The sequence below is a fragment of the Struthio camelus genome, chromosome 4 (assembly GCF_040807025.1).
Source record: "Struthio camelus isolate bStrCam1 chromosome 4, bStrCam1.hap1, whole genome shotgun sequence".
Taxonomy (NCBI): Eukaryota; Metazoa; Chordata; class Aves; order Struthioniformes; family Struthionidae; genus Struthio; species Struthio camelus.
In genome coordinates this window covers 56457168-56601346 of record NC_090945.1, presented here as the reverse complement: position 1 = coordinate 56601346, position 144179 = coordinate 56457168, and the positions used below count along the sequence as shown (strand labels likewise).

General features: G+C 38.7%; 5 protein-coding genes and 1 long non-coding RNA gene across 18 annotated transcripts in view; 3 read left to right on the top strand and 3 right to left on the bottom strand.

Annotated features, from left to right (window-relative positions):
• SRD5A3 (steroid 5 alpha-reductase 3) overlaps nt 1-6610 on the top strand; it is a 9102-nt gene extending 2492 nt beyond the window's left edge. The window contains exons 1-6 of one of the 5 annotated variants that reach the window (XM_009666179.2): nt 1974-2341; nt 2513-2664; nt 3092-3286; nt 4545-4667; nt 5199-5346; nt 5892-6610. In XM_009666179.2, the coding sequence (XP_009664474.2) occupies nt 2106-2341; nt 2513-2664; nt 3092-3286; nt 4545-4667; nt 5199-5346; nt 5892-5937 (900 nt within the window). In that variant the 5' untranslated portion in view covers nt 1974-2105 and the 3' untranslated portion in view covers nt 5938-6610. Of the gene's footprint in view, nt 1-1973; nt 2342-2512; nt 2665-3091; nt 3287-4544; nt 4668-5198 lie in introns of those variants that run through there. The other 4 variants (XM_068942868.1, XM_068942866.1, XM_068942865.1 and 1 more) reach the window with 4 other exon arrangements.
• A 1486-nt stretch (nt 6611-8096) lies between these two features.
• Nucleotides 8097-20503, top strand: TMEM165 (transmembrane protein 165). The gene is made up of 6 exons (XM_068941055.1): nt 8097-8318; nt 11408-11633; nt 14187-14362; nt 15234-15416; nt 18426-18531; nt 19558-20503. The coding sequence occupies exons 1-6, from the start codon at nt 8097-8099 to the stop codon at nt 19632-19634; spliced, it is 990 nt and encodes a 329-aa protein (XP_068797156.1). The 3' UTR covers nt 19635-20503.
• Nucleotides 20504-29034: 8531 nt separating this feature from the next.
• On the bottom strand, nt 29035-94708 carry CLOCK (clock circadian regulator). 7 transcript variants are annotated; one of them, XM_068942863.1, is made up of 25 exons: nt 94541-94708; nt 83700-83801; nt 72778-72837; nt 68566-68649; nt 63185-63294; nt 60773-60863; nt 59213-59272; nt 58661-58809; nt 54911-55002; nt 53394-53483; nt 51856-51976; nt 51145-51258; nt 48340-48458; nt 44274-44356; nt 43947-44053; nt 42851-42998; nt 42515-42590; nt 41469-41610; nt 40976-41076; nt 40006-40095; nt 39102-39248; nt 37312-37518; nt 34289-34497; nt 33715-33970; nt 29035-31439 (listed from the first exon to the last, which is right to left on the bottom strand). In XM_068942863.1, the coding sequence occupies exons 6-25, from the start codon at nt 60817-60819 to the stop codon at nt 31254-31256; spliced, it is 2544 nt and encodes an 847-aa protein (XP_068798964.1). In that variant the 5' UTR covers nt 60820-60863; nt 63185-63294; nt 68566-68649; nt 72778-72837; nt 83700-83801; nt 94541-94708; the 3' UTR covers nt 29035-31253. The 7 variants fall into 7 exon arrangements, with proteins under 7 accessions (XP_068798964.1, XP_068798965.1, XP_068798962.1 ...); XM_068942861.1 differs by having other exon boundaries at nt 29595-31439; nt 39102-39260; nt 94541-94694; XM_068942862.1 differs by having other exon boundaries at nt 30302-31439; nt 39102-39260; nt 83709-83801; nt 94541-94680.
• Nucleotides 94709-94836: 128 nt separating this feature from the next.
• LOC104138542 (uncharacterized) lies at nt 94837-98526 on the top strand. The gene is made up of 3 exons (XR_692939.2): nt 94837-95626; nt 96296-96428; nt 96652-98526. It is a non-coding gene; the product is annotated as an uncharacterized lncRNA (long non-coding RNA).
• Nucleotides 96649-109525, bottom strand: PDCL2 (phosducin like 2). Of its 2 annotated transcripts, none has more exons than XM_068942856.1 (6): nt 109407-109525; nt 107027-107147; nt 105412-105502; nt 102601-102744; nt 100681-100889; nt 96649-99354 (listed from the first exon to the last, which is right to left on the bottom strand). In XM_068942856.1, the coding sequence occupies exons 1-6, from the start codon at nt 109410-109412 to the stop codon at nt 99191-99193; spliced, it is 735 nt and encodes a 244-aa protein (XP_068798957.1). In that variant the 5' UTR covers nt 109413-109525; the 3' UTR covers nt 96649-99190. The 2 variants fall into 2 exon arrangements, with proteins under 2 accessions (XP_068798957.1, XP_068798958.1); XM_068942857.1 differs by having other exon boundaries at nt 96843-99354; nt 106972-107147; nt 109407-109515.
• Nucleotides 109526-110262: 737 nt separating this feature from the next.
• On the bottom strand, nt 110263-132446 carry NMU (neuromedin U). Of its 2 annotated transcripts, XM_068942853.1 has the most exons (11): nt 132263-132434; nt 131787-131897; nt 128596-128654; nt 124611-124658; nt 124450-124509; nt 123739-123768; nt 123582-123632; nt 121383-121457; nt 112955-113008; nt 111102-111141; nt 110263-110619 (listed from the first exon to the last, which is right to left on the bottom strand). In XM_068942853.1, exons 1-10 carry the CDS (start codon nt 132411-132413, stop codon nt 111106-111108), a joined length of 675 nt encoding a protein of 224 aa, XP_068798954.1. In that variant the 5' UTR covers nt 132414-132434; the 3' UTR covers nt 110263-110619; nt 111102-111105. The 2 variants fall into 2 exon arrangements, with proteins under 2 accessions (XP_068798954.1, XP_068798955.1); XM_068942854.1 differs by lacking the exon at nt 131787-131897 and having other exon boundaries at nt 132263-132446.
• Nucleotides 132447-144179: the final 11733 nt, after the last annotated feature.

The following is a 144179-nucleotide window of genomic DNA, read 5'->3' as shown; positions in this document are numbered from 1 at the left end:
CTGGACCCTGCATGAACAGTCTCTGATAAGGCAAAACAAATGTTGGGTTATCCGAATACATCTCTTGTAAAATAGTCACTGAAACAACCAAATTGCTATGAAGATCTGGGATACTACTTAACCCTAAAAATGTGATCATCCCCAGTTTAATGATCTGGCCCCTAAAGATAACAGTAAGCCATATTCCTGCCTTGGCACTAACGTTTGACATGTGTAGCTTTCAAACCACATGTTAAATTATGTAACACAGCATATTATTCAAGAAAAGGTTATAATGTGGCATCTTGGTTATCAAGCTTGTGGTAACAGGAAATTTCCAGGGATCCCTTTAAGCTCTCTGATATCCTCAGTGAAAAGAAGGGTTTGTAAAAGCTTTGTCGTTAATTGCAATACATTGCAAATACCACGTTCTTGAGACAGGTTCTCATTTGAATCGACCTTTCTCCAACAGAAGTTTCCTACCACCCCTTCTTAGGGAAGATAGTTTCTGGAGAACATATCTTTTATAGTGAATTGGTCTTGAGAACTCGGCGTCTGCAAAATGATTCTGCTGCTACAGTAGTCAGTGCTGCCTGCTGAGAGAATACAGAACATCCTGAAGGTAGTTGTTGAGGCATTTTCTATTTCCATTTCTCTGTATCTTTTTTTCCAAACAAGCATTGTATTTTCACTAGCCTAGACTTGTTTTCAGCTTGCCATTCCATCTTGTCTAATGTTGTGATTCATTTCAAGTTGGTTTGGCAAATACTGAACGTTCTTCTCCTTGAGGGATAACACAGGCGCTTACTGTAGTGCTGGATTGCTCTCTGTGTCAGATACATCCCCCGTGTACTGGTGATTGTTAAAAGCTTGCAGGGTGCTTTTCGGCTTAGCTGGCAGAGTTTGTTCGATGGTAACAAAAAGCAAGGCACTTGGGAAAACTTTCCTGGCAAGTGATGAGATGGAAGCCTACCAAGTACAGGACAGCAGGAAACTTCAAACTTGGAAGTGGAGATGTGGTTTTATCAATATACAAATTCTATTTGTCTTTTACGTAGGGAAATGATGGAGGGTTAACTTTTGCAAATCAGCAGAGCAAACCTTGCAGTCCCTGCTTGCTCATTAGGAGAGGGAACTAAGAAGACGTTACCCACCTGACGGGGCTAGCAACTGTTACAGGTCACGTAGTTTTAGTGTGTTCAAGGAAGCTTGCTAGCTTCTGTGTTTCTGGCTTGGCCTCTGTGTTGCTGCTGAGAGGGACCTGAGCTACTCTGGGAGGCGACTGGGTTTTTTTTGGTTGCTTTGTTTTGTTCCACTAATTAAGGGTGTTATCCTCTTCCTCCTTACACTCCCCCAAAATAAAAGTTTTCTATGACAAATACAAACTGTACAGGCTTTTGCAAGCAGGCATGTTCTACAGAAACAGTCGTCTTTGACTATACAGTTGTATCCTAGTTTTGCGCTGCTGAAGTTTTATTGTCAAGAGAAGGCTCTGAGCATTTTCCCACGGTACATATTCATCTCTTTGCAGGTGTTGCTAGAGGTCCTGATTCTTGTTCCTAGTCACAGAGATTTTCTTTTTGAGAGCAAAGGGAAGTATTATATCACCTGGTCTGAGCTGGTTATTATAGGCAATTTAATTCCATCCAGTTACCTATCTTGATCATAGTATTTTTTATTTTCATGATGCATAATGTACTTTTATAGGTGCATAATGGGGCTGGGAGTTCTTTTTCTTCAAAACAAAAAAGCACCTGGTCTTGCCCTCGTAATCATCAAGAAATATTGATGAACTGTCCTGTTTTCTGTCTGATTCTTGCCAATCTTGAATCTCGAAAGGGGTGAGATATTTCAGCATACGACTTGAGTATGTCTGGGTTACTTTTACCGTCAGCATTTGTCATTCGTGAACTTTAAATACGTCATGGAATACATCCACTAGAACTGAAGAAAGTGGGAATGCTGCTAAATGCAATAGCGTGGAAATGCCCATAAAAATTATTTCAATGTGTGAATTGCAAAGAAAAAGCTTATTTGTAAGCATTAGGTATTACCTTTGTTATGTGTGGTTACTACTTTTTCCTCTTTAGTGCAGCTCCTTTTAGTAAAGTAAGCTAAGTCAGAGTATGCTGTTTGTTGTTCCAGGTAGCATTTCACTGGGGAATCACAGAATCACAGAATCGTTTAGGTTGGAAGGCACCTCTGGAGATCATCTAGTCCAACTGCCCTGCTCAAGCAGGGGTCATCTAGAGCACATTGCCCAGGATCACATCCAGACGGGTTTTGAATATCTCCAGGGAAGGAGACTCCACTACCTCTCTGGGCAACCTGTTCCAATGCTCTGTCACCCTCACAGAAGAAGGTGTTACAGTTGTTTTTACTTGGTACAACTGGAGTGCCTATTTCTCTACTCATTGATGCATGGGTCAAAAGGGATTCTGCTCCCCGTCGGACAAGAATGTCCTGTAGCTACGTTCCCAACTAAGGAATGATGAGAGCGGTAAATTAATGAGGCCACTTTTTGCTCCCACAGGTGGTTTACTCACTTTTATGCTGTTTCTGTGCTCTGGAATGGCTTTCTGCTGATTTGGCTTATCCAACCTCAGTTCCTAAGAGGATCTCTCTCATCGTGGCTTCAGCACCTGCACCATGCTCTTGGCAGAGCTTCACAGAACGAGGACATGGGCAAGTATTCCAGATACCATGAAGCAGCCATACGAACATTAGAAAGCAGTACCACCATCCTTTGCTGAATTTGTATTCTTCATGTGCTACTTCATCAGCTACTCCTAAACTAGGCTCCAAATGTCCTTCCTGGAATACCAACTCCCTTTGTCATTATTCAAGGTAGAAATCATTCTAATTTACGAATATAATAGCTTCCAGCAGTGCTTTAAGTAGACAGGGCCATTAGCACCTTCTAGAAGTAGTCTTGCTCAGTCACTGTGGTCAGCAGTGTCTCAGATGTACACGTTTTTCCCAGCGGGTAAATATGAGGTAAAAATTGGGTAAGGTTTTGCTGTGAGAAGGGGGAAATTAGCCCTTTCGGAGCAGTGTTGATGTTAGATTTGTACCTACCTGTCCCTAAGTCACTACTTTTATCTGCAAGTAGATAGTGAATACTCCTCTGCGCTCTTGGTTCTCCTGCTCCTTTGGCTGCACAGCTTGCGAAGACTTGCAGAATGCCTCTGTATCAGTGTGTTTTCCAATGGCGTCATTCATATCGGGCAGTATTGCTTTGGACTTGGTTACTACATTGCTGTTGGCTTAACTGTGCTATGTCAAGTGCCTGCCAATTTCAGGAATGGTAAGTGCCTGCTTAGTTACTACCCAAGATGCATTTTTTGCTCCCATTTGTTGCCATCATAGCACATGGTTTGTGCAGTTTCGTAGAGGGCTTATGTGACAAGTGTGTTAATTGATGAGATATAAAAATACTTACTGACATAGTTCAAATTAATTAAATTTTGGTATATCATATAATCACGCAGGCGTGTTTCCCTGCACTCCTGATATAGACAAAAATGCACACACAATATATAATTCTGTGTTAATCACCACTATTATTCTCCCCCACCACCAAAATACCACTCTAGATACTTTCAGGATCCTTACAGATCTATTTTGCCATTGAAATAGTTCTGCTTTATGCTTTATGAAGGGAAGTAATAGGTACCATTTCTCAAATACTCCAGTTTTCACTGAAGTGTACTATGGAGTATGCAACTCCAGTTGTCAAACTGGAGGTTCATTTTTGTCATGACTTCTTTCTGCCAACATATTTCACTGCATCTCACAATTGAGCTGGTATTTCTCTTCTGCGCAGATAGACCATGAGCTGAAACATTTCAACTGGTTGTAGCACTTCTCCCATGATTGATTTTTTTTTTTTTGAGGTAGTCCTTACAAAGTATGTAATTTTCATGAAGTTTTTAACCACCTCTAAGCATCTTGTATCAGCTCTAATATTCTATAGTGATTTTTAAAACAAGCTTCAGATGTCGTGTGTGTAAATGAAGCCTTTTTTTAAATCTGGACCTCCTTTCTACTTTCCTGATTTTTCTCAGAGATGTTATACATTGACTTGTACATTGGAACCCATCCTTAATACAGAGTTTTCTTGAAGACCAAAGTGGTTCACTCTCTCTGTGTGTGTGTGTGTGCGTGCACATGCACGCATATCACTTTCTGTGACCAAGATAAACAGTTGTGTAGTTATATATTGACCTGCGACATGACAGCATTTTTTATTATGATAAATATTATAAACAGTGTTGAATACTGAGGTCTTAGACTATCAATTATGTATGTTAAATTTCATAGTGTACCTCAAACTACTGGATTGGGAACTAAATATTTGACATTTTTAATATAGAGTGCTTAAAGAAAAGAACTGTCAGTTAAGCATTTAAGTCGCACAGGATTTGAAAGCATCTTTCCAGGGATTAAATATTCACTAGTAGAAGTTTAAGGCAATAACATTTATCGTATATGTACAGTGTTTTGGGATGATGCTTGGGAGGGTATTTCCTGGCCCTTTTATTAATGAAACATATTTAATTCAGGAGAAGAACTTTCTGTGCAGATCTGCTGGTATCACATCATAGGATTTGTGATGTACATTTGGGCCTCTCTTCACCAACACAGATGTCTTGTGATTCTAGCTAATCTTAGAAAAAACAAATCGGGTAAGGTGTTTCATTTCTGTGAGCCATTTACTTAGGTAAATTTTGCAACTTAAAAAATGGATGTTGCAGTAGGCTTCTGTATCTAATACCTTGAAACACTTGTATTTTTCAGTTACTGAAGTTTAGCTCTCTGTAAGACTTTCAGTAGGTTAAATGACTCTATTTGCACTCAGTCCTCTAATCTCTTTTCCAGAGTGTGTATGTGTTCATGTATATATAGTTTTATAGGACTTGTATAAATAAAGGTCTAGTTTCCAGTATCCCAAAGACAAGTAGTAATTCTTAGGGCTTATGTCACTCCTCTGTTGAGAACTCACTTCTCTATGTGAACTAAAAATAGATTTCCTTCATCTGTGTTTACACGCGCAGCCAAAGCTAGTGTCTTACTTTATTAAGAAGTGCAAAGTTGCCAGATCAGATGGAGGTGGATGATGATGATAATTTTAATGAGGATGCTGTTGTGTAATTATAGATAGAAAAGTTCGCCATGCGGGCTGTTCTCAACTAACTTATCTTTCAATTTGCTTGCAGGAAAGGTCATAAATCTGAGCCACAGTATACCTTTTGGAGACTGGTTTGAGAGAGTTTCTTGCCCTCATTATTTTGCAGAACTCCTCGTATATATATCTATGGCCATCACACTTGGATTTCACAATGTGACATGGTGGTTTGTAGTGATGTATGTTCTTTTTAACCAAGCACTGGCTGCTGTATTGTGTCACGAGTTCTATCAGAACAAATTTAGCTCCTACCCAAAGCATCGAAAAGCGTATATACCATTTGTTTTCTAGAATATTTATTTTAGATATCTTTAGTACAAACTGGGAAATATTTCTATAAGGGAACAAGAGATTGATGATTTAGTAAGGCCAGGATAAATTATCATTAAAGCCATGAGTTTCTAGGCTAGAATTAGAGAAAATGTGTTAATCTCATCTGTGTTACTCATGTAGGGAAAGATAAGGTCTCTCCATTACCATACAAGCTAAGCAAAGGTCTAATGATACTGAAGACCTTAAAATTCAAGAGATGCTAACTAGCTTTTATTTTATAATTGTGTTTTAAGTATAAAACACTTCTGTTACACAGCAAGCCCAAACATGTATACATGAAATCTGGATAGGGAAAGGAGGATCAAGGAGAATCATTTGAACTAGTGTATTTCATGTCTTGTCTAATATTTAAGCATATTTTTTCTATTCTCTTTCCTTTGGATCACTTCAGATGCGTACTGTCTTTCTGGGTCTCCCTGTTGATAATTATAAAGTAGTGGCTGTTTTTAAATGCAAGCACAGAAAAGGTGGAGGGCGCTGTAATGGAGGAATGACTCATTCTCAGCAGTACGGATAAACAGACCAGTCCTCTGCATTACCTCTTCTGCATAGAAGTCAGTGTTCATTGGTGGAACTTTTTGTTTATCCTTGAACTTGGAAAATTATGGAAGGTTCCCTTCCTGGAAGGAAGAGAATAGTAGAGAACAGTAAAGGATCTGCAAAAGAATAATATTCTTAGTTATAATTCTGTCATCCTTTTTTAAGGTTATTGGAATCCCTCATGTGTTACAGAGGGCAGTTATGCATGATGACAGTAACCATGGCTACACTGGTTTTTAAATAATCTGCGAGAGCAGATATATTGAAATACCAAGGAATAAAATACAGAAACCACTAGCTGCTAAGTGTTGTAAAGAAATTCTTTACTGGGGAGATTATATCAGTTAGCACAGGAGTCTTTTGTGCTTGCCACTGAACGTTGTGGTCCTTCTCATGATACCGGAGTAAATAATCAGTTTGCCTGATACAGCACATGGCTGTTGGTGTTTCAGCTTGTTTTCTACTTACATGCATGTATTTAACTGTTCTTTTGTATATGAGAAGAATTTACAGATATTGAATTATATCTTGTGTTATGAAATATCTAATTAAAAAGGCGATGGTACCGTCTGTTTCCATTTTGGTTTGTTTTTCAAATTTGAGATGTGTTTACAAAACACGGTTACTTGAAATGCTGTTCCTCTTGTAGCTCTCATAACCCCGTTTTTATGAAGACTGCTATAGCTTTAGCTCACTGTGGAACATAACCCTTTCTTGGTACCATATCTTTCGGGGGGGTTGTTTTTGTTTTATGACCCTCAGGAGGCTCCTTGAGCCTGCTTCAAAGCATCTCACATTTTACCAGCATCCTTTGTCCTGTTTACTAGACTGTTAATTGGTGTGACTGGTTCTGTCAAGATGTTTGGTTGAGAAGTTCTTGCAGCAGATACCCCTTGGGAGTGCTGTACAAATACAGCTGCATCTCAAAGAGCACATTCCTAACTTTGCCCGCAGGGAAAGCATGAGCATATACAGCATTTCTCAGGTTACACAATCTGTCAAGTCTGCAGAAAAACACTGTTTCTTGTACTTGCGCTTCTAGAAATCTGGATGTGCACAGTGCCTGTCATTGGGGCTGCGCGTCCTTGCTTTACTTAATTCCTAAGCGTTTTTTCCTTCTTTCGTTACAGCTCGTTGTGCTTTAACACTTCAGCATGCTTTCTCTACCCTCAGGCCACTCGAATCTGCAGCTTCCAGCGCTTCTGGCCCAGGATAGGTGTACTTTCTGGACCTGCCCGCTTCTCCCTACAGGGCGCAAACCTGCCCGGCCAGCTTTGTTATGACGCTGAGGGCCATAGACGGAAACTCACGGCTAGAAATTAGCGCTCCAATTTATACTGCATCCTGCGTTCCCAACGGAGCGCGCTGCGGGTACCAAAGCAGCGTGCCCTCGGGCCGCCCGCTCCGCTGCCTGCGGCCGCGTGAAGCGACCCGAGGGCTCCGGTGCTTTGCGAGTGAGGCTCCAGACTTGCCGTCGGTGGTTGGTGCCTGGAGCTAACCGCTGCGCTCTGCCACACGCTGCCGGCCGGCCGACGGTTAAAGCCAGGTGAGCTGGCCGGGGGCAGGGCGCGGTTGCGGGGAGGAAGCTCCGCTCCGCTCCGCGCCTCAGCCGCCGCCTCGGGGCTGCCGCGGCCCGCGCCGCGCCGCGCCGCGCCGCCGCCCCCCCCCTCCGCCCCCAGCAGGGACACGTGGAGCCCCGGGGGCGGGGCCCCGCCTCACGTGACCGCCTCCCCGAGAGCGGCCCCACCCGCCGTGGGGGCGGGGCACCGGTTGACATGGCGGCGGGGGCGCCTCGTCAGCGGGCGCTGCAGCCAATCAGAGGCGGGCGCGGGGGGGGAGCCGCGCCCCCTCCCTCCCTCCCTCCCTCCATCCCGAGGCGCCCGGAGGCCGTGTGGGCCGTTGCAGGAAGCCGTTGGGACGGTTGTGGGGCAGCGCGGCTGGTGCTCGCCGGGGAGGGGCGATGACGCGGCGCCCTTAACACGGCCTCGCCGCGGGGCTGCGCCGGGCCGGGGCTCTCGCCGCCTCGCTCGCTCCCTCCCTCGCTCCCTCGGCCGACATGGGGTCGCCGGTGTCGCCGCCGGAGGGCGGCCGCCGCGGCCCGGTGCCGCTGCCGCGCGCCGCGGCCGCCGGCCGGGCCGCCGCGCTGCTGCTGGTGCTGCTGGCGCTGCTGGCCGCGCCGGCGGGGCTGCGGGCCGCCCCGCAGGAAGAGCCCGGCAGGAACAAGGAGCCGCCGGCGGCACCGCAGCCCGCGGGCCAGGCGGCCGAGCCGCGGGCCGAGGTGAGACGCGGGGCCGGGTCGGGCCGGCGTGGGAGGGCGGCGCGGAGGCCGGGGCGGCGGGGAGCGGCGTTGTCCCCCCGGGGGCCGCGGCCGAGCCGCCCCTCGGCCTCACCCCCTCGTCCCAGGCGGCGAGCGGCCCAGGCCGAAGGCCTGGGGCAGCCGCCGAGCACGGCTGGAGTGGGAAACGAGTGCGGACGGCGAGGAGGGGCGAAGCGCCCGTGGGGGGCAAACAGAAAGCCAGGGGAACGGACCTTCTTCCGTCCGAGAAGGAAGCGTTTCCTTAATGCTTTTTTTATGTTATCAGGTAAAACGAGTTAAGAGTTTTCCAGAGAACTGATTACTTGCTTTGACCCCAGACCATTGGGCACTGTCAGCACACGAACGGCTGTATCTATGACATGGTCGTATTTTGTCCTTTCTACGATCTTCAGCAGTTTTGCTGCACATAATTGTTTCAAAATCTGGAAGGGGTAATTCGCATCGAGCTGAAATACAGTTCACTTTCAAAGTAGGCCTCTGGCAATTTGCAGAACTGTAAGAGAGAAAAGTAAGAAAAGATGTATTTTATATGAAAACAAGTTAACTTTATCTCAGAAACACCTTAGTTCCATGGGATGTCAGATTTAGTTTTCATTCAATGTCTGTTGCTGGATATGTCCTAAAAAGCGACATCCACCTTGCAGTCTCCTTGGGAAACTTCATGCTGGTCCGTATCTGAGCTTCTAGATACTGGTCAGTAGCTCCACTTGGCAACTGTGGGCTGGGATCTGACGAGTGGAGGCATGAAGCGTATGGCAAAGCAAAAGAGAACAGACCTCAGGCTTACAAAACAACATACCGTAAACGTCATTAGTGTTTTAATTTTAAATGTGAATTCCTACGGAGTAAACATCTCTCTAGACAAATACTGTAACAAGAAGAGAATACTTCTTTCTGTGCCAACTAGCAAATGATGGTAGAAAAATCAGGAAATTCAAAAGCGAGCTTTAACAATGATCTCTAGAGGGTTGCTTCTGTTGTATCTTAAGAAGAAGGTATTGAGAGATTGTTAGGTTTTCTTTTTTGAGTTTTTTATATATATGTATATAAAATAAGCATTTACAGGGGGTAGCTTATGCTAACATGAGTGTGAGCTGGTGCTGAAAGTCCCAGCCTCCTCTGCACCTCTGGCTACACATTCCCAACATCTGCCTTACAGCAACATGAGAAAGGCAATGGGAATGCACAGCCAGCAGATGGGTAGTATAAGTCTCTCTGATGGTGGCCTAGGTTTTAACTGGCAGGTAGTAATTGTGAAGCTGCCATCACTCTGGTCTATGTAGCCTGGAAGGCTTTTCACTTGTTGGATTACGTCAAAGGGACTATCAGCTGCCATTGCTTTATCTAAGGAAGCATCCCTGTTGCCCCATGTGCAGTTATTGAATGACAATAACAAAGCTTAGGTGATCATTAAAGAATAAAAAGAGCCCAGCAAATTCTTCTTTGTAAACAGCTCCCTGTTCACCACTTTGTTGAAGAATGCTATGTTGGTGATAACAGAATAATTGTAAATGTGAGGTAAAAGTCGGCAATTAGTTTTTGCCAATTTTTTTTTTTTTTTAAGTCAGAAGACTTCATATAGATAATCTTGTAAGATAAGGGGTATTGTTTTTAAGTGATCAATTTTTTCTGCTTTGGTTTTACAAAATATAAAAGCTAGCATCTTGTTTAGCTGAAGATAGAAATGGTTTGCTTACCCTACGGTTTTCTCTTTTCTGCTGAAAGAAAGAAATGTAGGGGTCCGTTATAATAAATGGATTTGAGACATCATCTGAGAAGCACAAACTGAGAAACCCATAAATTATTTTCTTATGATGAATTTTTTTAAAAGCTCAGATGCTCACTTCTAGTAAGTTAAGTTGGGGAGATGATGTTTGATACTGTGTTGGACAATGAAGCTTGACCAATTGAACTAATGTTTTTTACTGGATAAATATTTTTGTACTAAGCCATGTTTGCTTACATGTTGATGTGGGAGAGCTGACCTCTTCAGGTCTTTCTGACATTATAAACAAATGAAAGAATATTTTGCTGTGACTCGGAACCCATCAGTTATTCTCCGTATTTAAGATTAATTTATTTGTATTAAAACTATTTTAATTTTGTTATTGGGTTAGAGGCATCTATTGCCAGATGATCACATGGAGGACAAAAATCATTAACATACCACTTTATGTATAATACAGAACTTAAAAAGTGGTAATTATCAAAAAATATTTTATGACACTCTTTAAAGTGAGGATGCTCTGTGAAGAGGCTCACTTTACTAAACCAGTTGTAATCTGTCTCTTGCTCATAGATGTATCAAAACTAACTTTCTCAGCCTGTTCTGGTCAAGCATGTGAACGTTGAACTCCAGCTTCCTTGTTTTGGGTCTTGCTTTTGACTGTAGGTATCTTAATTTTTATAAAAGTAAACACTTTGATTAGTGAGTGATATTTGGAATGTACTGGTGTGGCTTGACCGATAGAAAGTCTTTGTGGTTGTTTAAAAGTAGCTCTAAGTGTGTACAAAGAAAGCTTAAGAAAACTTGCGTGAAATTTTAGCGTAGCATAGATGCTGGGATTCTGCAAGGGAAGAAAGTGATGGTGACAGTTTTCAAAGGACTTCATGTTTCTGCTAAGCTATCGTAAATGCCCAGTTTTAGTTTGAAGAGTTTAATTCTTAACATTCCTATCAGAAAACAGCTTGTTTGCTCAAGCTGCCGGCGTCATGATGTAAGTAGCCAAGGATTGTTCAAACAACAGTATTAGAGCTGAGCTGACGTTGCTTTCCTCTGTTTCATTGTAATAGTGATTCTTATGTTGTGGTACTAATTTGCACAATGAAGTACTGCTTTCATAATCGGAGGAAGATATTCTAGTTAAGTGATTGGAAATGTGAGGTAGATAGTAGCCAGTAGTAGCTAATGATTGCTAATACTGCATTAAATCTATATATTTAAAACGTCACACTAGGCAGTGGGATATAACAGGAGAAATACAGTGCTCATTACTTCCAGGAATTAAATATTCAAGGCTAATTAATTTTTTTTTCCCTCTCTCTTACAGAAGGGGTCTTCACCAGTTGCTCCAGTTCATATTGTCAATGAAGAGTCAACTGAAAAGACAAATTTGGGCTTTATTCATGCGTTTGTGGCTGCTATATCAGTCATCATTGTATCAGAACTGGGGGATAAGACCTTCTTTATTGCAGCCATCATGGCCATGCGATACAACCGTTTGACTGTACTGGCTGGTGCTATGCTTGCCTTAGGACTGATGACATGTTTATCAGGTTAGCACTCATTTTTGCTTACATGTGCTGTCTAAATAAGTATGTCCTATTATGAAATTAAGTTGAAGGCAGTAGAGCATGCAGTTTTCTGCTCTGAGAAGAGACTGAGGTTTTTTTGAGGGCTGTGGGACAGATCAGCATTTAGGCTGTTAACTAGTTAAGTTTACACTTCCTATGTTTCAATAGGAGTTTAAGGAAAAGGGGTGGAGTTGGAAGCCTGAACGTTTCCATGGATTTTTGGGCTACTAGATTCCTTTTTTATTTTTAGTCCCTATTCAACTAGGGTGCCTAAAGATAACGTAGGGGCGACTTCTTTTTTTCCTAAGGTGAAAGTCTTACTGTGATGACAAATTTCCCTTGGTTGACTTGCACCCATGTATGTGTTGCTTTTGACATGCATGAGGGTGGTTTGGATTTATACTGGAGGATGTGTAAGTGAAAGATTGCATTCTGTTACAATCCTTTGGGATCTAGAGTTTTGGCAGAGGTAAGAACTGGGAGGGAAGGGCACTTGAGGAACCTGCAGCTTTGGGTGCTTATGTAGCCTTAATTATAAAATGGAGCAGCCTTCAGGTATTTATCAGATGCAGCATAGACTTTATGGTATACATGCTCGCTTGTAACCGCAGCTGTTAAGAAATATTCAAAATAGCGTTCATTGGTTTATATGTACTGGAAACAACAGATTAACTGGCTTCAGGCTTCTTGGTGTTTCTCTGAATGTTCTTTGGGTGTGTAGCAATAATGGCAGTTGTAGAGCAGGTTCCATTTGCCCGGTATTTAATGAAAGCATTGTAAGAGTTTCTTCTGTTACTCGATGTAACATTCATTGGATCTTGTTTCACTTCTGCGCTGCTTGCTTCAGTTAACTTTCTCTAGTATCATAGGTGATACTGTATTCTGCATATCTTGCTTTCTTTTGTTCCCCTTCTGCCCATTGACTCTCTCTCTTTTTTTCCTTTTTAATAGGATTTCTTCCTTTGAGTCTTTGTTTCTTGATGTTTTTTCATAAAAGCTTTCTTTTTTAATTTATCCCCCAGTTTAGAGGCTCCCAACTATTTTTCCTATTCAGAAAAGAGCCATTTTTTTTTTCTCTCTGCCCTTGTTTCTTACAAGCTGTGTCTGGAACTTTCAGGGTATGGGGGGGCCTGTTTTTTTCCCACCTTGATTTCATGAACTCCTCCAACTTAAACTCACTAGCTCCAAATAATCTTTATTTGGGTGTTTTTTCGTTCTACGTTCAGAAAGTGACAAAGTAAGCTGCTTTAACATTCTGATTATTCTACTCCTACGCTCTGGATATGATAATGCTAAAGAAGATCTTTTTGTATACATCTTCTTTCGTTGCTTTACTACAGTACTTAGTCTTTAAAAAGAAGTTTAGTTAAGTTCTCTTGTTTTATTTGGCTATGCAACTGCTGCTATTATTCACGTGTGTACGTACCGTGTTTACTAATACTACAGCCAAATTTATTCCAGATTTGATAGTCTTACTTTTGGCAGTGGCAGCACAGATAAACTTCTGGATGGTGTAGTAACTTCTGAGCCCATTTTGAACTAAGAAGGTGACGTAAGAATGCACATATATGGTAATGTGCTTCCACTTAGCTAACTGTATGTGCGGTAAAACAACTGAGAAAGCTGTGAGTGCATGGTATAAACAGCCTTGAATGTTAGCTGTGGGGTTTTTAATTTCCTCTTATTTATGCAGATCTTCTTTGATCAAAAATACTAACTAATATCAATTTGCGGAGAAATCACTCTGTATTTCTTCTTCTTTGAGAACGAGAGCTAGTTTAATTTGTTCACCTTCAGTACCTGTAAAAGATGCAATGTGGAGGCAGTTTTTGGTCTTCATCTGGGAGGTTAGACTTTTATGCCCCTACCTGATTAATGCTTTTAAATTAAGGAAAGACCAAAGATGGTGACCTTACTGTATGTTTATTGGGAGTATGGGAGAGAAGTTGATTCTAATTTGTGGGTATTTGCAGTTGGCAAAAGAAGAGAGGCATGGATTCAGGCAACTCGATGATTTGTGGGTGTTGCAAGTAAATTTTTCTTGTAGAAAATAATATTCTAACTTTATCTGATAAATAATCTAGATCCGAAATAAATGAAAAAATGATTGGAAAGAGATGCTATCCAACATGTAGTCATCGATATAAATGGAATCAACTGACACAGACCATGACTAATTTAACAGGGTTTGCTAATCTAACCTGGCATGCTTGGAGAAAGGCAAGACTTATCTTTCCAATCAAGGATGACAATTTTGCTTCAACTGACTCTTCAGAATAGCAGCACGTCAACTTTACCCTGCTGTCCTTGATGTGTGCTAACAGGCTTCAGTTTCTGGTACAACCAGGAATGCTTTGAGTTGATAGACTGTTGTTATCTGGCAAAAATGTAAAATGATATGAAACTAACAAAAAATGAAGTCTCTAGATATCAGTGGATATTTGAATTGCAGACTTTGCTAGTGAGCATTTCTTAGATATGGGAAGAATAATTATGAGCCTCATATTTGAAATTACACATTTGTTTTCTTTTCAGTTTTGTTCGGCTATGCCACCACAGTTATTCCTCGTGTGTATACATACTATGTGTCAACTGCGCTGTTTGCAATTTTTGGCATCAGAATGCTTCGGGAAGGCTTGAAAATGAGCCCAGATGAAGGTCAGGAGGAGCTAGAGGAAGTTCAAGCAGAAATTAAAAAAAAAGATGAGGAAGTAAGTCAAACTTTCTGTGAAGTACAGTTAATGAAATAGTGAAAGCCTTGAAGTTGCAGAACTGCGTTATATTTCATGCCCAGGCTACTCAGTCATGTGTGTGACTAACAAGGATCTAACACAGCAAATGTGTAATAAGCTAGACAGAAGAGAGCCGCTGGAGATTGTTTCAACAGATGACTCCAGTTCTGTGGTATGCCTGTCTTGTCTGGAGAAATGCAATTTTCTCCATAGAATCTGGTTTTGAAAAAATTATCTACCAGCATAAAAGACACTAACACTTGCTCTCATCTCTCCTTTTATTTATCTTATAGTCAGGTAGAATAACAGATTTGTAATGTTGCAGCAAAGGTCTCTGTCACTATAGCCTTCTAAATGGACTGGTCCACTTTCAAGAGGTAGTGTGAAACATTCATCTTCTTTTAAGGTTGTTTTTTTTTTTTAATCGTTATTGTTCATTTTATCAATCCTAATTCGAAAGCCATCACTTAAGACTATCGAGATCTTAAGTTAATATGTTTCTAAGGGAATTTACAAGTAACAACTTTTTTTTTTTTTTCTTGTGAAGAGGAGAAGGAATCCCTGCTTTAAAAATAGGAAGAAACCAGTTGTTATTCCTGCTGAAACTGTGTAAATACAAGCTTTAAGATGGACAGTAACTGGCGGCTAGAGGTGATTACAAATAGAATATGTAGCTAGTCTTCTGACATGCCGTCTAATATAAACAGTATATGGATAATGAAGCATGGAGGCTTATAACATTTCAGGTGTTAAATGACTAGCTTTGCACTTGAAGTATTTGCTTTGGGTTGTTTAGGTGACATTTCTAATCTTATGGTATTTTTTCTATTTTTTTGCTTGTCCTCTCTAGCTTCAGAGAACTAAACTCTTAAATGGGCCGGGAGATGTGGAAACAGGGCCAGGCACGACTATACCTCAGAAGAAATGGCTACACTTTATTTCTCCAATCTTTGTTCAGGCTTTCACTCTAACGTTTTTAGCAGAATGGGGTGATCGTTCCCAGTTAACAACCATAGTCTTGGCAGCAAGAGAGGTGAGTGTTTCAGAATGCCCGCTGCTCTTTTGCCCTCCTTGGGTTGCAGATAAGCCAGAGAGACAAAATACCCTTGTTTGAAGTATCAGATTCACACCTACCGCTTTGCTTTGCCTTAGTTAATGTTACAGCTGCACTGAGACCTGAAAATAAATGCACTGAGATTCTGTATATTATTTAAACTATTGTTACATGATTAGGACTGCACTTAAAGTTTCTGAAAATAGTTGTTCTATATCATACAGTTGAATACAGTTGTTCTTTGTTACAGTTTTAAGAGATGTTATAGAACCTCTTTTCCTTTATGGCGTGAGGTAGATACAGTTAACACACTGAAGGTCTTTGAAAAAGACCTTCATCTTAACAAACTTTACTATTAAAGGTAGCTCTTTTAAAAAATGTAAATACGTTTGTTGCAGTGTATAGAACTAAAATAAATTCCAAACTGCTTTGGGGTAATGCTGTAAGTGAAATGATCACCCTCATCTGAAAAGTAAGGAGGAGGAGAAAGACAAAGGACGTAGTCTTCTTACTCGGCGAGATGATTGGAATGCATGCAACTGTAATACAGTTAAAGGAAAATTAAAGCCAATGGTCACCCTTTCAGTAAACAGGAGGAGTCTGCCTGCACTCTTTGCATGCGTTGAGATAATTTACATTTTTTTCCCTAGGACTCATGCTTCTCTTGGCGTACTTGTAGACCTTCTATAGGAATAAATCAGTGCTGCATAATGAAAGAGACTATAATCCGTAGGAACCTCTTGCCCTTTATTACAAAATAGGGAAGGTGCTTAGAGCAAATGAGGCTGGGAGCAGCGGAAAGAGAGAGAATGATCTCATTGTTCAGGCACTTAAATGCCATCTTGGAAAATTAGGAAATATTGCTGCCTTTGCCAGAGTTTTTACGTGGTGCTAGGCAAGTTGCTTATGTCCATCTTTTCACGGGTAGTTGTTGACTTCTGCTCTGCATTTTCCGCGTGTCCCATCAAAAGGTGTCCATCAGACCCTGGAGTCTGATTTGTAAAATGTTGCGTGTTGCAACTAAAGACAATGGGTGCTATGCTTTTAACATATACATGCTCAGCACTGGGGGAATAAAAAAGCGTCTGTCTTGGCTTTCAAAATCAATGAATGATTTTGATTTGGATCTTTTTTCATCTTATCTATGAGATTAATTTGTACTCCTTTGTTTCATAATTTATTCAGGTAAATTCTTGTTTGTGAAGTACTAAGATACCTATCCGGAATATTGCAGAAATGCTACGAGGAAAGAAATTATCTTTTTATTCTGATTTGAATAGCGTAGTAAATCACTGACCATATGGACCGTTCTTCAGTGAAGAGAAAACAAAATACTATATGGCTGCTCATTAAGTGAGTAGTATCCATCCATCCATCACAGTGGATGAAACAGGGCTCCTTTGGAGAAAAAAGGGTGATAATTTAACTGTCTTGGTGCATATACAAGGGGAACAAATTAAATCTGTCTTAATGAACTTCATCCTGACAGCACTCCTTGAGAACTTGATTTGGCTTCTTTAATAGTTTCTTGTGTATAAGAACTGTTCATTTGTCAAAGTCTTTGAGAAGGAAAAGGGAAAAGAAATTCCATCATGTCATATTAGACTGACTTTGTCTTGGCTGTATCAGGGCGCTGTTCCTACGGAAGATACACGCTAACGCAAGCAGTCATAAGTTGTTGTCTTCCAGGGACAACATTAAGGGATTGGCGGGGGGGAGGGGGGAGATGCACTTTTTGCCTGTGGGCTTTACATATAATTACTGACAGCGGATAAGTGAGGAGGTCCAGGAATACTTGATTCTGTTCCAGATTCTGGAGGTGAATGTATTCTGCTAGGTACAACTCTTCTGCTCTCTCTCTTTTTCCCCTTCACTTGGAATGACTGCTGTCGTACTCCATCAGCTTGCTCCAGGCATAGGCTGCTTAGATCGTCAGTTGTTTTCCGTCATACTTGCTAGCTTTCCTCGCTGTCTTGTAGTTTTGGTTGTCTTGATCAGGCAGTTTTGTCCATGTCTGCTTGGGATCAGATCACTTCCTAAATAAAATTTCTGTTTGGCTTTTAGAGACTTCATGCATTCCTCATGTGAAAGCAGCAGCTTTTACTCCCGAGGCAAAAATCTCACTTAATTTTCTGAAGGAGAGATTTGCAGGGGACTCCACTTTCCCTAGGTTATCTCTGTAGAACAGAAAAGTGCTCTTTTTACCTTACTTTCTTCATCTTTCTTTAGAAATTTGTTTTCTGTTTCTAGTGCCGAGGTTCTCTGTTTTTTATGAGGCGTTTAATATGTATGCTGCCCCAAACTACATAATTTATAAGGACATGTGAGAAACTTGTTTAAATAGATTTATTAATGTATTGATTAGAAATTCTTTATGTAATGATGCAAAAGCTGTTGTTGATAATAAATTTTGAAAGCAGTTTATTCTCTTCTGGGACTAAATTCTTTCTTTCATACTTCCATCTTTGGTTGATATTTTGGGTAGAACACGAGCCTGTGACGCTGAACAGAGGAGCTGGAATGTCTTGGCTACTGAAACTTTGCATTTGCAGTTCTTTCTTTGTTGTTGTTCGTTTTTTGTTTTTTTTTTCCCCTTAATAATTAGGTTGGTATTCTTCCAACTGATGCATGCTTTTGTTTCTCAACAGCTACCACCTTCCCTTTCGAGGCTGTATAATTGTTTAAATACAGCAGAGTGATTTCTGAATCTATATTTATAAACCACTTGAAGATGCTTCTTGGTTGAAACATGCCATATGTTCCTGTGCTAGTAAGATGCATAGTCCCTCTCGCTAGCTGAGGTACGCTGTTACTGTTCTTTAAGGCAGTGATTGATAGTGGAGCAAAGTAAACAGCAAAGAACATTCCACATGCTTGACAGTGTGTAACAGCAGTCTGTGAAATCTTGGTTCCTTCATGGTAGGAGGCTGTTGAAAGACGAACAGGTTTTCAACTGTGCTGATGTTTCACTCCTGTGTTTTTTCTCAGGATCCCTATGGTGTGGCAGTAGGGGGAACAGTGGGGCATTGCCTGTGCACGGGTTTAGCAGTTATCGGAGGGAGAATGATAGCACAGAAAATTTCTGTTAGGACTGGTAAGTGAAAATTCATTTCTACCCAAAAAATATTAATGCTAGTAATGCCTGTGATGTAAATGACTACATGCTTGGGAGCAGTTAAATATGGTGATTTCAATACTAGAAGTATAGGAAGGAGCTTAAAAGTTGGAGTGTCTCTTGAATCTTTTGTAAATTCAGTTGGGTTTTTCAGTTTGTGGTTTTTGGCCTCCTTGCTGTGCCCCCCCCCCCCCGTCATTACCCCCCCCCCCAGTCATTAACTAGGGGTTACTTTGTACTTTTCATAGGGCTGCTTGCGTCTCCTGCAAGGCAGGGTGCTGAGCAGCTGCCCAGCCTCAGTGTGCGTTGCTGCTTTGTGTTGCTCTTACCGAGAAAAGGCCAGGAGTTCAGCCGTAATTAAACCTGACAGTTTACTCGATTTACTGTGATTTAAGGAATCAAATGCTACTAATAAGCCCAGCATGGTTCTTTGGCCATAGAAATCTCCTTATTGGGTCAGACCAAAGATCCATCTAGCCCTTAGGTTATTTAGAGAATAGCATAAGAATGGGGCAAATACAGTGATACTTTCCCAGAATACTGTCCCACCTTTTGGCAGCTTGCACCTCTGCAAACAGTTGACACTCCTGGTGTTTTCAATACTTCAGCTACTTTAAACTGTGCAACAAATGCTAACTAGTATGTCCCTTTAACTGACGAGTTGCTCCAGCATGAGAATGTTATAAACTTATTTACACCCATACAGCCAAATATTCCATGGCAAGAATTAGCCCCGGTTTTATACTAGCTAAATTAATACAAGTAAAAGTAAGCTTCCTTCTAAGACCAAAATATATTCTTGTAAGTACAGTTAGACAGTAGCATTACACTGAAATCCTTACACTGTTTGAGCTAGAAATAACATCCAGTGTTTGCGATGTAAAATTGAAAGTACAGTTGTTTGGGAATCAGACATGATTAAGATGGAACTCTGTAATGTATAATGAAATATATTTAATTTGCTCAGTATCTAATTTTTTGTTGATTTATGTTTTTCTTTTTCAGTGACAATCATAGGAGGCATTGTCTTCTTAGCATTTGCATTTTCTGCACTATTTATAAGTCCAGACTCTGGTTTTTAAATTTTTTTTTTTTCCATCATTGCAAAAGAACAAGGATTGGAAGCGCTAAGCAGCTATCCTTGTGCCTTCTTGTATATAATGTACAGGATTATAGTTAAACAAGCACTGAAGATGAGACACTGTACTTTTTATAGCAAATGGTTTGAGGGATTGACACGTTTATGGACAGTTTCTGCAGTGGAGATCTGCTCATTGTCTGGTTTGTGTATTCTGTGGTACCTGCTCCCTTGGTGAGATTTGAGGAGTTTTCTTATTTGCTGAATCTGGCTCAGTTTTGAGGATCTACATTCATAAATATTGAAGCTTCCTGTTTTCTTCCTCTGTTACACATGGCTACCTTTCCTGTTTCCTCAAGCGCTTATTCTTACGGCTGAGTAAACAGCCCTCTCTGAAGAGGCCCTGTTTTGTTCCATGTTGCTCAACAGAAAGTGTTAAGTAGAAAACTTCTGACTCTCACCTCCAAGTTCTTCAGAACCAGGATGCATCCAAGGCTGGATAATCTAAGCAACAAGAAACCTAGGAGTGGTTCCTATACCGCTGAGCGGTTGCGCCACCAACGGAGAATTTTATACATTTAAATTAGAGGGCAAACTTCTCCATCAGGGATTTTTATCAGGAAATTGATGTGCGGTGATTAACAACGGTGTTCAATAGGCAGTCTGTCTGGAGCTAATATTATTTGACTCTCTCTCTCTCTCTCTTTTTTATTTTTTTTATTTGAAAACAGTGAAGTATTTGGAAAGTAAAGTGGTCCATTCCCAGGATTGAGCAATAATGGAATTCTTAGACTTAGATGTGTTCATATTTTCCTTTTAGAAATAGAGATGTAATCTGGAGGAGTATTAATAAAGCATAGTGTCTCCATTTGAGTTATTTTCAGTATTGTTTTTGATTATTCTCATAATTCCTTTCATACAGGCTAAAATAATGATTTATACTTAAGGTGATGAAAGTTTGCTAAACTTGTTTCAGGTATTGTTATAAACACCAATTATAAAGGCTTTATGAACTGATAGCAAGTTGACAACTTAGGTTATATGGGTTACTGAAATACATGCTTTTCCTCTGCTGTTCAGTGAGGACCTGGGTTCTGAATTAATAGCTTGGGCAACCCGCTAAGATTTTAACTTTAACTAAAATCTTTTAACAAAGATTTGAATAGCAGAGGAAACGCATGTATTACTTGTAAAGTAGAAGATAGGGTTTTAATATTATGTAATTTGCCTTATTGAAGCTAATGTAAGATGGAGGGTTACAAATTAGACTGCTCAATTTAAAGCCCAAGAACAGACCATTCCCTAGTCCTTCTCTTGAATTTCTCTGCCAAGAAACACCCCTTAATGCCAGATTTCTCTAAACTGCAAGACTGCGGCAGCTCCATACCTTTCAAGACACACTAGTGTGAAATAATTTCAGGCTCCAGGTCTCAACATTCATGTCTGGACCTGAAGGAAGGGAGCTGCTTGGCAGGACTGCAGTAAAACCCTGGATGATGCAATGTTTTTTGTTTTGTTTTAAACCCAACAATGTAGCCAATAACTGTGTCCTGTTCTTTCCCACAGCTTAGAAACACTGTTACTGGAGTGTGCCTAAATCCTGACTCGGAGGGGATTTGTAGCAGAGGTCATGTTAAAGCAGGGAAGGAACAGGGAACCCGAGGTAGGGACAGGCCTTAACTTCTAAGTGCTTACTGGACTACTGCGGTGTTGTATAACCAAAAGTGCTGCTGCTGGATTACAGTGTGTTCAGAAGGACGTGTCCTGGGTAAAGTCACCGTGGTGCTGCAGGCTGCAGTTTGTTCCTCTAAAATTCCCTGCTCAAAAAAAAAAAAAAAAAAAAAAAAAAAAAAAAGAGCCAAACCAATTGGCCAAATTCCAGTGTAGACATTTTCTAAACGTTATATGCAGTACTTACTTAAAGGTGTCTTTTGATGATCGTAATTGTTTTAATATCAAAAATGAAACTATATAATATGTTGTTGGTAGTGGTAAATGTGAAGGTGCAGAACAAATCTACACTGCTACTATTGCAGACTTTACCGTGATGCCAACTACTACTTTTGAGCAGTCACGGCAATGTATTTGATGTCTAATTATGGCCAGGAAGATAGGAATTTAGTTTGAATGCTGGTCTTAAATCAGTGTTTGTGTTTAAAAACTTAAATCCTTGAAGACCTATAATCTTGTTTATCTATTATAAAATTAGCTATCTAGGCCCTGAAATTTTAGCAAAAGTTTTAGCAGGCACTTTAGTAGTTCCTACAAATCATAGCAGTTCAACTCTGTTGGAATCTTTCAAAATTTAAAGGGTCTGGTCTAGTCTAGCCTAGTCATGATGTAATTGAAGTCTTTTGATGACCAAGGACTCTAATGATGTATTTTTAGCAGCACTGTTTGCTGCCCTACATCTAGTGGACAGTGTCCTTTCACACAGCCTCGAAGCACTTGTCAGACACCAGCCATCTCTCTTGAATGTTGGCCCGTTCAGTTGTTAGGGATTTTAGCAGCTTTCTTCATTTCCTCCTCGATGCTGCATTGGCACCAAAGAAGCGGGCAGCACTGGGCTGTGCTGAACTATCTATAGACAGATTGCATGAGGAAAGGTGGCTTAGCCTTCAGAGGAACTCTGCATCAGAAACTCCTAAATTTTAATAAGGCTTTTTCTTTAATGAAAAGATACTGAAAATAGGGGGTCTTACCTGAAGAGGTATGTTACTGGTAACTGGTTTACTGATCACTGTGTACTGGTAACTGAAGTAAATCTGCTTGCTGTAGCTGAAACAGTTCAGGGAAGTACATGGTGGGCAAAAGAAGGGAGATGGGCTGATGCTGCAGTAACTCTTGATGCTTTCTGAATTCAGACTCGGGGACCTGAGCTAATGTTCTGGTGCTTGAGAGGCTGAAGTTTTCTTCTTAATGAATCTGCGTCAGCTCTAATTTGCCCCCTCCTCACCCCCTGTATTTTGGAAGAAGTTAGTTATTGATTTTGTTTTAGTCTGCTTACTTAATCTCTCTTGGCTTCTCCCTATTCCAAAAGCTAGATTCAGGAGGAACCACGTGGCATGTACAGCTGGTTGAACGAACTGTACAGTAGGCTCATTGGTGCACCTTTGTTTAATTTTTTTCCTCCTTTCAAGAGCCTCAATGAGTTGCACCTTAGAGGAGCCAGGCTTGTGAGACTAGATTATTTTGTCTATTCCACGTCTAGCCGCAGCATTGGCTTGCTATCTATCTTCCAAGATTTTGACAGGACAAACTATTTACTGACTGATAGGAGCGTTAAACCAGAGTTAAAACAAAAAAAGCTGAACGGGCTGGATAGGGAGAGGGTCAAGATTTAATGTTTATAGCAATACTCCAGCTATAAAATGGTAGCCAAACCCTTAAGGGGGTGGGGGGGACGACGCTTAAGGAAGGATAAGAGAACTCCTGAGGTTACTAAAACAACACACACATCAGCTTCATTTCACTTGTACAAATAAATATGGTCAGTAATTGGTTTTAAAATGGTCTGGATTGATTTACTTTCTGATGAGTCAAACAAACAAACAAAAAAAGTAGGGGAACATATGAAAAATATTCAAAAGTGCCCAGTGTGGGTCTGTTTTAGTGTGTTTAAGCTGATCAGGTCACTCTGCCATTGGCAGGGCTGAGAATTGCAAAAAATCTTCTGTTAAGTTAAATACAACATGTGGTTCGAGGCTGCAGGGCAGGCCTGATGCTGTACTGGTGGGCTAGTGTGTCACACGTGGGCTTATCATGTCCTGAGGCATTAAGAGATAGCACTTTTGGGGAAAGGAGCCAGTGGTTTTATTAGCCAGCTAAGGCCCTAAGCTTTTTCATGAACACCATCTAGAAAAAGCTTAAATGATCATGTTCTCTTTTAAAAGTGTTTTCTCTTGCATATTAGAATATGAAACAAACACTTAAGGTAACTAACTAACTAGCTGAAGTTTTAATTATCACACTATGCAATTTCTTGTTCCTTTATAGCTGCAGAATGTTAAATATAGCAAGTGAATATTTAAGTGTTGAAGGGAAGGCTTTGCAAATCTCTGCGCCTGCCACATGGAAAACATGCGACCGTCTAACACAAATTTCCCATCTGTCTTGCAAGTAAGTGTCATTACGGAAGTAATTTTCAGCCCGGTGAGTTCAAAGGAGCTTCTAAAGCAGAAACGTGTAAAGCAGCGTGTGCACACAAATGAAGCCTTAAAGTGCACTCCACCTAGAACTCATTGCCATGCAGGCTTGAGTAACAGAAGCAAACTTGGCTGTACAAGTGATGATGCGCTGTTCTGTTGGGATGAAGAACGTTCATATCAGCTAAGATGCTTAAAATGAGGCTGCTGTTAGCTTTAAAGGTGCATAATTTATTTACAAATTTTTAGGTAAAGGCTGTCTCATTACATTTTAAATGGCAAAGTGCAGTAAGCAAAGATTAAGATAACGCTATATCCTGCCAGTGCAAAGTTTTCAAAAACATAGTGAACCAAAGTACAGGTACAGTTCACAGCACTGAAAAGCAAGCCTGTTCTTAAAGCAGCTTTAACAGGTATGTATATTCTAGGCTAGTGCTAGGACTTGCTCTCTGAAATACAGCATAGCAGTTAGCTACCAGTCTGGGAAACCTGGAAGTTAGTTAAGGAGTGACTGTATTCACCCAGTTCTGTAAACAGCATGCTGCTGCTGTACAAGCTCCCGCTCGCTTTGATCGCACCACCAGCTCAGGACAGACTGTGCAGGAGCCTGCAGTCTGGTTGGTGCTTTTATTCACAGCAGTGGTCTTGCAACACCTTGTTTCTAGAAGGGATGATTAGTTGAGCCTATGGGCTAGTCCCAGAGTTTAATATATTTAAAAAAAAAACCAACACTCAGGCCTGAAGGAAGAGCATCGTGCAGTTTCACCCCAATCCATTTCATCCTAAGGTAACAAGTTATCCTTAATTAGTCCTATGTCCCTGAAACTTATGCAATGGCATTTGCTTTTCCATAATGACTTGGGATCATTACCTTGCCTTTATTAATTGTGGTAGTAAACCACAGTCGAAGTCAAAACTCTTACTAAGTTACAGCTACAGACTTTTGCCAACGTAGATACAGGTTAAATTTAACCTGTACTGCTCTCATAATGGTTGCACCTGTCTATATGTAGTAGGTACTACAGGTATGTATTCTGGATGATTTAAATCTCATTCCTAAGGGAAAATGTAAGTGCTAAATAGGTGTAACAGTAATACGCTCTCTTCTAATAGCTGACATCATCTGGAATTTGTATCACTAATGTTTGAGACGCAGAAGCGTTGAGCTAACCAACCTTTGACTTTCTAATCTTTACAGCTGCTTCACACTTGTATTCTCCTGTAAGTGTAGTTCTGATTTCTGAGCTTGCACAACAGCAAAATGTCACTGAACAACATTGCTTCATGTGTGGCAGCAGTTATAATTAAAATTCTTGATAAGGTTATGGAAAAATATTTCCAAAGTTCAGTTTTAAGAAAACTGATGATCTTGCTTCCTACTTGCTATCACTCTTATCACTGCTGGGTGTAATAGTTATAAACTACACAACTTTGATAGCAAATTCTGTTTAAGAGTCCTGATGTGTAAGGTGTTTATGGCATCTAAAACCAGTATACAGCCTGTACAAGTATTACTTAATTCCCAAAGGCAAAAAAGATCACCATCTTCACCCTGGCATGTAGTAGGGTACTACTGAAAGAAAGGAACTGCAGACTGTAAAAACATCTAAACCTACTTTTCTACAGATATTCAGCTTCAGTTAGGACTTCCAGACTTTCCTTGAACGTTTAATTTCAAAATTCCAGATTATTAAATTATTGACATTCACACCTCTGATCAGTGCAAAAGGATGAGTAAGAATGGATGTGAGCACCCTAACTGGTTATCACACAGCTCTTACAAAGCATCACTACATGCTCTAACTGGGTTGTGCTCTTAGCCAAGTGAAGTCTTTGCTTCCTTCTTCAGGGGCAGAGCCTGCATTTCAGAGCACCTGTACACTTCTTTAAAAACACTATTGTTTGAAAATTCACCAGCAGAAGCAATAACCTAGAAAGGGGAGGTAAAAGAAGGCGGTTTTGACTATGCCAGAAGCTGAGAAAGGGCCAAGTATAAACTTTCCCTTGCCCATGACTATAGTCTGCAGTGCTGCTCAATCATTTTGACAGACCACAGTCTGTATGCATGAAGATACAAAAGTAGTCGCAAGCTGTGCACGTTCAAACAAGCTGTGTAATTTCAAGACAGCAATGTAAACACACAAATCAAAGGTCTCTACACATTAGAGTGGGCCATCAATTTATGAAGAGATACAGAGGGTAGACAAGAAAAATACAGTATGCGTTTTTTACCAAACATCTCACAAGTCATTCATCTGGGTAGGGGAGAGAAGAGAAGATTGACATCAAGCAACTTTTCACAAGTCATTTGTCTGGAGAGGGAAAGTGCCTCTGATGATACATTTGTGGAAATGGTAAGAGAGCTCTTCACGCTGGAGCTGTCTGATAAGTGTGACATCAAGCAATTCAAAAAATTCTAGAGCTTTATAAGCTACAAGAAGCAAAATTTTAAATGAGTTACATTTATTCAGTTAAAAATTGACAGTTAGTAATGGTCACATGAACACCAGGGAATTGTATCTACATCTCCTGACGTCAGTATGAGCGGCACTATTTTTTTTTAAAATGCACACAACTGTAATGCCAGTTAAAAAATACAAAACAAAACTGAAACTCAAGACACTGTGAAATCAACACTGCTTAAAAACTCAAAAGTTCAATCTGATATATTTTAAAATAAATACTTTTCACCTTTCTTGTTTAAAAAAAAAAAAAAACCTGCTTTCAAAGCAGTAACTTCTTTAAGACCATTCCCAAAAGTGTTTCATAAATAACTTTCCGTTGATTGTCTATTAGTGCAGCACCTCTCAGTCTTAGCTGGGGTCTCTATATTAGGCCATACAGTATTTTGTTCAGACACAGTGTTTTGTTTTGTGTTTTTTCCCCTCCTTTTTATTTAGGTAAAATTTCTTTGAATATAGCATTTCATGCTGGCAAAATTCATGCAGATGACAGCATGAAGCATAGCAGAGCCTAAAATTACCTGTTTAAAAAAAAAAAAAAGCGAGCGAGTGAGAGAGAGAGAGAGAGACAAGGAATGTAGTGTTAAAAAATCATGATACTGAAAAAGCAACTACCCAGTCTCATGGACAACCAAGACAATTTCAAACATTCTTTCACAGTTGTCTCATCTACTACAATTTGTTTAAATATGTCTTTTTTTATCCAAATTCGCTTCAAATTCTTTTCAACTTTTTCCACCAGGGATACATAAAAAAATAAAAATTATTAAAACTAGTCTCTTTTTTCCCTTTTAATCAAAATAACCATTTTTGTAGCCCTCTGACTGTACATCATTTTAATAACAATTTCAAACAGAGAAAATTATGAATCTGACATGTTTGGCATCTCCTGATGCCAGGACATTTAACACACTCATAACAATACCTGGGTTAAATCTCCAAAAATACAAACAGTTATTGAATTATCTTCAACATTCAAAAAGGCCACATCTGTAAACCTTCAGTACATCTTCATGCAAATTATAATCCTAAGGGACACTTAGGATTATTGAACAGGCAAATGAGCCTCCAGATGATTCTCTCATAGGCAACTGTGCAACTTAAAAAGTCTCCTTCAAAGGACGCTATTATCGTCGGGCCTTTCCCGTAGCCATATTAAAACACAAAGCCAACCAGTTTTAGAAGCCTTTTAATCTTGCACTTTGAGCCTCAAAGGACCACCATATTAAAGAAACATTTTCCAGAAATGTCTCTCTTGACAGTTTTATGCATGTTATGCCTTGATGCCCCCCTTTTTAACAGTTTCACTGCCTAAAGAAATAAACTGTTTCCAAATAGTCTTTTCAGTAAAGTGCTTGTTATTACTCCAAAAAAAGGAAAAGAAAGTGCTATTTGACTCTTCAGAGAATTTCTGTGAAAAACTGCCTGATAGAGCTGTATTGTATTTATTTTTATATAAAGCTGAAATGAGACCTATCTGCTGTAAGGATACTGGGTTACTAATTTTGGTGTTTGGCAGTAGGCGAGATGCCCACAAAAGGTGGTGACACACTGGAACCGTAGTGCAGAAGGTGAACCTTCTAGATGAAATGGAAGGCATATGGAGAGCTCCTACTAGAATCCTTTCATATATATATACAAATATAATATATATTAAATATAATATAAAAATAGCTATATTCTTTTTCTCTGAAATTATCCTAGAAGCTTTTCTTCAAATCCTCACTCATCACAGGCAAACAATTTCTGTCTTCTCACTGTCAGGCAAGTATGCTGTATTTTTTCGCTCCATTATTGTCATCAGAGCATTTCTTCATGAATACAATCCTCTCCCTAACCAACTCCTTCCCTTCTGTCGTAGTCATTCCATAACGTTCACTCTCCACAACCTGCAGCATCACAGCATTCATTATCATACTCTTTATTAGGATGTTGCAAATAAGTCTTATGACTGTAATAAAAAAGTCAGGCAGAAGCAAAAGGCTGATTAAGAAAGAGGAAAGAGTCCGGTCATCTTCCCACTAAAAATCAAGGACAGTTTAGCAGTCAACTAGTAGGAGAAGCCACAGACCCTTGACATATAAATCTTTTAGTTGTTACCTGTCAAACAAAGCATCTGCATCCTTGCACAGAATCTGGGTGAGGGACTATGTACTCACTTTTTTTTTTTCTTTAATAAAAGTTTGCCTGATTCATGGTAGGAATGTTTCCAAATGCATGCTATATTTTTCCAGTTTCTTTGAATTTCCCCATCTTCTATACTTTTCTCTATTAGCTGGTAGTTCTAACTGAATGACCTCTCTCTGAGGTTACACAAAGCTTCGTGATCAAAGCATACATTTCTATAGTTCTCTTCCAGTAGCCATGCTATTCTCATCATCTAACTTCTCTCACCTGGTTTAGCCTTTTTACTGACAGATCTATAGCAGCACACCAGAACAGCTGGGGAGGGGGAGAGGGGAAGTGAAGTTTAAATGAAGCTTTAGATAAAAAGCTGCATTATTCAACTGTCTGGCTAGTATTTTTTTTTTTTTTTAATTCTCAGTGTAATAGCTTATTCAACCTATTTTACCACTATTCAATAGTTCTAACAGCACTATTAAAGCTCTCCCAGTTTTCTTTTTTAGTGCTAGATTATTATTGTAATTGGTTAAAAATTTTATCTAAGCTATTTTTTATTAAGCAAAAGTACTGATAGCACAGACCTCTAGTCAATGCAGCTTAGTTTAGACATAGGTGGAATGGTGTGATAGGCATAGTAGAGCAAGGCAAGATTTCTTTAGACAAAACTTTACAGAAAGGGGTTTCTGACAATTATTCCAGCTCAGAGAACGCCAGAAATCCCTTTAAAGAACTGCAATTGTTCCTTGCTGTGTTTGGTATTGGCATCTATTTCTTGCTCCAGGTTCTCTTTGGTACTGTATTTCTCACACTCTCCTTCCTTGTTCACTACTGTGCTTTTTGGTGCCAAACTCTTGCTTTATAGCTGGGGAATAACACAGACCTAATGGAGGGACAAGTGCAGCAGCAATGGCTAGCCTTAAAAGGTAACCAGTCTTACCAAATGCTTGCTAAACTGGTGTTACCTTCCTGTGGGTTTGGTTCAACCAATAATACAATCACACTGTTTCATAATATAAAATAGTCCATTGCCTTTTGATTACATTCATTCAACTTCTCCTCAGTATTCAAGATTAATCCAGCTTTCTCTCCCTAGTACTAATTTCAACTGGTTTTTGTTGTTTCTTTTAATTATCAGATCTACCTTCATTTATTCATTTTCTTCTGAAGTTGTCTTTTTCACAAACTAGTACCATAAAAATCTACTTAACATTTACTTAAAATAGCACATCTTATCTGTTGGATCTTTTTATTATCTTTACAGAGTGAAGTTGCCCTCTGAAGTCTTAGTTCAGTGATATCTCTTAAATCAATAGCCTGGTAGTGTTAAATGCAATCATGATCTCCCCCAACACATACTTTAAACGCCAAAAAACTAAAAAATTTTTTGTAAAAAATCAGATTACTATTCCTGCTCCTGCAAAAGGAGTAACATCTATTTTAGATCTATTAAAAAGAGTATTACCCTCAAGGTCCGAGATTTTAGAGAGTATTCTGTGAGATTAGTGTTTGAGGGGGAGGGCCTCTCAGAAACGCTCGTGATCTCAACTCAGACCATTACTACAATGAACACAGTACAGAAATAGCTATGAAGTAGATACACAAGTTAGGCCGACAATGTACTAAGACTTCAAAATTGAAAATGGTTACAGATTCAAGACACTGTAATTCAAGATGTTCAACATTATCACCTGAATTAAAATCAAGGCACTATGGGGTTTTTTGTTGTTAAAATGACCCTGAATCAGTTCTGACTAAAGAAAGGTCTAATTTTGGAAGGAGAATAAAAAGATTCCAACATATTTTAACAAGTTACAATTCTCACCACAGAGAAAGTGGTTAAAAAGTGCCCAAAAGGTTATTAAATGTAAAGATACTTTTGTGCAAATTACTCCTATAACTGAAACATTCTTGAAAATTACTGCCTTTTTTTTTTTCTTTTTATACCTTTTACATAAATATTTCCAACTATGAACTATATCAAAAGATAACTTTGGGGAGTAAAATTCCAAACCATCCGCAGGAAAGCAGTGCAAATTCCTATTTTCCAAATAAAACGATGAATTGATTAAGAAATGATTGATGATATTCATGAATCTGAATGTTCTGAACCCTGATGCGTGATCACCAGTTCGAACAGCTTCATCAATAATTTAACCTCGAGAAGTCAACTAACGGACACACTATACCTCACCGAACAAACCGCGACATCACAGACAAAGCACGAACGAGAGACTTGTGCCCACATTAAAGGCGAAAATAATGATGCATCATGTTGTAAACAAAAGGCTAGAACAGAAGAAAACATTAGTCTGAGTATGGTGTGAGAATTCAGGGAAACATATTCAAACCTACAAATAACAGATTACGTTTTCATGCATCATATAAAATATTTTGCTCTTTCTCCTTTTATGCAGACATATACACAATATTTTACAGCATCTGTACAACAGAGACCTGGATTTCACACAACATTTTGAAAAAATTTACTGTCCCATAGTTATCTGAAAAAATTAGATTTTTTTTGGACTATTTTCCTGGCATTATTGTCAGCTAATTCAAACAATTGCTCCATGTCCATTTTAACACTTCAAAAATTTACAGGACTGATAAAAAATACCGATATTTTCAGCATCCCTCTCATTTCAGTCACAACTTGAGATTTCACCTGGATAAACTAACACATGGCAGCAAATCCTTTTGAACACAGAAACTGGGGCAACTACGAGGCCCCATCCTCATCTTGCGGCTTCTCTTTAACAGATTCCAGAAATTAGATGATCTCAATACTGTGGTGTTAGAAAGCCTTCGTACTTCTAGCTTTGTAGCCTCAGTGCAACTGTTTATGGAACAGCCCCTCCTGGTAGTTTGCTTCAAAAAGAAGCAGAGCCCCTGCTATTGCGGCTGAACTTTGGAAGGATCAGTCATCTTGTCAGTTCTGTGCCGGGAAAGTTGCTGTTGCTGCTGCTGCTGAGATTGATGCTGCTGGTGGTGGGACTGAGTAAAAGTGCTTTGTTGTAGTGGGAAAGCAGCAGAAAGGATAAGCTGCGCTGACTGATTTCCATGAAGTAACCTGGATGTCTAAAGCATGCAAACAGAAAAAAATCATTTTCCCTGCTGCACTGAGAAACGCAGGCCTGGCTGGTTTTGTTGTTGTTGTTGTTGTTTTTTGTTTTTTGTTTTAGCTTTTCATAAGGGTTCGGTTCAATCTAAATAATTTTCTGGCTTTGGTCACTTACACTGAACAAATAATGCAAAGATTAATTCATGCTAATACACCTAATTAGAGAAAACAGTATTTTCAGCATCTGACCAGTTGATAAAGCAATTGTAACTGAATTTGTAATTGCCAGTGACCATGGATAGGAACACATAGCAGTTTTATCTCCATTTAGAATCACAGGAGCCTAACAGGGCTCAGGGAAGCAGTTTTAACATGTCCAGGTGGCTGTCACTGCAGTCAAATGAAAAACATAGTGCATGACTTTCTCCCCCAAAGTCAAAGCAAGCAATCAAAGAAACTCTGCCACATCTGTAGATCCAAACACCTCTTTTGAAGGAGATTAAATGCTATCTCCAATAGTACTTATTCTTAATTTTAATCCTCTTAGACCCCAAAAATGATGGTATTTAAGAAAAGCAATTAAGGATGAGTATAAATACACTTGAATGTCTCAGTCCAGAAGAACAGTTCTGGATTAGGAAGTAAACTACATCAGCTGTGGCACCTACAGAATTTGACTGCAAGAAGCCCCAGTGAGCAGAGGCAGGAACAGCACCAGCCTTTTCTCCTTTTAAAGAAGGGAGAGAGAAGAAAAAAAAAAAAGTATTTGTTTTATTTAAACTCTAGCACTTAAGTAATTGAATTAGAAACCTAAACTTCTGCCTAGAAAGAAATTCTAGGAGCAGAACGGATCTTTGGAGATTGTTAGGTTTCACAAATCTGTTTTTCATCAGAATGAAGTCAGAACTCTGCAAGCTTTTTAATTTAAAAAGCAGAGATCCAGAGACCTTCTATCTGTGAATAGCCTGCTTGTTATAATATTTATCCGTGGTATGAGAGATCACATTCAAATCTGTGCTGTGGTTCAATTCAGCTCAAGAATCTCAGTCTCCCACTACATAAATGAGAGCTCAAATACAAATCACTAGCTATCCTTCAGCTCTCTCTTTGATTAGAGATTTCAGCTCACAGCTGAAAATACTTTGCCTGATGCATGACTGAAATAGTTATATTCCTATGAAAATTTTTTTTCAACAAGGCAGTATTTTCTGTCAGTGACCCAGTCAAAGAAAATTTGATTCAGCCCTAAACAGATCTTGAACTATTCCTTCTGCATATAAAGGTAAGTTCAGTCTCCAGTTATCTACTGCATTGCATATATTCCCCCTTAACACAGGACCCCTCACATTCAGTGCAAAAGGGAGACTGCACATAGTAGGGCAGAATAAACACTTACTGCAAAATAAAAATTTTAAATTATGTATATTCTTAGAGAAAAAAATCTGAAATTCCCAGAGTACTTTAAGAATGTTAAGAATGTACAGAAATTACATAGTGAGTTGCATGGCTTTTAGAGCTTTCTTTGGTGAAGGAACACTATAGAGGCCAAACTGAGATTTGTAATCCACCCCTTTTTGGGGGCAATTCCTCTCTAATGTTCTAAGCTAACAGTGTATCTCCCTCATCAGCATTACCTTCTGTGTGAGCTATGTCCCAGTGTTTAAGTTAAATCAACAAATAGAAACAGATTTGCTTTTGAATTCTGCCTACTTTCTGTTTTTCCCCTCCTCCTCCCCTTTTTTGAGGCATTTCCTTTTTCTCTAAACACCTTGAGTTTTGCCATCCTTCTCTTTTGATCCATTTTCTCTTTCTCTTTTCCCACTTAAACCGTCAGGTTACCTGCTGCTCAGCCAGCCCTGTAGCCTAGATGTTATGTCCCACGTGCTTATGGGGACATGCCTTGCCTTCAGCTGCATGCTGCTTCCCAAACAAGCAATTCTGTGCAAGACCCTCTCTCACACTTTCTTGCATTACTATATGACTAGAAAGAAAATGCAGGGTGTTTTAAAAGACCTGTTCCTTTGTCTAGTGCTCAGTGAAGAGCAGCAATTAATGTAGGGATGAAGAAGATATAAAAGAGGACCTAGCAGGGACTGAAACTACAGGATAGACTACCTCGCTTTAAAGGTGGTAGGATTTTACAGAATGTCTACCAAATAAACTTATCTCATGCATCAGGCTTGTTCAGAGGTTGTTTTAAGCACCATGTTTTCAGATAAAGCACCTCCAGGATAAGCTAACAATGCTGAAAGCGTCAGTACTTCAGAAAGTTTCTAGAGAATGCTGCATTACCTGTAGGAACTGTTGAGGGTGCTGGGTCAGCTGCGGCTGAGCTGGTTGCTGAACGGTGGTGAGCTGCTGCTGATGTTCTTGCTGACTTTGCTGCTGCTGCGTTATTGACAAAGTCTGTGGCTGCTGCTGTTGGGCAGCAAAAGTGGGATAAGCTGTCACCACCTGTCCCATAAACATAGTACTTGGTACCATTACTGCTCCACATGCTACTGGGGCTGTGACAAGTTTTGTTACAAGTTGCTGACCTTGAGAAAATCTGATAAAGGAAAAAGAATATTTTATTTCTTTCCTAAAGAAATTCCCCAAAATCAAGCATCAGGTGCAGTTGAAAAATGCAGGTTTTGATTGTCAGTTTTATTTCTTGCTGCAACACCAATTGTTTTGCTAAACCTGAGAACACGTTATTTTGGGCAAAACTTAGTTTAACAGCTATATCTATTGTACTGTACACGTAGTTAAGAGAGTTAAAACCACGTGATTTTTTCAATGTTACTTTTGTCCTTTTTGAATACGACATAGCTACTTAACCATACCATTACAGCAAGTCATTTGAGTATCAGCCTTCAAGACTTACCTGATCTGTCTATCCTGCGTAAAAGTGGTTACTGCAGCAGCATTCTGGTTATTGTTCTGTGGTAAGCTTGAAGGAATCTGGACCACGTTTCCTGTTGTCGGCTGAGAAATCACCATAGTGTTATACAAAGGGGCCGAGAGTGCGTTCTGTGACTGACTGGCAAGAGAAGACTGTTGACTGTGTCCACCAACTACATTTTGTTGATTATGCTGACAAAGAAAAATATTTTGTAAATTAGTCATTTGAAAATAGCTATAAGCACCTAAAAAGAAATACCACGAAGATGATAACATTTTATTTGGAAGTACAGCTGTAGCATAATTTTATTCACATCTCTAAAATCACAGTCATTCACGTCTTATTGCTACGAAGTTTTCATGACTAAAAAATTCAAAATTGCTTTTAATTCAAAATGTTTTTAGATTTTTCACTAACAGAAGAAATGCACACATTTTTTTAAAGTTCTTTTCCCACCCCATAATTGACACCATTAATGTTAAGCAAGGCTATTTTTATAAAGGAACTAAAAGCAACATCAGGTATTACAGCTGTTCTTCTCATTGTCATTGCCCATACTTTACAACTGCCAATGTTTTCCTATTCTAAATGAATTCCTAATTTAAAGCAAGACAGGTATTTCTACTGATTGCCAATTTGGAAGTGGGACTGGCCTAGGATGTCTGAAAACTTCTTTAGATTAACCTTCCCCCCTCTTAAGGATATTTTTTCAGAATTTTTCAGTTACTTGCATCCTGTTTGTTCATGATCCAGTCTTCCGCTCCTTTAGCATCTCTGTGCCACGCTTAGTCTAAAACGTGCACACCTCCTCAATCAACTTCATACTTCAAATTTTGGAACTAGCTTAACCAGAAGTTGATAAACCGTCCACCCCTACAGCCTGCCTCTTCCATTGAACTGGGGTCTGATGGGGAGAACCCTTTTACAAGATTGTTTCTTCCATGGCACATCAGCACTGTTCTGCCACAATAAGAAAAAAAGTCATGAGTAGGAGCAGAATCCAGATAGGTTTTTAAAAGTTGCACTAATCTAATCAAAAAGTTTAGAGTTAAACAGTTTTTTAACTAATTCACACTTCTAAATATAAGAAGGTCATGGAAGAGATTTTAAAACTGAAAAATGGAGAACAGTTAACAGCTGCAGGATAGTTGTGTGGTTTAAGTTGATGCATCCTTTAGAGGAGAAGTCATGAACTCTGAAACCTCAAATAGGGATAGGAACAAGTTGTCAAAAGGAAGTAGTTAAGAACAGTTAGAAAGGACTCCCATTTTAACATGGCACAGAAATACAAAAACAAGTCTACCTGTGTTTTTACGCAAATATTAAAAGTTTGAGCAACAACATGCAGAACAAAATATTTAAAACAGGGAAAATGACATAATAAACAACTGGAATATAAATATGCTGACAGAAGCCAAATCAGTGGCTTAACACTAATTAATGCTGAGTATACAAGAAAAGACCATGCCACTGAACAAACGACGTCATATGTTAAAGAAAGGAAAGAGTCAGATTAGCAAACTAACCATATAAAGCTAGAGTCCCTATGGATTGAAATCCAGGCGGGTCACAATGAAATCTGTTGATAAATCTGGTATACTGAAGTGGATCATAGTCTTTACACAGGGAAGTCAAGTCTCAAGTATTGTTTTTTTCTAAAGGAGCCAAAGAGCACATTAACCAGAGAGATACTGTGATACCTGCTTTCTTCCATTTCCAGAGTTTAACATATCCATAGATAGTGTGAATGGAGTGTAAATGGGGTGATGAACAAGCTTGCTGGCTGCACTAAAGCTATTCCAGATAGTAGAAATGAGCATCAGCTGTGAAGAACTACAGAACAACTTTATAGTTCTGAATGGCTGGACACAGAATGCTATAAAATCCAACATGGATAAATAAAGTGAGGCACAAGGGCTCTGAGCTGGCTAGGAGCAAGATCTTGGGGTTACAGTATACAATTCTATGCAGACACCTTCACTCAGGAGCAATCAAAAAAATATTCTAACACTGGATTTGTTAAGAAAAGAACACAGAATAAATTATGAAATTTCTAAGTCCACCTTTAGCTTAAGTACTGGCAATGCAGTTCTGCTCTTCCCAAATCTCAAGAAGATAGTATGGAACTTGGGTAAGAGGACACTGAAAAAGACCAGAAGCATGAACAGCCTCCATAAACAAACTGACCAAACCAGTTAGAGCTCTCCAGCTTGAAATAAGAGGCTTCTATGGAGATATGTATGACAGAGGTCTTTGAAATCATGTATGGCACAGAGAAGGTGGAAAGTGAATACCACTCCGTATATTTTCCAGTAGAAGAGCTGGGTGGAAGGTTCAAAAAAAAAAAAAAAAAATCAAGCAAACCAACCCACCCACAAATAACCCTAACCATATATTTGTCAGAAGTAAATAAAGCTGTATAACTCGCTACAAGATACCGTGGATTTCAAAAGTTTACATGGAATCAAAAATAAATTGGATAAACTCATAGAAGAAAAATCCAAAGGCAATGCTGTCACCTATAGCATCTGACTAAAGCTGCTGAAGAGTAGTAAAGCCAGCTGCAGCGGCACCACCATATGCTTGTCTTGTTCTTATGCTTTTCTAGGCGTTTGCTGTTGACCACTGCCAGAACACTGGGTTTCAGTCTCACTTGGTACAAATATTATCACATTATGTGTTCCGTCAACTGAAAATTCACAAAAATTCAAAGAAGAGCAAGCTAAAAACTTTTTTGATAGCAGTCTTTCCAAAAAGCTACCTGTTACATTATTTAACTTGTAGGTTTAAAATAAAATGACAAGATCTGAAATTGTACTAGCAAGAACAGAAATGCACTTCAACTATAAAATTTGGAATATGAAGAAATGAACATGTTTCCAATTATTTCAATGGACGTTGTTCTAATATTTGGGGAGGGGGGCACCGAGGGAAACAAATATCTTGTTTCAGCTCTGATTCTGAGTGTATGTTCCATCCAGCGAATTCACTAATGAGAATGTTACCTGTGTTGCTGTACTCTGCAAAGGCTGTTGCTGTATCATGTGCGGAGTACTTAAATGACCTGTGTTCACTCCACCTTGAATCTGATTAGTCTGAACAACTTGACCTTGCATGTTTATTGGTGTAAGTTGCTGAACGTTTGAAGAATTTCCAGAAGTAAGCTGCACAGAACCAAAGTTGAGTCCAGAAGCTGATTGCTGCAAGAACATCTAAAAAAACAAAAATTAATTCCACAAGTTAGCTTTAAAAAAAATTTGTTAGTTGTTCAAGATGTTACAGAAATACATTTAATTATTTTAAAATAAATATAAGATCAAAAACATATTTCATCTTAGTTATAAGAGATGTTGAGACTGCACTGTAACCATTAAGAGCAAAAGGCCTGACTCCCTTCTTGGGTCAGTATTCAGACACTCTACTATAACTGGTAGAGATAGGACAAAAATTAATCATCCTTAATTTCAGATAAACATTGAGGTTTAATATTTGTTCTGAAAGAAAAAGTACTATTTAAAGACCCCACTTGTAATGAAGTCCACATCTGTCTAAAGACAAAACTGATTAGAGATCAGGCTTCTATCTGTAGTTAAACAGCAGTTAAACAAGTTCAAATGAAGAGAACAATGTCAGAACTGATAGATCCAGGTACAACACAGAGAATGCAATCTTCCTTGGTAATCAGGAAACCATATTGATTACTTTTCCAGCATCATCCCATTTTAATAAGCTTGAGCTCAGCACAAAAATATTTGAGGCTTTACAAAAAGTCAGGCCCAAGACTGCAAAGGGACAGAGGGTAATATGATGTAAATATGCACAGAAAGTGCAGCACTTAAGATACTGGTCCCTAGCTTCCACAGGCTTGAAGAAGGTTCTTCCACAACGCACAGGAAGAGATCAATCTCCCATTGTGAGGCACCTATAAGGCAGTCTACTGCTGGCAGACATATACTAGACATGATAAAATACTGAAAATAGCACGTGCCAGAAACTCCTACTCCTCTGAGTTTAAGCAATATACTCATTACTTCCAGGAAGGAAATTTTTCTGCTCTTCATCCACAACCTATAATAAAAATATTTAGATTCTTTCCTTATGGCATATTTTGTTTTGTTTTGTTTTGTTTTTTAAACTAGAAACACCCAGTAGGATCATTATTATCTTCCACAGCTGGCTGCTGAACAAATGACAAAATTAGAAAAACGAGTATCTGTTAAAATACACAACTCAGGCGGTCAGGTCTTTCTCACTCTCAGTCACTGAATAATGAGTCAGTCCTCTTGACTTTCCATCTTTCTGGCTCAATGTCTACTGCAGTTTGCCTACAAAGTAGAATCACTTCATCTGGAGGGTGGGTAGGAGGGCCACAGCCTGATGATAAGGACAATCTCCTAAGAAACAAGAGGTATGAATTTGAACCCCTCAAGCTAAAAAGGGAGATAAATGCTCTTCTTGTGCATTTTGAGTGAATAATCTAATGGCTGCAAACCTATTTAAGAGTGACAACCACTACGTTCTTGTACGTTTAGGTTTAGGCATGAGCTAGGCTTGAGCCACTCAGGGTTGAAAAGATACACTAGGGCACTTCTGGATACACTCAGATGCAAGATGGAAGGTACCTCAGCAACCATATTGTACAAAACTTCAGATGCTATGGATTTTAGGCACATCAGGTCCAGATGGCAACTGACAGAGGGTAGGGAGGATCACATTTCAGAATTAAATGCCAGAGTCCTATCTTAGACCCCCAACTTCTCTACAGATCTAACCCATAAGAGTTAAGCTAACTCACCTGGAGTCCTTGACCATGGACAATTTGAAGCTGCTCTTGAATCTTACGCAGCTCTTCCTGCTGCCGATGAATATTTGCCTCTATCATGCGCGTTCTTTGCTCTAGCTGGTCCTTTAGATGCTGCATAGCTCCTAACTGAGCTGAAAACTGAAACACAGGCTGTAGTACCATGTATAAATTAAAAGCTGAACAAAAAATAATTACATTTGATTTACAAGCGGTATCCTCCACAGTAGCAGAGAAAGCAAGCACTGTTTTTTAAACTGCTAGCAAACATCTAAGGACAAACTCATTAGTATAAAAATGTCACAGAACTTGTGTTTAATTTATGTCGTATTTAATCGATACACCAGAATTAGGGAATTAAAAAAAAAGAAAAAAATCCTTAGCAGAAGACATTGACCAGCATCCAAATAACCAAGACTCAATAAAAAGCTACAAGTCAGTGTAACTGGCTGTAAGTCAACATAACCTCTTGACACCTATATGTACCCTCAAGGATACAGAGAGGTCTTCTGTCTGTCCTGATACAGCTGTTCTTATTTCATAGAAGTATTTCATAGACTAAGTTGTGTTCTATTACAAGCACGTGCATGGAAAGGTATAGGTGTAGTACAGGCACTCCAAATTCATACCCTAAAACATTTCTTCTTAAATTGCTTTTACGTCTATGTTCTTAACGGCCAAGGCCAAAACAACTATTTCCACAAAACAGTGAGAAGAAAAAGAGAAAAGGAAAATTTCAAAAATGGGAAATTTGCTCATTTCATGAGAATAATATTAAAGGTGACGAGAGCACAAAGGAAATGCTCAAAGAATTCAGCGAAAGAGAAGTTAACCTTATATTCAGGAACAAGATCTTTTTTAAAAAGTCAGTCAATTAATAAACCAGCTTAATGCATACCTGGGACATGCCGGGCTGGAGCTGTAAAGCTGCAGGCTGAGACATCACTGGCTGCGCTAGTGGTTGTCCAAGTGACTGGGAGCTTAAAGACTAGGATTTAAAAAATTGTTGTATTAGTGGAAGAGAATGAACTTCACAGCGTATTTCTTTATAGAAAGTGTCATTTCTAAAATAGCGTAATATGAATATAGGATAAAGACAGGTGTTTCCTGAAATGTCTAACCCTAAATATTACAGCATTAAGAACACACAAGAGCAATTGATTATACAGATTATCTCTCGTTTCACTGCTAAAAGTAGTAGGTGTAAAACAGCAAAAACATAAATTGCTATTACAATTGTTTAAAACTTTCTTGTTGGTATTAAGGGCAAATATTTTTCCAACCATTTTTAAAGCTGACACTTTGATTTATTTTTAAACTAGTAATTTAAACAATGTCTATTTTAATAAGCAAACTATCTTTGAAGCGAACGCATTAATTCAATTCAAGTATGAGCACCAAATGCAGGATGCATGTTATTTTCTTACATTACCAAGATTTCAGAAACTATATGAAAGTATTTGCTGATATTATGAAAAGCATATATCTATAAGAATTCTCTATAGGGACACACAGTATTATGTTGACAATTATTTATATAAAAATACAGAATCTTCTAAAGAAGCTATGTGAGAATGAGCGCACAGATTCAGACTCAAGTATGCAAACCCTAACACTTGAAAAATAAATACTTCATTTAATTAACATGAGTATATGCTTAATTATAGTACTCCCTTAAATTGTAATAATTTGAAGTTATATATTGATGATAATTCTGAGAGTCGAGTTCCCCAAGTGAGATTTTTAGAGTTTAAACTCTGTATTTTTTCAGAAAAAAAAAAAAAAAAGTAGTTTACATGGATTTAACAGAATATTTTAAATGTGAATTATATTGCTTTAAATATCACAATATTTCTCTTCTAAGTTACCTGACTACTAAGAGATGATCTTCTTTGTGCAGTCTTTTCATGAGCAGATAAACTTTGCCTTGGAGGAGTGCTAGTGTCCACTGTCATTTTAGTTGGCGTTGCTGACAATGGTCACAGTTAAAACAAAGAGACACGTTAATAATAGTCTCCATTCTGCAACACAGTACTCACATCGCATAAAGCTTTTCCTGAATAAAAAGCCTTAAGGCTTGCAATTTTTAGTCTGAATATCTGATAATAACGTAATCTGACGGACTGAAATACGATGCTCTGGAGCTGCTATTGTACGTTTAGAAGTAAAAGTCATTACACAAACTCTGAAAAAATGAACAGCCAGTATATCTTAGAACTATCAGTTCAACTGCTGAAAAGGACATTTTCACTGACATACTTTTAATAAAACAATAATTAACTGCTAGACATGTATCTAATTAATATATCACAGAAAGCCTTCACTAAGAAGGCAATTACAGTTTCAACAGTTAGTGCTTACATGAATGATCTGATACTGCAGTATGTGAAGATTTCCTTGAACTCCTGGAGGAAGCAGAAGGTGTGGGGCTGTTATCAAACCTTTCCAGTGCTTCTTTGAGGCTCACTGTGTTTATGTGATTGTCAGACCCAGAGTCCTGACTCTGAAGAGACACAGACAAACAATAATTATTCTACCCGGTTCAGCACACAATGTATGCTTCTGTTAGCAAATATCTAAGACTAATCTGGATCATATCAATCCCTTACACAGATAACTGCAAAAGTAGCATCCCGTTTGATATCTGAAAGCTTGGAATTTTTCCCTTTGCAAGCTTTTATCCTTGAAAAGCAAATCAGAACAAGGCTACATAAACCTCGAAACCAAAACGCATATGCCACACACTGACTGCTGTGCTGACCACCTTCTCTAGCAACTCAGTCAGTTCACTTTCAGCAACTATGCAACTACTGAAATGGCTATCCTTTTTTCAGGGAAAGATAAGTTAACTCTATTACAAGGAGCACTGCCGTATGAAACCTGCTGAACTGCCAAGAGAAAACATCAGCATATCTGCACAAGCCAACCTGTGTAAGACCCCAAAAGCTTCCAAGGATATTTATTTTAAAAGAATTTTGCATGCTCCTAAGAAGTGGGAGAGGGGCACATAGTGGAATAGCTCCTGCTTTCCTCTATCTCCTCTTTGTGTATTTACCTTGTTTTTTCAGATTATGGGTGCTTCCAGAAAGGGAAAATATTTATGTATTTGAAACTAACTCTGCAGGAAGTAGATCCTAATAAGGACTTTATGGATGTTGCCATGTTATATAACTGTATGAAAATGAACAATAAAAAGAAGAGGAAGAATCTGGGGTAGAATACTGTTATACTGTTAAACAAACATCCTTCCTAGAGTTCTTTGATCACTTTACATAGTCATATTATTTAGAGATCAAAATAATTACTTCATGTGTAAAGGACAAAACACTTATTTCTTTCATATTAAAAATAATATATAAGTAAATATACAGCAGCAAGAAAAAGTGTCTTGAATCAATTTATTTTACCTTATCTGCTGTTATCTCTGGAAGCGACTCCTCAATTCCAAGTTCTCGCCTCCTTTCTGCTCGAACTTCGGCATAGCTAGAACAGCAAACCACATAAGAGTGCTATATCCTTGGATTAATTCAAAAATATACCTCAAAAAACAAATTGCTCAGATGCACCTTGCTTACAGGGTATCTCAGGAAGTTTTGTAATGATTCTTTGTACTGCCATGATTTCCTTCCCTTTCTCCGAACAAAAAAACACAACCCCACACACAAAAAACCCAGCAATATAGTTCCCATGGCATCAGAATTCCTCTAATTAGAAAATTTCTCCAGATTATAAAAATAAATTACCTTACAACAGTGTGCGTACAGACAATAAACTCAGGCCGGGAATTCCACTGGTGATACGTGATATAGTAATGTGTTTGTAGCCAAATCCATTGCTGTCCCTTTGTAAGGAATCTATAATAACATGACTTCCCTTTCCCATATTGCATTACTAAAAAGTAAAGAATAAAGTTCACTGTCTTTCTAGTCAGTAAGTATTACAATAACATAATTAATATTATTTCTCAAATTCACATGCCTCAAATCTATGTCCAATCTGATACTGGGACAACGACAAAAAAGGGTTAGGAAAGTAGTTTTCTACAAAAAAAAAAAAAAAAATATATATATATATATATATATATTGCGTAGCATTTGTCAGAGAACTGCAGAATTCAGACTTTCATTTTTGTGCGTTTTTCTATGCTGTAAAGAATTTATACGCAAAAAAAATTAAACACAGCTTTACTTTATAAAGAAAATCATAGTTAAATAATAATTTTATTCTGTTACACGCTCAGGCACAATTCTTGTATTTATTAAATACCACAGAACCTTTTAAATGCTTTTAGAAGAGTTGGAGAAGGATTAGTCAAAGTTCTGAAGTTTCTCTTGCAACTGGAAAATAACACTGAACTGTTTCTGTAACTAAGAGGACCTGGACAATGAATAAAAGGAGGCAAAGAAAAGGTGACAGGAAGATGATGGGAGATGAACGGTGAAAGGAGTGCACTGAAAGACTGGGATGGGAGAAGAGAAAAATACTGAGAAAAAAACAGAAACCTGAAAAGATGTTAGATTAAGAAAGAATAACTAAGTTATAAAAATGAAACTACAGAATAAAATGTTTTCACAATTTATTTAAATAAGATTCATCTCAATTGTGCACTCCAATTCATCAAAATTAAGCATTTAAATTACAAGAAAAAGTTAAATCTTGTAGTTGTGTATTAAAAAAACATCAAGGCCAGACTACTATAATGTCAAATGAATGGGAGTGAGGGCACTTTACTGTGAAATATATCGTAACATTTCACTGTAACAGCAGCACAATTTAACAACCTTATAACTGAACATCTATAACACAAGTATGTTTTTCTAGTAACTTAATTTTACTTACAATGCTCGTGACATTTTGCCAGATTATCTAGATCATCCACATGATAATAATCATAGCCTGATGTTCCCAAAACTTCAAATGGAAGATAGCCTATTATTGGAGGTGCCCTAATTAATACAAAAATTAATGTCATTTTATTTTCACACACACAAAAATCAAAAACAGTTTCATTATATAAGTTCTTGTGTACAGTATGAGCTCTGAAAAAAATTAAAAATTAAACCCAGCACAAGCCATGAGCAGTTAATGCTGATTAGTGAACTCTAAATATTACAGCCATTGCTATGATTCAGCTACTATTGCTGCTATACATAGAAGGAATTGCACCTGTGATCCAAGAATAGGAACTTCCATTCTAAGCTATGTCTAGATGTGAACTCTTCATTGGGTTCTTCAACAGTGCACATTTCCTAAAAAGTAAAAAAAATAAAAATCTCTCTCAAAACTGCTCTATTCTAATTCATAAGCTCTTTTGAAATTCAGACTTACCTAAAGTTAGTAGATAACTCCATAATATTTATGATGTTATTGTTAGAGAGCTTCATTGTTTTTGCATGTTTAGATATATAATACTGAGGTAGAATCTAATCTCAGCCCTGCCAGGCTGACACTGGGTTGATTTAAATGGAACAACCCTGGTGTGAGCTCAAACGGAAGCTCAGCATCTACAGCACTGGAGTACAAGCAGAAATCAATAGTTCTTGCAGTTATGCTTTCACTTGCAACAAGCAAAAGCCAAAACAAAACACTCCCAACCAGACACTATGATTGAAGTGGTAGATACTTGTAATGCATAAAAAGCAACATTAGCAAGATGGTCATGTTGTTCTGACATTAGGAATAGGATTCTTCTTTCTAATGAACAGAGAGTAGTCTTTGGCTTTAGAGAACAAACACATGCTATAAACAACATACCACTCCTACTTTCGTAACTCATGAACAGTCAGAGAACCGTTGTATGTCCACTATAAAAACAGATCCACAGGGTATTCTGTACATTGTTTTAAGTGTATTGCACTCATTGGTATATGTGCTACTAGTGCACGTCAGTCAATTTCTGTTGGGCCCTTTCAGAGAGGTAAGGACGCCCTACTGAATACTGTGCCTTGCTGAGAGAGTAATGGAGCAACCTGCTCCAGCCTGTCCGCTCTCTTGCGCCAAACTCCTCCTGACTGCATTCCAAGAAGAAAGGTGGGCTACGTAACACACTCATATCTACAAATACAGCCCTCAAACTAACACAGGTACACTAGAGATCAGTCAGTCTTTCTTTTTTGGATGCCTGTACATGTTTATCGCACTTCCAGGAGCTTGCAAGGGTATTCCTATTGGCAGGAACATCGCAGAGTTTATTAATAATCGGTACCATACCAGTTTCCTAAAGATTGCGTAAGATATGGAAGCTGCTGCTGTGCTGACATAATACTCATAAGAGATGTGGAAGGACAGCCACACTGTTGCTCTGCAAATATCTATAATTGACATAGTTCTGAGGAAAGACGCATTAAAAGACTAAGGAACTGTTACTTCCTACGAAAAAATGTTCTGTTTTGAAATAAATATGAAGAGACTACCCTCCTTTTCATTCTTCCAGGCTACAATACAAAGTGTTTAAATAGTTATTTATCAGTTCTTTAAATAGGTATTTTGAAGTTCTATGGTTACCAAAAAAAGAAAAGGGAGGGAGGGAGGACATATTCAGTTAATGTTTTTTCCTCACCTTTGTTGGCATGAAATTTAAAGACCACGATTACAAAGAGGGTTATCTGATGGAGGGAATGTACAAAATCACTCCGGGCACAAAGTCGTGACTCTTGGCATGACTTCCAGTTAGCAAGACAACTTGTAAACTGAAACTGCACTCGTAGCCTGAGGCTCCCCTACTTTCCTAAGATTACACCATTTAATAAAGCACTGCTAACAGCAAAGTAGAGCAAAGGACAGACAGCAAGTGGGTATCCTTCGAACGTACTTCTGATTTGGTTTTCTTTCAACCTAATTATTTTGGCACAAGTCAAAACAAAAGTAAAAATACCTGAAGTGTGGGCACTAAAAACACAGTAAAAATTACCGTGACAGAAGACAGAGCAGCAGGTTAGCATCCAATTATCCTACCACTTCTATTAATGACTCACAGGTATTCCACTGTAAAATGCCCCTGGGCAGAAGCTATCTTGTTCAGCAAGACATCTAGAAGCTGTCAACAAGACATCTAGAAAAAAAAGGAACTTTAACTTTTAACAGAAAGGTGTTCCATCTACACCGGATTATTCTTGCCTTCTTGACAGGATTTAATCCTTTACCAGCCAAGTTGTGAGATAAAGGGTTTAAAGAATGTGTAAGGCCAAATTCCGCCACATGGAAGGTATCAGAGAAATAGTCCCTAAGCAAAACTTGTGACACATTTTGTTACAGGAAGATCAGTGCTGGGGTCGTATGCAGAAAATACATCTCAGTGTAATCTTTCAGAGATCACTTTCATTCTCACGAATACTATGGCTGTTTGCAAAAGCACCGTACGTCCTCGCGAGGAGAGATTCTAGGTATAACGTTCTGTAACTGCAAGCCACCTGAAATACAGGGAAAGGGTGGCAGACGAGCAGGCAAGCTCCACCTGAAATGAGGCAATCCAGTACTAAAACGCATACCTTATTGCCAGCTACTTCAATCACAGGTCTGTTAGTAAAGATACCGAGATGGTAAAGTTCCTGACATAACACTGCTTGCTAGAGTCTAGTCAATACTAGTCTCAACAATACCAGAAGGTATCAACAAAGTCCGAAGCAAACAGATTGTCAGATTAAAAATCTTCACTCTAATTTTGGTCCAGAAGAGTCACAAGATTTCTCAGAGGAACAACATTAATTAAAACCCTAAAGAGGGTCTTAAAACCTCTTTAACAAAACTTATTTTTAATGAACTCTTCAGAAGTTCAGGTAAAGAGGAATGAAACTTTGGCCAGAATATAATCTGTAAGGCTTTGGCCTTCAACAGTGAGACACACCTGAAAGAATCTAAACGGATGTTCTTCACCTTCCCAAAGTCCTGTTCCACAGGTAGGATATACAAAAGGTTTCCTATAATAAATCTTAAACTGTGAGACTTTTGAGATATTAAAAAAAACCTCAAAAATATTTGCAAATACTGCAGTCTTTTTCAGAAGCTCTTCATGAAGCAGAAATCACACATCTAACATCTCTGTCAACTGTAGGCATAACAGGAAGAGCACTATTTAGACCCACAGACTTCTGCATTGAAAGGAAAACGTCAAATGAAAGTTCCCATGGCTCCAGGAAAAAAAAACAACAAATTCTCTCTCGCCTGCTGTATGGAAAGATCCAGTTCCTACATTCAGCATGACAGAACTGAGGAAGTTTATATGGTTTCCCCGCAGGATCCCTACTATGCTTTCAAAGTACAAGGTACATGTATAATGCCTTCAGAGGCTACCACCAAAAATCTATCCTATATGCAGAATATACAAATGTTCAAAGAGTTCCGCGTGACGGACAACAGGTTAACCACGTGCCATACACATTTCGTGACGTTTCTTTACGACTGAATTGTAACAGCAAACGTTAAATACTAGACTATCTGTACCTGGATTGATATATTCATTCATATACATATATATATTTATATATATATATATATATATATATAAAAAAATAAAAACTTGAATCACAGACTATCCTGAGTATTTATTTGGACGGACTTTGGTGAGGAACACTTGGTAAAGTCTATAAATCTCATACGCATGCAGTTCTAAACTTGGAAGGTCATCTTCATTGTGCAGTAGCAGCTAAGCAAAATGTTCTCTTTAACAACTGAATTATTGAACAACAAACAGGACTGAAGCAAAAAGAGAGAGCTTTACTACCTCAAATCGGACTCTAAGTGACAAATAATGCAAGCTTTTATTAAGACCTACAAGATTTGATTCTGTGTCAAACTACAGCAAGACCGTCAGCAGCATAAAATTCATATCCAAGTTTCAACTAAAATTATTAATTTTTCCTGTGAAAGTGGAAACTCAATGTTATCTTTGTGTCCGAGTTGCTAAGCTATATTCCTATGACCTTCATTTAAACACACTTTTTGAATATTACTATTTTGTATGATTGTTTAGAAAAGGTGCTCAGCATAAGCAACTTCTTTTGATGCTTTGCATAACATTTAACCTATCCATTTGTGAAGCAAGAAACAAAGATACATCCAGTTTCAGAAAATGAAATTCCTAACAGTTTTCATTAATAATATTTCAAGTGTTACATTTGTTCGCCCTGAGAGCTTCCCAACCGGAGTATATTTAAAAGTCACTCTGTCAAGAAGAGCTGTTTTTTATATCACATACGAACATAAGGGTCAAGGAAGTGATTCCATTTGCACATACCTTGATAAACTGAGGTGTAGCTAATCTAACAGTGGCTATGAAGCAAACTTTGTCTTCATACGAAGGCCGATGTGATCGCTGAATAGTTCCTTCAAAACCGTTGTGAGCTGAGTTGGGAACTGAGGGAAGACAGAGAAGAGGTCAAGAAAAATTACAAAATAAGCATGGAGGAACGTGGCAGTAATATCTCAAGATAAATGGCCCAATATCGGGCATTGCATCTAACACAGTTTTCCTGTAATTTATCATGCATTAGAAAAAATGCTATGGGTAGCATATATGCATACATACATAGTAATAGCAGTAGCAGAGTAGTAATGAGGACATAACCACCAGGGAACCTTCTCTAAGTAAGCTAAAGTTACACTTAACATGAACTAAAGTTACAGTCAACACAACAGTTTTGAGAAATTAATAACTGTAATCCTTCTCAGTAACTACTAAAAATAACTGAAACACACCTTCCTCAAAAATATCTTTAAAATTTTCCTTTTAAATCAGCTTTTGCTAACTTTTTCTTTTGAACTCTGGCGTAAGTATTTCTTTTCTAGGCTTTCATCATATTCCAATAACAAGAGCTGAAGACAAAACCAAGCAACAGAACAACTGAAGGCACAATTACATCTGTGAAAGAATCAGGACATCAGGTGGAGAACAAACAAATCCCACCTAGTGAATCACAGGGCTGGAAGGAATCACAGGGGCAAAAAGCAGGGACTAGAGCTCAGACCAGATCAACTGTACCTTTAGTTCCCAGCGGATATCCATTCTGTACATCTTTAAGAAGCTCTAAGGATGAGGACACCAAAATTCTCTCAGGCTCTTCAAAGTCTAACTGGCTCTGAATTAGAACTTCTATCATATAAACTGAAGTTTCTTTATGCAATTTAAGCTTACAGCTCCTCCTTGCTCTTTCCAACAGCAGAAAAAAGCAGTAATTTCCTTTCTCTGTTCATCCCTTCTCATTCCTCTGTTCTTCAGACCGTCTCTTACCTTGTAAGTTACATTTTTCAAATTTCTGACTGCTTTCATTGCTTCTCCAACTGCCTTACTTCTTCCTGATGTACAGTGTCCAAAATTGTGTCCCAGATGAGGACACACTGGTGCTAAGGAGTGCCAGAAGAATTACTTCACATGTCTTAGAGCACATTTTAGAAAGGATTTTTTCATTTTCATAACTATTTGGCGAGTACTGGTTACTCATCTTCAGCTTGCATTCCACAGTAACTCCTTTTTCTAAAAAAACTGCTACCTAGCTGATGGCAAGATTTTTTTTTCCTTATTTGTAGACCTGGTTTTTCCTAAATGCAGTTCTTGCATTTGTTCTTTCTCAATAGCTCTATTTCTATTTGCCCCCAAAACAATTTATTCTCTAAAGTTCAGGTTGGAAACTCATTACGTTCTTTAGCATTCTTGCAGCTTCTTGCATCATGGCATGATCTGTGAACTACATTCAATTATTTGAGCATGAATGAAAATACTGATTAAAACCAGATGCAGAAGAGGTCCATAAAAACTCCATTTTGACAGTGAATACGGGTAACTTTTCCAATCAGTTCTGCAGCTACTCTCTAGTAATTTCAATTAACATGTGCTTCCCTTACATGCTTGTGAAATTGCAGTATATTTGTCAAAAGCTTTATTGAAGTTCACCATTTCCCTGCGCTTTCTCCTCTTAGTCACACTGCATGTTACCTTTTGGTACAGAGAAGTGAATTAATTTGATAGTATTTGCACCTGAAAAATCCACAATGGCTCTTATTCAACTCCTCATTAGCTTCCTGAAGCTTATATACAGTTTAATTATTCATTCTGGAATATTTCCAGATACTGAACTACAACTGTCAAGCCTCTAATTTCCAAACGTCTCCTCTTTCCCAAACTGGTACCACGTTTGGCCTTTTGGATCCTGTTGCTTTCTATACTTCCTACAGTACTAGATATTTGTATTTGGCACCACTACTCAACCCCTCCCCATTCTGTGGAAAAGAAAAAGATGTCATATGGAAAAAACGGAGGTCTATTTACCAGATACTGTCTTTCACGATATTTTAGGGAGTGATCTATAAGAAGGGCGATTATTAATCACATTACACAGCCCATTTGTCTGGCTGATCAAATAAGCATGCCTCTCAAGTAACTAGTCAGCCGAGGCTGGCCAAACAAATTAGAGAAATTACAATACCAAGGTGGAAATAATGCATACAAATAACTTCAGTGGAAGGGAGAAGGAACTAACTGTGGAAAAGTGAAACTCTATAATGGCCCTCCTACTCATCTCAGTAGTAATTCCTACCACTCAGAGCACAGAATTGAAGTGGGGGACGGGGCGGGGGGGGGAACCTAATTCACTGCAAGAACGATGAGAACTGCAGGCATTCAGTACACCACTGATCCGCAAGTTATAGCCACATGCTTAAACATACTTACCTAAACTCAGGCTCCCAACTTTAAAGCGTTGGCTTTAATTTCTTTTACCTAAACTCAGGCTCCCAACTTTAAAGCGTTGGCTTTAATTTCTCTTATGCTCTCTTTAAAACGTTTCACAAGATACTAATTTTCTTTAATTGAAAGCATTAAACACAATTACTACATTTTGCATTCAAAGGTGCAGACGTATAACGTCTGATACGCAGTTTTTCCTTCTTTTTCATTAGAAGGACATACAAGTGATATCACCCTGTTTCAGGTTCTTTCTTTGAAAGACAGATTTCAGTATTTCATTAAGTTTGCACAATGGTCCCACGTCTGCTTAGCTCTGAAGTTGCCCATGTATATCACTTTAATGTGGCCGAAATTACTTACCGTTATTCAAACACTTGAAATTTCCTATAAATTTTACATATTCATATGTTGGTTGCTCTTTCGGATCTATCGTTCCTCGCAGCATATGGCAACAGAATTCTAGTTGATTTTTTGCTGAGAAAAGGATAAACAAAATAAAAAGGCTGCGTGCTTGACAAAGCACACAGGCAACATGAAATGGGAAGCAGTAACAATTAAGTTGTATATTTTACTGATTGCTCCAAATGGCTAGAGCCTATACTTTTTACCAGCTTCGTATTAACTAACCCAAAAGAAAGGAGAATTCCTTTAGAATTTGTGCATGATGGGGCTGAACGCTAACGGTGCACAGAGCCGATGAGAACCAGAACTATTTTAAAAAAGGATCCCAGAAGCAGCTGCCCCAAACAAATTTACTGAAACACCCTTCAACACCCAGCAGCCCGATATCTTTATTTTCTTGCCAACTGCTAGAACTGTGTAAATAGATATATTAGATACGATGAATACAGACAAGAGGAATATTTCTAATATACATGAAACTCATGAAGTGAAATACAATACAGGATGAATATTTTACTCTTCAGAAAAAAAGAACACAAAATGTGCTTCCATTCAAGCCACATATTTCATTCTGTAGGCCTCACCCATTTATTTCTGCTTAAACAGTACTAGAAGAAAGAACTGATAATATGTGACACACAGCAGATTGCTTTTAGCACTACTACTTACATTTTAAGTACTCTGGTGTCAATGAATCACTTTCCAGCAGATGAGAAGACAATATTTTATAAATTTCTGAATGTTCCCCCTCTGGGATAAAATTAAATATACTCTGATCCACAAGATCAGACTGAAAGAAAAAGATGTAATAAATATTATAATTACGCAAGTCAATGTCACAGACCCTACTATTTTAATGCAAAAGAAAATCCACAGGTCAGATAAAGAGCTATAAAACATTACTGACTCAGCAAATCCACTGAGACAACACGTGAATATTCTGCAAGAAAACAAATCTCATTTTGATTTGTCTGAACGTTGACACTTGAACAATTTAGTAAATACTGTCTATGACCCAGCAGATACACATATACATTAAAGTATACCGGAGCTTGCATCAACCTCCACAGGACATAATAATTCCAAGTAAAGGAGCATTTGAATCAGAAATTACAGTGTTGTTTTAGAGCATTTTAACCTGTCAGTGGTGTCCAGTACATTGAAAAAACATTCTGGAACAAAAAAACAGCCCACCCCCTATATTATATAGGTTACTATATTGCCAGTAATTACATACAATTAGAATTTATTTTAGGAATACATTTTATAATCAGTTCTGCAACTTTATACACAAAACTGGCAACAATACTGATGAATGCAAGGCAACTGAACAATTAATACATGCTTTTTATGTGCATAAATGCATTTGATTAAGTATCCAGAAAAGAATGATCATAGATGTATATTTAAAATATATCAATCATATTTAAAGGCAAAGGACAACTGTGCCTCAGATGTGGGTAATTTTTTTTATTTTTATTTTTTTATCACAACACTTGTGTATTTTTCAAAATTCTCAAGCTGATCATCATTCATACCTTAGGGGAGTTTTTGTTTGCAGAATCATTGCTCAAATATGTCACTCCAAGTTTTACAAAACACTCTCACCACAGTTAGACAACTAGCCTTTAATAACAATTTGTCCCTTTCCAAGAAAATATCTCAGTGTTCCATTCATCCAGTGCTCGCGTTTTAGAGTACTCATTTGCCTCATTTCAGAATAACGTCATTTGAAAGTAACTAACAGACCAGAATGTTAAATATACCAGTAAGCAATGGCACCAAAATTAAGGATGAGTGAAATGTGATATAAAGTATAAGTCTAGCCTAAAAAAGCAGCATCAGCAACAGTACATACTGCTCTTCAGCAATTAATTTCTGACTCATATGGAGGGCAATACCAAGTGTGACCTCTAAAGAGTCTTTTAGTGCTCAGTTACTTCAGTTACACTGAAGAGAGATACTGACTCTAGTCTGGTACTTCATAATCCTTCACAGAGTGCTGACTGCACTCTCTGTTTCCAAAGGAAAAGTTAAATACAGGAGACAGACCAATAGCAAGGAACTGTCCTAAAGGAAAAGCAGAAGCTTTAGAACAAAACATACATCTGTGCTCTAATGCCAAAAAGACTGAAGATGACTGGTACTCATAGCAGAACATCACTTGTAGACAAATTGATATGTTACTGAAAGCAGTTCATACTTACTGGCAAATGTTCAAGTAAGGGAGTTACACTTTCAGACACATATATTATACTTCCATCTGTCATAATTGCTAAAAAAAAACCATCAAGAGCCTGAAATTAAACATAATGGGCAGTTAAATAAACAGGACATATGAAAAACGTTAAGCTATAGTCAACACGGAAAGAAATTTAGACTGACTTTTAGTTTATTATAAAAATGAGAATACCTTTCGCCATTAAAACTTCTGAGCCTTGTTTCTACACTATCAACATTATAATTTCCATTCTGTTCTGTTCTGAACTAACCTATGGTTTCAGAAGCAAGACTTCATGCACATCTAGCCACTGTTTCTCCCACGTCCCACTCTGCCCACTGTTTTTAGTTCCATTGCCATTTTAAGTATCAGAAAACACAGGAAAACAAGTTAGAAGCAAAAGCAAGAAGAGGAAGGAAAACTATGAGAAGGGAAGAACCAATTTCAATTGGTTCTGCCTCAGCAGTCCCATTCTCACTAAAAGAAACTTCTAGTAAGATTTCATTGAAATTTGAAAACTGTCAGATCCAGTTCTGAGTGCTTTATCTTCTACTAAAACCTGAAAATAACAGTCGCACACTACCAAACATAAAAGTGCGATAGAACCATATTTGTAAATGGTGTATTTTAAAGCTCATGTGTCTTTGGAAAAACATCTTAATCTTCTATTACTTTGTTCCGACTTAATAGTCGCTAACTATGGATGGTGTTTCTCAAGACCTTTTACAAAATCTGCAAAAACAGCTATAAAGCACACCTCCTACAACTGAAGCAACTACTTCACTAACTTGTTAGGGAGGGGAGAAAATGCACCAAAGAGGGGATTATTTTAAATACAGAAAATTGGAACTTTCCACTTTTTAAATATCTGCCTCTACGAACAGGTTCAACTCGGGAACGTCAATAAAGTGAGTTTCCATTTACTTTAATATTTTTCATTTAATTATTATTATAAATTGTTTTACTAATAAAGTACAAATCACTTGTTCTAATTTACAATGAACCAGCAGATAAAAACGGAAAGCTTATTTCTAATAGTAATCAAACAATTCATGTAATCTTCTTCAGCAAAGTAATACTCATATACACCTTTTTTGGAAAGTGTAACATGCAAAGAAATGAAACATTTTTTCGTTCAGAACAGTGGATGTACTGAATCATTTCTGCAGTTAAGATTTTAGTGTAAGCGTGACAATTTTTAATCTGACTTGTATTCTCCTTATAGAGATAATTTCAAATATCAATTTTACTTTGATGGTAAATACATACATGTTTGGACCGGCTCCATCACAATGTTTTATTTCATTGAAAATTCTCTTAAAAGAAAAATGCTATTACGTGTTACTCTGTATACATAGAAAATCAGGTTGCTCACCTCTGTGAAAGCATGCAATTACAATTAAAATATCAAAGTGAAAAGATATTCCATTAAACAAAGATTTCATCATGGAATCAATCCCTATGAGGAAATATTCTACTTCCAGAAAAACAGAAGTAACATACCTCTAACATTAACTGTGTGAACTCTTCATTACTAAGGAATGTCGGTTTCCAGTCCTGTCGAATTTCACTGGCATCTGATTGTGCAGTAATTTCTATAATCAAACACACATACAATATAAGGATTCACACTCCAAAAAGCCATTATTTTTCCCACTACTAAGTTACATACAAAAACAGTACGAAAAAGCAAAAGGTTGCCCAGTCTCCTCTGTTGTTTATTTATTAGATATAATGTTCCTTAAGGAGGAGATAAACATCCTCTCTACTATGTCATAATGACATTTGTCTTCCCGTTCCTTCTATCAGCTCGTGCTATGTTCTTACCAGATGCCAAGGTAATATTAAAGTTGATGACAATTTGAACAGCGCGGTAAGCAGTAGATTTTGTCAATGCAAAGAATACATTCTTCCCTCTGAGACTACAATAAAAAGTTTATGGAGTATTATTTTCAAAGATTTGTAAACAAAAATTCCTGATCCGTTTAGGTCAGTAAAACAAAGCCCCAGTATCTAGGGCAATGCTGGTCATTCTAACCTTTGTACTAAAAATTGTCACTGTCCTTCCTCTTCTTCCCACCCTTTTCCGTAATCTGTCAACAGTTACATCACGAAAGAAATTGAGAATAAGCAGAGAACTGCAAGAAGAAGAAAAAAGGACCAGCAAATACGAAGGGCCAGAACTGCCAATTATCAGATCTCACAAATGACATAACTCGATTACCGCTTTGCTATCTGCTTTGAAATGGTATCACAAAGCAGTAAGAGAGGGAGAAAATGAATATAATCTACGTATAACCCCAAACCTAAACTTTCAGTTGGAACAATTATATTGAACAATGAACGGGAAGTCAAAGGGCATAGAAATGAACAGCTCTGCCACCAGAGCAGAAGCAAAATTCAAGGAGCTTAATGCATTCAGTTCACAGGATGCAGATAATCTCTACTTCAGAACTGGAAGTCTGGTTCAGTGGCTCGTTCTGGTCCATGTAACAATCCTACTTTAGAATTAAAAGAATCAGTTTGGGTTCTACAGTAGAAAGGATTTACACTAAAGAAAAGCTGAAGTTTGTGTGTGTAAAGAATCATACCAAGTTATGTCACCAACAAGTACAAACATTCCTTTACACGTCCTGTAAGTCAGAGCATTTAGTAAGATACTGGAAAGCAGAGTGATAGTAACCTGGAAAGAATTTCTTTCACTCGGATAACTTTAGAGAAAGTCTTAAAAATTACAGCTGTATGTTGCATTCAGAGGTGAATGACACTGAGGTCACATCCTGAGCTAGATATAGAACATAAGAGCACAATTAAACTTGCACATTAAGAGCTTATCCAGCTTTCAAATCCAAGTATTCCACATCAGTACCGAGCATCCTCAATAAAAATTGCCGGTATGGGCAAGATCTGTAAGCATTTATCTGTAGTGTGTATGAATATGAATTAATCGGTTGTAATTATAAGCAGCTAGTTCCTCAGCTAAGCAGCTAGTTCCTCAGCTTCAGGTTTTTGTTTTTTTTTTTTTTTGGAAACACAAACATCTTGTATACAAATGCAAAGAAAGGTGAACAGGCAGTATTACCAAGTGAGAAGCTCAGTAATGTAATTTCAGTGTGCTTAGCCCGTTGGTTTTTTTACAATGAGAAACAGAACCTACACTTGCCCAATAAACAGCTCAGTTCATCTGGATCTGCTGCCCGTGTATGTGAAAATGGTTCAAAAAGAACCAGAAGCAACACAGTAAATCACAGCCTGGTTGCTGAACATAATAGGATATTCAACACTGAAGAAGCCAGTCATTACCAAACAATTCATTCACTCTGCTTTATTGTAACAGATCCAAGCACCTCAGGAGGCAAAGCAAGCTTTTGACCTTTGCCAAATTTTTGTCCACAGCGTTTTAATACAAAACACTGCAGAGCAGTATTAGTCACCACTGGCAGCCAGGGCTTTGGAGACCTTAATATGGAATACACAGGCACACAGAGCTGCACTCTGCCCCATCAGGTGAAGGACAAAAGCTCCAGGCCTTAAGGCATCCATCCCCAGAGCTGCTTGGAAGAAAGACAGGAAGACTAGTGCTGCTGGCTGGTATGCGTTCATCCTAATGAATACAAAATACAGCAATTTTGAAACAGAACAAACATTTTCAATTTACTGTATTTATGCGAAATTTTGGAAAAAGCCCTGGAACCTACAGACTGACTCACGTAGATGAAAGAGGCCTGGTATTACCTTTCTTCTCATAATGAGGCAAACGCTCCACAAAGGATTAAAACAATACAATCAATATTTAATTGTTAAAAAGACAAAAAAAAAAAAAAAATCTACGAACTCTTGCACAAATTATTCTCCCTCCTCCAATTTAGTTATATTTACCCTTTTAAGAACCCTATTCAGGGAGCATCTGGTATGAGGATTGTGGTTAAAGAAGCACAAGAGCTGCACTAGGGTATGGAAAGATAAGTGTCATAACATATCTTATAAACTGATGAACATGCTGTTGATAATAGATATATATTTATAATAGCTTTCCTTATTTTATCACATAACCTAGTAGCTGCTTCTTTTGTCCCCATTGCTTTCTAGGTACTGTGTGCGCTCAGAAATTGGGGAAATGGGATAACTATAGAAAAAGCTCATTTTCTTGAGACAAAAAGGAATTTTTGATCTTGTTTTTTGGCAGTGTGAACCATAAGATGTCATATGAAGAACAAAAGCATAAGAGAAGGAATAGGGATTTTACGTGTACAGAAATATCAAACAGCCATAAGAAAGTGTAGGCTTAGCAGAAATATTATTTTTGGTAACTCAAATAACTATCTGTAATAAACAGTATGACACATCTGGGTATATCCCATTATCAATTAACGCAAGCAACCGGAGAAATAAAAACACAGGGGAGAGGTTCAGAGAAGTTCCTAAGCTTTGACATTTCACGTGGTGTGATTAAAAAAGAAACAAACAAACAAACACTACTCATTAGCTTATAGAAAATATTTATAGATTTTCTGTTGTGTTTCTTTCTAACGCCACAGCCAAAAGGAGAAAAGAGATGCCTACGCTTCGGGCGTGCAATTCCCACTGCACGCTACCCTCCTTTGTCAAACTACCTAGCCCAATAATTCTTGCTGGGGAGCACAATGCCCTGCAGCCTTCTCATCTCTGTTAAAGCAGCCAGTTGCGGAGACGCTAGGCAGAGGAGAGGGAACGTTAAGTTCTCCTGGACTAGCCTTTTCTGTGATTTAGCTTGCTTTCTATGAAACTTGGAGAGACAAACTGACTGTTCAAAAGACACTGTACTATCTAAATATCAGAATAAGCACTTCCAGCAAATATATCCACTGAAATGGCAAGCAGGTATTTCTTGTGAAGCAAAACTTTGAGAACTTGTGTCTTATGGAGCAACTGTATCCTCCAGGGTTCCAACTGTCCTGATCAAATAACTTCAAGACTATTTCAAAAATAAGAGTTACACATTTTGAAACAGACTTGTTTAAAAACTTAAAAAAAAAAAACTTTAAAAAATACAAACAAAAAAACCACACCATTGACTTTTGTGAAACATTTTCTAAAAAGTTTTCTCTGCTACCTAAATATCGATCTTAAAAATATCTTCCTTCAGGAACTCTTTACATTTTTTGATTATTTCCTGAAAGAGAGGAGTTTCAAAATTGTTAATGTTTCCCCGCACTAAGTGACTATCATAAAAATTAAGAATTTAAAAATTCTTTCTTGTTACAAAGAATTTACCTTTGTGCTTCCGTAAAAAGTCAATGCTCTTCTGCAGTACAGTGGATTTATCCATTTTCCGGGCATTACCTGGAAGCATGGAACCCAGTTCTTTGATAAGTACATTAAATTGATCTCTACGCTTCTTTTCAGACTTGTTTCTAGAAACTCTGAAAAAGAAAAGAGAAAATGTTTTATAACAACTATGACTCCTTCTTATAATAAGCTGCATACAACTGACAGGTTCCTGATGCAAACTGCCTTTAAGAATCTGCTTTTAAGAACTGTCACAAAAACACCTACTCTAAATCACAGTGACCATTTTTGCAGAACAGCCTCTTCGTTCTGAGAGGGTTGCATCTGAGCCTTTAGAATAAAGCATGCTTTAACAAAAATACAAATACAGTTATAAACACACAAGATACCTGAAGTATAACAGTAAAACCAGTGCTGATGAATAAGATGCTTATTTATTAAGAACTACATTTGTATTCTCTTTAGAAATTTCCCTAGTAAGCCTAGGTGTGTAAGTAGAGAGGATAGTTCTTTGCATTCGATAACTTTAAAACTTACCTTTTTGCTTTATCTTTGTCATCTTCTTCCACCAGCCCATCAAAAATGCTTCCATCATTCCTGAAAAAACAGAAAGAAATAACGTTAGAGTGTAAAATTTCTCTTTTGTAGAGGCAATCACAATGAGGGGGGGAAAAAAAAAAAAAAACAGAGAAAAGACATCATCTCCAATACATCCAGGAACAGAAACACTGGTTTTATTGTGATGTCTTGCAAGGACCATCACCAGCAACCAGAACCCAACCATGCTATAAGTTATGCACTGTAGGATGTTTAATGAATGGATAGCCAAAAAAAAAAAAAAAAAAAACACCTTACATTTTTTAAAGTACAGTAATTTCTGACACAACCCAAGCTATCTTCCAGATTGTGTATTTCTAATGAGAATTCACAATTCTATGCAAACACTTCAACAATTTTATTTTTTCATCTTCTTGATTATTTGCATTACCTTATCCTTTTGAAAGCACAAGAAAGGACATAAATAATTTACTATTTTCACTCATTTGCAGCTTCCATTACAATTTTTGAAAATATTTATAGAGGGAAAAAGTACATTTTTCTTAAATACTGAAGTACTCAGAATGGAAAGCTGAGGAAAATGCTATACTTCATCCAACTATGTAACTTTATAAATATACAATTCATGTTAAAACACTAATGATAATTACTCATTATATTTGATTCCTATCTAACTATCATAAAATTCTTCCTCAGCTTGACAACTGTCCTTCCCTGTATTGCTAAGAAGGTCTCAAAACATCAAAATGAGAATGTGTTTTTCCTTTCAAGATGCCTCAGTGTACTTCTTATATCACTTCTGTTTTATTTCCTTTTACTCCTTTTGTTAGGAAGTAATTATTTTGTATGTTATTACATAAACCTAAAGCTTTCAAAGGAATTCTTATACTCAAGAAACCTAAGTTGCAGTGAAATTCAACATAGCTGTATTAAAAAATGAGAAATCTGACAAGCATTTTAAAAGTTTCACCCGTCATTTTCCTTTATTGTTATATACTCAGAATAGGTTCGACCTTCTGCAAATTTGATGCAAGTTTAATGTTTCTGAACTATCCAAAATCATAATACAAACCATATTAAGGACAGAGGTTCACCTAAGCTGCTAAAAAGTCCAGGTCAAGGAATCAAATAGAAACCAAGTCTCCAGTTACTACTTTTCCATTGAAACAGATTATCAGGCCACTTCACTGCCATATGCAGCATCATTTAGAAGGTAAACATTTAGAATTATTTGTTTTCCCTAATCAAATATAAAAGTATTAAAAAAGTAAACTTTAGAAATTAACATGAATTAAACAGATGCTGTTCCATGGCTCAAAACAAGTAATACATTTTAAGATTCATCTCAAAGAAAAAGAATTACTTCTTCCAACGACTGCAAAACAATACATCTAACTACTGCTATAGCAACTTTCTCAAAAGTAGCCCAAAACTCACTCCTCTTAGTTTTTACACGAATTACCGTTCTGTGTATACTAATCGTAAGAATAAAACTACTAACGAAAACATCTAATTCTTCCCCACTGTCTATTAACATACCTGTCTGCAATGGAGCTCATTTTATGGGTGCTTATGGTAAAGAACATAACATATCACACTTTAGTCTTGTGGTAGACATTTGTACGTTTGCCTGTGAGAGAAGAAAAAAATAAAAATATGACTTTGAAGGAACATGTTCTTCGTGAGAGCATATTAAAGTTTTCATTTGCTCAATAAGGTGCTCTTAACCTTCTCCTCTCTTCCAACCATCTCTTCTGCCCTCCCACCTTCTCTAATACAGAATCCATTACATTCACAATCTGAACTTTAATATTTCATTCTACCTGACTGAGAGTTTAAGAGAATATTGTTTTCATTATATGCCATGATGAATGAACTTGGACTAAGCCAGTACAAACCATTTTCTAGCTCTGAATGCAGATATAGCTTTCTTTCTTTTTTTTTTTTTTTTTAACTCAGTATACTAAAGGATTCATATAATTTTGAAGGCTGAAGAGATATAAAAGTAACCTCCTCAGAAGTAACATACTTCACTTAGAAACTATGCAAACAGAAAACACTTGGGGAATAGTATTTTATAGGTATTATTTATTTTATACTGTATTTTTTTTCTTGAGCACATTAAGTTATGCTAGATACGTGAAAAAGCGACACTAAGATACTCGCAAGAACGTGTTCTCTATACTCTGCTAATGTTATAGTTCAATTAGTCATTTCCTAAAGTAGCCACTTATTAATTATAAAATTTCAGTAGGAAGGCTTTGCTTGCTTATTTTTTTTGTCAGGGTACACATGATTTTGAAAAGAGGAATATGAATGAACTATTAACAGTAAGGAAGGGCATATAAACTTGAAATAAGTATCCCATTCAACAAGTACCTTCTTTCAGGTACCCCAAAATTACAAAACATTACAGTTTCTGAGGAGGAAGGATTTGTTTTGTTTCTGCAAGTGCCAAATCCAGGGGAACTCCCAGCGTTAATATCGTAAGAAATATGGCAGATGCTACCCAATGATCCAGACAGTCTGCAAAATGTTCCAAGAAAACCCTATCCCAGTTTTTGAATAGGCAGGGAAACTTAGGAAGAAAGCTTATGTTTGGATCAAACAAATGGCCTCAGGGTCTACAATAAGCCATACTGTATACAGATTGCTTCACAAGATTAGTATTTTTCCCACAAAGGTATTCACAGCTGAGTGCATCAGGAAAGCAAGTGGGAGAGCCACGCTACAGCACATTCTCTTTCAAGGTGCCTTAATGGGTATGTATGCTATTTTGAGTGTCCCAAAGAGCCTCATGAGCTCGCTTATCCTCTCTTCAATTAATAGGGCCAACAATGTTTTGCCTTTACCTCCAACATCTAGTGTCCTGAAGAGACAGTGAGAGTAAACTACTCCTTCACTCAGACAAGCTCTTCAGAATAACAACCGCTCTGTCCATCCCCACAAACTATATTCCCCAAATCAGTTGGCCAAGGATTATAAAGTAACAGAGTTGCGCTATTTGAGCATCTGCCAGAAGTCACAGGAGGAAAGGAAATTATGAAGATGCTTTTGTTCAAATTTTGGTCAAAAGCAATCAGCAACAGACATGCTACTCAATAGTTTAAAAAAAAAAACCACACACACACACCCCCCATCATGGGCATGAAATTCAGGTCAAAACCAAGACACTGATTAGAAAGTTGTTTTCACTTAGCTTATACAATGTACTTGCTAATTACATTTTTAGCCCTACAGTAATTTTCAAAAAAATCTGGTATCTAACATTACAGGGATTAAGAGTAATACCAAATTCCACAAGACAAATGAGACAGTATTCCATTAATTTGCAAAAGAAAATAATATAAATAGCTAACTACAAAAACCTTTCAGCTGTGACATAAATGGCATTTTCATTATGCAGAATCAGAATTTAAGAGTCAGTATTTCCACTTTAGCAAAGCACTCCATTTCCAATCAATAAAAGAAATCAATAAAGAAATCAATAAAAGAAGAACTCAATAAAGAAATCAATAAGAAATCAATAAAATCATTCACATGTTATGGTATACAGAGCCTATGTCAGGACTGGCAACTTAAGATTTGGTATCCAAGACAGACAGTTAAAAGTACTTAAAAGACTACAGAAAAAGTCACTAGGAATCTGAAGTGTATGGTTTTTTCTCTTATTTCAGGGTCTGATCCTTCTCTCTTTGCATCCAAAAATGCAAGATGCTAAACATACTTCAGCTCTTACACAAGTCAGTGGATATGACTGAAGAAATAATTCGGATGAAATTAGTAAACTTTAAAGCAAACGCTACAGAAATCAAGGACTACACGTATTTCTCAGAATCAAGTGCATTTACATTGTGGAGAATAAAAAAAACACTGCTTCATCAGTGCTACTCAACCCTCAGTGCTGATGATAAAAACCGACAGGAATTTATTGGTAAAATATAATTTTACCTTTTACTCTTTGGGCTTGTTGAAGTGTGATGTTCAGGTATGAAACACGACCTCTTCAGAAGAATAATGCAGAGTCAAATGTATCCTCTTCTGCAGAAGAGCATTAAATTCTGAACGGTGAAAAATCAAAAAGGAGGGTTTAAGGTTTTTAAATCAACAGATCCAAAACACTTAATTATATTTAAAGGGAAGTAATCATTCCTATAAGAATAATTTATAAATACAATATTCTGCTTGAAATAAATATCCCAACTATGTCACTACCAGAACGCACCTTGCTCTAAAGTTCTTCACTGTGATAAGCAGAATATTCCGAACAATTTCACTTCCACTTTAAGCTCTCACTTTATAGCCATCTTAAATCTTGATGTCATGTTGACTTCTGAACTCAGTGTCTCCCACACCATCTAGATCTTCGGTTTCACTTGTTACCTTCAAAGTATTTCTTTACACTATTATTTAAACACCTTTTTTTTGCTGACATTCATGTACACGGGCCTTCACTGCCTTTTCCAGTTATGCCTTTTCCTCTCCAAGTCTCCAAAACTACTACTCTCAGGACTCCAGAACGTGTAGAAGGCTGCTGCTGGCAACTAGCAGAGCTGCCCAACTGCATTATTGGCTACTCCCTCAGACACAACTATTAAGTCCTTTCAAAACCCAGTTCAAAAACACCTAAAACTTGTACAAATTTCATTTTAAAGCACATTAAATCTTAAGATGTATGTTGGGCTCTAAAAACTAAGCTTATGCTACTCTTAAATTCACTAATGGACTTTACTGAAAACATCAGAATTGTTTCTTAAAAAAATAAAACATCTTTATTTGATTAGAAAAGTCAAGTTTCTCCTTTCCGTGCACTCAATGGAGGCTTTTAAATGGTTAAAATACTGATGAAAATATTAACATAGGAAGTTAAAAAGCAGAGCAGAATGATCTGCCAAAAAGAGAAAAACAATTACAGCATGATTCAATGAAGCCACTCATGCTTTTCTGGCCAAATAACCTGCTGGCCCATTGACCTACTTTTTTAGGTGCTTGCAGCCTCCTCTCCTATTTTGTTTTGTTCCATTTGACAAGTGCAAACATTAATAGTGACAGAGTGTCCCTTGGAAGTCTAGCTTACAGAGGCTGCAACCTGAAACCTGTGTTTTTAAACTGTTTGAGTGGAAGAACTCTGCCAACTTTCCCAGAGCTCATAACAGAGTTTTAATGAGGAAAATTTTAGACCTCATCTCTGCAGAATGTGGAGGTATTTTTTTTAAAACCACAATTAAATACGTAAGCTAAACAGCACAGAGCTTAAGCACAGAAGCATATTTGGTAATGTATAAAACAGAACCCAAAAAAAAGGGAAGTTAAAGGACATCTCAAAAGGGAATTTGAGATGAGAGGAGGAGAATATGTTTATGTCATAAATGAACATAAGCAAGCTTAACCCAGACTACAAAGAAACCTAATCACAGTGGAAAAGCTTTTGTAACCAAAACCACATAGATCTGTAAGTCAGTAGAAACGGCAGCCATGTGAAAGCTCGCAGAAAGGTCTAGACACCTACACAACACCAGCACTGTGAGCCACAAGTGTTCAAAAGGTCATGGGTCTCTCCCAAGTTCTTTTTTTTTTTTTTTAGTACATATAACGAGCTATTCTGTTTTTAGTTGCTCAATCTTTTGTACACATTAAGTGAATGTTTTCAAACTTCTCTGCAATCAACAAGAATAGCAACTTACTATTTTTAAGAAAGCTGACTTCCTCAATCAAAAACTTCAGCAGCTGCCATGGATATACAAACTATTAATACACCGCATTGCTAAAATGCAGCAAAAACAAATAAAAAACAAAAGCCAGCAACACTGCAACTTTTGCATTATGCTGACTTATCACTCAGGGAGGCAGTAAGTCACTGGATGGCCAAAAAAGCAAGGCTCTGAGCAAAAGTCATACAGCAAGAGCCACAATCCAACCCAAGGTGAAAAGTTCACATCAGCTGTTAAAACTTCCATGTTTTAGACTGAAGGAATTTATAACTTCAACCAATTTTATCATACATATCGGTATGAATACTGGCAATGTTTTACCTGAGAAACAAATTCAAAGATTGAACAAACTGAAATTAAACTACAGTCTTGCTCACGACAGATGTTCTGTCAGGACTAGACTGATAAATGGACGAGGCAGTAGCGAACACATTGCCTCTCCTTCATTTTTTACAGTTAGCAACCAAAGGACTTATGTCTCTAATACTTGACTTTATCAGTAATATCACTAAATATTTTTGAGAAAGAATCCATATCGTCCTTATATTGTAAAAAGATTTATATACAAATATCTTGATTTTATAAGCAATCTTTTCAAGAACTTATGGCTTACAGCCTTTAGAGGGGGGCCCTGTATTATTAGGGCAAATAATTCTACCCAGGAAAAGATCACAGGAGAAAATACAAGAAACAATACAGTTTTCCAGCACTAGGTATATTTCTGCAAACAGAAGCAGATTAACATCCTTAATACAACCTGATCTCTGCGCCCTAATCTTATTTTGCTAGGGGGAACAACCTAGTGATTATAATCACTGAGGATTAGTTTGAGAGAAGATCTTGTTTAAAGAATCAAAATCACAGTGCAGCACCACAGCAGCCCGCATTTACACAGCACCTGATATCTGAGAGCAGCAAAACACCCTGACGCTACAGTCACGTGCCATGGTAAGCCAGCCAGCGAGCAGGGAAAAGCAGGAGAGGGGGAAAAAAAACCGCCCACAGAGTCAACAGCAGAGCCAGGAACAGGACCTGCCAGAGCAAGCCCAGCACCATATATCCTCTACCTTTTTTTTTTTTTTTTTTTTTTTTTTTTAAAGAGCAAGAGCGAGGGGGGAGGGAAGAGAAGGGAAGTTTGCTTTGCTTCTGTTTCTCTCTGTTACGCACAGACTTAGAGAGAGACTGAGAAATCAGTAGACAAGTTAACCATAACCTGCTCTCTCATCAGATATTGCTTGGCCCTAATAGAACAAGCTGGCAGACTGCAAGGGAGATACTTGCTCTTTTAGCTTGCAATTGCGTACACACCAGCAGAAAGCAAATTAGGGTAATGACTGACTGATCCCTTCTCCTCACTAATCAAAGGTTACCTATGAAAATGTTATGATTTTAAAATTGACATAGCGCTCTTTCATTTGCTATCTCAAAATAACAAAAGCAACACAAAACAAACAGAAGATAGGGCTGAAAGGAATCTCAAGAAACGCCATCCAAACTTTGCAGATGAAAAGGTTATTCTGGCAGCAGGAAATAGCACTATATCGCAACCTTTTCCCTACCACGTGAACAAACTAACTATGAACGTCTGGCATTGCTGGTCTGTACTTTGGCAGAAGAGCTGAAACATCCCAGAAACGTTATTTACCGTACAAACATATGTTATACGGCAAACATACACCTTCACCTGCTCCACAGGAAACCAGGGTAGAAGAGGGCTCCTTCTACCACAAACATCCATGCAGCTTGCTCCCAGATGGCCTCTTAGTAGGGCAATCTGTGAGTGGACAAGGGGCAGACTGCTCCAGCAGAGCAGCTTGCTTAGGTCCACTACCTTTCCAGGGAGTAGGCAAGGACACACCTGTGTGCAATATGATGAAGAAAGGGCAGTGGGACAGACGACTGGTGGTGTGGGCTGCCACTATCATAATAAATCATCCGGTCTTAAGTCTGCTTCTGAGGGACTTTCAGGAAAGAGAACCACTCTGAGCAGTCTATAGGTGAAACATACTGCCTGCTGCCTGGCAGGTGGCATATTGTGGTAAGGGTCACAGATTTAGTTCCAGTATAGTGGAACTAAAAGGGAAGTGCTTATTATTTCCACTACATAATTCCAACAAACAGCAGTAGTTGGAAGAGCCTACAAATCATAATTGGAGAGGACAATGTGATAAATGCAGGGGGAAAACAAAACAAAAACAGATTTGTAAGTTCTTTACAAATGGTTTGTCAGAGCAGACTCTGTAACTTGGACTGAGGACTGGATACGGTTTGCAATTTCAGTCTCTCCAGCTCGTGATTAGAGGAACACTGCTGTGTGGTACTCCTCCTCTGTTCCAGACCGTTTGGGCTAACCTCTGTTTGGCCAGCAGCTCTGCGCCACCCTCCCACTCTTCTTTGGAGTCTGCATCTCCTTCCCCTTTCCCACCAGGGAGATGGGACTCTCAGCACCCAGAGCACACTCCCTTTCCCCCCCGAGGAGTTTAGCTGCTTGTGCTCAAGGCCAGCTCTCCGATATGGTGCCGCTCTCTAATCTTGGTTCAGACTGTTGTGAAGAAAGAGCTGTGAGAGAAAGAGCCGTAAGAAGCCTCAGCAGAGGCTCCCCCCCTCCACTTGAGACATGCATCTGAACAGGGGCTCTTGCCCTGGGCCTTCATCTGAGTGGTGCTGCAGTAGGCCCATGCCAGCCTATGTACCCCACTGATCTGGCCCCTCACCCCAACTTGTTGCTGACTTCCCGGCTTGCCCTTGGACCTGCCTCCTGCCAGGGACTTGCCCGACGAGCTGGACTCTCGCCCTTCCCTGGGGAGCAGCCTGCCCTTCAGCTCCCTGACCGCGACTGCGAGAGAGCTCTGTGGCTTGCCAGGCCCCTACGGGAGTCACTGACAGCCGGGTACTGATGGCCTTTTTGGCACTCAAGTGCATCTCTCTCTTTTCTCCTCCCATCTCTTTCCATGCTGCCTATACGATCTTTGCCTCCTAGGGCTTTAATTAACCAAATAATTAACTACATTTGAAGATACCTGATGTGTTGTTTATACACTCTTTCAAATTATAACAAAGATATTAAATAAAAGCAGTTTTAATACTGACTTTCAGAATTTGCTAATGAACTTCTCCCTGTCTCAGAAAACTGTAAGGAATAATCAAGAATGAATACAAACTTAACCGAGGCTATAAGATAAAGTCAAAAGGCAGTGTTTAATGACCTGGCCATAAGAATCAATTGCTATTCTTCCATATTCTCATTTAAAATATTCTCTCAGTCCTTTATATTCACAGCTCCTTACTGCAGATCTCCTTCCTTCAATAGTAAACAATAACAAGGCCATAATAAGCGTGACAGAAACACTGCTTGTAAATCCTGTGGAACTAGTCTGTACAAGAGAAACACTGCGGCTACCCGTTGCGATCCCACTCGCACCAGCTTTTACTGAAAAGGCTCCACCCTGCTTCTCACCACTTTCCTTGGCTTTTACTGGAGGTTTTCACGCCGTTAGCTCTGACCACATTCTAAAGCAAATTTGTAAGACACTGTGCTTAAACCAACCAACCTACCACACTCACAATTTTAAATAAAATCTTTATTATTTTGTTCTTATCAAAAAGCGTGGCTTCTCATACCTTTGAGAACTGGCAGGGCTGAGGAACAGGACCCCTCGACAAAGACGAGCAGGAATCTCTCAGCTGAACCTGATGCTGCTGGAACTGCAACAAGGAAAAGAGTACGCACTGTGCTTTCACATCTAACAATTTCACTCATTATCAAACCTGGCTGAAAAATATAACTACACCTCCTTAACCATAAACACTACTTCACAACATGAGCTAAGACAAATATTCTTATAGTTTTCATCAAGAGAAACTCATCTGTTAATTTTACAATTCACAGGTGAAAGTCTTCCAAGTCTGTGTAAATCTCCATTTACTTAAATGGGCTTCTGAGCAGAAACAACAGCACACCTGCACACAGCCCGCTCAAGAACAGATTCTAAATAAATGTTCCCTGGGCTAAAGAAAAAGTGCTCTGTATTGTATAAAATCTTGACATTCGGCCATTAATTCTTTCTCACATGAGACATCAAAACTTAGTATATTATATAACGAGCAAATAAAATCCTATGTTCCTTCTTCTAATTCTTTTAAACTAAACTGAGAATGTTTATAATTGGCAGGTTTCTTTCAGAAGTTCAAAGGGGGAAAAACACCATGCACATGCTCCAAAGTTTACGCTGCTACTCAATGTCATTATCCCAGAAAGCTATCTACTACATACAAAGCAAAAATCATTGCCTACAGAATAGAAGTTACCACATAAAAAATTCCTGTTTTCTTCGCTTGATGATTTCTCAAAAGAAATTTAAGGAAGACTTTTTAAAATACAATATTAAGATATCTATCACAAAGAGTTAATAGCACTTTGAAATGACACATTCAATTGTAAAAGCATGTATAAACAGAACATTAGCAATTTTAAATCTTTTCTATAAAACAGATACAGATGTCAGTCTAAACAATTTCTTTCTAAAATGGTTTATCATGTTTTCTTCAGAAAAGGAATAACACTCAGAATACTAACAATTTTGACCACAGAAGAGAAAAGTTTTAAACACTATGTTCTTACACTGAAAAATATATATGGGAAAGTAAATAAATAAATAATTTTTTTCCCACTGAGAAGTAAGATCAAGAAGTCAAACTATTTTTCCTCTCTCCCAATAAAAGTAACAAGGAAAATATCTGGATACAGAAATTAAGTTAATTTTTGAAAACTGTCCTGAAGAAAGGCCATTATCTGTATTCAAAAGATATCAATTATGACATATTCAAAGAAAGACCTAGGAGAAAGAAAATTCTTCCATCCCATAAAAAATTTCTGTTCTGTGTTGAAATAAATCCATATGTAAATTCAGAAAATGAGACTTTACAATTATTACTAGTGCAACAAAAACAAAGCACTCATCTACTGTAATTAATGTTGTAGAAAAATATGAACCTAAAGGTTAGTCGAGCACCTTAACTGCCAGATTTTTAGTAAGAGTGCCCATGTGCTGTGATATGAGAAAGGCAATGAGAAAGCTTTTTTGAAATGCATACAAATTGTCCTTTCTAAAATTCTATTACACAGAAGAAAAATTATCTCAATGAACATTTAATCCTTTTAATACTTTTTAACCCAAATCAACACTCAGTTCTTACAAAAAAAGAATTACACTCACAAATTTCAAAAAACTTTTTGTCAAAATTTCTTGCTCTCTGTTTTCACAGAGTGGTCGAGGTTGGAAGGGACCTCTGGAGAACATCTAGTCCAACCGCCCTGCTCAAGCAGGGGTCATCTAGAGCACATTGCCCAGGATCACGTCCAGGCGGGTTCTGAATATCTCCGGGGAAGGAGGCTCCACAGCCTCTCTGGGAAACCTCTGCCAGTGCTCTGTCATCCTCACAGCAAAGAAGTTTTTCCTCAGATTTAGATAGAACTGCCCGTGTTTCAGTTTGTGCCTGTTGCCTCTCGTCCGGTCGCTGGGCACCAGTGAGAAGAGCCTGGCCCCGTCCTCTTGACACCTCCCCTTCAGATATTTATACATATTGATAAGATCCCCTCTCAGTCCTTCTCTTCTCCAGGCCAAACAGGCCCAGCTCTCGCAGCCTTTCTGCATAGGAGAGGTGCTCCAGTCCCCTCATCATCTTTGTAGCCCTCCGCTGGACTCTCTCCAGTAGTGCCCTGTCTCCCTTGCACTGGGGAGCCCAGAACTGGACACAGCACTCCAGATGTGGCCTCCCCAGGGCTGAGGAGAGGAGGAGGGTCACCTCCCTCCACCTGCTGGCAACACTCTGCCTAATGCACCCCAGGAGACCATTGGCCTTCTTGGCCACAAGGGCACACTGCTGGCTCATGGTCAACTTGTCATCCACCAGCACTCCCAGGTCCTTCCCTGCAGAGCTGCTTCCCAGCAGGCCAGCCCCCAGCCTGTCCTGATGCATGGGGTTATTCGTCCCTAGATGCAGGACCCTGCACTTGCCCTTGTTGAACTTCAGGAGGTTCCTCTTTGCCCAACTCTTTTCTATCTATTGCATTTCTAAAGATCTTCAGAGATCCAAAAAGTCAATAGATTGTTCGACTCGTGAAGAATCATTCCTAACTTGTGGATAGGATACTCATCTAGGATGCGGGAGAACAGATGAAGTCCTTTCTCTGAATCAGTCTGCAGGTAAAGAATTACCTCATCTAAAAGATAGGAAGACCACTGTTTATAGGCCATGCAGATAACTACACAGCTATAGCTAATAGGCACTTCACAAGCTACGATTTTTGTTTTTGGAAAGCACCTTTACCAAAGTTGTTGGTTATACTGAAATTTATCATGATAACGTTAGCCTTGGATTATTACTTTGGCCACTCCTTTCCACTCCTGTGTTAAATCCCCTGTCTTCTGACAGCATTAGTATTTGTGTGACCATGCAGTCAACAGGAGATAAAACTAGTCCAGCCTAAAACCAACCTAAACATTGCTTTGTTTAGATAAATCAGCTAAAATTGTTTCACCATATAGCTGCTCAAAAGCTGTGTTGGCACAAGGGAAGGGGAAACAGTGAATCACCGGGTTAGACATCTTGTGGTAATAGTGCCAGCTCGTGCTGACCTATACCATGTGTTCAATTACAACCATATAACAAAATTAGGAGAAATGAGATTCAAATCTGTGCTCAAAGAATGTAGTTGCTGCTTAAGAAGTCTGCTCCATGTTTAGATGAAGCACCTGTACAAAGTCTCCCATGCACTGCTGTATCTCATGTAACATCCTGTGACAAATGACGTTTCTGCACAGGAGTTTGTTTATATAAGTAGATCCAGGCTCACAAAGAGCTTCTGAACATAGAAACAAACCCCAAACTCAGCCTTAGCGTCAACGGGAAACTCACAAAAATGTGAAGCACAGAAGTACGTATACTTGTTAGATGTTGCTAAGTAGTTATTAACCTATTTCACCTAGCAACACATCAGCATGAACTGTGATTGCTTTACGAAGATCCTCAGTACCGATATTTGTATGGTGACTGTTCATCTAAAGGGATAATTTATTTAAAGGAAATTCAATCAAAGAATGAATTGCATATCAAGAGCAGCTATTTGTAACCATTATGACTGTAGAAAAGTAATGAATGGATACAGAAAAAAATTGGGACAGTTGCTAACTGTAACGCAGGAAAAAATGACATGTTGCAGAAAGCTAACATTTAATCTGAAACTTAATTATTCATCTCATTCAGAAATACAAATACATAAATAAAACACTGAAAACATTCAGTGATGGACAAGACTTTTCTTTTTTTTAAGTTAATTGCACGCTTCTTGGTCTATGCAGTTGTAAAAGTGCTTCTGATGCTTAGATTTTCCACTGCAGGCAACTCAACGATTCTCTAAAGCACTTGTGAAGGGTAGACTGACTGCTTGAAGAATGGAGTAGGCATCGCACTTCATTGGAAAGGGTTTTATAAGAGAAAGAGGAAGTGAGACTTCACGTTCACGTTACCATAAAATGAGCGTAAACATTATGTTTTGTCACTGAAGCACAATCCAAGTCAAAAACCAGCAAACACAGATCCCCTCCCTCTTCCCCCAGAAGTCCTGCACATCATCCTGGAGACCAGGAAGTGATAACAAAAGAAAGAAGAATGGAACAGCGGAGAAACAGAACAAAAAATAAAAAGGTAAACAATATGGGACACTAACTTAAAATATATTCAAAAAAAGATGTGACAAAATTCATTTGTGTCTTAGCAAATTTACAGTTATTCTCATAGGATTAACATGATTTAGCCAAAGCAAAGACTTACTTCTCTAAAATTCTGGTGCCTGCCACTGCATCCTTCAATTTTTCCCCCCACGACAACTACCTGTTGTAAAAAACACAAGTTGCGCATTAAACAAAGATTCAGAGGAAAGCTGCAGAATTCCAAACACCCACTTTGCGCTATGCCTTCACCTCCTTAAACAAAAGTCTAGAGTTATTCCTTTGTCAGAGTTTTTAATATGAGTAATCAGACTCAACTGGAATTAGCACGACTGCAAAATCTGAGATACAGGACACATCCTTCATAGTACCTAGGCAAGAAGTACCTTAACAGGAAAAGGAAAAAACAAAACAAAACAAAAAAGCCTTGCAATTCATGCAGAAAGGAAACGTCTTAAGAAATGGAAACCAAGATTGCTGTCTCGGCTAGAAAATGAGCAACTCCAAGGGAGAAAGACTTTCTTTACTTCGCCCTGGAAGATTTTTTCCAAATACTTTGTAACTGCTTTGGAATACAGATTGGATAGCCACTCTGAATCTTATAGGCAAGGATCAAAATGAAACAAAACATTAAGCAACACGTAGCCAGTAACGGGACTGACTTAGGCAGGAAAAACTGTGCATTACCAAAAGAAACAATAACATGGCATGAACTAAACATAAACAGCAATGCAGCAATAGAGAAAGGCATATAAACTCAACTTTAAATTAAACTTAATTTTATTTTAATCATTTTGTGCATACGTTTTTAAATTTCTGGAAGCAAAAAAAGAACATCTTGGCTTAGACATTCAGATATTAGATCACTGAACAGAGCCGAATTTCTGAATGTTCAAACACACACTATGAAAAGGAAATGCACTGTAAGTTTAAATTAACACTGTTTAACATTTAATCAACCATTTCATAGCCTTCTGCTTCTAAAACACTATCAAGTTAGGCAGATATCAAATTTGTTCAAGTTTTTCTTCATTTTCCTGAGCAGCAGCAGCATGCATTCCTCCTTGGTAGCGTGCTATCGAAGCAATCAGAAACTTTCAGAGTTTCTGTCAACTAGTTGTTTCAAGAAAAACTACTGAATTCACCTTCTTTAAGGGTCATTAGAGATAAACAGCAAGATCACACCAAAAAATTCATTCTTGCCATAGACCAGAATGATCTTCAAAACCTTGAGCTCAGTCAATTTGACTATGTTAAGTTGATAAATTATGATAGTGAAACTCTTCAAACCTAGTTATGAATTTTTTTTTAATTAAAAGTTTTCTGAAGCTTGCAGAATAATTCAAATATAAATGGCAAAAAATTTTCCTGAATCATTTTCCACTCCCCCAGTTTTTTAAAAATACTGTAAGGTCTTAATATTTATTGAAAGAAAATATCTGTGGAACTTCTGCATCATGTTTTTAGACTCTGCTGCTACCATGCTTGAGATAGGAACTTTTAAAATAGTGCTGTGAGTGAAAAGGTAACTTTGCACCTTCCTCCCCCCCCCCCCCCCCCCCCCCCCGCAAACTTTCAGAAAGTCAGATTCTACCCTGGTACTTACATGTAAACAAAGAAAGCTTCAAATGAGTCCTCGAAGTTATTTACACTAGAACTATTACTCTCTTGTACTATCTAAAGTACTCACCACCAAATCATATTAGCTCTTTGGGACCACAATCACTACGGTTGACTGACTCATTTTAGGCTTCCTTCAGCTCTTTTCTTTTACCGCTTTTCAAGCTTTTCTTCACAGAATAATCAGACCATACTTCTTCTATATACCAAAACATGTTCCCATATACTTAATTCTTGCCCTTCAAAGCCTTCCTCTGCCCTATCAAGTTTTCAGCGCCTCCCGGATTAGTATCGCTGTGCTTTATTTGCAAACATTTAGAACCTTCCCTTCCAGGTCATTACTGAAGATGCTAAAATTAGAACTGCTTAAAAATTTGCCATCTCAACTAGCAGCCAGGATCTAGTTAAAAATCAAGTTGCATTAGGCTTATTTTACAGTTAATGCTTTCAACTAGGGCAAATGAGCAGTCTAATATGAACAAATTTGCAGCAAGAGTGATAAGGAAACATAAACTTGAACAGAAGAGAGCAGCATTCATAGGAAGGTGCTATAGGTACCATAGGAAGGTACTAAAATAATGATGACTCTTCATATCTTGCTGGCTTACAAGTTTCAAGTTTTGACTTTTCAACCCTTTTCTTCATGTTAAGCTGAGTGTCATTCCTCTTTCAAAAACTGTATTAATGCCAACAATTACAATGGCTCTTTTAGAAATGATTACAGAAATTGAGAGAGGTTTTAGCCTGAGAGAATAAAGTATGCTAGCTATTATAATATGTTTTTGCTAGTTACATCATCATAGAATAATTTAAAGGAAAGCAATTTAAACTACACTGCAAATCACTTGATTAAAAAAAGTCACTAGCTTTAATAAAAAGTAAGTTCTGCAAACTGGATTTGATCATTTGTGTTACTGCAACCTTAGATTTTTTAATTAAAAGGCTGTTGTTTTAAACGGCCTTATCAATAGAAATCCTACTTGAATCTTGGAAATCTTCTAGAAGAGAAATGCCAAAAGCTAAGGCTTGGATTCTGCAAAGATCTAATAAACAAGAAATATAACTGACTATTTCTAATCACTGGCTTAGTCAGAGGGTACTATGCTAGTGGTAACTGTGCAAAATTATTGGGAATCAATGAGAATAAAGTTACCTTTTTACATGGGGCTAAGAGGGAGAACTTTGACAAATGTTACTCCAAAATAAAATGCTTTACCGTTAGCAACTAAGTATTACTTAAATTTTCACAACTTTAACAACTTCCAACTACAACCCCAAATTTCTGTCCAATGGAAAAAAATTCGCTCTATCTTGATTCATGAAATCTCAATGTAAAGAAAGATACTAAGAAATGTAAATACTTCTGAAGGCAACCTTTTTTTTTTTTGTCTTGTTCTCACTTAATGACTGTTACAAAACTCCAGATTTCTTTTTTTCAAAGCAGATTAGCATCTCAAGCAAAACAGTTGGCGTAAGAAGTATACAAGCTATTTCATTCTATATAAAATTAGGAAATGAAAAAAAGATTGATTTTTAACAACTTAAGGAAGAAACAAACAGGCTAAACATGTTCAAACTTTCATAAGGTAATTATGACTTAGTCATTTGATTCACTGTAATTGGTAGTATTTTTCTGTTTCCTTGATAGTTTGTATTAGCACAGGTTTGCAAAGAACATTCAAGGCATTTGAAGGGTGTCGATATTAGCACTGACACTTAAAAATATAACCAGATTTCGAGAAAGAGGTACACGTCCTAGATTTTCATTGCCCTTAGCTATTGACCAATAACAAAAGTAAACAATTTTGGCTATGTCTACATTGGCAAATAATCTGGAGCAGTAGAAGTGGATCAGTAGATCAAAGTAGCTGGTGCTGACCTACATTAGCTCTTCAGAGGGTTTGTTTTGGATTGGATTTCATCTGGTCCACAGAAACAAATATCACCACCACGCATGCTGCTCAAAGTTTTCCAAAGATTGAGTTGTGGATTCAGACTTGTATGTCCCCAGTAGGGATGGCAAAACGCTTTGCACCTGGAGCAAAGCTTCCAGATTAGTTTTCTGGGAAAGGAATCTGGTTCAAACATACTAAACCAGTATGCCGTAAGGGGAGACAATTAAGAGGGTGTCTCCAGAACAGTACCACTGAGCCAAACCAAAATGGTGACCTATACACTACAATTATATCCTAGCTTACCAAAACAGACTAATCAAAGCTGGTATCACCTCACAGAAAGGAGTATTTGAGGACACCGAGACATTCGAGATGAATTCTGTAAGCTTTTATTCTTAACTCTTCACTGCAGTTTAAAAAATGTATATATATGTACAATCAGGCTGCCGCAAAGAGACTGTATTTCTCCTATTCTAAAACTCAGCAGAAAGCTGGTTAACAACTACCACTTTACCTTCATCTCTTTTCATTATTTGCACATTCATTGTTATGTCCTTTTTCTTCTTTATACTTTCAACATCTTTTCTTGTTTCTTCACTATTGCTTTCACATTTTTCTCTCAGACATTTTATTTCCTCTTACTACCAGTGCTATTAAATATGGCAACAGCAAACTGAAGTCTTTGGCATTTTTGAACATTCAGATAGAGCCATCAGTTGTTTTTGTTCTGCAATTCACATGATATAGCCTGAAAAAGGCACATAAATATTACTACTTAGATTTAGTTTGCCTTAACTAAAACTGGATTTAAAATGGCTATAGATGAACGTGTGTTTGCTTCAATCGTTCAAACTGATCTCAAAGTCTAGCGCTAAAACATATTCTAAATGGAGAGAGAAAGAAATCAGATTAATGATATAGGAATATTAGTTTACAAAGACTGAGATAAGTCTGTTCTACACATCATCTCAAAGAACTGCCATAGGAATACCATGACAGATATTTAAAGGGAAACCAATCAAGCAACTCAAGCAATGAAATAACTTTATTATAGAAACACTAGATAAAATGCATTGCATATACAGAGCATTTTACCTTAGGGGTGAAGTCAGGAATATATTGCATAAACTTTAAGTCTTCTTTTTTTCTGAGATATTTCATTTGTTTATATAATGATCTAATCATCTAGATTTTAAGTTAAATGTCAGTCTCCCTTAGCGTTGTAAGTTATATATAAGGTTTAGTCACATACGAGCAACTCATTAACTGCTTAGAATAATCAAAATGTTCATAAAGAATCACCTAATTTCACTGACTTTCAATTTACAGCATTAAAATAAGCTTCCCGAAGTTTTTTACAAAATGGAAGAAGGGGCTTCACTCGGCATAAGCTAAAATTCAGATGCAAAGAAAATCAGATCTCCTTGAAGCAATTCCTAAAGAAAAACTATCTGCTCCAAGGAAAAAAAAGAAACTACACAACCTTTCACAAGTACATAAACTGAAATTTTTTAAGTATAATGCAGATTCTTACTATTTCAGAAACTTCTTTCTGTGCTGGCTGTATTTCAAAGCAAAAATCAGCCACACACCTTATAAGCAATTCTGTTTTTAATAACAAAAATAAGATATCTGTAATTTTTATCGGCATTAAATACAACCTATTCCATTGAATTTTTAATTCCTATCAACCAGCTACAAACTTTTAACACGAAAGCTACATTTTTAATCCACAAAAATCTAAGAAGCAATAAATTATCTCATCTATTCCTATACTGAACAAAAATTCCATCTTCCTTGTAACTGATGGATATTGCACACTCTTCAACACTTCAGTTCACCCCAAGAGAACAAAATACTTGAAAATAAAGTGCACTGCAATCCTAATAATACGCAAAAGGAGAGGGGAGAGGGAATGCTAAGATCATCCCCCACGCTACAGGTTCTACTTTCAGCAAAAGAAAGAAGTCTCTAGCTTGTCTTCTCAGTCTGTTTTATCATCTGGATCTTTAGGCATACAGAAGGTGCCGATTCCTCCCATAGATTGATTACCTCTCTGCCCTCCCTGCCTGGCCCCGTGCCTGTCTTTGCTTTGGTCAGCAACTCCGCTCCTCTCTTTCATGAATTTAAGTCAATTCTGCTAATCCAAATGTAAAACTTGGGACTCATTCCTTAAATCACAGGTAGGAAGCAAGGGACCGTTTTTCAGATCATTAGTTCTCTATACCCTATTCAACAAATTTTGATTTACTGAGCTGTACTTTTTCTTCACTGTGATAGGCACAGCGGCCCCAGTAATTAAGACCAATTTAACTGCCCTACTGTTTCATATTTCCCATACCCTGTGGGTGGACTCCAATAGTGTTGCTGCCCCTCCTTATTCATTGCACTTTCACAGCAGGAATACAAGAACGAATCTGAGTAAGATACTGGTTTGAATTTGTTGTTCCTGCTGATTAAAAGCATTTTGTGCAAGCAGTGACACAGGCACATTTCCAGGGAAGCGCAGAGGCATGAATGCAAGCTCTGACACATGCATACAAGTCAATGAGAAAAATCTTTCCTCTCTTCCTTCTATCTCTGCAAAGCAGCGTCAAAAATATTTTCTCTCCATTTAGCCATTTGCTTTTTATTTGTCTATGAAAAAATTAAGACAATTTTATAATGGATCTTAAATAGAAATAAATACAGAACTTTGTAACTCGGAAAAGTTTCAAACCGAGAACTTTCAGCATTTTATAAAATAAAGCTCTTTGGAAGAAGCACACATAAAAGGAATAACAAAAACCTCAACAGAAGGGAAAACAGCCTAGCGAGATAGGAGCAGGAAACAAAGCTGAAGTATGCCCTGCAAAATGCAAATTATTATTACAACAAAACAGGTGCTCACAGTGTAAGAAAGTTACTTGAAAAACAACATCAAAGACGTACGGCATTCTGTAAACTTTCAGGGTAATGCAAGTAAAATCTTTGGTAACTTTTAACCACACACTGTAAACATGTAGCACTGCTGAAGATTATAACATCTATAACACAACATACAGCTTTACTGAAAATATAACCTACTTCATGAAGAAGAAAAAGCAAAGAATATAGAAAAGTTAGATCAAAAGCCCACAACAGTAATGGAAATATATTACGGAAAGAACATTATTTTTAAGGACCGAAGCAACAAAGGACTTGGGGGGGAGGAGGGGGGTGTTAAACTCATGCCTACCAGGACAAAGTTGCTCAGCAAATCAAAATTTAAACCTATAGTCATTAGAATTGTTCTACTGCTGCTATTCTGTCAGTGCCTGAACAGCAGTGCTAGCACTAGATTTTTAGAATTTTTTGTGACATTGCCCTAAAATTTTCTAATTGATTTTGAGATTCTGATAATAGTCAATCATATAGAAAGGGAGTTCTAATAATTATATGTAAGTGGATAACATATTGAGTTGTGGGATCCTCCTCCTTTCTAAAATATACATCTATTCTGACCTTTAAAATTAATGGGGGAAAAAGAAGAGTTTTTATACTGCTGTATCAATACCTGTTCAGTGACAAAATCAGGACTTCATAATTCATACCCAAATAGTGGCAGAAACTGAACATTTAATGTATATTACTAACCAGTATTTCCATTATCAGTGCTTTAGATTTACTATTTAGCCAGGAACAAGTCACACTTCTAGAAGTGCTTGGCATTTATTTAGTTACCCTGGCCCAAAGACTTTGAAATTCTTTAGTCTTCAACACTACTAAATTAAATACTATAGGCCACTTCAAAAGCCAACACGGACAAAAAAGTTAGTAGACCCTTTTGGGACAACACAGGAAGATAAATATACCGTTAGAGCCCTAAGTTGCTGGATCATGTTTTAATTAATGTTTTTCCATGCTTTGGTGGGACATATTGTGCTAAAAAATATTTCCTAGACATTTAAAAAAATGGAAGAAACTTAAAAATTTTAAAATAAATCTAAATCTTCAGCAACTTCTTAAGCACTAAGCACAGAAATCAAGTTTTTTACCCAATCCTGTCAAAGTAATAACATAACACAAAAGAAAAAAAATAATTCTCCTATAAGTGTTCTAACAACCTAAACACAGTATTTATACACTAATGATAACCCTTGTAAGAAATGATCAGCTTTTGAGATTTGGGCCCATTCATACAAAAGTGATATGCTCATTAATGCCAACAGAGGTAATATAAACTTCAGTACAATATCTTGACTAGCAGAACACACAGCTGAAAGGAAATGCCAGAATTAAGAAAACGTGCATCAGGAACACCAACACCAAACTTACTCTCTGTGTAAAAATTAAAACCTCAAACTTGTAGGTAAGTTAATGCTCATTACACATACATAACAAGAACACAGAAATATTTTTGTCTTTACTAATTTTAGTAAAGATCTAGCCAGTATCTGACTTTGCTTCACACATTGTTAAACTTCTAGTAACCAAACAGATTTGGGCAACAACTCAAAGGAGTCCTAAGAAGCAACACAGCCATGATTGTGTGCGAGTAGTTACTCATTTTGACTGTTCAAACAACTCACAAGATAATAGTTCAGACAAACCACCAAACAGATGACAGTCCACACAGTCGTTAACTCAAAAACAATTAAAATGGAACTAAAGGAAAAACAGAACAAAGAAAAACTAAACACAGGGAAACCTGCCTTAACTATCAAGAAAAAAAGCAGTCGCTTAAGAGGGAACATACTGACATTACTAGACAAGACCTGAACACACAAGAAACAGGAGATGTCACTCACATAAGCATTGGTTCAGACAAGGAGCTACAAATCAGGAGCAACAGAACTAATGAAGGCTAATGTCCTACAGATTTTATGTCCTTTGTTCCTTAAACTCCCCGTGATGTTTTCCCAACAGTAACTCTAGCTTCTCATCATGTCCACTCTGTCACTTCTACTGGGCAAGGCAAATGCTCCAATTCCAAGCAACAAGTGCACGCTGTTACCTTGCGAGCATGTGTAAGCTGCTGGTCAGACTACTGCTGCTAAATAGAATTTACAACTGCTGAGTTTTACTGCCCTCCTCTCACTATGCACACCAGTTTAGGTATCGCTAATCTACCTACCTGCTGAGTACCGCAGAAATTGGGAGAAATCAGTTAAAACTTCTACACTTCTTGCTAACATGTCTGAAAAATTACTGACGAAGATGGGCAGAGGGAACCAACCACAGAAGTCTGACTTCATTAGGAAATCTTTATATAATCTTTTGTATAAATCTTTATAACAAAAGATAGTAGATGTTTGCTTCATAAGTGCACACTTGCCTGAATTCTGACCAAATAACTGAGGTGTGTACTGAAGCATACTCTAAAGAGTAAGAAACTAAATACTCAGCAGCTATCCATACATTCAGTTGAGTCAGGATCACATAAGAAAGTGGATTTGCAAGTCCCAAGTGATAAAGGGCAATAAGGAAAGAAACAACAAAAGACTTTGACTCAATGAAATTGAGTTACCCTGAAGTTACCATGGCTATTGTTAATTATCCTGACTCTTGCATGTAAACTCTGACCTAGAACACAGCTAATAAGAGTTCAACGTAATGGTATCTTTATTTGTTTCTAGATGCATCTTACATCCCTATATAAAATCTCAATATATCTTCTCAAATGGGGTACCTGCATAGCTCACTTGCCTCAGTATTTCAGTTTCCCACCTAAAAGAAGCCTTGCTTCAGCTGACTGTGGCGAAAATATTTTAATTCTTGCAAAAATGCAGGCTGTGCAGTTAACAAAACAGTTGAGAACAGGACAGGCAGTGCCTGTGCCTCCCATCACCCTGTTACCCTCAGTCTCCAACTCTTTTCCCTCTTATTTACAGCAGCCTCTCCATCTCTCCTTTCTGCTCTATCTTTACTACTCCCTCCACAGCTCATACTCCTTTTTCTATATATTTTCTCAGCACCACTAGGAAAAGCACTGAGAGCACAGAAGAAAGTCTCTTTACGCAGTGTTTGTACCTAACCTTACAACGGAGCAGATCAGCCCCGTTTACTTCCCACAGTTCAGGCTAGAACATGCGGTCTGGTTATAACTAGAAGGATTTGAAACTTATCTGCCTCATCTGATTTAGACAGAAGAAGCAGATTCAGGCAAATCATTGAGCTGGTACAAACTGCACTTTTCAGAAGTCTATCACACCACCTAAAATAAGAGTTTTGGATGGCACAAAACAAATAGCCTGATACTGCAGCATAAAAATTCTAGTTTTCCCCTAAGACTCAAGCATTTGCTCTAACATATGCAGGTGCTGCATCTTTCCACTGGTAAGATGTTTGTTTATTTTGAATAAAGAAAAACAATATTTTTCCCCTCATCTCATTCTCAGACATAGACTGACTTTCAGTAAAGGTATAGCTGAGGGAGATATGCAACACAAAGAATTACTGCTCAAATGATCTAAGTCTTCCAGATTACGAGCAACTGAAAAGAGGGTCTTAGAATCGAACCAGTCAAGCATCGTTAACTGCTAGCACTGCTACCTGTAACTCTCTTTCATGTGCAACCAAGCATCTCCAGTGCATGATAAATCATTAGAGATGTCAGAAAGCTTTCTGTCGGCAAGACGAAATAATCTGGTTTGAGCAAAGATTGGCACAAAGTCTGTTCTGAGCAGATCAAAGTGCCTTGTTTTGTTCCTTGCATTTCTGACTGGGCCAGCTGAACAAGTTTAACAGTAATACCTACTTACAAAGAAAAAGCTTATAAACAAACATATATGCAGATTATAGGGGGCTCCAGGCAGAAACAAGGCTGTGATCCTCACAATACATCAGATCAAAATCCTCTCATCAGATGTAGCTTAAACAAACCATCCTGTTCCGTGCTTCTCTTTGCATGGATGCACAAAGCAATCAGTAGCCTTACTACAAGATAAAACTTGAACAGATTGTCCAAAGACCTCACAAAGACCAAAATTTACATCACCTGGCCTGCCTTCAACCAGAGAGTACATGGGGTTTAATGAAGAAAGTGGGGAGAGGTAATCCTTTCACAAATGAGTTGGCTGCTGAACAGAGAGATTGCTATTTGAACCTATTCAGATGTATTTTTTCACTTTCTATATATTCCTACATTAATGGAATTTTAAGGTCATCTCCTCATTAACAAGTGCATCTGTGAAAAAGGACCCTAACAAGCTGCAAGCGTGGCAATACCTACGTTCATTCATCACACACCTCAAAGAGACATTAACTCAGGTGCCAGAAATAGTACAGCCACATTAACATGCTGCATAGCTGGGGACTGTGCCATAATGAGTTGGCTTTTTTCCCTTCCAGTTTCCAAGACTGTTCAGGTACAGTTAGTTTAAATGTTTTATTCTACACTCCCCTGTGCAGGATGGAAGCTTATTCTTGCCCCCACAAAACACTGACTTCCATTTCAAACCGAAGCAGAATGTCAACCTTGCCTGAGGTTGAAAAGATGCTTCTTTTTAAAGCGTTACTCTTCTAGCAACAGTAAAATCTGCATACTTACTTGAATTACCTAGAAATCTGCTGTGCCTTGTAGAGTGAGCGGATAGCATCAATAGTTCAAACGCGATGCCATCTGAGCTAAAGTCTTCTTCAGTACAGTCCTCTGAAAAACAAACAAAAAAACTCCAGAGTTCTATAAAAATGAACCCATTCAAAACAACTTTTAGAGACGTGATGATAATTGCTTTTCTTCTCTTGCCATTTCAGTCCCTTTATTTCTATTCTTGAACTGCCCACAGCTTCACTTTCCAACTCCGTTATTCCACTGCGATGAGGTGCACGTGAGGAAGGAAAACTGCAAAATTGCACATCACCTTTACCTACCTCTATTACTGCATGAAACGCAAACCTGGAAGACAAACGCAACAGCCTACTGGTAACATTAAAGTTACTCTTTTAACATTGCTTTAAAAAAACATTCATGGAGTTTACATTGCTTTAGGATATATCATGCCCTTCCATTGTTACCTACACCATTTCTGGAAAGAAAACAGAGTTTAGATTGTGTTGACGTGTATGTGTACTATGGTTCAAACAGGACGTGCTCTCTGAGAACTTAAAACTATATTCAGAGGTAGATTACATGGCATACACCACCACAGAAAAGACTTGCATCTTCCCTCTCTAATGAAAAACTTTCATTTCAGTGAGCTGTACTGAACAGAAGCTAACTACACAGTATGTATGTTCTATACACACTCTACTTACTCCACAAAAACAACTTCCCATCTACTACTACCTTACATATAGGGACTGCATTTTACATACACATGCACCGCTCTGATAATAAGCCTCACTGCTGACAATCCTGCTGAGCAGACTACTGCTAGTCAGCATTATTGATAGTTTCTATTCATCACTCCTACGCGGCAAACTACATCCTTTAAGGTATACATTAATAATATTTCCTTTCAGCATACAGGATAGGCAGATTTCTTTTGCTATAAGGTACCAGCAGAAAGAGGAAGTTCCAAATAGCTGTCCTTCACCACCCTGTCCCCCAATACACATGACGTAAGTGGAAAAAGTTGTCAAGCAAGAGTCAAAGAATGTATCTGAAGGATGCCATCTGCTTCAAAAATGCATTTTATTGGACAAGTCGAATTTGATAAGAATGGTAAGTCACCATCGTCTCTTTATCTACTTTTCTCTATAGTAAAATAAAATATTCTAAAGTCAAAAATTGATATATTGAATCAAATCCCAGTGTAACATATAGATAAGAAAGGACAAACTATGCTCTATGAGACAGGAATAGGGCCCAGGTGCTATTCTGAAAACCCATCTATACAATTTTATGACATAGTACTTTGTATTTCTTATGTTAGCAATGTAAACAAGATTACAATAACTCAATATAACCAATCATAAATTTAATTGTATGTACAAAGGTAGCACTAATTTCACTAAAATCATTTTGAAAAGCAATTTCAGGTTAGTCAAAGGAAAAATCAGTTCATGATCCTTTTGACTTGGCTAAACTGGTAGTGACTCAATCATCTTTGATGCCAGAGGCTTCTATAACCTCACCTCAATTGCGCTGAAACTTGTAAAAAGTCCTCCAGCTTATACAGAAACTGGGCTGAACAGGAGACAGAGTGATAGAGCAAAATGAATGCCTAAAATTGACTTTTCAGGTACAGTTGCTTGTTCTTTTTCCCATTCATTCTATTGGCAACTTAAATTGACAGTTGAATTTCTTATGGGCTTAAAAAAAAAAAAATCTTAGTACTAAAACGTGTGCCCAGACTTCCCTGCTAAAAGATCATACCAGCACATTCTCAAATCTTTTTTCTGTCTCATCTTTTTTTTTTTTTCCTCCATAACAGCTAAACACATCAACCTAATTTGTAAGTTCCCACGTATCTTTTCTCCTGCCTCCATTTCCTACCACCTTCTAATTCTTCATCTTGATTCAGTCTACTCTTTCAATTCTTTTATGGCTTTCAAATCCTACCTAATAACACATTTTCGCTCTTTTTCTTCAAATCCCTCCACTACTTTGGAGTTACTTTATGGCATCTTTCATTTCTCTATTTTTGACGTCTTCCTTACTGATCTATCTTACTCTCAGCTTAAAATATCAACTTGTTTGACTCACTCGCTTGAATCCTTATCCTCCTTTCTGAGATCATTTGCCTTATTCTCTGTGTCACTGAAATTCAGATCACAAGCTCTTCAAGGCTAGAAATGTACTCTCAATATCTCCGAAGCAAAAGCTTAGCACTGTCTAAAATGCTTAACTAATGCTTCTGAGCTGGAAAAAATACCATTTGAAAAAATGAAGTATAGTACTTCAACAAAAAAACTTTCATCTTAAAATTCAAGTTCACTGCAATTAGATCAGAAAATCACATTTTAAGCAAAATTTCTGAGATGATAGTGAGTTATCATAACATACATTGGAACGCTAGTTTCATCCTCAACAGTGCAACTGCTAGTAGTAGCCTGATTGCACATAATGAATGCTGCTGCTGTGAACGGCAAGAAAAAGTTTGTTAAAGCACGTTACTACATTAAAATTGACAGTGGAGAGTGGGGGGGGGGGGGGGAAGGCGGAATTCTGCATTCCTATTTTGACAGTTCTTGGAAGCTGTGATTCATGCTGCTACTTGCTTTTCAACTCACAGACAGAGGAAAATCCGGTTTCCTTTAGAAAAGCACAAAGGAAAGCCGCATAACTGCTTTGTGGTTATGGTATTTTAAAACTGAAAGTGAGTCCAAAGCATACTTGAAGTTAATGAACTAAAATTTGTAAACACTGTAGAGTTTGTAAACTGTTAAACTGTTTCAATACACCATGCACATTGGTTATTAAAGGCTTGAAGAGTATACTCAACACTAATTGAATGCAGAATTCTCTGGAAATAACAGTAACAAGCTTACAAAAGTTTCTTCACTTTCATCACTACCAAGTCCATCAGAAGTTTTTCTAAACCTATTAGCAAAACAGACTCAAATTTTCTGTTCAAACTTGACAGAATATCGCAAGTCGAACTTAATAGGGTAAATTTCAGGCCACGGTTTACTATCATTTATAGGTAAGACAGGAAAGAATTAGAAATGATTTTATGATTCTAGTGAGAAGTCCAGCTCCTTTTTCTTTTGAATCAGCTCGATGTCACAAGATGAAGGAGTGGGCTTCCAGGAAATCACGTTCAGGAGGTGTTATCTTTTAATTTTACTTCGAGAAAAAATCATAATCTTTGGCTATTATTGCACAAATGCAGTACAGTATCTGGTATAAACAGAAATCTTTAAACAGCATGCTCCCAGCTTTTTCTCTCTATTGTTAAAAGCAATTATTTACTATGGCTAATTAAATACCTTTAAACAGAAATGTCTTAAGCCACAGGTTACACTTTCTTCTCCTTTTTTTTTTTTTTAAACCACCAAAGGCAAGGTCTAAGTTCTAGCCTTTTTAAAGAAATAAGCCAAAGCCACTTTTTGTTTGCCCTTAAAGAAGGGGAAAATACCAATTTTATCAGAGCCTCAAGCTACGCAGACAGGATATATATTTTTTGTTTATTTCAAATAGAATTTACGAATTAATCCAAAGTAGAAATCGGGCAACCCTGCAGTCAGAGAAACTTAGCATCAAAATAGTTCTTTGGTTAACGGTCAAAACATCCTTTACGTTTATCATCAAGCAAGCTCTTCAACGACAGTAAAGTACATTTCTGCTAGCTCTGTGTCCTTTATTGACTCTCCCCTCTCACAGAAAGCCAGCTTACCCTCCTGTCCTCCCTTTGACACACCATAATACCCTCCGTTGCCACCCCCTTCAAAAATAGCCCAACGTGCTGCCTGCCTCCTCAAGCCTCTTCGACATATACAACTATCTCCTGTTCCCCTACTCAACAGGAACCCAGGACATGCTGAACACACAGGTGAGCACCAAACCCACAGCACGACATCTCTCAGAGAGCCCTGATACAGGGCGCTCTCTCTATCCAGAGATCATTTCACCCACCTTCCTGAAAACTGTAAGAAAGGGATAATCTGAGATTGTTGTCCCTTCTACAAGCCTGGCTGTAATTGGTCAATCCCCCAAAAGCTACTGGGGAATATGTAAAGAAAGAATGACAGAAAAAGAACAAACTGCATAAACCACATTTCCTTCAGAAACCAAACTAAAGAAAGGCAACTCCCTACAGCCTTGGATGGAGAAGGCTTCTGGGTTGTTCACTGAGCCAAGGCAAATAAGCAGATTTTGGTGAAACATCTGATTTCTCTCACTTCTCACACCTTCACACTTTGCTTTCAAACACACCTGAGAGAGAAGTAGGGGTTGGGAAAGTTACCCATATCTTTTTTTCCCTAACATACATTGAAATTTTTGGATGAAAAGCGAGATACTGCAAGCCTTTGGCGTTTCTCTGACAAGACCCATATGGAAGAATGCCGAACCTGCTACCCACCCGCAGCAGCAGGAGTTTGCCCTATCATGGCTCACAACCACCTTCTTGCCAGCAGCACCAAACTTCTGGAATACTATTCTTCAAGATAATTTTGCCACAGTGCATGTCAAAAAAATCCACAACTCAAAAGCTAAAAGCCCATCTCTGACATTACATTAAACACACAATGAAACAGCCAACAGAAAAATCACGTGCTTTTAAGTGCCAGAAACTCTCATTTACTATACCATTAAAAACTTCATCATCTTGGATGTAATTCATAAAGTACAAAAACAGTAACATGCTTTATTTACAACAGCAGCATTCTCAGCATTGGAAATATGACATCAGCTGTATAATACAACTTATTTTGAAGCATCTTTCTTTTTTGTTTTCACTAGACAGCTCAGGATCTCATATTCACGTTCTCTAAGACCACAATTTAAAATGTCAAAATTTATATTTGCTATCTTTTTTTTAACGCACATTATAGGAAATTCACATATTCTTTCTTGCCTTCCTTCTTCAAGAGCTGCTTGCTACAGGTCACCTTCTAATACACCTAAAAATATTTTCCCCCGTGGTATTTAAGAGGAAGTGTTGGAACTTTCTGGCTAACTACCAGTTCAGCAACTAATGGGATGCTTCTGGGATCTCAGACTGATCTTTTGCAATAGTTGAGATATACTCAGCTGCTTGTGGAGTTGAAAGCTAAAAACTCATGTCGATTTTATCTGCAACGTAAGGGGCATTATCTTGTCAGCAATGCTGTATTCTACTATAAAACAACTAAAATTTAGACATTATACCAGATGATCAGCCCATCATCAGCCACCTTTTCTCTTCCCAGGGTCCTGCAACTCCACCACTAGCATGTGAGAAGCTAATTACCAAGCCCCATGGCTGCAAGTATTAGGCAACACTGTGCTAAACTACAATCTTCCTTGAACAGGGATTATAAGCAAGGCTTAACAAGGGGATTTTATGAAACGGAATGCACAGCTCTGAGATAAGGGGGAACTGCATCCCTCAGCAATAACTGGAAAAGGTTAGTAGGGAAGTGAATCACTAAAGGCAACCAGCAGAAGCAGTGAACGCAGTATTATACCTTCACCTTTTTCTAAAAGTCTACGACACAGGTAAGATTAGTGCTCACAATCCTGAGTCCTGCCCTACATATATATATATATGTATATATATATACAGCTGAGCTTTTCCCACCAAAACAGGAGCAAAGCATACTTTTACTGTACTGCCAGGAGGAAAAGGATGTGCTCTCATTTTTGTCCAACAGCTCAATGGGTAAAGTGCAGTAACAGAGACTAGAGGAAACCTGAGTGCCATTCCCTACTGTCAGAAGGGGTTCAAATCATCATCTCTCACCAGGCTTCACATGTGTCTGAGAAGAGGGATCAAGTCATAGCCTCTCATTTGAATGGCATTCTTCAGAATGGGGGGTGGGGGGGGGAAGAAAAGTAAAACTTTGTCAGAGAGAGCCCAGAATGCAAAACTGCGCACGCCTGTCTAGGGACAGGGGCATCCAATGAGACAGAAGGGTTGTGGTTGCCAGTGCGCAATGGCACATAAAATTTTAAATGGAAGAAGATTCTGAAATAGGTCCTGGGACAAAGGCTTGAACCCAGCATGCCCATCTCCTTTTTTTCCAACCAGCTTATCATCTCTCTTTGGCCCAATTAGACTTTAAAAGTCTTGTACACAGTGAAAAAGTCTCAAAAGATCTTTTTGAATGTTCAGGGTTTGCGGGGGGGGGGGGGGGGTTGACTTTTAAAGGAGATATCAACAAAACCTCTTCCTCCTCCCTTGTGTTTCTGAACGAAAGCAAGAGTCACCACTCGGTTTTGGACTGAGCCCAATCCCATAGGTGTGCCTGAGGTGTGGTTTGAACATGCCTTTGGACAAGCGAACGCCTAATTTACAGATTGCCTAATTTATGAACCCTAATCAGATTTTGATGCTAGATGCTTGGTTTTGACAAAACTATGGCAGTTCTGAATAAGAACAAAACTTTAAGGTGTTTGGAAAACTTTACTAATGAAAAACTAGGAGCTATAAAATTTAGCTAATACGCGGCTTAAGTTTTATTTTAGACTAGATATCCAAAATCCATCTAAATCTCAGTTTGGACCCCTTTACATTCTTTTACAGATTTGGTCGTATACTGAAATAATATACATCAAAAACCTTCTCAGAGATAACTGCAAATATCTTTTTCAATGGAATTCTAAAAGGATCTATACGGAAGAACAAAGCCACATAGATCCATTTAAAGTGGATTTTAAAATAAATATATCTGTCTTGCTCTAGGAACTGCTTTATTCTGTTGCAACATTGGCATATTATTCTGATCTCATTTGACCCGTGATGCTAGGCTGTCGTAAGAAGTAAAACAGTGTTACAATATTAGCTTCAAAACTGAAGCATCCTCCTATACGCAAAGACTTTCTTAAACCCATAGTTATAAGCTCATTCAAGGCACTTAAGTAGCCACACTTTCATCATGAGCATGAGAAACGTCCACAGTATATACTAACCCATAAGCTCTGCTATCCAAATATCAGTCTTTATCAGTCACGATTCTCAAAGAATCATTTCCATTCCTCTTCTTCTTTAAAAATCTATATTTAATGAAATATTAATATTGCTAAAGGTGATTTAACTCAGCAATGTTCCTCAGAACAGAATAAGAAAACTGATTCAGTGATTTTCATAACAAAATGTAACAGCTGGAAAGAGTCCAAAGGGTGCAACGCTAAACTGCTCAAAGATTCCAAGAACCAATGAAACTTTGTTGCTTCTACATAACATGAAATATATGGGAACTGCAGACCACAGACACTTTTACATATCTGATTACATATTCTAAAAGCAACTATAATTAAGAACTAATATAATACACAAGAAGTACAGTAAGAGAATATTAAGGCTATAAAATTAAACACTCATGCATGAGGTATGCCAAAACTAAAGTAGCTTTTGCATCACAAAGGAATTTTGTGGCAGAAGTAGGGGTTGAGAATTCAGTCCTTCAGGGCAGCTTTCAGACGCATTAATCATGAGTCTCCTTCCTCTCCCATGTTTTTGGCATTTCACATCTTTAACTCCTGTAACAAATGAACTGGGAAATGTCCAACAAACAACTATTTCAAATTACTACACAACCCCATTAACTGAGCTAACAAAATAACAAACTGCAATATTAAGTTGTTTACCCCATGCAGACCAACCCCAGAAGCAAATGAGGTAAATTCCCCAATGGATATCCACATTTGCTGGTGTCAGGGTTGCACGGAGACAGTGCAGTCTTTCATTCCAGGCTCTGATATGGGACCAAAGGGGCATTTCCTACACCTCTTTCTATTTTGAAGCACTATTAAATTCAAAGCAATAACAACAGTATCAGCAGAACATTAGAGAAAGCTGAATGGTTTGGCCACTGTTTGGCAATAGTCCCATAGGTTCTTTTGTCCTTCCAAAGATGAAGCTACCTTAAAGCAGCTAGTACTCTCGCAGTACAGCGCCATTCACTCCTGCCCTTTATGCCATCCCCCCAGCAGTAACATCGCAGCTTTCAACAGGGTGAACCAGCTCAATTAACATATGCAGGTTAAAAAATACTTTGCAAAATAAGTAAATAGAAGGTAAGGATAGCAGCAACTACAAACACCATCTTTGCTACCCATCCATCTGAATTTTAGTGTTCATATGGAAACTATCACTAAACTATTTCTATTACTAAAAAGGCTGAAATGCTAACATGTACTTTTCTCTACTCCAAACCTTTTCAAATGTCCACCAAAGTCTTTTACTCAAGAAAAACTAATTCATTACCATGTGATAAGAAAGACGACACACCTTTGCTATAATTTTACTTCATCCTGTCAATATCATGTATTAGCTTTTTATCACGCACTGTATTATGACACTAATTTTCTATTCTAAGAGGAGTACTATCCATATTCTCCAGCCTACAAAGTTAAGCTTCACAGCTTCAGAATAGACAGACAGCAGATTGCACATCCCTTCCTTAAAGGGAGCACAGCTCACAAGCAGCAGTTTTCAAAGGATGAAAAAACCTGCATTTTTGAATCAGAACTATCTTGAATTCATGTCTTTCATATTTAGTGAGAAAAAGAAACAATTCTGGAAGTTCATATAGACATTTCATATAAAGAATATCTAGGGTGCAGTGGGGGGAGGAAGACATGTTATCCCTACCACTAATTTGTAACTTCAGCCTTTTGTCCAACTTTTGAATAGGGTCAAAAAAAAGCAAAATCTCAAAGCTCTGAAAAGCAACTATTTCCTCAGCAAGATCAATTCATCTATGAAGATTCATGACTTCCGTGAAACTCTACATTACCAAGATAATTAACCAACCCTGCAAATAAAATTTGAAGTAACTGCAACTCAGATACTTTTTCAATTAAGTATAGAAAGTGTAAAATTAGCCACAAGAGGGAGTTTATATGGTTCTTAGAGCATTAAGAAAGAAAACATTAACAAATATATGTAAAATAAAAAGACATAAGGAAAGCAGATAGACTTCTCTACGTAAGAATACGAAGCAGCAGAAATAAAAATATGATGCTGCTGAATGATATTTTAAATTATTAAAAATCAGTTTGGGAGTTACTTTTTTCCTCTCTGAACTATTTCTGAAGAGGAAGTAACCCTCACCTTATCAATGAAGTTCTCATACCTTAAAAACACTAGCATGCAAAAAAACAAACCACAGCACTCTAACCCCAAGATTTAATACTTGATATATCTGGAAGAAATTCCTTAACATGTCTGTAATCTTATGGCAAAGTTTCTTGAACAGATGCACATAAAAAATGGCAATTTATTTAAATTCAATTTTGCAAAATCACTTACTCTGTCAAGTAGAAACCCTCTATTACAACAATCAAATACTGTCTAGTTTTAAATAACAAGCCCAAATCCCACAGATAATCAGAAACAAAAGCCATTTTTATTCTTCAAAGAAGTCAACCTGAATACAACACAAACTACTCAAAACTTTGCCAGGACTACTGGAGTCGAGGTGTATTTCGCCAGCATTTCTTTCACTAAAATATCTACCTAAACAATTCTCTTGCTTTCTGGCACACCTGCCACACAGAGAAATGACGTAGGCTAAATATAACCACATCAAAAAAAAAAAAAAAAGGGGGAATATAGTAGTTAATTTTAACCTGGATCATTTCCCCAACCGAGTGAAGGGCACAGTTCCACCCACAGTTGTATTGGTAGAGCTGAGGGGGGCAGCACAGAGTGTGAAAACACGGCGCAAGGAACAGACGGGCCTGTTGGTCAACACTGCCACCAAAAGCACTGCTTGTCTAACTATGCCCTAAACAATTTACTTTCAGGGTTTAGAGGATCAGGACCCACGATCAACCTCTCTGTCTCTACATGCCACTTCATATCGCAGCTAGAACTACGTCTGACTGCACGTGTGCCTCGTAAGAGGTCAGCTTTTAACATTAACATGAAAAAGCCGTTACAAAAACCTCAGAACGAATGTTTCATTAGTTTAAAAAACACTCCTCCACACGGTGGGGGGGGGGGGGGGGGGGTTGGAAAGAACTTATATCCCAAACCAGAAGTGCTAAGAATGTGAAAACGAAACCGAGTAACAAACAAGCCCGGCTTGAGAGAAGCACAAACGAGAGAGAAGCAGCACAGAGCTGCCGTGCCCGGCTGGCCCCGCTTCGCACACCCACAGCTTCGCAGCGCGCACCTTAAGTCAGAACAGCACCAGCGACCGCTTCTCCAAACCCCTCCCGTTTAGGAGGAGCGCAGCGCGGCCCGCGAAGGGCAGGAAGGAGCGACAACGCTTCTCCCCGCAGCGCCGGCCGGTGCCGCCGGCGCCCCCCGCCACCTGCCGCCGCGGGGCTCCGCCGCCTCCGCGGGCCGCCGCGCCCGGGGCCCGCCCCACGCCGGCGGCCGGGCCGCCTCCGCCGGCTCAGGGCGCTGCGAGCCGCCGCGGAAGAGCTGGAGCGGCGCGGAGCGGCATGCCGGGCAGTCCCGCGCCCGCCCTGCGTACGCGCAGCCCGGCAGGCGGGGGCAGGAGCGGCCCGGGCGGGCGCCGGGCCAGGCGGGCAGGGCTCCAAACGTGCCCGGGAGTTGTGACAGGAGCAAAGTGGGTCACCGGGCCTAGCGGGTGCCCCGCGAGCGCCCCCGGACCCGGCCCCCGCCCGCCGCCCGCCTGCGCCCTGCCCAAGGGCGGCCGCTGCCCCGGCCGCCCGCCGCCGCTGCCCTGGCGGCGGGGGGACCCGCCGGCGCTGTCAAACTTTAATGGCTCCCCTTCACGGCGTCCCCCCCCTCCCGCGAGGGGAACCGAAGCCAGAGCCGGGCCCCGTGGTGGCGGCGGCGCCGCCGCCCGCCCGCCCGCCGCGCTGCGCTGCGCTCTCCTTACCCGGCCCCGCTCAGCCGCTGCCCGCCCGCCCGCTCGGCCCGACCTCTGCCGCGAAGCCGCTTCCTGCGCGCAGCCCCGAGCCCGCCGCCAGCACAGAGCCTCCTCCAGCGGCAGCACCAGCAGCCGGGCCCGGGAGTCCCTCGCCACCGCGCCTGCGCCGCCGAGCCCACCGGCAGCAGCCGCGGCGCCTCGCGCCACCGCGCGTGCGCCGAGGCGCACTGCAAGCCGCAGCACCCCGGCCCCCTCGGTCGGGGCGGCCGCTCCTGCGCATGCGCAGCGCTGCGCCTACGCGCGGCGGCGGCAGCGGAGGTGATTCCCGCCCGCCGCCGGCTCTTCTACGCGTGCGCGCGCACCCGCCCGCCGGGGCCCCGAGGGAGCCGGCGCGCAAGCGCGGTAGGCCGCCGCGCTTCCCTGACCTCGGCGAGCCTCACCTCGCCTCACCCCGCCGGGGCGCGGGCAACCCGCGCGCAGGCAGGAAATGGCGGCGGTCGGGAGCCCGGCCCGGCGGGGCCGGGTCCCCCCGGCTCGCGGTTACCGGCCGCCGAGGAGGGTGGGGTGCCCGCGTAGTCCCGCGCTCCGGGGCTCGCTCGTAAGCAGGCGCGGAGCGAAGCCCCTGAAAGGGTTTCCGCCGCTTGCAGCGGTTTTGTGACTGAAACGATAAACTTAGGAGTAGCTGCTGTTCCGGGCCGTTGCTTGAAGGTGTGACGCAGCGCGGGGTGCAGGTGGGGAGGGGCAGCAGGGCCGCCGCCGGCCCCTGCCGGCGTGCAGGCTGCCGTCCGTCCTGGTGCGGTGCGTCACGTCGGTGTGGTGAGACTGGTGCGGCTCACAGGCCTGGCTGCGCCTGTGGAGCAAGTCTGTGTGCAGGCCTGCGGTACTTCCAACCCCAGTTTTATAAAGTAGTCCTACTTAACGATAAAAAGTAGAAATGACCCTAGCCGAGTTTTTAAAAAATCTCAGTTTACCTAACACCTATTAAAATCACGTAAGCCTCAAAAGTGGAAATATATAACCTTTTCAAGTAGAAGTATTTGCTGCTCCGGTCTGACAGCTGCCTGGACCACCAAACTGGTGGAAGACTCCAAGCGAGTGAGTTTCCCACTTTCTGACTGAAAAGCAACAATTTATATATTGCTCCTCTTTTGCCAGTTCTTACAGACTTGTGTGTTCTGCAGTGTAAAAGCATAATTGTGAACTCAGTGACCTGAAGTGTCCTGTATGCGGTTGAAGCATTTTTGTTGGTCAGACTGTACACTAGGATGAAGGGTAGCTCGGTTCTGAAAATGTATTATTTCAGCACAGGAGGATACCACTAATATCATTTTGCAGGACTGGCTCCGACAATAAAACTTACCATTGCTTTGTGTGTCTGCATGTAGGTATTTTGAAAGCTTATAAGAACTGTAAGATGTGCCTATGCTTTGCAGACTAAGTTGTACTGGGTTGTTTTTTCACAAGCAGTATCACTTATCAGAGTTAATCAGCCAGATGACTAGCAGATACTGCACAGTCTTTATGTATAACTGATCCCAGCCATACTGCCTATTGCAGGACTGGAAGATGTTTCAATGTGCAGCGATTCTGCTAGCATAAACCTGTTCTACATGCAGCAGAACATAGCAAGGAACCATTTTCTGTAAAACAAAACATTACTCAGTAGTAACAGCATCCAAATATTTCTAGTTTTCTTCAGTTACAAGGATGTTTATTTTTCAGTTGGTTTCCTAAACAGTAATGTATCTAAAAATGTAATTACAGATGTGTATGCAGAAATTTAATGAGCCTTCTTCCCCTGTGCCCCTCCAAAGAAAGTGTTTGTGCTGGAATGAAGTAAGGAACTTGATCTGGCTGCAAAAATCTCATGGATTTACCTTTCTGGATTATTTTTCAGGTAGACCACTTTCCCTGTCTGATTCACCATGTGACCATATGACATTGGCAAAGGTAGTGGGGGGGGGGAGGGGAGAGGAGGAACCTCTTAAGTAGTAACGCTGCCAAAGAGCTAAGCAGGACCTCAGTTTTTCCACTGGAAGAATTTTTTAAAGGATTAGTGAAAACACTTGATTTTTCTTTTTTACTGATTCATAATATTCTCTTTCTGGCTTTCAATGCAGGAAAACGTGACATAAACAAAATCAAGCATTTCATTACTTATGTGAAGGATAACACTCCTATGATGAAGTGCAGAAAAAGATAATAGTACGCAGCAGGAATGGAAAATACAGGAGAAACTGCATGAACAATTTCAGCAAAAATGCATAATTACCAAAACTAGAACATGGTCAAGAAAGCAGGAGACTAAAAGTAGCATCAAACTATTTATGGTATGTAAATGTTATGTTACATAACATATATTGCAACAAGATCTTCAGTAACCAGTAGTGATTTTTTAGGAAGACAAAGTAGAGATACTCCAGTGTATCTCTTCACACCCTGCATGTACAGAACACTGCCTACCAGTAGGAATTTTGCAGTAACAAATTACTCTTCGAAGCTCTCACATCTTAAATCAGAGGGTCTGACATGATCAAAACACAGGCAGCATAGCTGCATAGATCACACGTTTGCATTTTCTGCCAAGGCTATGGTCTAACCAAAATAATGGTGTGGGGTGGGGCGTTTGTTTGTTTGTTTGTGTGGGTTTTTTTTTTTTTTGAAAGTATTCAAAGGGCTTCTCCAGGATCAGTACAGAAAGCTCAGAAATGGAGTTGTGGTTTTGCCAAAATATTTTCGACCTGGAAATACTATTTTTCCAACTTCTTTTGTCAATGTGAGTTTGCTCTAGTGTATAATGATAAGTTTTCTTTCACCCACAAAGGTTTCATGAGCGCCAACCTACTTTTCAGACATTGCCAAATTATGAGCAGCTTTTGTGAATCACTGAACAGTGGGACTAGATTTGGCGAAAAATGCTGAAATTGCCAGTGTGCTTTCCTAACCACAGCCACGTTCCCTACAAAGATATCATCAACATCTTGCACGTAATATACTTAATTCCTGTAAAACAATCATCCACTCAGAAAGTTCCTTTTTGTTCCTCACTGGCCTTTTTTATAAGGGCTACCAGAGGGAAGGTTTGGCCTTTCCTGTCACATCTAACCACGCATTCCTGTCCCATCCAATGTGAAAACGCTAGCACGTGTGCTCATGTAACTCACTGCAGCCACAGTAGGAGGGAGGTAGAAGTGAGCTGCTGAGTAAGCTCCCTTTTGTAGGAGACAACGCTAATGCTAAACTGAAGGGACGCAGGAACCATTATCTAAAATCTTTGATGACCATGCGAACTTCATTATTGCCACAGTGGAGCATATGCTGCCTAAGTAATTGGAACAGCATACTTCTGTGACCACAGTGAATGTGATCAGGAAACTGATCCAACTTAAAAACACAACTCAATTAAAAAAGTGTTTTTTTCCCAGCTGGAGTGGCTTCCGAAATGTTTTACAGCATAGCCTTGTGAAAAGCATTTCTTCTGAATGCTTCACCTTGTGAAACTATACTTTAATCCCCAAAGTCTGTCTGCAACAATTTGCAAAGCATATGGTCATCACATACCCACAGCAATCCCAGTTACATTTAAAACTCCTATATAGGTTAGCTTTCTAGTTCCAAGTGGCGGATACACTGTCAACACTGAAATACATCTAGTAGTTACCTCCTTGAATCAGTAAAATAAATGTTTCTGGTAGTGAAATCTCTTAGTGGATATTTACTAATAGTCTAACTACGTTTTACTGGCTGACAAAAATTTTGGCTACTGCTAATTTTTTTGCTCTTAGGTATATATGTGCAAAGTATTAAGTAAGTAAGTGATCTGTTTCTCTTTTTTTCTGCATCCTGATGCCATAAACTATGTCAACGGCATATAATTCAATCTTTGTTAGCACATTGAGATAGTTGGGTTTTTTCTGTTGAGTCACTGGAAAAATAACATTAATAGTGTACAATCTGATTTGCTCCTCATAATAAATAAAAATGCTGAATATAGAGCTTGGTCTCTTCATTCATTCACGTACTTTCATCTTGCTTATCCACAGTTGTACTGTAATCTATTTTGCTAACTAGATACTTATTTTTGTTAGGAAAGAACAATTGACCCAACTGTTCGTATCAGAAAATAGTGGGAAGTTTATCCTTGACATGGGAGAAGATTACTGCATAACTGTCAAACTGGAAAAAAATTAGTTCATGGATTTAGGGACAAGTCCTGCTTTTATATCACTATACACAGCATTCTCCTCGGGCCAGCTTTTCAGTAGGAGGAACTGAGAAAGTAGTTAACAGCAGAGTTCCGCTACAGTCAATCTTTTCACTAAGGGAATGAATTAAAGAACTCAAACTTGCATGCATGCTGGAGAAAAGGAGGGGAAAAGTCCTGGATTAGAGCCCACCAGCTAATATCCTCCCTTTCCAATTCTATTTAAGCAGGGTTTCTATGAAATCGAGAATCCAGGTTCTCAGTGTCAATAGAAGCCTCTCTGTGTATCCAAAGCTAAATTTGGGGGTCATTTACTATATTAATTTTCTTCCAAAAGTCAAAACCAAACACCTACAAGTGAAACAAGAACTACTTGTATTGTTTCAGGAGTAAGAAGCTATGTTAGTTTGAACTAATTGAAGTCAAAACAGATTATCTGCATTAAAAATTTCTGCTTAAGTAATGCTTGGTTTCATCACATCACTGCTTTTTGCATTGGTGTCTTTGTGAGCAGAAATATTTTGCATTGAAAATGTCATCATATCTATAATGTCCTTTTTGGGGTTTTCTTCTAAGTCAGATTTTATTGCTCCGACTTCTGCTAGCTTCCATTCGAGCTCTGTAACAACAAATGACAATTTAGGCTGATAATTGCAATAAACGATTACAAAATACATTTATTCATAAAATACACATTATTTTAAAATTTTAGACAGTTGCTAACTACATTTTCATACTGTGTTAATTAGAACTAGATATAATCACAACAGGGATAGCAGACCATCTGACAGCAAAATTGCTCACTTGTGCTTTGGCAGCACTGCAATGGGTAATCCTGATGGGAGACAAGGGTCTCCAATTTCTTCTTCCCCTCAGTCTGAAGACCTTCCAACATGAAGGAAGATGTTCCAGCAGCGTGAAATTTACCCGAGTCTCCCAATTATCAGGCAGGTGCAGAAACAGAGATTATCTATTTGAAAACATCTGGATCCTTACTTTTTTTTTTTATACACAAGATTCCAATTTTATTTCCCAATTTTTCCTAAAAATACATTTTATAAACTTGTGGTAAATAATTTTGGGTGAGTTAGAAGAGCAGTACTCTTCATGTTTTTCAAGAAAGGCTTCCAAATATGAGTTAAATATAAAGTGATGCAATATATAACCTGAATCAGAGGTAGCCAGGAATAACAGAATTAGTATCAAAACTATCCAGTGAAATTGGTAACAAGGAAAACAGGTGACCATTTAAAACCCCGAATAAAACTGTTAAATTCCAATCAGTTTTTATTTTTGGACATACTGGCAGATGTTGAGGTCATGCTCCATGAACAGAGAGTGGGGAGTTGTGGGAATAAATGAACAAAGTGGTTAGATTTCACGGTAACAGACCCATATATGTAGTTATGATAAAATAGCTTCAGAATGTTTTTTAATAAAACTTGTTCTGATATAACCCAGAATTACGTAGAAGAGAGAACAGAGGAATTCTTGTAAAGCTGATCTGTAGGCCTCTACAAACCTTAGATCAATACACAGATAATACAATTTGCCCCTAGTGTAAGTAAGTCAAACACCCCAAGACAAATTAGGGAATACAGTAGAAAAACCCTATGAACATATTAACCACATTAAACACTTTCACTTAAGAAGAAAAGGATCTTTTATTAGAGAGCAAATTCTTCATCTCACCAAAAATATAGAGAGCCATCCTTGCAACAATCCAAGTTTACCTCAGTACACTATTTAACTGTGAAATGGCAAAATAGCATGCTTATTAAACATTCTTACCAGAGCAGAATTACATAAATTATTCCTTGCTCCTTTTCTACAAAAGTGTTTAAAAATCTTTTCCAACTTTGTTAATAATCATCAGATTTTAAGATCATTGCTCAACCTTAATATTTTCTACAAAGTGAATAATTAAAAAAAAAAACTCTCTTACCTTCCACTTTAAGATTTATGCCCCCACATTCAGCTATTCCAATGAACCTGCCTTTTATTTGACCAGTTTTATATACAAATATTGTGGGTAAACATCTGTCATGGTAATTCTGAATGCAGCTGTTCACAATGGCTTTGACAAACTTGGCTTCTGGAAACTTCTTGGCTAGCAGGCCAAGATGTTGGTTAACTAGTAAACACATTGGGACGCTAGAAAAGAACAAGGGAGTTTGACGACACTTCCAGTGTAGTGATTCGTAAAACAACTAAAGTCTATTAGAAGCAAAGCTTTCGAAGAATAAATGTACCTTTACATGTGGTTAATCACTTTCTACTTTAATTTGTGACAGGGTTTACGGTATAGATTTTATTTAACTTTTTCTAAGAAAAACATTTTAGTTCAAAGAGCCATCCAAGTAAAAACTTTCAATACATATATAATCGGCACAGCATATGAAATACATATCATTAAAGCTACCGGAAGCTTCAAGCATTGTGCTTTAATTTTTGTCCTCCACTAAGATTTTAAAGCTCACTTTGTCCATTTGTCCAGGGTTTAAATTAAATTTAAAGGAAATTTTAAAACTATAATATAAATTTCACTGTAAGTTACTTAAATTACCTTCCAGTTCAACATTTAATTACTTCTCCAGTGTTTAATACCGCTTGAATAACCTCAAGGAAACCTCTGCGTAGTCATATTACTACCACAGGCCTGCTCATTACTTTCATAGCTGGTATTTGCGATGCAATCACCATATTAGCCTCATTGAAAAAAGCAACGTTTTTTGTTGGCTCTTCCTTTAGCCTTTTAAAATTAGGATCTTTATTGTAACAGATTAAAGTTCAAGAAGCTGATTTATCATAAGAGACCCTCAAAGAGTTCAGCAGTACCCTCTGGTGGCCAAAGACAGATAGGGTTGCAGTTTTAGAATAACACAATCTGTTACTCACTAGCCACAACAGGCTTGGGAGATTTGGTATTCATTCCTAAGGAATTACGAATTTCCTCACAGACTCACAGTACATTTGTGTACTGATGAAGTATAGAGTTGGTCATCTAGTAAACAAGAAAATGAAAAGGAAGAAAACCTTCTATTTTGTTCTTCAGATCTTTAAATTACATTACTGTAATTTGAACAATTTCGTTTCCTTGACCTATTCCTTGCTCCTGGAAATAATGCTCCATTCCTGGCAGTTAAAAAAAAAAAAAAAAAAGAAGAAGAAACTTCCTCCCAACAGGCTTAAAAAGAAGGTAAAGAAGGTAAAGAAGGTAAAGAGAAAGCTGGTCTGAATCTATAAACCATGTTCTTAAGCATTCCATACTAATTCTCAATGCTTTTGAAAATCATGTGATAGTTGTTAACATATGCTGAAGTAATCGTAGGAGTCTTTTGACATTTCTGCTAGATCCTGTCAAACTGCTGCTACTAGTAGAGAATTTATTCAAGAATTGATAAACTAACAATTTCCCTAACGTTCCTTGATTTTTCAGAACTGTTCCTTACTGGGCTTTTGATTTATTGGAGTCAATGGGAATACAGGTAGAATAATCCTGTAAGAGAACACTTCCTGAAAAAAGGAGTCGGCAAAGGAACTTCCTTTAGCACAGAAAGTGGACACGAGTTTCTCAGTGAAATTCAGAAATCTCAATGACATTCAGTACATGGTGATAAGCGTAAACCTTAAGAAATCTTTCATACAAATGATGAAAGGTGAAGTGATCAATTCTCACAAAGTGAATTAACAAATCAAGGTGGCCCCATTCTGGAATCATTTTCCAGGATTCCACTGGCCCCAAACAATGGCTATTTCAATAAAGTCTCTTTGTTATATTTCATTTTTCTTGGCAATGCTTTTTTCTTACCATCTGAATTCTTTCTATTGAAGTTCTCAACATCTTAAACAAAAAACTAATTACCTTGATCGATAAAGATGAATTATAACCCAAACATCTTCTGGAGCATTTGTGACTTCCTTTACATACTGCTCTCCACATATTTCTCTTAGCTCCCCATACTTCTGTCTCCGCTGAAGACACTTCCATTCTTGCAAGCGTTGCTGCCTAATTAAAAAATAAATGCCTCTGGAAAATTTTAAATGCATATTATAATAATATGTAGTGCATTTCTCTCAATTCCTTTAAACAAATTGCTTTGAATAATACTCTGTAGCTCAAGGTCTTTTAGTATCAGTGGAATATCTTGGGAGTTAGAAAGGCTTCTCTGCTAATCTTTATTCAGTAATAAAGCATTAAAATGTATTTTCTTCTTTTATGTGCACACATTAATGTCAGATTTGGGAAACTTAAGTAACGAACGTGTTACACAAGCGTCTTGATAGTGGAGATACAGCAAGAAAAATTAAAGAAGGTGAAAATTGTCTTTATAATTTTGAAAATGAGATTAGTTTGAGCAAGAATTACTAGTACTTGGTGTCCTAGTATTATACAATGTAATTTTACATTTACATGAAACTTGGAATGTTAAGACAGTAGATGGCAGTCTTCAACTCTAAAAATATTTACAATATAGACAATGAAAAATGCCTTAAGATTTGCTAAACTAAAAACAGCTATTGATTTTCATATAGAAGTGACTTTCTTCTTAAAAAAAAAGTGGAATAATATATGTGCATCATTATTATACTCTAGCAAGAATGCAAGATAAATTTAGGTTCACAACTTTCACACGATGAGAGCATGATTATCTTTTTATGAAGATACAGCACTAGATACATGGAGTTAATGCTAGAATTATTTTAGTCACTTTAACAATGCAAAAGCACTGAGTATGGATAGTCTAGACAGAGGAAATGTTTTGATCATGTTAGTTTTTTTATTCTGCATACACTGCATATCTTATTTTTCTTAGTGACAGTACCAAGCTCTGCAGAACTTAGCAAAGTGCTTCATAAATATGTGGAAGAAAATATACATGTGAACATCCACTATAACTAAAAAAGATATAAGTGAACATCCAACATAACTAAAAAAAGTTGCCTTATAAGCTGCCAAAGTTTTCTGAGCCTGAAGTCATAAAACATACTGACTCTGCATCGTATTATAAGTAGAAAAGATTGGTGTACTCATATTACATAGTTGGTTGAGGACCTAGGTTGTTCTCCAGTTATGCCTAAGTACAGTGTATGGTATATAAACTTCAAAAGAATATTTTCCTTAAGTGAGAAACAAAAAAGCCATTAAAATGAAATAGGAAATGAGGGAAAACAAACATAGAAGTTCTATATTGGGGGTCCAAAGCTAACTCAATAAATATTTTATATCTTATCAGTTTAAAATATAAAAGTTTTATTCCAGCACTGAAATATGGTTTTTGCTTTAATAGCATGCCACCCTGAATTAAAGTCCCTTTGTAGGTAGCATGGACCCCACGTGCACAAATTCAGTACCCTTTGAAAAAATGGGGCTATATGTGCCTCTTGTTTCTCCTCACGCTCTTATGCAATGTGATAGAGAGAGAGATGATGAGAGAAAGGATACCCACAACCGACTCCGTTTCATCCTGATCTGAAATCTACAGAAACTGATATCCAAAAGAAAAGACAAAAAATGGGTTACCAGGTAAGCTCAGGAAGTGCGGGCTAGATGAGTGGACGGTGAGGTGGATTGAGAACTGGCTGAATGATCACGGGTTGTGATCAGTAGCGCAGTCTAGTTGGAGGCCTGCATGTAGCAGTGGCCCCCAGGGGTCAGTACTGGGTCCAGTCTTGTTTAACTTATTCATCAGTGACCTGGAGGAAGGGACACAATGCCTCCTCAGCAAGTTTGCTGATGATACTAAACTGGGGGGAGTGACTGATACCCCAGAGGGCTGTGCTGCCATTCAGAGGCACCTGGACAGGCTGGAGAGCTGGGCGGAGAGGAACCTCCTGAACTTCAACAAGGGCAAGTGCAGGGTCCTGCATCTGGGGAGGAATAACCCCATGCACCAGGACAGGCTGGGGGCTGGCCTGCTGGAAAGCAGCTCTGCAGAGAAGGACCTGGGTGTCCTGGTGGACGACAAGTTGACCATGAGCCAGCAGTGTGCCCTTGTGGCCAAGAAGGCCAATGGTCTCCTGGGGTGCATTAGGCAGAGTGTTGCCAGCAGGTCGAGGGAGGTGATCCTCCTCCTCCTCTACTCAGCCCTGGGGAGGCCACATCTGGAGTGCTGTGTCCAGTTCTGGGCTCCCCAGTACAAGGGAGACAGGGCACTCCTGGAGAGAGTCCAGCGGAGGGCTACAAAGATGATGAGGGGACTGGAGCACCTCTCCTATGCAGAAAGGCTGCGAGAGCTGGGCCTGTTCAGCCTGGAGAAGAGAAGGACTGAGAGGGGATCTTATCAATATGTATAAATATCTGAAGGGGAGGTGTCAAGAGGACGGGGCCAGGCTCTTCTCACTGGTGCCCAGCGACCGGACGAGAGGCAACAGGCACAAACTGAAACACAGGCAGTTCTATCTAAATCTGAGGAAAAACTTCTTTGCTGTGAGGATGACAGAGCACTGGCAGAGGTTTCCCAGAGAGGCTGTGGAGCCTCCTTCCCCGGAGATATTCAGAACCCGCCTGGACGTGATCCTGGGCAATGTGCTCTAGATGACCCCTGCTTGAGCAGGGCGGTTGGACGAGATGATCTCCAGAGGTCCCTTCCAACCTCGACCACTCTGTGATTCTGTGGACATGTACAATAGTCACACAGGCACTGTTAATCTGGCTAGGAATATCTTGCTATACCTGTACATTTCAACAGCTTTCATATCAGCCTCATCAAAGTCATCTTCAGCTTCCTTTAATTCTTTAAGATTCATTCTTTCATAAGGTTTCACTAGAACAAACAAACAGAATGTTAGTCATCTTTTGTTCACTAAAGTGTCTGCAAACACTTTAAATGTCTGTATGAAAATTATTACATAGTTATGGAATTAATGAAAGAAAAAATGTACATGTCATTTAAGAGATTAGTCAACTTTAGTATACCTTCGGGTAAGAGAGAAAAAATAAAATTATTTAACCGTAACTAATATTTACTTGCTTAAGTACTTGCATGCACTATGTCCCTGGATCTAACAACATCTGTACTGGGTTCTACTTCTGCCCAGACCAATTGGTGGGAGTCTAAAAGGACTGCAAAAGTCTAGAAAGGACTGCAAAAGTCTACAAAGGAATGATCAGAGATCTAGAAAAAACAGCCTAAATATAAGTCCAAAAGAACTGAAGTTGTTAGTATAACTGTGATTTAAACAGTGTAGTATGCAGTGGTGTGCCATTCTGCCACTTTTTTTATTTTTGGATATTACATTTTAAAACATCTTTAGGCAAACACCATCCTGATGAACAGCACCTTCAAGAACTTGGCAGAAGCTACTGCTGAAGTCAGAAAGACTATGTGTTTTCCCTGCTGTAATTCGTCAAAAGAACACAGCAGATTGTCAAAGGAATGCACAGAGCTGAAAACTGCTGAACCAACCGTAACTTGCTTCTCAATTTGGAAGTCTGGAACTTGTCAGAAAGTGAGAATTTCTACAACACCTAACACATACAGCCTAAGTAGCTCTACGCAAAGCTGCTTGTCTGCAGGAATAGAGTTGGTACCAAGAGGCACAGTTTTACACAGAGGTGCCACTCCCGGTTCCTACTATGGTTGTAACTACACTTTCATGCTTTCTGTTCTTCAAAGAGAAACTACAGGAAGCCACAGTAACAGTAACAATTTTCTAATACATACAAATATCTGTAAAGGAAAAGAAAATATATTTTTCTTCATGCTCACTTCAGACAGGACACGGATGTTCGCATGCCAATACCTGATTTTGGACAGCAAAGATACTTGATGTACAAAATTGTGATGACAGATATAAAGGACTGTCTATTACATTGGCTCATAAATGGTAAGATTTTTCACAGAAATTAAAAATATCAATCATATGGAGAGTTTGGAATAATGGAAAACAGTTACAGGAAGACAAATATTTTCCCGCTGGAAAGGAGGGAGAGCAGTTGTATTGAAATCCTCATGTTTTTATCAAATTACAGGAGTGGATTACTACCAATTGTCTGAACATGAATCTTGCTTATACTGACTGCTCTTTACTAAAAAGACTATACTGACTGCTCTTTACTAAAATGATGAAAATGAGTTACCTGTACATAATAGAAGTCATAATGTTTGTCAGTAATGTTACTGTATGTTTAATTCAGTATACTTTTTAAAATAACCATCAACTGAGTGAAAATAATTAAAATAATATAATTATTATACAATATTTATGGCTCAAAAAGGATTACTGCAAATACCTCAGCTTGTCAAATGTTGTTCTACTAATGGCACGTATATTTTGACTTCACTTGCCTTCTGCTTCTTTCTGCAAGCGTAAAACCATTTCTTCAATTTCATCTTTTGGTTTTTCTTTTGGAGGAAGAATTCCAAAGTCTCTCAATACATCATTCCATTCAGTATCTTCATTTGGATCCTGTTTTGATATTATGAAACAAAAATAAATTAACAAACTCGTCACCCTTGCCCCTTTTTTAAACCAAAGCCAGCCCTTTTTCATTTTGGCATACAGTAAGGCCATAACAAAGGCAAACCATTACTGAGAGTCTGCAATATCTTCATGGACCACTTTCTAATCTATCTAATGAATTTTCATTTGGCATTTTTCACTTCTGCACAGACAGCAACAAGAAAATAAGAGTAAAAAAAACCCAAACTCTAAATTTAAGCATACATAAACCTATCAGTCTCCAAAATATCTGTTAAAATTTTGTCTAAAAGATATATAGAAACCTTCTTCAGAAAGCCAGAACATCACTCATCTACACATACTTAAAGAAATACAAGTTTTATACAGGCATGACTTTTGTATAACGACATTTAATGACACGTAAAAGCATGCCTAGAATCAGAAAAGAAAAAAAAACTTTTTATTTTAAATGAATGATTAATATTAATGTGTCAACATAAGCTACCTCATATACCACGTTTATTTATACCACAGGACTTCTGCATGTATATATGCACATAGGAAAAGGTGAATAAAAGTTTAAGTTTTATTTTCTCCTTCTTTGGTTGAAAAGTATAACCCATTGGAAAAACTAAAAGAGAAGCTCCACATATAATCATAAACTAGATGGTCACTAATGGGCCTGGCGTAGGAATAACCTGAATAAAGATTTGCTATAGCATAATTCCTAGCATTTATTTTTGTAAAAAATTTTGTCTTACTGTTTGTCTTACTATAAAGTTTTACATTCTTCACCAAAGAAGAATTTTGACTCAGGTACAGTCAGGATATCAAAAAGCCCACAGAACTAAGAGGACTACTCCAGGGGAACCACTGAATAAACAAGAGTGACAAACATGCACTTTGGCCTCCATTACAAATGTTCTCGTGCATATGATTTCCTGACTTAGGTCAGGATTAGATTCTGCTTCACAGAACGCAACTCTTTTTCCCTAGCAGAAAGATTATGAAGGATTATGAGGCATAAAACCCATAATAATCATTAATCCTAACTGGATAAATAAATTTGAAGACCATAGGACAAAAAAGGACTACTGAAACAGAGGCTGAATGTGTGTTTGCCAGGAAAGATTTTGACACTTTGTGTGTTTTTCTGTAAATGTATGTCCTAAAGAAAATCTCTCTACAGTATTTTACTTAAACTGTGTACTTTACACCATTTCTATTTAATGATTACAACCCTCAACAGGCTTGTGAATTGATTAACGGATTGCACACTGGACCTTCTTTCTCTAGGTGCTTTTACATCTTGTAAAAGCAAGAATTGGCTCAAGAATACTACACTTAAGATCACAGTAAACGTAACAGAAACAGGTCTCTGAGGTAAATCTGAACTCCAGTGTCAAGGAAGGGAAAGATCAGAAGCCACCAAACTTTTCACAGTTTTTAATAAACTGAGTTAAATCAACGTTTAAGAGCCTGAGCGTTAACATATCGGTGTAAGTTTGCAGCATATGCACAGAAGAAATAAATTGCGTGTCAAGAACTTCAGCAAGTATTTGACAGTAACTGGCAATGGAGCCAAGCAACAGCAAAAACGAACTGACTTAAAATTGGTTGCAGTAGCGAGAAAGCTGGAGTACCGAAGCAGTATTACTCAACTACTTGGTCACAATCCCAAGCGAGAAAACTTCTCATGCTGCCAGTGATAAAATTAGTTACCACTAGCGTTGCCAGGGGTGATACTCACACATAATAAGTTTGGGAACCCCTAGGCTGGGTAACTTCAATTCTGGAGCATAAATAACACTTCTAAGCTACATTTAAATATTAATCTGCAATTTCCTCTTTGAGTGAGTGACATGATGCTTTACAGTATGCTACATCTATGATCATCCAGCTGCCAAAGTGCAGTACTTTCTTATTCTTGAAGGATATTAATGATTAAGTTAATGGCTAAGAATTCACCGAGCCTCCGTGAGGCATCTGCACGAGAAACCCCACACCAGCTACTCCTGCCATCGCTTCTCCAGACGCCCCGCGGAGGCTGGCAAGGCTTCGCGCGGCCGGGGTCGCTCCTGCCCTCCCTGCCACCTCTGCTTTTCGTCCCCCCTCCCGCCCGTACCCTCGGGCCGCACGGCGCGGCTCCCGCAGCCCGACCGCCTCCAGCCTCCCCCGCCCCGTCGCCCTCCCGTCCTCGGCCTGCCTCAGCCTCTTCCCCCACCCTGGGGCAGCCCGGGGCCGGGGGCGGCCGTCCGCCCCCACCTGCATGGCTGCGCCCAGGCCGCTCGCTCCCCTCACGGAGGCCGCTGCTTTGACCCGACGGGCGGGGGCGGGGGCGGCGGGGCGGCCGTTGGGGCAGGGCCGCGCGGTCGGCCCCGCCCCGCCCCGCCCCGCCCCGCCCCGGGCTAACGGTCGCGGCGCCGCCCCGGGCGGGGCGGTTGGGGCGGTGGCAGCTGCCGCGCGGTGGCGGGGCGAGTGGGGGGCGTCGTGCGCGGCCGGCTGCCCTCGCTCGCTCGGTCCCTCAGACGTGGCGTGGGAAGGCGGGCGCTGCCACGGCTGGCGGGAGCGGTATCGAATAGCTTGTGCGGTCCTTGCCGGCAGGCCGGTAAGCGGTCACGGTTTGCCTCATGGCACACCTCTTGTCTGGCCTTCCGGCAAACTGCATATAACGGGGATTCTCGTTGTGTAGATGTTCTTCATGGAGAGAGTTGTGCTTTTTGAAGCATGACATTTTCTCGTGGCTTTTCTTCCCCGGCTCCCATACTTTCATCATGATGCAGTGTTAGGTGTTGTGGTAGAGCAAAGAAAAATACATGCCATGAATCAGACTTTCTGCACTGTTTTATCAGACATGTGAAAGCTTGGCTTCAGTGTACGTCTTTTTCGTGGGACTGAGTTTAACGCTTATTCAGATAATGAAAGAATAGGCATTTCCAATAAATATGAGGGCAGAATAAGAATATGCAAATGTAAGAGTAGTTGGCTATGTAAATGTGCATAAATATCAATAAAGGAGCTGTAAAATATGATATTAACAAAATAAATTAAGCTGTGATTTTAAAGACAAATCACTTGCAATGTATTCTGAAAAAAAACCCAAAAGACTACATTGCCCACATTCTCATTAAAACAACTCGCTAACTGAATGCCTTTATTTAGAAGGGAAAATAAAAGTACATATCAACAGCGTTAGAGGCAGTGTCTCTTACATGCGAACACTGTGACTTTTTTTACAGGTGCATTACACACACAGTTGTAAACATAACATTAGGAAACAAATTATTTTAATATGCTTTTAATAGATTCAAGAAAGAAAAGAAACATTTGAATTGTTAACTGAATCTAGTGTAAGAACATTTACATTCTAGTGATTTTTGAATTGTACATTAGTACGGAACAATTTTTGTAAGGAAAACAGTATGTCCGTCTACTCAGCGTTCCTGCAGCATTAGTTCTAGATCAGGAATCTAAAATCCTGAAAAATAAGAAAAAGCTTTAGCTTTTGATATGACATTGCACTAAATGCTTAAAATATGATAGAGCTATAAAATGTATTAGAGAAAGAGAGCAGCATAATATAAGCAAAGAAAGACTTGTTTATATCTCCAAAGAGCCAAATAGTTTCAGATAGTTGGATCAGTTCTTCCTGACATACGCTTATCATCATTAGTAATTTTCGAAACTGTCTACAAATCTGGGGTGTTTTCCATTTCTTGCTGCCTGAAACACCTCCGATTTCTTTGTTGTAGGGAGTGAGTACCTACAGCTTCCATTCATTTCCATTTGAGGTGGGAGAATTTAGCAGATCTGGAAAAATCCTTGCAGAAATCTAAGCTCACTGCACAATTAAAGGCTTTCTGGGTTAAATATTGCTTCTAAACATAAATATTTGGCCTATTTGTATAAAAATAAACATATTGAAAGAGAGATCTTAATTAAAAGCATTTAAATAAATACCTGCTTAGTGAAAATCCGCTGATCTCCTTCCATTGCGTGGCTGAAAGACAAATATCCAACAAGCGCTCTATAAAACTGGCCCGTTTCAATAAGAAAGCTCCACAGAACTCACTATATATAGAAATTGGTAAATTTCTCAGTGTTGTCACAGTGATCATCTTTCAAGATAAACCTGAGACCAGTTATCATTTAATGCACATTCACCCCTGGAGGAGAATTATACAGTAACATTTCAGCTTTTAAGACTGGAGAATGAATTATGCCCCTATCGTATGATTTTGTGAGGGAGAAAAAGCCACAAGAAATCACTCTAAGAGACCATTGCCCCTCATTTTTTTTGCATTTATTTAAGATGTACTTCCAGATTGTTGCTACTGCATTATAAATGTTTGTGGCAATTAAAAAATAAGTATATGAAGTCACTCTCAATGATTTTATTTTTATACTGTGTTCTTTAACGTAAGTGAAGAGTTTCTCCTTTTTCACTGTGGTCATTGCAGTAAAATTTTGCACTACCGGGGGACTTGATTCATGTTCTACTAAAGCTAATTAAAAAGCTCTTATTCAGATTAATAAGGATTAGCTGTTCACTCTGATATGGTGAGTGCATCATGGGTTAATTAATTAATTAACCATGGGTTAACATGTTTGATAACTCTGGCCTATCACGAGTACTCTAAGATCCAAGCCTGACACATAAGAAATACAAGTATACAAACATATCTTCTTTTTACTAGTCGCTTTCTTATTTAAACAGAAAAAAGATTAACCAAAATCAAGAAAATCATTATCGAGTCTGACTTGGCATCTTTAACTTAATCCATTTTGTGTAAACAGAACAAAAAGGCTGCACGGCATGAAAGATGGACCAAGTAGGTTCATTCTCCTGAGAATTTTTATGTCTACTTTCCTACCTTACTGATCAAAATACAAGGAAAAGAGAAGGTCGGGTCCAATATCTATCTTGGAACAATATGTAAGCATGGCATTATATTTATGTAGCATGTAAACACACTGTGTTGAACAATGCTTTAGAAGATTTTCAAAGATGCCATATTTTCTAGAACTCTTCTGAGAATTGTATAAATAATAACCAATGCTTTATTAAGAAATAGCACGGTATCATGTGCCTATACTAAGACGTGTACAAAAACTTCTTACTATGGCTTTATCGTAATCATAGAAAATGCCTGGAACAGATCTTGAGACCTCCTATCCATGCCTCATTCCTGTCAGGTGCATGTCTAACATGTTCTAAAACCCTACGCTGCTATGGAAGACTGTAAATCTCCATCAGTCTAGTACACTAGTTAAGTACACCTAGTTCTAAAAAAAATAATTTGCAAATACTTTAGAAATTCTTATTTGGGAATAACAGATCTTAGAATATTGGTTCACTACATTAAGAGGATCATTCTATTGATCTATTAGAGGTGCTATGTCTTTTTAAGATATTTCATTGTTAACATTTATCATAGTGAAAAACGTATCAGTAATTACCTAAATTTGAAGGATTCTAAGCACGTACAATCCCCTTTGATTTTTTAATCCGTTTCTGATACTTCAGTATCACCAAGAAGTTCCAATCTAGCCCTGTTATCCTAATGACTTTACAAATGCAGATGGTGCCATGCAGAATGTACCTTATAAATTCTTTGGAAATTATATTGCTCATCTTCTGCAAAGACAACAAACATCCATAATGGAAATACTTACAGCATGATGCTAATACTGAAAAAAGTAATACACAGTAATACTCGTACACAGTAATTCTTACACTAATTCTCTGATTTCTCGACTCTGTTATGTAACAATTTGAAAGGGAGAAAAAAAAAAAACCAAACAAACCATACCCTGAAGAAAAAGTAGCCTCTACTTTGAATCCCTCCAGGTCCTTGAAGTTCTTCCTGAAAAGTAAAGTATTTCAAATCAGACCTACTCTTGTAACTGCATGCATACAGACAGGTTGTTTCTGTGCTTACTAAAACTGTTAAGTACTACTATACAGTCTTGCCTCTTAAAGTATGCTTGATGTATATTTCTCCATGACAATTAGAAAGAAGGTCGTATCTGCATGTAGAAACAGCAAAAAATACATGAATGAGGGGTAGATTCCACCTGTAGTTCTGACTCAGTGGAAATTGCTTTAGAATTATACCGGTACTGATGAGCAGCCTTTGCCCTCGCCTTTCCAGATTTCATTACTCAGACACAACCTGAGTGTCCCGATAGAAGAAGAATCTCTAAGAACATCCTAGAATTAGGCTTTGCACATCCCAGGAGAATACTGCAAAGCTGACAAAAAGAAATACTTGGTCTCCAGCCAAGCCACAAGATCCCATACTATTCCCAGAAGCATTTCATGATCACCCTTCCCAGATTTAATCCCAAGGAGAAGACCAGTGCCTATGATATTCTATCCTGGTCATGTTGCACACACTGAAAAACAACTCTCTACTGATCCATGCAGCAAGGGGGAAAAAGAACAATAAATTAAGATAGAAATGCCATTGAAATGTAACACGCACAGGGCATAAAGTATCCTCTGGCTTTAATGACATGTGAATGATTAGAAAATGCATAAAGTGAATGGCAGAATTTTCAGCGTCTGTGTTAAAATCAGATGTCTCAGTGAGATGTCTGTCCTGTAGAAGTAGAGACAGGCCAACTTAGAAACAAAATAATTCAAGTCTTGTGCTTAGCAGAACATCATAGAATGGAATTTATTGTATGCTCCCTTAGCAATGATGGTATCTCTCAATTGAAAACTGAGGTCATGTAGGGCCTCTACTGGCTTTACAGTTTACCTATGTGGTTCCCTCATTACCCTATCCAATACTGTTTCTTGGAAAGATAGGATTTTTAGCTTTCCTACAGGCAGAAAATACTTGCATTATTGTTCAAGCAAGTGTTTTCTTAATTTTCTTACGAACTGATTTGACCCTCAGCAATAACATTTGCAGAGAATTTTAAACTCTTATACTAAAATGTGCAGAAATCTGCCATATAAATAAATATGATAAGCATAATGTGGGTGGATGACTTTCAATGGTGTAATTATAACATTAAAATAAATAAGATGCTTGCAAAATATCAAAAAAGGGTCTGCAAAGGAAATGGATTTCAGAAGATGCTAGCATTTTGTAAATGTCTTTAGTATTATGCATTCTACATCATTAAATACCACATTTAATAAGGTAACTGATATTCACAACAGGAATTCACAACAAAAAATAGAAAAAGGTACTTTCTCTGAAAGATATAGTTCAATTTAGAGCTCAGATACAGCCCATTTTTCTGTGTGCTCTAGCTGTAAGCTGCTATATGTATGGAACATCTTCCTGTATTCTCACCAGGATTAGAATCATCAATGGTGCATTTCCTTTTTTTTTTAAATAATGTTTATATTGTTGCCTTATGTTTATATGACTATTTAAAAATAGTTATATGCTGCAAGTGTTAGCCATATAATTACTTCTCTTGACTCTAGTTTTATGAAAGAGAACGTATTTTAGGACTTATTTAATATTACGTGACTCTATTGGCGTTCACTAAGCTCTTCACTTTGTAGGCCAGAATGCCTAATGATCAAATATTTCAAAATAAACAGTCATTTAAAATACATACAGGCAAAAAATCAAAGGTGATTAAATCCACTTGTGATTATTTTACATAATGGTCCAGATGCAAAGGTGGTTAAATCCATTAGTGACTCAGAAGGTCCCTAAGATGAAACTGTCAAAAGCTAGAGGGTAAACAAAAGGACTAATCACTTCACATTCCCCCTGCTCCTTCCAAGCTTTTCTTGTCTATGCACTACAAGTCACTTTTAGATACTGGATACTGGGCTGATGAAAATATAGTCTGATCTGGTATGGCTTTTCCTATTATATCCTTTTTTTTTTATTTTTTTTTTAAAGTCTTACTATGATATGACTGTCACAGGTCTATATTCCGTTCCTCTTCTAACAGATCCTAGCTGACCCTTATTCTACTTTACGATTCTGTCATTTCCTTCTTTTAAAAATTACACCTGGGTTGTATATTTTCAGTCTAATCCAATCATTCATGATAGCACTGGCTAATCTAGAGCATTCCTGTAGCTGTAGCTCATGAAACGTAACTACCGAACATGCCAGTTCAAAGTGCCACACAGTCTGCGTTCAAACTTCTAGCTGTATTTCCAATCCGTACCTAGAAGAACTCAGCAAAGAGCACATGAACAGTCCCACTGAAATAATGAACTTAAGAGTTATGTATGTGCTTAAGTATTTAGCTAAGTTAGTTTAGGAACATAATATAATAGTTGCAAATTAAACAATCAATGCTTATTACATTGCAGATTACTTCAAATTCTAAGTGTTATTATTTCTATGCACTACTAATTATGACTATAAATAGGAAAGAGACTAAAGGCCTTTAAAAATTAGCCATTTAAAAGAAAAGATGATTAAGGAAACACATTATCATACATTCACTTCTAATATAAAAATACAACAAAAATAAGATACTTTTTATAAATGTTTAATAAAAGATTTGCCTTTAGCCACAGAGTTAAATCAGCCTGCTTTGCATTCACTCAAAATGACTATAGTTTTTTTTTATTGTTATTTCCTTTGGAAGAAATATTTGCAAATATTGTTCTAAAAATATTTCTTTTCTTAGTCCTATGTTTATGTCAGTGTATGTTTAAGCTTTATGATAGATAGGTGCTATTTTTTCTTTTCCTAAGGATCTGTACTCGGTAAAGAGTATGGACCTTGATAGTTCTTTGATGTAAAAAATAAGCCTTTAGATTCTATTTCATAGGATGGCTTGGCAGCTCTTAAACAGAAGTAATGTATTAAATTTTATTTGTGATTTCAGTTTTAAATATTATGACTCTCTTAAAATATAAATATGCAGTCACTTGCATGATCTAACTGATATACTCTGCACACTATGGTATTATTATTACTCGGAAAAATATTCTAAAGTTTCTTTTTTGAGCCTGGGTGAGAAACGGTTCGCTAAAAATAAATCTGTCAAGAAGAGGCAAAATCTGATGGAATATGGTAAGTAGGCTCTTGCTTTCAGGTTATTGTCTGTTAATTACATTATTCTATTACCATTAATTATGTCATCAACCTCAGTGGAAATAAGCTCAGAATATTAAAGTATTCTAGCAAAAGGACTTGATTGGATTTAAAAGCCACTTTGTTTTCATATATAATAATTTTGTGCCCTGGCATTTATATTTTTCTTCCCATTCTTTTTCTTATTTGACATGTATATTCGTTTAAAAGCACAAAGAGCAATTACAGGAATATTCTCTGTCAGTGTTTAGCTCCAGGAGTATAAATGCAGTTAAAGTCAACGTCATCACAGAAGCTAACTTTTACCCTGTAATTTCCTTTCAGATGTGTAATGGATTAAAACTTTTTATAACAATTTCAGTTCTTGTGGGAACTGTTGTTTGAGCTGTTTCATGAGTAGAAGTACCAACTCTGTAAGTTCGTATACGTGGCCAGGTTCTGTCACTGGTAGTCCTGTTAACCGAAACTGAAGTCAGTGATAAGCAAAATCTGCCATTAGTTTTTACACAGTTCTGTTATGTTCAAGATTGCTGTAGAAGTCAGGAAGATAGGAAGATAGTACACAGCTAAAAAGCAGTAGGGACTGTTTCAAAAATTGGATCATATTTTTACCTGCCTTTAACTGCCAAAGTCTTGTCCTCTATTGTTTTCTGGGTTAGGTATATGTGTAGGCACTACACTGCTATACAGACATCCATCTCGTTATATTTTTCTGGACAAACTGATTATATGCATTTAGGGTTTCCTTTTTTTTTTTCTCTCCCCTTCCAGTTTGGCTGCAAGTGCTCATGGGGGACCTCTGGTTCACATTCCTCTGCTCCTCCTCACCCACATGAAGAAAAGTAGGGCTACAGTGCACAGCAGACTGAGCAGCCTTCCACTCAGAAAGGCTGTGTCCTGTTCCTGTATGTAAGAACATCCTGGAAGAAAAACATAATCCCTTACACTCAGTGTAATAATGGGAAAAGTCTGACTCTGTGTGGCAAATACAGAGATTTTTATTTCATTTGAAACTGTGATATCATGTCATCTATCAGTGTTTCTCACCTTTTCATTTTTTAATCAACAATTCACCTGATTTTGTTGGAAAAAAAAAAGGAGAAGCACTTAACCATATTGAGAAATAAGTCAACATTCATCTGTCACCACAGTGGCTCATGTTTACAATCAAAGTTAGTCTAAGCTTTGAATTTGATTTACTACTACTGTTACTTCCACCCTTTCTGTTTTTCTGCATGTTAGTTTCTGGGGGATTAAAAAACATTGTTTTCTTTAGTGAGTTTTCTTATGTTTTAAGACCAGCAGAGGTCCACCAGAAACAGACTGCAGAGGACTGAGAAATACTAAACAAGAATATTTCTCCCTTCAAAGAGCAGCCCGGACCAGAAGCCTTTAATGGGTGTAGTAAAGAATTTCCAAAACAACTCATTGTCCTTAAACCATGTTCAGCTGTTATTTGCTTATATGTCATCTACAACCTATATCAAGCACTCAGATGTTACGAAATGTCAGATTAAGGTCTACTGTGCCTCCTTCTGCCTTGCCCACTAGTTCTCTCTGTCCTTGCTAGTAAGAACCAATTTTTTTGCTGGTTCCTCATCTAACCTGAGTCTCTCTTCCTGAGCCATTCATGACTGCAGTACCCCTACTTTCCTTCCAGCTTTTATTTTCAGCAACCTCATTTTTCCTAGTCCTCCAAAACTCAACTCACAATATCACTTTTCCACTGGCAGGGCTTTTCCTGAGATTTTCCTCTGTGCTAAAGTCATATGGGCTGTGCCAATATTGAAACATAATAACTCTGCATAAATTCTAATGCTTTTGATGACATTTTTTCACCATATCACTATTAAATTTTAAAAAATGTATTTTTAAAAATCCATTCAGCCTCAGCTGAGCCTCATGGGCTGAAAACACCTGAGAAAGATGCTTTTTTTTTTTTTTTTAGATGAAATTGTGGGAGTCCAGGAAAGTGCTGAGTAAATGAAATCATAGTCTACAATGAGAAGTGTCAGTCCAGCTTAGTGAAAGATGGCTTTATATACATACATATCTGCACTACTTTTCTTACGTGGTAATGATAAAATACATACGATGGTGCTGTACGGCATCTATGCAAAATTTTCCTCGGTATGAAAATTTGAAGTGTTTCTTGAATCCATTTGGACTTATTCCTTAATTTAACTTATTAATTTAAAGAGATTTAACAAGATGGTACTGTCAGGCAATTCAATATGTAAAAATGAGTGGTTGAAAGAGCTGTGCTCTTAACTTTTTGTCATAACAAATAAATTAAGCAATTTCTTAAGGAAAGCACTGCCTTAATTTTATTCCAGCCGTTGCTGAATTCAGCTCTCTCTTTATTTGTCTACTTGGGGACGCTGATACAGCAACCAGAGGAATGAATCTAAAGCACAATTGCTATTTTGCAGAGGCATCCTGTATGGATAAATTCTTGTTCTTCACTAAACATTTGACTTTGTCCAGATTGTTTTTAATGAGAATGTCCACATGAAAAATTAGTGTGAAAAACGTTGCTGGCTACTTCTTCATCTGGAATTAAGGGCCTTGCCCTTAATTCTGTGAACAGAAATAAGGAGGAGCTGGGTTCCCCACTCCACAGAAGCTTGACTAAGTACAGGCAACGGCAAGTGGATGAAGAGAGCAATGGCTGCCTTAGAAAACTACTTACAACTCCTTAATTCTGTGACAAGGAACTGTATACCAATAGGGTCTGGTAGAAGCTTAGCAATCTATAAGAGCAGTACCTCACTTTGCTGTGTTCCTTTTACTTTTCTGACAAGCATCTATGATGGACTGCAAATGGAGAAGAGCTGCTGTAAGATACAGCTCCCTGTGCTTTACTCAGCGGGGAGGCCCTTGCCTGTTTACTGATTGAAATCAAATGCTGCATTTTGCGTGAGGGATGGAGAACAAGGAGAACAAGCCAGATCTGTACTCATAGTTTCTCTCTGCACCCTGATAAAATTGCAAAGCAAATGACGTCTGATGAAGTGCAAGTTTCTGGGAGCAGTCCGACATATGAAGCTCATATTGTCCAAAATACAGCAAAACTGTGAAGGCCAAAATTACCTCTTATGTAGACAGGAAAGGAGTAGTGTTTTGGTGCATTTATTAGTTTACGGATAGAATGATATTTGGTTTGTTTCGCTAACATAAAGAACTCTGATTCATTATTTCAGGGAGGATTTACTTTCTGAATCAGTGCTACAAATCTGTTCTTAAATCATTGGATTATTTAAACCCTTAATCAACTCTCAAGCAATTGATTCCCTTAGTATACCAAACTGCCTGATCCGTACCTAAATGTTTCTTTAGACTGAAGCCATCCACACTTTTCTGTCATGTGAAAACCATAAAGAATTTTCTGCCTCAGTTTACAGTTTCCTATCAAAGGATTATTTAGGCTTATAAAACTGGATGTTATCATGATAAAAATACATCAGTGGTGGGCAAGATCATCACTATTTCTCCAAGCAGACTGTCATGCTGCTTTCCTAGCACGTGTAAAACTGCTATGATAGACTATAGTTACATAGTGGTATCGGGGCCAACATCCTACATCTAGTAGGCTGAATAGTTTTGGATGCTGGGAACCTATCCAAGAGTAGGTCGGGTGATTCAGTAGTACTGACAGCTTTCTCTTTTGTCTTCAAAGTTGTTCACTCTGACAAGGGCCTTCCTTGTATTTTTAAAACAGATTGTGTTCTATCACAATGATTTCTTCAAAGTTGTTTTTACTTTTTTCCTTGCTACAAGACAATGAACCAACTGTGGATATGGATTTTTTTTTTTAATATAACTTCACATAACTTTCTTAGATCTCATGGGAGAAAAGCAAATGAGATAGAAGTTCTCAGAGCCAAAACAACATAGGAGAAAAGCTACTGGTAATAAACGTTACCAATTTTGTGGAGTGAACCTAAGTGTTAAAGTGTATTTAGCTGTTTGAAGTATTTTTCCAGATACACCTGTAAGTAGCAAAATTAAGAAGGAATGAACAAATTATGAAAAAAGGATCCCCAAATAAAGGTTTTCCAAATAAGAGAAACAAAATAATATAGTTCTAGCTAATGAATGATCAAAAATAAAATTGTATTTCATACAAAATGGTTAATACTGCTATATGTATTTCCACTGCAGCATGACTTTCTGAAATGGTTCTTAAAAAGAGAAAACTTTGCTTGTATGTACTTTATCAAATATCAAGATGAAGGTCAACATGTTACAAAGTAAGAAAATGGCCAGAAACAATTAATCACAACAATATTTTCTTCCTGAGTCCAATGTACGTGGTTGAAAAGAGGAACGTACCCTCCACAATGCGACACGCCCCTCCTAAGATAGGTCCCACATTATCTTCCATCTGCAAAACTGCCAGTGAGTACTCATTCTTTAATCCCAAACTGAAAACTCCAAAGTAAGAGATGTTCCAAGTTTGGTGTCCATTATTTACACCTATTTTACTCTGAAAAATATGCCTTCAAATCAAAAGTTAATCTCAGTTTATGCTACTTGAAGTGAGAAGATACATTCCCCTTCTCACATTTTGTTTCCGCTGATGCTAAATCAGGTAATAATGTAGTTAAAGCGGTTTAAAAAAGAAGTGAGGAAAAAAAGATGTCATTATATTCTCAAAGGACTCATTTCTACAGCTCATGGCTCAGGAACTTAAACCTTGGCTAAAAATTGTAACAAAGAGGGAACTTTCTTATCTGCACCTTAAGTTAAATGATAATATTGTCTTTAAATTACTCGGACATTTTTAATATTGTAAGTCATAAATAATATGTTTCTAATGAATTGATACGGTTTGAATTCAAAATGGGAGAAAAAGAGAACCCCTAGGAAAAAAACTCAACTGCCGTATACTGGTACAGCTAAATTTTGAAGTATTTTTCTTTTTAGAAATCAACTACTAGATCCACTTTGGTATATAGGCTGTTCTACCACTCTTCCGTGGTTAAGCATATATTATTTTAGTTTTCCTTGTTTACATGTTAAATATCAGCAGGATTATTTTTCACTAATTACATAATAGAAAAAACTCGTATTTCTAATGGGGGTACACTCGTCTTGAAAATAAAAATGCTATGAGCAGAAAGATTCTGAAAGGACATTTTTAGAAGAGCTAATAAATCACAAAATGTGAGAATGCAAGCAAGCATAGTTTAAGATTACATACGTCCACTTTATATCTCTTCAGTCTTCTCTCATTAAGTTGGGGAACGAGTTGCAGCAAAGGATGCAGGACAGACGACTGAGAGGACATGAACACAGACACATGAGCAACAATGAAATTCTGACCTTATGACACAAATAACATCTCTTCCCGCAGTACTGGTTTGTGGACCAAACAAGCACCAAAAAAGGACTGAAGACGTTAATTGAGAAACTTATTTTTTGATCGCTCTGAATTGACAACGTAAAGGTACCAACATTTATATTTACACTATGAATGTGACTCACACAGTGATGGAGGGAAGAGCTATGCATCCTTGCCTTTATGTATTGAAAGTTCAGAACAGTTCACAGACTTGTTGCCCAGGTAATTGCAATTGTAAAAACTTTGATCAGCCTCTGTGAGCGCTACAGAAAACATTTCCCTACACAACTTCTATTAATTTTTCTATGATTATCTGCTATGGAAACTAGCAGCCTCAATCTCCTTTGTACTGAAGAATTCATTTTACTTTAAAATAACTTAAATCACAGCAAAAAAAATGATGTTTTGCTAGAAAATAGTTTACAGGGCAGAACCACTCTCAAGTAAATTTTGCAGCCATGGCACTGGTCGCTCTGCCTATTAGACAAGCTCCAGTCCCAACATCCCCTGTGCTCCACAAGACTTTGTATGCTCGCACACAGCCTGGCGAAGCAAAGGGCTGTTGCGTGCAGCATAAGCCCCCCATGCGGTGACTGGCAATACAGACCCTGTGGGCTTGGGGACTGAGGTCCACAATGGGAAATAAAGTAGAAATACTTATGTTCCTCCAACCAACTTAAACTTTTGACCGATGAAAACAAAGGTGTTCATAATAAAAAGTACAGTGCATTTTTTCTTATAATACTTCTTGTACAAATAATATAACAAATAGAAATACAATTTAGGGAATCACTAGCATTACTGAAGTGATGGCATATTTAACGGGCAAATGAATTTTCCTACTTGGAGTCAATCTTGCACTGTCTGCCTAAGGTGTCCAATGTGGCATCACAACATCTAAAAACGTAAGAGACTAACATGAGTGAAAGAGTTACAGGGCAGCCAGCTGCCATGCAAGCTCTCCCCTGCAGTCACTGGAGAGGGGAGAATGCAGCAAAGCAGAAGGCGGCTCACCTACATTGGTACCTCCCGGACCTGGGCTAGAAAAGAGTCGTCTGAACAGCTAAACCACAAAAAGTGAGAAAGCAGTAACCTCTGGGGACAGGCAGGGGCAAAGGTCTTCAGGATGGGGAGGAAGAGGCAGGCAATATCCTCTTCAGCAGGAGCAGAAATGGCTCATTTCACTGTGCCCTGATTACCATTAAAAGCTCCAGAGCAGCTCTATCATGAAAACCCTGACTACAACATCAACATTATTCACCAGAGGCCTAGAAAACAGTTAGCATCACATTCTAGAAAATATACAGCCTATTTCTGAAGAAACATAACAAACAAGGCAATAATGGACGTTAACATATCAAGAATGATTGTTAAGAAATGAGAAAATATGAAGATGTTTAACTTTCTCAACATCATAGAAGAGTACACATAAAAAAATTGCTGCACATAAATAACAATGTTTGCACTTTAAAAGCAAAAGTGGATCACATGTCGTTTATTTGTTGGGTTATGAGAATATTTTTATAGCAAAAGTATTAGGCTACTTTAAAAGTCATGGTACTTCTCATCTATAATAAAATCTGAAATCTTAATTAGAGTCATATACTGTTTTGCCTAACAGATATTTATGACCCGCATGAATAATTAATACAATTTAATAATTAATACAATGCATTAATAATTCTTAATATTTAAGGCCAGGTTCTCACCTGGTATAAAGTTAGCGTTGTTCCACTGCATATGTTATGCTCATAAAATACCAGAAACAAGCATATGATCTTATTCTTTCAAGTTGAAGCTACTTAAGATGCAGTTACGATTCCATGAATATTTGGCAGTTTTGCATTTGCATATATGTACAGTGCTGATGATCCTTTGCCATGTTAGTAAAACATTCTATATTTATAGACTATTTTATTAAAATATTCTATAGTTTAAACACAAAACTCCCAGTTCTGAGCTTGCTATCCAGTAGGACAGACTGCTACAAAAAGGAACATTATCTTGTTTTTAAGTACAAGCACACACGTACTCACAAAGGGGTGCTATGCAACTTACCATGATGTCAGAGTTGCCTGATTCATGAGTCTTAGAATAATGAAATAAGAACTGTTCAAAAAAATTAAAAGCGGGGTTTTACTACAAGACAGGCCAAGGAGGATATGATTTTCTTGACAATTTTAGGGTGACCATAAAACATACATAGAAATCTTACCCTTTTGGTGTTGTCTTTTTCATCTAAACCCTGTGGGAATAATAATTGGTAGAGAGGCTTTTATTTTATATAAAAAAAAAAAAGCAATGGGCAGTTTTAATTACATTATAAACTTTTCAGTACTGGCCTGGAATATTTTCTTTCCTTGGAAAGTACATTATATGTCTTTGCTTATCAAGTGAATACTCTTCTCAGCCCCTGTAGAGGCCACTGATTGCTAGAAGAGTTGATGGGTTTAGTTAGATGCTCCTCTGTATACTCATTATGTTGCCATGATTGTGCCATTCTCTCCTTCCCGCTGTCAAAAGAGATGTATGTAATCTTTTGTCATATCTAGAATATGTGTTTTTATGTTTCACTCTAAACTGAAGCTTCAGTCCTAGCCAAAAAAATAAAAGTGTTGGCTGCAGCAGATTCTCCCAAGTAAATTTGTTTCTTCATAGACAGCTGCATAATTTTTCTCATCTAGAGTAATATAAATATCTGAAACCTTGTATCTGAGATAGAGATTATTCTCCAAACACTGGAATTTCACAGCTGTCTTCAACAAGTGTTAGATTAGGACACGTAGCATTTCAGAGTAAGAATTGATAGTATTACTTCAAACACTGAGTGACACTTCAGATATTGTCTCTTCTGAATTCACTGTAGACACTGGCACACTGAGTGAGCATGCTTCAGAAATACTAAGTAGCTTTTCATGTGCATTACCTGTGGTTTCTGGAGAAATCCCATGGCCAGAAAGCAAAGTTCTTCCAGTGCACTGGATGCCTAATGCAAAGAAAACATGAACTCAGGCACCACACCTCCACTCCTGCTGCATTTAATAAATAATATCAAAAATAAAGTAACCTCTATCTAACATGACTCACCTGAGGATGAGAATCTTTGGACAGGTAGGCAGAACATGCATCATCTATCTGTAAAAGTTCACAGAGTACTCTTTAAGAAATCAGTTTAATGTAATACATACATTTTCAAAAACAGTTCAGTGCAACCAAAGGCATGGCAAGCTTATCCACCATAGGGAATTCATATAGGTACATTCCTAAAATTCAAGAAGAACAACCACTCCTAAATGAATGAACAAATTTACCCTTGCTTAATCTCAACAACCACATACTAATCTGTATCCGTTATTCTGAAATACCACTCATGTCCCTCCTATTTCTAAGCTTCTCAGACTCATAATTTAAATGAAGATTGTAAGCTTCTGAAGCATGGACTCTGAATGTAGATATCTTCTGTGATATCTTTTGGTTATATAAAACTGCAAAGAAAATGGCAATACTAAAGCAAGTGGTTCAATGTTCACAGCCCTCAAATACCATTCTTCTGACTGGGTTCCAGCATCCCTGCAGGTGTATGACACACACCTCTCTTGAGCAATTAAGGCACATCTTATACATCCCGGTCCATTTGTGTGAGTCACCAATCAGCCAGACTCCACGGTTTCCACTGATTTCACTGACAAATGAAAAGCCTTACAAGATCTTGTTTACAGGAGTTGGACCCCAAATCACAAGGCTAATAAGAGATATATTCAGTATATTTCAAAGAATCTGGACTCAGATCAAAAAACGCTGTTGAAAAAGTCACTGCCTTTGGACTGGGATGGAAGTGACACAAATAGAAAAACAAAACCATCCTCCGCCACAGACCAACCCAAGAAACCCCTGCCCGCCCCAGTCATTTCATCAGGATCAGAACAAAGGTCCATTTAGCTCCACATCTTACCTCCAAGAACGGCCAAACGTGCCCCCAGGGAAAAGCATAAGAAGAGATCAGCTATCTAGTAAAACTTGTACTCTCCAACCACTGCCAGTCTGGAGCTCACAAACTTTGAGTCAGAGGTCATTCCTTGGTAATAAAGCTCCATGGACTCCTGTTCTGTGCGTTTGGCCAAAGTGTGAACCCTTGTAAACTTTTAACATCCTCAACATCCCGCAGTAAGGATTTCCTGAGCACTGCATGAAATACCACCTCTTTGTCTTGATCAGTCCTTTCAAAGCTAGCTTCATTCACTGCTATTGCAGTCTTGTCTTGAAAGAAGTAATGAACGATCCCCCTACCCACCCTCTCTTTACCATTCGTGACCTTGTATAGACCTTAATCATGTCCTCTTTCCATTGTCTCTTTTCCAGGCTGAAAGAATCCCAGACTACAGAATCATTTCTGGTGCAGTTATTAATCAGGAATATTAATCAGGGGAGAAGAAATAGAAAAAAGGACATTCAGATTCATTGAAGTTATTTTACCAGGGCTGAAAGCTCGAAGTATTCTATAGGGAAGCCAAAAAATCTCCAGTACTCCAACTGGAGATGCAAAATTTAATAATAATGAAAAAAAGGCTTAACTTTTCATTATATAATTTTAAAATTGTATCAATAGCAACCTGCATTAGAATACACCAATTTTTTCCATTGAATATTTGATACTGTTAGTTTGGATGCCAAAAAGCTTTGACAATCATTATACTGTTCACAGTTTGCATCAAAAATGTTTTTTTTTTCAAATGAAGAGTGGACAACACAATGGGTCCTTTAATTTTATTATAGATAAAAAGCCCTAAAGAGCACTCTTTAGTGAAGAAAACATTAAGTGAAAAAAAGCAATAAAAATAATGCATATTTGAGTACTTTAAGACAAGAGATGATTCATTTCTCTAGGGACAATCTATGAGAAAGCATTAGCAGGGATAGTGAGAAAGCTAATAGCTCACAGGATTCCCCTTTCAAATAATTTTTGTTGGTAACATATCCTCCCCCTGTTCTTTTCCCTTGATTTTACATTTGCTCCTCTCTGGGAACATTAGTTCACCTTCACTACTGAGATTTCAGGGTAAGAAAACGTAAACAGAGAAATTAGCGGCAAATAAAATAAATTAAGCTGAAATCATTCTGTAAGCCCAAGTTAAAAGCCTCTTATTTCTTCTTGGTGAAGGTTTATTTGTTTTTTTGGTTGTTTGTTTGTTTGTTTGTCTCTTTTGTTGCTGGAAGTGACTATTAGACAACTACCATAACTCAAGGGCAGGGAAAGGCAGAGACTGCTTTGTGGTCATCACAGTGCAAAGCAGAGGGTCTCTTAGCTAAAACCTGCACATAAAAAGGAAGGACTGAGGAAAAGTCATAGTTTCAGGACTTGGCAACTGTTCTTTTCTTAAGAAAAAAATAAGAATTGGATTTTTTTTTTTTTAATTTCTATCATCTTTGATGCATGTTCTCATTAATTTTCTCTCCTACTTCAGAAAGGTGGCATGAGGATGAGCGCTTGTGAGCTGTTCGGGGTTGGTTAAATAGAATAAAGGAATGAACTGGTGTGGGAGAACAGTAAAGGAGCACTGTAGTTACCAAGTTCCCATATTTATAAACTCAGAGTCATTCCTGGGAAACTACTAATTTAATTTCAGCTTTAATTTCCTGACCAGAATGATCAACTAATAAAGTAAAAAACAAAAAAAAAGATTCTTTTCATTCAGAGAAAATCTGGTGAACTAGTATTGTTCAGACTGATTTAGAGTGCATCTAATTCTCTTTTCTTAGTTTCTCTCCAGGCATGCATTATTCTAGTTGTAATTAACAACATTTTATACTGATTATGTTACATAATTTCATACAGAATTTAGTATTTTATCCATACTTTTCCATGCACTGAAAAAAGGAGCTTTGCCTTTGCCCCCAGTGGCTGTTGGAGCAAATCTTGTATTACAAAAGCAAATCAAAGAGTAAATGCAAAAATGTGTAAAACAGCATCTTTTAATCCAGAATTTAAATAACTCATTTTCATAAACTCTTCTAGCTATTAGGATCTTACTTCCTGAGACATCACTTTTCTCCCAGGACATAAACATCATCAGGCCTTGTCCAGGTGCCAGTCTGTGAGTAGGCTGGTCTTGGAGTCAGTAATTCTGAGATGAAAGAAGGGGAGCTGTCAATAAGGGAAGTGTGTCCTGGAAAGGCACCAACAGGAGCAAATTTACTCTGTATATGTGTACCCATTTCTTTCCATGATGAGTTGCTTGCTTTCTCATGTTATCAGAAGCCACAGAATGTCACCACAGTCCTTCAGGATGACAGCAAGGGGAGCATGGCACGTTTCAGGCTAGCCCTCTCTAAATGTTAAGCCCTGCTGCCCCATCTGTTCCAAAAGGGCACAGAAGAATCTGTGTTAACGCACATCAGAACAAATGTGTGTAACTTTAAAAGAGGGGACCGGAAGTCAGAATAGCAGTCAGTATTAAAATGTTAAAGGGACATTATCCCTTACCTAGTAAATTAAGATGCTAGGATATGATTAAATACCCAGCCCTGTGTGCAGAACTGAAGAAGTAAGAGATAAATTGGATGAGCTGAAACAACTACTGTTATCATGTACAAACTATAAAAATACTAAATGGGACACCATTGTTTCCAGGGACAGTGACTGCCTGATGATTGACAGTTAAATAACAATGGTTCTCCAGCACAGCTCTCCATTGAGCCAAGACAGTTTTTTTCCTGAATAACACTTCAACACTCAGCCTCATCATCCTCCTGGAACAACTGTTCCGAAAATCCAGAAAATAAGGCGTTTTACTTCTTCCCTGATATCAAGATAGGAGATGAACAGGAGAGGTAGGACTGGGAGAAGCAGCACCTGAGCTCCATGCGTGAGACGTGTGGGAGAGCGAGGTGTGAGACCAAGGACTGGCACAGAAGAAACAGGAGCATCCCACACAGCATTTGCAGCTGAGGCCTGAGGTATGCATCTGCGGTGTTTTAATCTTGCATCCCTGGCCTACTCCCAATAACTGGAAGAATCACTGCCAGCTGTCACCCCTACAGCAAAGGGCTGAGTCAGCCTGCCCATCATGCTTACCTCTTTCCACAGCTGCAAATCCTGATCTGCCTGTAGGGCTTGGGATGGCATCGGTGCACCTGGAAGCACAAACAGGGCTTGTCAATACCATACAGCAGAGGTCATTTTCATAAGGATTCTATGTCAGTGATTTAGATAATAATTCTGAACATAATACAATACCCTGCAAGTCTCAAGCACCTTTATTGTTGACTGTACAGTGAGCTTAATGCTCTGAGGGCATCTCCCACCTCACCCACTCCTAGATTGGTCTGGCACTTTCTGCCCACTCTTCATTTTCACAGCAGCAGCAGGTTCCTTCACAAGGTGGCGGCAGATATGGACACTTTCATCTCTTTGCAATATACAGGGTGGAAATGGCTTCGTTTTCACCAACAGTCAGCCTAGCATTAGTCTATTCTCAGCAATAAGTAGCAGGCAAGAACATGTGTGCAGCAGCTCTCCAGCTCTAGATCTGCTCAGGAAAAAATATTCCAGCATCTACAGCTATCAAGTCCTCCAGCTTTCTGAGAACTCAGCTCACCTTCAGTTCACTCATTTGACGCTGAGAATCTGGATCCTACTTGTTACTGTGGTATATATTACAATTAAACATGTGCGACGTAACCTATTCAATAATACATGCATTTCAATAATACATGTGACATGAATACGGCATTTCTGAGAAAGAAATAGACAGTATGTATGTAATTGGCTTTGTTTCTTCTATCTGGTGTGTGCTATATGGAAAAGTTCAGCCTCTTAGAAGATTAGATGTATTCTATAATTTCATAAAGCTACGGTGGAAAGCTGAAGCTAAGGCCGTGTATAACAGTACAATCTGCCTTTTGCTGGAATATGGAGAATAATAAGTTGTACCAGAGACAGTGCAGCCTCTGTACTGATCTGATCTGGCAGAAGGAGTTGTTAAAAGCCACTTGGAGCAAGCTCTGCTGTGTGCCCCTGGGTGCTGTGCTTGGCTGGGGGCAGCTCCTCTTCTCCTTCTCTGCCCACCTGGGATGCAGACCTGGAAGTTACTATATCTGGGTCCCTCCCAGCTTAGCTCCCAAAATATCCAGCTTTCCACATTCTCATTATTTTATCTGATAGTGTATTTCTAGTAATAACGTACTATCAAAATCTCCCTAAATAACAGAAATCAACATCACTAATCTGGAACAGAGCACTCTAGAGATCACACTAGCATATCGGTGTGGGGATATGCTGTTAAGTGGGTTGCTGCTGGGGAAGAGTATTGTTGTAGCTGCAGAGTCCTAGGACTGCAGGAGACCCTAAGAAGTCATTTATCCCCCTGCCTAAAATTGCTGTCCCTGAGCCATGCCTGAGCAATAGTGGTATAGCCTGCTGAAGACCTCAGATGTCCAGTGGTTTTGTAGCCTCCCAGACAGTCTATAATTACCTGTGGTAATTTTTTTTTCCTGAAATGTTGAATGAAATTAACTGAAAAGAGAGATGAAGATAGACCTAGCACATAATGACTAGGTGAGCAAGATATGAATGCCCATCATCCCCATTTGTTTTACAAGTACCACTAATAACAACAGTAGTAATTTTCAGGTGTAAAGCAGTATATTTCAAAATCCCATTTTGGTACTCCAGACTCAGTGTGACTCATTATTCTGGATGCCTGTTCTTCCCACAAAAAAGTGGGGAGGTCTCAACTTCATCCTATGTAGGAAAGGGAAATTTTTCAAATCTCTTAGAAAGTTCCACATTGTAAATGCTTCCCAGTGAAAAATGTGCTTTTTTGATGTTTGTTTTAGTTCAAAGAGAAACTCCAAATAAATTAAAGGTGCTACAATTCTTTTGCTTTGTATCTTATTCTTAATTAATGTATTCAAACTGGAATTGTCTGCCTGATTCCCAAGACTTTCCAGGGGAAGAGAAGAAATCCAACAGCCTGTAAAGCTAAGAGCAGCTTTTTTTTTTTTTTTTTTTTTTCCTCCTTGGAGCAAAAACCTTTGAATGGAGCTTCACAAAATCCTTATTTCATTTGCAGTCCCATCTGTTTTGTGCTCAAACTGGGACTACGCATCTTCCAGCACCAAGCAGTGCACTCTTGCAGGCTATAGGGACTTCATTCATTTACATACGTTCATACTAACACACACTGGGAAACAGTAAGTGATCTTGTAAGATACACAAAATATCCATAGAAAAAAATTGATGCTATTCAGGAAAGCTAATTCTATTCAAAAGGAACATGGAAGAGGAAATCCTCCTACAGAATTGATGCTGTCCACTACATATTTGCTCTCTTCTCCTTCAAGTCTGCCCACTGCTAAAAACTCAGTTTCTTCCACGTCAGCAGAACGCCAGATGCACATTCTCAGTAACTTTTCAACCTGGGACTCGCTTCTTAAATATTCTTCTCCTCTTCCTCCTCTGCTCTCCCTGTATGGGCTCCTGGAAATCTTTTCTATAAGAACAGTGATAAAATACTGTGTGTCCATTGCCCATCCCTTCCCTCCTTTTTCTTCCCTTCCCTCTTTCACAACCTGAGAATTTATTTTGAATAGAATATTCAGCATAGTGTACTTAAATTTCTCTGCTTCTTGATATCAAAAATAAACCAAAATGAAAACTCCTGATGAAAGTAACTCACATACACAATACAAGAAAGCAGACATGCTCACTGCACATGTACTTCTTTTGCAATGATTCTCACAAGTCATATTAAGTATTTAATATACACAGAGTGCAAAAATAGAAAACAAAGTATGTTTTGTCAAAATGTCCATTATCTGTGCTTGTTTCACAAGCACTGCCTGTTGCAAAACCTGTAACTTTCATGTGCAACATGTTATATTTCAAACTAAATTAAGCTAATCAAATTCTGTCTCTAAAGCAAACAATCAAGTTCTATCTTTTTCCACTTAAATAAAACCTATGTGCAAGGCAGCACCCACGAATCCCTAATGTAATAAATATTGTTTCAGGTTGGACTAGATGACTTCCAGAGTCTCTTCCAACCTAAATTCTCCTCTGATTCTGTAAAACATATAGTTCCTCTGTGTTAGCATCTAAATCAAGTAAATTGTGTTTAAAAATGAAATCCATTTTAACACAAGCCACTTCCCCAAGTTGCTGGACTGTAGTTTTGCCAGGACAGAGGAACCCTGCAGGGACACATAAGGACACCCGCCCCCCGCCACAAGCCCTGCTCAGCAGCAGATAAGAAACCCCCTTACCAGGACTCGCTCTGCCTTGGCCCCTGACTGGGGGGCCTTCCTTGGCAAACCCTGCGTGGGCTCCGGGCTGGAGCCTCCTTCCCAAGAGCTGCAAGTTTGGAGCTGAAAGAGCTGCAAGAAGCATGAAGGGACACGGTCTGGCTGCAGCAGCAGCTCCCTGTTGGGTGTCAGAGCCCTGGACGCTGTTCCCGTGTTCCTGCTCAGGGGTAGCCAGGGCCCCGACACCCCCGTGGGCACCCACCCAGCCTGTGAGGTCCTGCGCGTCTCTTTGTATCTCTCACAAACTGGTATCTAATCCCACCCCAGAACTGCAGCGAGGCAGCGGCTTGCACGCAGCCGGCAGCTCCTTCGGCAGGAATTTCGCAGCCCCCTTGCAAGGCTGGCATGCTGCCGGAGGTTCACCTCCCCCATTACCCCCCTCCCCCCAAATGCAGAGGAGGCAGTGGAAGAAGGGGTTGAGGGAGGATGCTCCTAACCTTTGCAAGCACCCAGCCAGGAGGCGAGGAGGAGCAGCAGCAGCAGCAGCAGCGGGGACCCTGGCGCGGTGCTGCCGTCCCCTGCCTTCCTCCGGCTGCGCAGGGGAGCGGCTGCGAGAGGCTGCTGGTGGCAGAAGTTTCCGATGACCATGGTGTCTCCTGCTCTGCCTCCCTGCCAGCCTTCAGTCTGGGCATGCCTCTCTCTCTTCCCAAACTTTTTAAATCTCCCCGACACGTGGATTAGCATCAGCTTGACTCACCAAGGACACGTCAGACTCCCTACCACCCGCCATGCCCACCCCTGCCTCTTTTCCCATCACCCACCCCAGGGCCAGACCCTGTCATCGCTGCCTGGTAGCTGGTGACTCAGCCCCTCTCCCACCTCTGGGGGCAGCTCCCCTTGTGACTCGCCGTGCCAGTGCCCCTGCTTGGCATCAAGCTGAGGGGACGGGCAGGCTCTAGGCCCCTTCCTATTCAATCTCCTCTTTCAGAAAAATTCCTGCTTAAAAATCGCAGGTACAACACACCGAGCTGTGTTAGCAGCCTCCTGACAGTGAGCACACCAGGTGCTGCTTCTCCGCTACTCACTTGGGTCATTCACAGTAATGACACGGGGGTGGCAAAGGTGAGTTTTTCAGACACTGTCCAATCCCAGCCTGGAGAGGAGAAGAGGCATGAATTAAACCTGGGCGGTCACACACACAGATTTGCCCCAGCCTAACCAAAGCCAGGAGATAAAACTCTCAGAGCTCGCACGCGGGAGAGGACCTCAGCAGTTGGGGCCAGGCGCTCTGCGAACACGCACCGCCTGCCTGGGAGCCGCCGCTCCCTCCGTTCCCTACAGGCACCCACCACTGCAGAGGCGTCACTGACCCCTGACTTCCCCTACCCTCTGCGGCACAGAGAGTTAGGAAACCACTCCACTGCGCAGCTAAGGAAAGTGCCATAAAGGCATAGGCTGCTGGGCCCCTGGGCACACCAACACCCCAGTCGGCGCTGGCTGCCTCTACCCAAGGCCAGCTGGGACAGCAGCGCAGTTTGGACCCTGGATCAGAGACCTGTGTATTTCAGCTCTCTGAAGAGCAGCGAGAAGTGCAGGCTGCTCCGTTCTGCTCGGGAGTTGCATTTAAACTGGGCCTCTTGCCCTTAGTCTTTGCCCGAGCTCTGTTGCAGCCATGCCCCTGCCCTGCTCATGCGCCCCATGATCCAAACCTTGACCCACAGACTGACTTCCCAGCTTGCCCGCAGACCTGCTCCATCACCAGGGACTTGTCTGACGGTCTGGGCTCTTGCCTGAACTTGGCCACTGTCACCAGACCTGCCCCCTCACCCTGCACCTCACTGGTGCATTTCATCCCCAACAGGGAGTTGTCTGAACAGAAACCAGCTTCGTAACTTGAATGTGAGTGACTACTAGGACAGCAATCCCATACACATACAACAACACATCACGAAACAGTACATAGCAATATGGTGATATCTGGGAGTTAAAATCCTAACACAGTGCTTAGCAAGGCATTTTACTTAGGCTACAGCTGCAAACCTTGTTCCCAGGCGTTATTTACTATGCCTTGTCAGATCATAGATAGCCAAGATAACTCCATTATAAGATATTCAAATGCAACACCAGATCCCAAATCCGTAGAGACCTATGGGCAGCATAGGCCAGCCAGCACTGACGCACAGCAAGTCCCCACTTACCAGAGCTGCTCCCCCAGTGCACAGGTGCCTCTGCTGCCTGAGCCACGAGACTGTGCTGCTGCCAGTAGGACACCAGGGCTGGTGCTGGCCTGCCCCTCACGCCAAACCAAGCAGCGGAGTCCAGCCTCCCGCAGGCGTGCTTCGCAGGCGGTCCCTGCTCCCTCAGCCCTGGCCTCAGGAAGATCCTGCACTGCTGAGGTGCAGCTCTGATGCTGAGACGCTGCAGAGAGTATTTCACGGCAGGATCTCACAGTTTACAGTTTAGCCTCACGATTTATTTCTCATTTTTTTCCATTCTCTCCCATTGCTTACGTGGTTGTTTTATTTTTCTGTCTTTAAAAGGAAATAGACCTAATGCTCCAGCAATGAGACAATGGTATTTTAGAGACTGTTCTCTTCAAAAATAAATGTGCAGTTTTTGGACATTTCAGTGAATTTTCGCTGGGGGCAAATGGTGGGTGATGGTGTAAAGCTGCCTGACAAGAACAGCAGGTGTCACTGAGAAGCAAAAGACAACTTTGATTTGTCACAATTGCATTTATATCCACTCTTTGCCCTTGCACCAATCAGTCATATGTTCTACAATTTGTACTCTGCCACCATGAATACTCCTGACAGGCCATCAAAACTTTGAAAAGTTTGCCAAGCAGGGTGCTAAGAAACTACATAATTCTCTAAGAGAAGAAAGATCCTTCTATCAGATTCAGTAATGAAGCATTCCTTAATAAGATAGGGAAAAGAATGTGTTGATGGATAACTGGCAAGTTATCAGAGCACTACAGAAATTAAACAAGCCTGTATTTTGTATGTATTACTGTATTTATATCTACCTAATTAAAAGAATTGTTTTAAGCCAATCCAAATCAAGGAACTGCATTTGGTTCTGCATTCTGCTAATAAAAACAGAAGACATTTACTTAAAGGACATTATCCTAAATCCTATCCTATCCTATTATCCTAAATCCTATCCTATTCATCAGCCCTGAAGAATATCTCCCTGATGTTCTATCTTGGTTCAAATGCATTAATCTGTGTCCTGAGCACAGGCCTAAAGAAGGATTTAATTTGTTATATATTTTGTTAACTAATGGTTTTTTTATTAAATATTTAATAAATATAACAAATTATAGTATTTTATAAAGTTGAAAGTTGCATACCTGTAAACATTCCATTAAGTGGTGCACAAAATATTTTAAGAAGAGTGAAAAAATGATACTTCTTGAAATAAATTTATTTTCACAGAATCACAGAATCGTTTAGGTTGGAAGGGACCTCTGGAGATCATCTCGTCCAACCCCCCTGCTCAAGCAGGGGTCATCTAGAGCACATTGCCCAGGATCACGTCCAGGCGGGTTCTGAATATCTCCAGGGAAGGAGGCTCCACAGCCTCTCTGGGAAACCTCTGCCAGTGCTCTGTCATCCTCACAGCAAAGAAGTTTTTCCTCAGATTTAGATAGAACTGCCTGTGTTTCAGTTTGTGCCTGTTGCCTCTCGTCCGGTCGCTGGGCACCAGTGAGAAGAGCCTGGCCCCGTCCTCTTGACACCTCCCCTTCAGATATTTATACATATTGATAAGATCCCCTCTCAGTCCTTCTCTTCTCCAGGCCAAACAGGCCCAGCTCTCGCAGCCTTTCTGCATAGGAGAGGTGCTCCAGTCCCCTCATCATCTTTGTAGCCCTCCGCTGGACTCTCTCCAGGAGTGCCCTGTCTCCCTTGTACTGGGGAGCCCAGAACTGGACACAGCACTCCAGATGTGGCCTCCCCAGGGCTGAGTAGAGGGGCAGGATCACCTCCCTCGACCTGCTGGCAACACTCTGCCTAATGCACCCCAGGAGACCATTGGCCCTCCTGGCCACAAGGGCACACTGCTGGCTCATGGTCAACTTGTCGTCTACCAGCACTCCCAGGTCCTTCTCTGCAGAGCTGCTTTCCAGCAGGCCAGCCCCCAGCCTGTACTGGTGCATGGGGTTATTCGTCCCTAGATGCAGGACCCTGCACTTGCCCTTGTTGAAGTTCAGGAGGTTCCTCTCCGCCCAGCTCTCCAGCCTGTCCAGGTGCCTCTGAATGGCAGCACAGCCCTCTGGGGTATCAGTCACTCCCCCCAGTTTAGTATCATCAGCAAACTTGCTGAGGGTGCACTCTGTGCCTTCCTCCAGGTCACTGATGAATACATTGAACAAGACTGGACTCAGTACTGACCCCGGGGGACAATGCTAGTTACCACTGAAAGAGCTCTGATTAGCCCCAAACTGCATTTGTGATATCTGTTTTAAACTGTAGTCTGAAAAGTTTTGCTGAATCCACTTGCATAGAACATATTAAAGGAGATTGAGGATGATGCCAAAAAATTTCCAGTCAGAAAAATTCTGGTCTTCCATTTACTAGAAAAGAAGCATTTAATACTTCTCTCTATGCTTTGAGTTGTATTGCTCCCTAATCTTTCATCTGAAACTCAAATTTTGTTTTCAGCTGATTCCTGTTAACGAGCAAAAGCAGTAATCATTAAACATGCAAACCTATTTGTGCCCTGAATCCTAGTGGACTGGAGTCTTCCAGCACTTCCAACCCAATATGAACTGCATTTTCATTTTAGACTGTGCCTTTGTCCTGATTTTAATTTACCTGACCTCTGACATATGGGTAAAGTAAACAGATTTGGCTATCATCTTCCTAAACATATCCTAGAAGAACAACTTAACTATTAATAAAAATGCATATTTGCAATAAACCTAAACTCAACTTTATACTGATACAAAATTCCTACTGAGATCTATGTGGATTTTGACAGAATAAGTTCTCCAAACTTGGATCTCAGTTTATGTAAGTTTTGATGATGAACTTTACACAAGCAACTCACAGAAATGCAAGTAATAGACCATTTGTGTAAGCAGGAGAAAATACATCTTTCTGTATTGTATCTGTTTTTGTTTTGTTTAATTGCTTGATGAAATTGATGTTACACTATTGCAGGAACAAAGCACATCCTCATTAAAAGAACAGCTTGGAGGATGTTTTGGATGCTGTAATTAGCTTCTTTGAAATATTTATGTTCTTCCTAATGTTGCCTGAATAATGTTAATTATGGCTAGTGGAAAGGAAATCAAACAGCTGAGTATGTAAAACCATCATCCTCTCCATCTTCAGAAAAGTCAAGGTCAGGCAGAACGTCACTGAATCCACTGCCTTTCTGTGCATACGCATACACAGCCTGTGAAGAGGTCGATCCACACTGTTTTTTCTGTGACTTTGATTTAATAAAAATGATGAGAAACCATTCCACTCACGTCTGAATTTAAACATTGAGATACTTTTTATCCGTACTGTACTTCCTTCACCAAAATATTCCCGACTTTATTAGTGCAGAGTGCTTGAACTGGGTCAATGTAAGCAAGCACACCAGTGTCTCTCACAACTTCAAACGGGTACACAAACACTTTTTGCCCTTCTATATAATGAACAAGTTGCAAACATGGGTATTCTTCTAACCTGTTTATGTTTTGCCTCCACCAAGCTTAGTTCTCTAAGTCTCAAGCATCAATTAATCCCTACTCAGAAAATGCACTTCTTTCTTTAAGGTATTGTCCTCATATATTACTGACTAATAATGCAGATTTATTTCCCTACAAATAGGAAACAGCAAACAAAAACCAAGCCATTTAAAGCATGATAGGCCCTATATTTTTTCAGAACAGTCTCTTCTTATTTTATTCAAAATAATTCCTCAGCTCTTCCTCTACGAATACAAAAAATTTAAGTGATCTCAGAAGTTTCTAGTGAACTATAGAGGAGAACTTCTCCGAACTACTTTGGAACTCTGGCTGCAAATGATCCCAGAAATCCCAGCCCCTGGGCTGAGAGGACTGCACTAAGAAATAGTGCTAGGACTGACTGCTGCAGATATTCAGAGCTATCTTCAAAACCTGAATCTTTTGTATAAGAAGGTCCTTGCATACAAGAGAGATGCTCTTAAATGGGCAAAGGAAATTTGCTCGATGAACAACAGTGACTAAATTCAGGAAAAACAGTATTAGCGCAACTCTTGCAAACTAATGGAAACCTATTTAAATTAGGACTAAATTTCGCTCACCACGCACAGAGAGACTGAAGTCTCCTATTCACAGACATATAGTATGGGCAAAAACTGACCATTTCCTCATTCTTAGTTCGAAAGGAATTCATTACGGTAGAAAGGGAGGTCACTAAATTTCATCTCCACATTGTTTGCAGTCTCAGGGGAAAGATTAATGCTGCTAACTGAAAAGTAATGAACGTGGAGAAAAATAGCCCATGTTGTACCTGTGCAGCAACAGGAAGTAAACCATCATGTAAGAAAGAGACACTGGAATCACCATGGATGGTTCTACAAGGACACAAGCTCATTGCCCAGTGCAGTAAAAGGGGAAAAAAAAATCAATAATATTGAAAAAAATTAAAAATAAAAAACACTAATCAGCCACTGTACTAACCTGTGGTGCAACCACATGTGGAATACTGCGGTTCCGATCACCCACAGCTAAAAAATGCTGGAAATTGTGGCAAGTTCAGTACAAAGCAAGTTTGACAAGACTAGGACTCTTCAGCATGGAAAAGCCAAAACTTACAGAGTGATACAGTACTTATCTATAACACACATATATGAACAATGTAAAAAAGGTGAAGATAAATGATTTTTAACTAATTCTTCCATCAACATTCCTCATTATTTCCATACAAAACATGGAACTTGAAACAGAACAGTTTGTTTTATGAAGTCCTGAGGATAGTACAAAAAATTCATTTTCTATTCAAATAAAAGTAATACATTAAATAATAATGACAGCAGATGAGTAAGAAGCACGGTCTCATAAGCTGTTTGAAAAGTGGCTGATCTCCAAGATCATACTTTTCTCTAATAAAGCCCAGGACAAATCAACAGCTGTGATTGTTTAAAAAGGAACATGATTAGACTTACCTGGGAAAATAGGGTTTTGAGCAACCTGTCAATTAATGACACTTAATTAATAAAATGATTTAAAAAAAAAAAATCAACATTGCTTTCAGAACTTGCAGGTTTTGTAAGTAAAAAGACCTTAAGCAGAAAAGAAAAGTGACAGTGGATGGCTAATAACACTCAAACTGTTGTCCTGTCTTCCACAAGACTGTGAGTTGAGCTGATGATTTTATAATAGAATCATTTCTCTTTGAAGGAGAAACAAACTAATGCCACCTAGGAATGGTTTACACTGTTTTATTCACAATAGGTACATAATTCCAACTAGGAGGAAGGCTTTCTGGAAATTTTGCTTACAGAACTCTGATGCATTTTGGCAAAAGTTGTGTGCTCCCATTGGCTTCAGAGAAAATTACAATCCTAGGCTTAATTTGATAGATTGTCTAAGCTCTGACATTTCTCTGAAAAAAAGATAAGATGAAGAGATGTAAACACTGTTCAATGTTTCCCTTTATTTTTTAATAGCTGAGAATATTAATCTCAAAATCACCACAGGTTTTCCCCCAGCTTGCTAGTGAGGTACAGCTAATGCCTACTACACAGAGTTTCTCCGCATAGGTGCGGCATGCATATATTTCCTTGGTAGTTTGAGGGGAAAATAATTTGTTACTATGAGAAAGGTGCCTGCAAGATTCCTAGGTTAGGATCATCCTTTCATTATACATAAGTATCAAGCACAGCATAGTAGCGTCCTCATCCTTCGTTACTGGTTTCTTTACTGTACCACACTATTAATTTTTAATAGTTCTTTAGGTTACATAATGTACATAGCATAGATTGGGAAAATATAGTAATAAACAACTTTAAATCAATTCATTCTTATTGTGCGCAGAAAAACAGAGAGCTCAACTAACTCTAGAAATCCCAAGCTTTCTGACAACTGAGAAGCTATAGCTTTTCTCTATCTGTTCGACGGTATGAACCCTATAACTGGCTGAACTAGTAGAGCTGCTAGACTAACTCCTTAGGGAAGTTGTTACATTTTAGAAGACAAAAGTGACACTTTCTCTTTTTAATTAGCTGACACCTTGGCATCTGCATGAATATGCACACAGCTATATACGTCACTACTTACAGCATATGAGTGGTAAAAATGACTCCTCAGAACAAACCATCCAAATGAAAGCTACTTGAACTGCAGTCTGTTCTCCTCTCATTAAAAATCTGTCTGCTCATATCATGTGCTAGATCACACAGGTTCCTCCTGGAAAAAAAAAAAAAGATTTTTTTCCTTATGAAAAAACATTACTCAGGGTGAAGAAACATTAACTAATGCTGATTAAGACAGGCTATTCCAACTACTACCGTGAATGACAGTTCTCCCTGTAACAGGAAATACAACTGGACCATCTGCACCACTGTTACACTCTACATCTCAAGTGACAGCCCTGGAGTTAGTAGGATCATTATTTGTTATTCTAATTGTGGGAGGAAGCCAATAAAGGCTATGAAAAGAACACATATTTGAAGGTATCAGGCTTCATACAAATACTCAGTTAAAAAAAAACCTGCCTCAAAGATCTTACAGTTTAGTTTAAGACCACAGAACTTTATTTTTACAGAAACAAGTAATTATATAACTAATTCTCATTTAAAGAAAGTGTTTTACCAGTTTCAGTATTATTTTAAAATAAGTGATGTAGAGGAACATACTTCTACTGGACACTGTTGGCTGGATTTGAAATAAGTTAAAACTGTTTCTATTCTTAAAGCTGTGGTAAAATTGATTATTCTGGTACAAAAACAAACATATTTTGACACAAGTGCTAAGAAAAATCAACAAAAAGCAGGTACTGTTGACTTTGGCCCTTGATAAAACAAAATGAAACAAAAATAGTAACAGGCAGATGGAAAAAGACATTATTTGGAAATAAATTTTATTTTCAGACTTTTAGAGATCTTTTATATGAACAACAGAGTAAAAGTACAAAAATTGGCTTACTAGTTTCTTTTATGTGAACATAATGCCTACGTGTATGTGTAAATAAGAGACACATATACACATACCGAAAGAGATCATTCAACAGAGTTTTTATGCTCTCCTACCTTCTACTCATTTTCTTGCAATTTAATAAGGTCAACAGAAGCCTAGCCAGGTTTAATATATGGTCTAAACAAAGTAGGACACTTTTATAACTAGTTCATCGTTTCCTTTTCATCACATTAAATATGACGAGTGTTGTGCATAAATTTCCTATAGAGAACTTCTACATACTTAGAAGAATCACTATAAGAAGGAAACAATGCCAGTAACATACCATCCAGAAGTTAACTTTTATACCTTCTGGCTGCTAGGCACATATGTCACAGTGAAACAATTACCATTAGAAAGCACACATTCAGGAAAGTGAGCGTGATATAATGCATCAGTCTCCAGCTTCTTCAGTCAGCCCTGAATTGAGAGCTCAATTTAGCAAGTTCAAGTCTACCTCCAGCTTTACTTCTCAGATGTGTAACTACCTCACAGAAATCAGATCTGGCTGACTGCTCCACCAGCAGACATTGCACACATCCTGTACTTCCTAAGTCATCCTTCTATCTACCTAACTAAATGGGAGACAGCTACTACTGCTTGCTTTCTGGAAAACTAACCCCAGGACGGGCAGAAGTAGTAGAATAGGCTCACCATGGATTAACCAAGCCTGCAGGCAGTAGTCTTCCAGCTTCATCCAAGAGGAGGACTGGATTGGAGGTTATGGACAGCACTAAGCTATCACCCAAAAGTCAAAGCTGTGAAGTGTAACAGATGCTAAAAGCTACTGTTAGGACTCATGCCATTAAATCTGCATTGTCAAGAACTCTGTACACTCTACAGTTTTGAGTTTGTTCACTGAAGTGAGAGAAACTCTACAGTTTAAAGCCCAGCATGACTGTGGACTGGTCACTGAGGAGCCAATACAAGCAGAACCTGCAAAGCTAAGGAATGAAGCAGAATAAAAGCAGAAAAACACTTTATAATAGGTTTAAAAAAATACAAAAAAATGACAGCCAGAAGAAAGGTATGTTCTTCTCTGTTTTTTAAAATACACTTGGAAATTTAAGACAAAAATGTCAGGAATGCTTACAATTACAAACATAATTATTTTTTAGATGGGCTGTGAACTGATAGGAACTTTTCAAAAGAAATGCTATCAGTCTAAAACACAAAAGCAGCTAAAAGGAAAGCAGGATAATCTAGTTATAAATAAGGCTATAAGATGTATTAGGTCAAATTGTTTTTGTTCTTTCTCCAAAAACCACATGAAATTCTCAAAGATTACTAGACAGCAGGTGGTATGGGGGTTAAAAGGACTGAAGTTTACTTCCTCGTCCAGAAGGCTGTTTATTGTTCCTGCATATACTGGCACAATGGGGAGATTTAAAGATTAGTTTCAAGCTTGCCCTGGGCTGAGCACAGTTTTACAGAATAACATTATGCAGTCCTTCCCAAAAGACTGGTATGTCTTTCCCAAGAGACTGGCAAAGCATACCAAATGAAAAATGAAACTCCATGCAATTTTTCTGCAATAAGAAAATTGGGACAGAAAATAATCAATTTTTTGAATTGGGTCCCAATCTACTATTAAATTACTGTGCTAGAGTTATACATTCTACAGATACCAGCATTAAAAATTACCTGCCTTTGAGGTAAAAAGTCCTCAGTATTGTTTCTCTGAGTGACAACCACCCATAAAAAGGCCTAAAAATTTCAGTCAGAAAAGTTCAAACTAACATATGCAGTCTGAAATCTTTTTACACTAAGAAACTGAAAATCTCCTTACAACGACTTTTGACACACAAAAAAATTTAAAACAAAGCAAAGCTTGTCTGAGTTTGAATCACTACATAAGCTATCCCAAGGTTTGAAAACAGAGGTTAAAATAATAACAATATTCAGTGACATACAATCATGTTTCTTTTGGCCTTTGCAGGCAATCTTGTAATAACACTCAGAACATGGGCAGCCATCACAACACCGAGCAAGACCACAAGCAGATGCTCCCAAGCTTTGCTTTTGATGCATTTGTTTCCACTCATGGCAGAGTTTTACTGACAGATCAGCTGAACCTCATTACTTCAAGGAGTCACGCTTCAGGAAGTGAACACCTTGAAATGTCATGAACTTTCCATGACAAGAAAAAAATGTCACCAAAGAAAAGAGAACAGAAGAAAGAGACTGAAGATTACAATTAATGAAAATATGTTTCTTTTACTTTAATATAGTAACAGAGTTTCACCTGAACAATTAAATTTGTAAGACGACAGACATAGAATGCACCAGTTTATCAATTGGTCAGTCCATGGTGAAAGAACTGCTGCTCTGTTACTCTGGTTTGACATTGGTGGAACACTCACACAACGAAGCTACTCTGTCTTGAAACTGATACAGTAGATGAGGCCCAGGCACTGGTCAACATATTTAGTATCTGTTTCTGAAATTTTTAATTTAAAACTACCTCTTCAGTGTATGTCAGGGTTGGAGAGCTAACATTTCACTAGACGTAAATGATCTGACAGCGCCTGACATCAGTCCCTTGTGATGAAAGCTCTGAATCCAGAGGCAGCTTCTGACTTTTGGAAATATTTAAATGAGAAAAATTGTTCAAGTGCTCTGTTGGTGGTAGCCACACGGTTATACTGAGGAAAGATATCAGTGGAGTTACCTGAAACACCAGCTGAAGTTTCGCTCCAGACAATCTTAAAATCTGATAGCTCAGGACTGAAGATTTCGTATACAGAGTATTGTATACACAATATTCTGTACTGCACATAGAGTTTTACTTCATCTTATTCTCAAATAGCCTCAGAAATCTTTGAGCTGAATTCTCTTTTGTCCTGATTACCAAACAGGTCTGCTATGGTGGTTTCCATTCTCAGCTACTCACCCTGCTTGTCTGTCAAGTTTCCCGCTTCACTGCAAGGCTTGTTCATCCTCTTGCAAACTGAAGGGATTTGGCAGCTGCGTACAGCTTAGTGTAACAAGGTGAAGGAGTATCAGCTTTGACTTCCCTTAGTGACCAGCACTGTCCTTTAGTTACACAGTCATCACTGGGTGCAGAATGATACAATAACATGACAATAACTGATGAAGCTAAAATTAAAATTGGTAAGTTATTTTTCACCTACAAAAGCATCAGTAAAACACCACAGAAGCAGAATACAAATATTCTGTAGTCTAATTGTTGGACTACTATCTATTGTCATTAAACTCTTGTTCATTTGTAAATTTAATCCTTTCATCAAAAG

Coding starts and splice junctions, on each gene's coding strand:
- TMEM165 (XM_068941055.1), top strand. CDS start 8,097: ATGGGGTCGCCGGTGTCGCCGCCGGAGGGCGGCCGCCGCGGCCCGGTG. Junction 14,363..15,233: donor TTAAAAAAAAAGATGAGGAA/GTAAGTCAAACT, acceptor TGTCCTCTCTAG/CTTCAGAGAACTAAACTCTT. Junction 18,532..19,557: donor GAAAATTTCTGTTAGGACTG/GTAAGTGAAAAT, acceptor TTTCTTTTTCAG/TGACAATCATAGGAGGCATT.
- CLOCK (XM_068942861.1), bottom strand. CDS start 60,819: ATGTTCTTTACCATAAGCACCCATAAAATGAGCTCCATTGCAGACAG. Junction 51,259..51,855: donor GACACCAGAGTACTTAAAAT/GTAAGTAGTAGT, acceptor TCCTTTTCTCAG/CAAAAAATCAACTAGAATTC. Junction 41,077..41,468: donor TGCAGTATCAGATCATTCAT/GTAAGCACTAAC, acceptor GACCATTGTCAG/CAACGCCAACTAAAATGACA.
- PDCL2 (XM_068942856.1), bottom strand. Junction 105,503..107,026: donor CTTGCAGAAAGAAGCAGAAG/GCAAGTGAAGTC, acceptor TGTTTGTTCTAG/TGAAACCTTATGAAAGAATG. Junction 102,745..105,411: donor AAAGCTGTTGAAATGTACAG/GTATAGCAAGAT, acceptor TTTTTTAATTAG/GCAGCAACGCTTGCAAGAAT.
- NMU (XM_068942853.1), bottom strand. CDS start 132,413: ATGGTCATCGGAAACTTCTGCCACCAGCAGCCTCTCGCAGCCGCTCCC. Junction 128,655..131,786: donor CCAAGGCAGAGCGAGTCCTG/GTAAGGGGGTTT, acceptor TTGTGCTTCCAG/GTGCACCGATGCCATCCCAA. Junction 113,009..121,382: donor TGAAGAGATATAAAGTGGAC/GTATGTAATCTT, acceptor TTTACTTTTCAG/GAAGAACTTCAAGGACCTGG.